This window comes from Carassius auratus, chromosome 26 (genome assembly GCF_003368295.1).
Source record: "Carassius auratus strain Wakin chromosome 26, ASM336829v1, whole genome shotgun sequence".
NCBI classification, from domain to species: domain Eukaryota; kingdom Metazoa; phylum Chordata; class Actinopteri; order Cypriniformes; family Cyprinidae; genus Carassius; species Carassius auratus.
This window is the reverse complement of record NC_039268.1, coordinates 16,502,203-16,616,894: the sequence shown is the minus strand read 5'-3', so window position 1 is coordinate 16,616,894 and position 114,692 is coordinate 16,502,203. Positions and strand designations below refer to the sequence as shown.

At 36.2% G+C, this 114,692-nt stretch overlaps 6 protein-coding genes, 3 non-coding genes and 1 pseudogene across 17 annotated transcripts; 3 read left to right on the top strand and 7 right to left on the bottom strand.

Moving 5' to 3' along the window:
• Positions 1-7,199: 7,199 nt before the first annotated feature.
• LOC113044473 (Krueppel-like factor 5) lies at positions 7,200-17,909 on the bottom strand. Its single transcript, XM_026204503.1, has 4 exons — positions 17,221-17,909; positions 13,710-14,604; positions 12,419-12,478; positions 7,200-8,484 (listed from the first exon to the last, which is right to left on the bottom strand). Exons 1-4 carry the CDS (start codon positions 17,389-17,391, stop codon positions 8,306-8,308), a joined length of 1,305 nt encoding a protein of 434 aa, XP_026060288.1. The 5' UTR covers positions 17,392-17,909; the 3' UTR covers positions 7,200-8,305.
• Positions 17,910-18,858: 949 nt separating this feature from the next.
• LOC113044472 (progesterone-induced-blocking factor 1) lies at positions 18,859-50,544 on the bottom strand. 5 transcript variants are annotated; one of them, XM_026204498.1, is made up of 19 exons: positions 50,461-50,528; positions 50,344-50,364; positions 49,863-50,193; positions 49,653-49,753; positions 48,895-49,093; positions 48,651-48,770; positions 47,959-48,092; positions 47,653-47,761; positions 47,078-47,259; positions 46,721-46,846; positions 44,676-44,774; positions 37,375-37,540; positions 36,135-36,285; positions 34,274-34,364; positions 34,057-34,159; positions 25,772-25,902; positions 22,887-22,971; positions 19,353-19,532; positions 18,859-19,086 (listed from the first exon to the last, which is right to left on the bottom strand). In XM_026204498.1, the coding sequence occupies exons 3-19, from the start codon at positions 50,109-50,111 to the stop codon at positions 19,033-19,035; spliced, it is 2,280 nt and encodes a 759-aa protein (XP_026060283.1). In that variant the 5' UTR covers positions 50,112-50,193; positions 50,344-50,364; positions 50,461-50,528; the 3' UTR covers positions 18,859-19,032. The 5 variants fall into 5 exon arrangements, with proteins under 5 accessions (XP_026060283.1, XP_026060284.1, XP_026060285.1 ...); XM_026204499.1 differs by having other exon boundaries at positions 49,863-50,186; positions 50,461-50,513; XM_026204500.1 differs by having other exon boundaries at positions 49,863-50,186; positions 50,472-50,486.
• Positions 50,545-51,076: 532 nt separating this feature from the next.
• Positions 51,077-52,916, top strand: LOC113044718 (GPALPP motifs-containing protein 1-like; annotated as a pseudogene).
• Positions 52,917-54,074: 1,158 nt separating this feature from the next.
• Positions 54,075-61,259, top strand: LOC113044471 (general transcription factor IIF subunit 2-like). 2 transcript variants are annotated; one of them, XM_026204495.1, is made up of 9 exons: positions 54,075-54,268; positions 54,435-54,508; positions 54,605-54,623; positions 54,707-54,851; positions 57,184-57,225; positions 57,526-57,607; positions 58,626-58,725; positions 58,821-58,964; positions 60,881-61,259. In XM_026204495.1, exons 1-9 carry the CDS (start codon positions 54,203-54,205, stop codon positions 60,998-61,000), a joined length of 792 nt encoding a protein of 263 aa, XP_026060280.1. In that variant the 5' UTR covers positions 54,075-54,202; the 3' UTR covers positions 61,001-61,259. The 2 variants fall into 2 exon arrangements, with proteins under 2 accessions (XP_026060280.1, XP_026060281.1); XM_026204496.1 differs by lacking the exon at positions 57,184-57,225 and having other exon boundaries at positions 54,076-54,268.
• Positions 61,260-62,698: 1,439 nt separating this feature from the next.
• LOC113044470 (translationally-controlled tumor protein homolog) lies at positions 62,699-66,947 on the bottom strand. The gene is made up of 6 exons (XM_026204494.1): positions 66,798-66,947; positions 65,722-65,795; positions 64,603-64,790; positions 64,171-64,276; positions 63,545-63,661; positions 62,699-63,150 (listed from the first exon to the last, which is right to left on the bottom strand). Exons 1-6 carry the CDS (start codon positions 66,823-66,825, stop codon positions 63,148-63,150), a joined length of 516 nt encoding a protein of 171 aa, XP_026060279.1. The 5' UTR covers positions 66,826-66,947; the 3' UTR covers positions 62,699-63,147.
• On the bottom strand, positions 63,280-63,411 carry LOC113044832 (small nucleolar RNA SNORA31). Its single transcript, XR_003275937.1, has one exon. It is a non-coding gene; the product is annotated as a small nucleolar RNA SNORA31 (small nucleolar RNA).
• LOC113044828 (small nucleolar RNA SNORD58) lies at positions 63,816-63,885 on the bottom strand. The gene has a single exon (XR_003275934.1). It is a non-coding gene; the product is annotated as a small nucleolar RNA SNORD58 (small nucleolar RNA).
• LOC113044830 (small nucleolar RNA SNORD58) lies at positions 64,970-65,040 on the bottom strand. Its single transcript, XR_003275935.1, has one exon. It is a non-coding gene; the product is annotated as a small nucleolar RNA SNORD58 (small nucleolar RNA).
• Positions 66,948-73,573: 6,626 nt separating the features above from the next.
• Positions 73,574-90,427, top strand: LOC113044468 (OX-2 membrane glycoprotein). 4 transcript variants are annotated; one of them, XM_026204493.1, is made up of 8 exons: positions 73,574-74,164; positions 75,313-75,376; positions 75,564-75,639; positions 76,336-76,668; positions 77,580-77,909; positions 80,006-80,287; positions 80,433-80,508; positions 90,056-90,427. In XM_026204493.1, the coding sequence occupies exons 2-7, from the start codon at positions 75,338-75,340 to the stop codon at positions 80,489-80,491; spliced, it is 1,119 nt and encodes a 372-aa protein (XP_026060278.1). In that variant the 5' UTR covers positions 73,574-74,164; positions 75,313-75,337; the 3' UTR covers positions 80,492-80,508; positions 90,056-90,427. The 4 variants fall into 4 exon arrangements, with proteins under 4 accessions (XP_026060278.1, XP_026060275.1, XP_026060274.1 ...); XM_026204490.1 differs by having other exon boundaries at positions 73,575-74,164; positions 80,403-80,503; XM_026204489.1 differs by having other exon boundaries at positions 73,575-74,164; positions 80,403-80,508.
• Positions 90,428-91,043: 616 nt separating this feature from the next.
• Positions 91,044-92,564, bottom strand: LOC113044792 (uncharacterized). The gene is made up of 5 exons (XM_026204963.1): positions 92,234-92,564; positions 92,085-92,129; positions 91,863-92,000; positions 91,727-91,767; positions 91,044-91,635 (listed from the first exon to the last, which is right to left on the bottom strand). The coding sequence occupies exons 1-5, from the start codon at positions 92,550-92,552 to the stop codon at positions 91,549-91,551; spliced, it is 630 nt and encodes a 209-aa protein (XP_026060748.1). The 5' UTR covers positions 92,553-92,564; the 3' UTR covers positions 91,044-91,548.
• Positions 92,565-114,692: the final 22,128 nt, after the last annotated feature.

The following is a 114,692-nucleotide window of genomic DNA, read 5'->3' as shown; positions in this document are numbered from 1 at the left end:
ATGTAAAGCAAATTTCTGTATGACCATATTCTGCATCTCTAATACTACTTAAACTTAACAACTACCTTACTAACTATTAATAAGCAGCAAATTATAGGAGTTTATTGCAGCAGAAGTCGTAGTTTGTTTCTACACTGATACTAAATGATGATACTAAATGTTTTTAAGGTAAGTGGTTGAAAACTATTTATTTTAGCTACATTTAAAAAGAGCAAACACTGAAAGTTAGTTAAATAAATTAGTTTATTTAAAGGTAGCTCAAATAAATCGATTGCCACCACTTAACCACTTTAAAAAATTTAGTATATTCAATGAATCATGTTTTTCAGTGAAGCAAGAATTGGACATAAAGTAAAGTGTGACCATTTAAATGATACTTCATATTATGTATATACTTTTTTTTTTTTCAATTGTATTTAATAATATGTAAAGACTATAATATAAAACCCTAGATCCCAAAACTAAACACAATGCATATTACTAATCAGAAATTAAGTTTTGATATGGTTGGGAATTTACAAAATATCTAAATAGAATGTTTTCTTTATTTAACATCCTAATGATTTTTGGCATAAAAGAAAAATCGATAATTATCACACATACAATGTATTGTTGTCTATTGCTACAAATATACCTGTGTGACTAAAGACTGGTTGTGTGGTCCAGGGTCACATATTTGTAAATTAAATAATTACAGTAAATCTAAATAATGAATCTATAATTACTGGCTTAAAATGAATTATGTAAGAACTGAATAATATTCAATATCTCATGATTTAATACTGAATTATAAAGATACTAATGGCTCACAATTGCTTTACTCAACAACATTTTAGTTTAAGTTCTTTTATACTGCACACATTCCCACATTAAAAAAAAAAAAAAACACAAGCTACATCTGGTCTGTGTTATTTGAGGTTGAGTGGCTGCAGGGAAGAATCCGAGGGAGCTTCTCTTCTGCCCTGTGGCAGGGTCACTAACCAGTAGCGTCCTTTTCTCTCAAATATGCGTATATCTCCTCCCAATACACATCTAACCAGTTTTGGCCAGAGACACCTGCCACATCTGTTTTCTGTCAACAAAAAGCGAATGGAAAGAGAAATTGTTTGTGGCATTACTCAAATGTTTAAACCTTTAATATACGTCGACACCTTTCACCTTTGCTGCATGTGTGTGTGTTTGTGTGTGTGTGTGTGTGAGTGAATGGAAACATTATGAGAACCCATTAGCTTCAATCATCTGTTGTCATGGATGCTTGGGCTGCTGCCAATCATCATATGGATTACCCATTAATAGAACTCAGATATTTGAGACAATAAATGTTTTGTTTTTTTTAAACTAGAAGCTGCTTGAACTTTTCAAAAACTTTTATGAGTCTGGTCAAGCCTGACACATCTTGAGAAGTGACTCCTATTTGTTTGACATTTGCTTGCCATTTGCTTGTCTATTGTGCATGATTGTGCACTTTAAACTGTCATTTGCTCGCTGCTCTTTTGTCAGAAACACCTTATTACTTAATACCTATGCGCTGACAGCCTGCCCTCTACATTGCCTAAAAATAGTCCTATATAATTGATGTTTAAAAGCTTTAATTATAAGAAATGAGATCTGCAAAACATTCAGGCAAACTTAAGAATGAATGTAAAGTCATTAGTAATTTTTAATACACATAGGCCTGTCCATCATAGGCAATAAATGTAATTACATGTGCAGCAGAAAATTTCTTCTGACAGGAAAGGTGTTTAAAAGGGGAAAAGCATGCTTTATCCAACAAAGAGTTACTGAAAGCACTCAGTTATGAAAAATAATGGGGATTTGGCATAAACTCGCCTTTCACCTCAAACTAATCTAATATCTGAATCACTAGTAATGAATCATTTATGTGTGCTGCAGGTAAGAATGGGATAGTGAGTGGGCTGTTTACAGAAGGAGGAGGTCTCCTGTTCTCCCTGTTCTACATTTGATAAGTAGTCACTGAGAAAATCTGTCAGGTTTATGGCATATGTGTGTGTGTGTGTGTGTGTGTCTGTGTATGGTGTGAGACACTGGATAGTAAATCAATAAATGCTCTTATTCATGGTTTGATTTTCCGTAGCTGCGCAGAGTGTCTGTAGGCAAGGTTTTTTTTTTTTTTTTTTTTTCTTTGTTAAGAACACTCAAGAGGGTCTTAGCCTTAGTTTTATATTTGCATAAACATTAACAGATAGACTGGTGACTTATTAGAGTGTACTTTGAGCAAAAGAAATCTATAGAAATTAATGCAGTGTTGGTTGAATAATTATTAATGGAGTTTTGTATGAAAAATGATGTCATCTACTTACCTCAATAAACTGCAAAACATATCCATGGTATTATTGACATCATACAGTAACTTTTGGTGAGCAGTCCCTATATGAGGTAAGTTGTTACTATGGGAAGAGCAAATTAGGGACTTTAGCTACTCTTATAGACATTATTATTTTTATTTTTATTTTTTTTGTTAAACCAATCTGTGCAACTGGAAGACATTCTCAAGAATGAAAATGGTCTCTATCTATCTATCTATCTATCTATCTATCTATCTATCTACAATCAAAGTAGTTACCTTTTACCTTACCCTTATGAAACTGATTTTATGAGACATGTACCTCCAAACCCTAGAGCTGAAATATATCTCTTATGACATCTATCCCCAGATTTCTTCATACCTCATTTAATGCGAACGGCTCTGAATGTTCATCATCTCTAGTTTGTTTCTCATGCTGACTCAGCCTCAAACAAGGCGTTTCATTTGTCAATCAAATCATCTATGAATGATCTGTTCCTATGACTTTGATTGTTCTTGAATAGCATCCTGCCCAGTCCTACACAGATCATTGATTTAAGTACACTTAATAAACAAAGGGTCAGAATGAACAAAGCGGTCACTAGATGTGAATGTGTTTCCGCGACGAGCCTCTGAAGCGTTCTTATGCTAGCTGCTTTAGCCGCAGCTGTTTTGGTACATCAGCTCATGAGATTGCCTCTCAGTGTCATGGCGAAACTCGCAGTACTTCATGGTTCACCATCTGCCATTTTGATTTCCTCACACTGAGGTGTGAGAGTACCGAGAGACTGAATCACGGATCCGGACCCTGCAGGCCACTGAATCACCCTCTTTTTAACACATAGATGTGTATCAGCGTCCAAGCTGTCTTCTGGAAGCTTAAGTTTGTCTTCAGCTATGGCGAACAAATGTCAAGAGCAGCCATGAGCAACACACAGCCCCCTCAGGAGCAGCACTGTTGATGTTTAAGAAGGGAAAGTACCCATTTGAAACCACTGTCCATTAAGGTATTAAGAACATGATTAGAACCATAAGCTCAAGCTCCCATGTGTTCATTCAATGCTTATTATGTTTCCACAGTGTGTTGGGAACAGGTCCGCCTGACTGTGTGGGTGGTCTGTAAAGCTACACTGGAAAAATTGCAGCAAAAGCAACATGTTGTACCGGCCTGCAGCCAGAAGCCCAGATGTGACATTAATTGTTTATAATCTGCTCAATGAGCCAGTAGTACCTTTTCACACTCAGTAAATATAGGGTAGACTTTGTACGTTAAACAATAAAACTTCATATTTAAGTTCAATAAAGAGGAACAGGAAATGTAATGTTTATCAAGTAATTCAACCAGACAGATGCATGACCTCTACTGGTTTCGTGAAAAGACAGACTGTGGGCTGCGGATCCAAAATGCGCTTTTTTTTCTGCACCTGTCAAGGGCAAATTAAACAGAAATATATCCTATCGCAATGTTGTGTTTGTTTCAAATACATTTTGTCTGATTGATCTGTTCGTTTATTCATTCACACTACTAACAAATGAGGAACATCACAAGCAATCTGTCGTGAGAGGCAGAAAGGAAAGGACAAAAAGGTTTTTGTCACTTGAGAGACGTCCCAGTCTTCGGTGAAACTGCATTTGTCTGAATAAAAGGCCTTCTGAAGTGAATGCACGCGTTTACGTAAGAAAAAGATCCATATTTTTTAAACGTAATAAACACTTTTCTCTCACTTCCGTTACATGGAAGCCGTTGTGAAGGATGTTGTAGTACATCTGCATTGCGAGATTAATGACGAATGCGGAGAGAGAACAAAACAAAAACGCCGGTCACGAATTAGAAGTACAAACCGAGGATTTGAAAAGAAAAATATCTGAAGATTTCGATATGAACCAAGAGAACACCTGTAAGGGAACCTTGCTACTTTTGCTAGTATGTGTGAAAAAGCCTATGGAGTACTAAAGAAAACATAAGAGAATTTTATACAGCATAGGCAAATTTCTGATATATTTATGCAGAGATGACAAATTTTGCATTTAGGTCAAAACACAGAAACGAGTTTTCATTTCCGTTTCTCAATGTCCTGAAATCAGCACATTTTTTGAAAGGGCTTAGTGCTTAAATAAATGCATGAAATAAGTCTGTAAATGCCTGTGGTTAACACAAGTTCAACATATTTTATGTTTTAATCTGTGACATAAAATACATCAGTTCAACTTCCGTGTGATGTTTTTTCCTTCTGAAAGAGTTGTTGGAATATTAATGGTGGCGATGTAGAAGTCATGCAACCATGCTGTAGTTCATTTGTGAAGATTGTCATGATGAATAAAACATGCAAGAACTTTTGTTGGTCTCAGAGCTTATTTTCTGCAATCCAAAAGTCAATGGAAGAACACACCATCTTTTATTGAAGAAACAAGGTTGATGGTAACTTATGGGTTGGCCTACAAAAATACATTTTCACTGCAGCACCCAAAAGAAAATAAAAAAATAAAAAATGAATTCTGTATTTTAGATTTCCATGCTATTGCAGATGTACTGAAAAAGAAGAATTACCTTCAATTAACCAATTTTTCAAGGAATGTGTGTCTAGGAAACTGCCTTTGAAAAGTCAAGGGGCTGTAGCCTTGCTTCTTGAACATTTAACCCGACCATCCAGCTGCATGATTAGTGCTTGAGGGAAGCGGTAAAAATTGGGTGATATGTATAGTGCTGTAAATCAGACAGTTTTGCCCAGAAACTGACACCTTGACTGCTTGAACTTTGTTGGCTTATATAAAGGCCCGTATAATTGTTACTTTGGTTCTGTTGGTCTAAAAGTTAAGCTAACAATCCTTTGGCCCAATTCACGTAACTGCGAAGCTATCAAGTCTTAGAGTTGGAATAGATTAGGCTAACCGGATTATAACTGGTCCTTCTTCCTGCCACTGTCCATATCATAACATGTACAAATCTGTGAGAAATAAAGTTGTTTCCTTTGTCTTTTGGCACTTTTGTTTGTTTACAGCAACGGGAGACTCATTTGTATTGATCTGGCTGGGACAGGTTATGAGAAAGTGCAGCTTATGATGTTTTGAGGGCTGAAAGTGAAGAAAAAACCAGGGGCCCTATGCATTAGAGAAATAATGTTCACCCTGGGGGTTTAAAACCTCCATGTAGGCTACGGAAAGGGGGAGGCAGGAGAGGAAGAAAGAGTGGAGGAGAGAAGGGGACTTGTAGGAGTAACAATTCTCAGGAGGAACCTTGAAGAACCTCCTGATTGGGTCCAGTGGAGCTTCCATTGTTTGCCTGTCTTTGACATCTGAAGTTCATTATGTCCAGGGGCTGAGGTTTGTCCGAGGAATCAAACTAAGAACATGTGTAGAAGAGAGGGAGAAATTCCCCTTCTCTTCAAAAGCAATGAAAGCATTTATTTTCTTTCGCGGTGTTTCCTGATCTCATATCAAAAGCTGTATTGTTTCTTTGCTCACAGGGTGCCCAACGTTTTGGCAGCTTGTAATTCGGTTGCACCCCAAGAAACCAGTGATGCCTCTTAAAACAAACAGTGCGTTCACCAAGTGTCCACCCGTGCTGATCGTTTCTGAACATAACAGATCATTTTTATTCCACATACTGGTTGAGAATCAGATAAAAATGGGCATCATACTATTTCCAGAATTATTGTGAAGAGGTTCGATTTGATTGCTAAGACATTTTCAGTAGTCACCGTGGACTCTGGTCGAGATCTATGAGCCGGTGAGCAGACAAATCATCTCCTCCAGAAGTGATACCATTAAGATTCCAGCGATAAGATTGACTTTTAAAGGCTGTAAACTAGTGTTTGAGATGTGTGTCTTGTACATGAGCTGCACACTACAGTATGTCCATATTAAAAATAGAAATCTACTTGAATTACGAGACCAAATTCTACTATCAAATTACATTTAAGGTCCTAAATTAACACTAATGTTTTGTATGGGCAACTAATATTATTTGTACACTTTGAATATCACCAATTCAAAGATATTTTTATGAATGTTGGTAATGCATTTTGGCTACTGTTGACTTCAAAACAGACACTTCACAAAATGTATTTTAAAGTCATACAGGTTTGAAACAACATGGAGGTGAATACATGATTATAAAATTGGAATTTTTGGTGTAAACTATCACTTCCTTGCATAATGTTTTTTGTTGGGCAACATGTTACATTTGAAATTGGTTGCACTAGGCAATAAAAAAATAACACTGAGGCATTGTACTAACGTCACTCTCATTCTTGACATATGTTGACATAAAAAGGAATTCCCATTAATTTTCTTTTTCAGAGCTTTAGGGTTTGTTTGAGTTGTGGAAATTGTTTCTTTACGATGTCAACCATTAGATAAGAGCCATTCAAACTTTGTGGCATAGGTCCAACTGATCTTTGAAACTTAACTTTCTGCTTTGATGATAGTTTTATCTTTACTCCTTTGTAGCAGTTCTTTTCTTGGACCTTAGAAACATCAACAAATAGAAATGGTATAGTAAGTCAACAGGAGCCCTTAGGAATACACCAATGTAAACTGTAGAAAGGTAGTGTACTGTATCTGCTTTGAGGGAGGTTGATTAAATGATCGTTCTATGTATTTTATTTTTTGTAGTTTTGTCATTAATTCCATAGAAACTGAACACAGAAATGAAGGGAAAAAAGTGTGAGAGGTTTGTAAAAAGCATGAAAAATTCTTAAGTTGATTTTATTGTTTCATTTCAAAAAAAGCATTTTGTCAAGAGGACAACCAATTTAGAAATATAATCTGAGAATCTACAAAATAAGTGAAATATATTTATATATATATATATAAAAAAATCCAAAAACACAAATAGTCACACAGCCAAAATCCAAAGCATTATGATCCTTTTCCAAAAAAAAAAAAAAAAAAAAAAAAAAAAAGAAACAGAACAGAGCAACAAAACTAATCAAAATAATATTTACAGTACAATAAAATGTCATAGTATTTACATTAAGGCATTTCAATTACACAAAACTTGTCAAATTCCACTTCACAAAGCCAATGCAATAAATACATCGGTTTTACAAGAAAGAACCAGTTGATGCTTTAACCCTCTCCTAAACTTACGAAAGGCAGCCGAATTGCGGTAATGGTGAAATAATGATATCCTGCTGAATTTGTTTTGTCTTTTCATGAACAAGAAGTTTAAGCATGTGCTGCTAATCGAAACAAACATGAAAAGGCACTTTAAGATGAAATGTGTTCAAAAGAACAGTCACTGTGGTCTCGTACATTCATAAGCTTATGCATCAATGACAGTAGGAAAACCAATGGTCGGCATGCTTCTGTGTGTAGAAAGGAGACTGTACAAATCACACAGCTGTCTAAAGCCCTTTTCCACCTCTCACTGCTTTTTCTATACCATTGCTTAATAATTCATGAAATAATTGCTGTTCAGTAGCAGCACATTATCATCCAAAGCTATAAAACACTTCAACTAAAAAGAGGGAATTGCTTGTGTACCTGAAACCCCAGTATATGAGCAGTAACTATTCCAGTGATATATATTAAAAGCATTCATCATACATAGATATTCATCTTTTCCAGTCAAATTCAAGTGCAAAGTGAAAAGGGGAGTTCTGTCTTAGTGCTTTGCAGATGTACGAGGCGAAATCCAGTAACTTTATAAGGTTTAAAAACATCTCATCTTCCAATTAGAGGACGAGAGCCGAATCTCATGTAAAACGCAGCTTATCTGTATTAAAGAGAATGTCGAAATGAGATGAGGGTCCTAACGGAAATGTGTTCTATACATCCTAAATATAGAGGAAAGAGGACACTAGATTTCGCGGTAATATCAAAAAGCTTTTCAGTTTACAGTCGACAGCTCTCGACAGGTCAGAGACAGAAGATTACCCTAAACATTATAAGGTTCGTCGAGGTGTAGAGAAAGATACACGTCATTTTGTTATCGCTTCAAGTGCATAATAATAACAATAAGTATGTGTGGATTTTTCAGTTAGTGTGTTTTAGTGTCTAGTTCTGGTGCCTCTTCATATGCAGGGCGAGATGATCGGAGCGAGAGAAGCTGCGGCTGCACACGGCGCACTGGAAGGGTTTGGCTCCCGTGTGTTTCCTGAAGTGACGCGTCAGCTCATCGGAACGAGCGAACCGCCAGTCACAGCCCTCCCACGTGCACCTATACGGCTTCTCACCTGAACACAGAACACAATGGACACCACATTTGGTTAGGTACATACAGTCACGAACACGACACGGAAGAAACTATCATTCATAGTTAAAAGAAAACAGGTTTCTGTTCACTAATACATTAGTAATACTAAATGAGTAATCTGTGTGGGCAGGGTTTCTCTGTCATCGCTATAGTTACCATAACAAACATACACCGAGAGGTGTGGAGGACATAAACTTCACTTAACTCAATCTCTAAGATTAAAGTATTTCAGTATTTTGGTATGTTTGTGGAAGCTGACAAGACTCGACTGATATTCGGCCATAAATAGCAGCACAATGTTTGTCTTTCTAGAACTCGGGTTTAGAATGTATTGTTTGTAAAAGATGATAAGGTTATTTTTCTTTTCTCGACCAAAAATCAAGTCGTTTTATCAATGCTTTTGGAAAATCCTGCTACAGTAGCTCAACACGTGCATTAAAATAGGTATTCATATAGTCGATGGCAGATAATACCAATGCAAATCTTACATTTAGACTTCTCTAGAGCGATTATGAATATTGTGACTTTATTTTGTATCTTTAAAGGGACAATTCACCCCAAAATGAAAATGCTGGCATCATTTACTCACTCTCTAATTATTCTCAACCTGTAAGAGTTTCTTTCTTCTGTTGAACACAAAAGATGATATATTTAAGAATGTTGGTAACCAAACAGTTACTACGTGCAGGTACGCACATAAGCCAAAAATGTGAACGCAACAATTATTTACACGTTAAGCATTTTCCTCTCATACAAAGAATGCTTAATGTACCGGAACATTGATCATAAAAGACCACATTCCACCTTACTAATACAGCATAAATTATGCAGAAAAACTGATGAACCCAACATATGAACTTTAAATACTGTCCTAAGGCATGAGCGTTTTCTTCATTACGTTTTTCTAAATGGAGGAAAATGCTTAACATGCAATTAAACAAGTTGCGTTAATATTCTGGCCTCATCTGCATGTCTTTTAGTATTACTGTCTTACTACATTAAACAAGCATTTAAAAAAAGGCTAAAAAACTGTTTAAGCTTCTAGGGAATTAATTTTAGTTGTTATTTGTTGAAATAAGTGTAAACATACAGTATGCTAGTGTCTGTCTGCTAGGGATCGATCCTGCAGTACCGATATATCGATACTGATGCAAGTATCGAAGGTATCGATAGTCAAATAAAAAAATATAGATACTAAGGTGTTTTATTTACCAGTGATTATGTTTATTTAACAAAAATAATAATAATGCGTACAATATGCATTGAATTGTAAGCAAATAATTGTGTAGGATAGAACTATTTTCCTGCTCATCTGAACACACGCAAATGCTGCAAGACAGAACCAATCTATCACAGAGTGTTCACTCTCTTCTGACTGCATTTCCCAAAAGTATCATAAGAAAGCATTGATGCTTTTGGGAACAGCAGCCCAGAACAATTCTTATCAGGGGACATATATGTTTGAGTTATTTCACATTAAATAATCTGAAATAACCACAGCCTACATAGTACAATAAAAGCACATATTGATCATGTTCTGTTCTATAATGTTAATATAAACCACTGTCTGAATATAAAATGTTGCATTTTATGCATGCAACAGCCTGTCACTGGCAGTCCCTTATGATAATGAAGCTAAAGTGACAGTAGTTCAACTAAATTTGTAGATTTCCATGGTTAACACTACAGTAAACATATTGTATAGCCATGTAAACAAAAATATAACCTAATAAATTGCAATTAAGTTTTACTGAAAGTTAAAATGCACTTAATATATAAAGTTAAGTGGGTGTCTTAACCCATTTTACTCTTTTTAATTTAATAATTTAATACATTTCATAAATGAAAAGTTCAGTTTAGATGTATCATATCTGTATCGGTATCAGCGATACTGACCTTTAAAAGTATTGGTATCGTATCGAAGACAAAATGAGTGGTATCGCACATCTCTACTGTCTGCTGAATATAACCCACATTCTATGATTCTCTTCCATGGCCATGGAAGAATTTATATTTACAATGAGAACGATTATACTTCATCATTAAAACAAACAAAGAAATGGATCGACTTGCTTTAGAAACAGTCAGCGCTCTGAGACGTGCTCTTAGGACTGCGCATGTGCACTGGGCTGAGAAATTAGCTTTTTATAATGCTTTTTGAGCAAAAGTAACAATTTATGACAGTTGTTGTAAGATTTCTTCTGTGATTTCAAATATAAAATTTAATCGTAAGCATAGTGAACAGTTTTGGAGAATTTGATGTTTCCCCGTTCAAAGAGATAGGAGCTGCACTTGGATGCCCGAGAGGTGTTTCAAAGATGGCCGCAGAGACACATGACTTGTCTTAAAAGGACTTTGGCATGACGTAGCTTCACATTGGCTTTTAAGTAAAAACAGACTACAAAGAGTGATACTGTAAGTTAAGGAGTTTCAACCTCATGTAGTAGGTGTGGCGCTCAAAAACAATTAAGCAGCTTAACGTCAGAACATGTGCCTGTCGTGAGCTTAAACGTTTGTGATGAGAGCCCTGAACATGAATCCTGTAATGACTTGTTTGGGTATCTCATCTTGTGCGCTGTCTGCCTGAGGCCCCTCTCTTCTCTCCAAGGACTGGTTGGATTGGGTTTTATCTTCATTGGTTATCTGGACATGGTGCGGTTTTTCTTAGTTAAATAAAATAGAAGTGATGTTTATCTGTTAATTAATCATACCTGTTCAAAATAACAAGATAGTGGTTGATGAAAGTTTTATAATATTACTTCATATTTTTAAGTAATAGTACTTAAAATTGCTAAATGAGTGATAATGATTGTTAAATATACACTACTATTTAAAAGTTGTATTATTATTTTTAAAAAATAAAAAAAAATTATTCAGCAAGGATGTTTTATATTAAAAGAGAACAAACTGAAGTTTGTGGTCCAAAACATTAAGATTTACAACAATTTAAGGTCTGTGCTCAAATACTGTAACAATTATAAAAAAAAATAATAATAATAAAAAAAAATGTTTTTAATTAAAATTATTATTTAATTAATTAAAAATTATTGAGTGAGCTTTGTATAAGTATTTTAAGAGTTAGGATTTTTGTGCATTTATTTTAAGCCGTTTTGTGTATCTTGGGTAGCAAAAATGTTGGCATCATTAAATTGACCCAACCTGTTTTCAAGGAGACAAAATAAATAAGTAAATTCATTACTTATTACAAATGTATTACAAACTAAATGCCATTATTATTTTCAAACTGGCACTTGCATTGTGTATAAATCTCACGTTGACAAGCTGTTTATTCAAACAGAGCTAAACTGTCAAAAGCCTAAATCGTGCCATGTCAAGTCTTTCAGAAAAGAGTGGGTGTTGTTATCTTATCATAATATTGCTTTACAACCAGTATGAGCCTGTAATTAGACTCAGGAATTGGTAACATAAATCTATACCTTCGAAATGAAAATGGCCTGATAAGTGCAGTAGTTGATCAGTTGATTAAGTTCACATACCAAAGGCCACATTCCGGAATGTATTAATATTCACTTCTCTGGGTCAAACGAGGTCTGCTCTCCTGTTTACTTCCATTTAGATCCTAAATCTATATCTTCAAATATATTTTTATAGAGACCGAAAATGTTTTTCTACTGATAATTTCAAATGCTGGCTATAGGTCAATCAAATATTGGACGTTATAAATTGATATGGAAAAGGGAAGTAGAATAGACTGTTCCTGCTTATGTATTTGGGCCTGGTTTTGGAGCAGTATTAGGAAGCGATGCAGGATAGCTTTCAGGCAGCGTGCAAGAATGAACGCATGTGCATGCCAACAACGCACTTCTGCCCAGCAACATGACAGTAAAGTGCCAAAACAGGAGGCTAGCTTTATCCAACATAAATAAAACCATTTTTAATTGGGGAACTCTTACCAGTGTGTGTCCTCAAATGAGCTTTCAGGTGGGACGACTTGGTGTAAACTTTCTTACAACCTAAAAAAAGAGAACAGCTTTTGTTAGTAACAACAGTAAGTATTTGCGCGTGCAAAAAAAAATGTTGGGAAGCTGTTCAAAATGTATATAAAAAATTGTAAATTATTAAAAATTCAAATGATACATTTAAAATATAAAAAATGCCATTTTTATTATTGACGAACAGTATGACGAGAGTGTGCTTTAATCTTTCAGAGACCAAAAAAGACTATTGATTATTAAAATAATTATACATGATTCATTTTTATAAATTATCAGTATTAAAAACAATGCAATCAATATGCTTGATGCATAAACAGCATGACAAGAACAAGCTTTATCTTCTGAGAGAAATAAAAAAAAAAATCTTGGGAGACTAAAATATTAGAAAAAACTAAAATATTATTGAAATAATTATGAATTATAATACATTTTAAAAATAAATTATTATTGATGCATAAACAACATGACAACTGTGTTTACATTTTTAGAAGATAAAAAATGTTTTGAGCCTGCTGATAAAAATATATATAAATAAATATCATATGCTTGATGCATAAGCAGTACGAGGTTTAATCTTTTCACAGATAAAAAGCTTTAAGGCTTTGGATAGCAAAAAATAATTATTAGAATAATATAACGATTACTACACATTTCAGTAATAAATTGTAAAACAAAACAATGCAATTTTAATGTCTGATGCATTAAAAGCAGGACATGAGAGTGAATTTTTTGTATGTCTTTCTTTTTAGTCACCAACACAAAATCAGTTGGTTCACTCATCGCCACAGTTACATATAAGAGCATCCTGTTATTTGGTTTCAGTATGCTTTCTTTTCCAATTAGGAATCCAAAGCCCATTTCATGTCGTTAGCAGTAAAACCCCACTCAGAGAAGTAAAGCAGTGATGGGTTCCTAATTGCGATGCTTGTTGCTTCAGACATGCAGCTTCTTAGTGTAAATGCACTATTAATGGCACTGTGAGGCTCGTCTGTTTTACAATTTGTCCAGTCAATTTGATGCAACAGGATTCAATAATAATCAGCCTGACGTCAACGCTTTGGCATTCAATTTGAGCACTGGTTAAAAGGCTTTGGCCGTCTCTGAATTATTTAACAGTGGATTCAAGCGTGTAAGAAAGTGCAGTAGAAAGCATCACAGTGCTTCAGAAAACACCACAGCATCTTGTCAATTTGGCTACATCATGATTTTGATATATGGCTCCAGTTCAATTGAAAATATTAGTTTGTACCTGGAAAATCACAGTGGTGTATCCGTCTTTTCTCGAGGTCTGGGTTTGTTCTTCGGTTGTAACGGACAGGCATTGACCCAGTGGTGGCTGGAGCTCGTATCGAGGCGGGTGTTGGGTGACTGGGCGCATGGACAGCCATTTTGGAGGCAATGGTGGCGGCGTAAGATGGTGGTGGTGTCAGATTGTGAAGAATTTCCTTCTGTCTGTCAGGACTGCCAGGTTCTGAAGTGGGAGGCGAGGGGGGAAGATAGGGCATTTTGAGCTGCGAGTGGGCCTGACCCTGAGGATGCATAAAGTGGCCCGGGCCGAGAGGGTAACCGGACATGCCACAGTACGTCTTGGCAGCAGTCTGTTGGGTCGCTAAGTGCAGGTCATGGAAAGTAGGCATCTGTGAGGGTACAGAGTGAGCGTGAGGGTGGGAGTGCGGGTCGGCTTGATGAGGGACATCCAGCTCTGAGCTGAGGAGCTGGAAAAGCGGCCCGTCCTGTGGGATGTCAAAGCCTTGCATCTCCTGCTTGATAAAGACCCCCGAGTTATCGTCCATGCCGTTGATTTCAGAACCCGAAGTGGAGTTGGAGTTAAAAATGCTGGTGAAATTGGGCAGAGCAGATGAAATGGGGCCGTTTGAGCTCACCGGGCACTCGGGATGAGAGAAAGGTGCCGCTACAGGTTCAGTTTTGATCTGGCTGGGGACCGAAGGCCGAGCTGGCCGGCACATCCCCGTTCTTAAATAAGCAATGTCAGGGAGGAAGACATTCATGTTGATGCTGTAAGGGGAACTGTGGTCGTCCCCGAAAAACTGGTCCATTGCAGAAACGCTCTCTCGTCTTGACTTCTTTGGGTCGGGGAGAGCCACAGGTTGTGGAGACAGATATTTATCCATCTCTAGTTTAGCCTATAGAGCAGAAGAGAGAGTACAATACAATTGTAAATGCAGTTGTTAAGGCCATTAAAGGCAAACAAGATAAACAGATTTCAGAATAATAATGGCTGGAATATTGCACACGCTGCTTTCTGTCAGCAAAGCTGGCAGGATCTCCTGGGACTGTTTGTGTTTGCCAAGCACAAACACGGTATACATCAAATTTTAGAAAAGCTTGCAGGAATGCAAATATTCACTTACTGTTACAACAATGGCCAGCATGCCTGCTTACTCAGCTAAAATAATATATAGACTACTGAACAGAGCACACACTTAATTTAGCTTACAATATAAATCTGTTTTGCATAGAAAACATACTTTTTATTCCCCAGTACACTTGTGCTTTGTGATTATTTGCGGTGTTATAGGGATAAAAAAATAAAATAAAATAAATTATTCATATGAACAAGCATGTTGGAGCAGGTAAAACTAAATATTTAATATAGCTCTAGCAATAAACTGATTTATTGGCCAGGCTGAGTAATTAGGAAATATTTCCTTTGTTTCCTCTTAAATTGAGGACACTGAAAACTGACGACTTTTCAAACTATATTATGGGCTACGGTAAGTCAATGGTAAATAGAAATAATAAATGGTAGTAGAAGTCAATTAGCCTTGAATGTTAGTTAAAAATAAATTATGATAATAAAATAAAATAAAACTACATTTTAGTGAAAAGAAAAGGCAAGTATTAGCAAAGGTAAAACTAAATATATACATCTAACGATAAACCGATTTATCGGCCAGGCTAAGTAAATTACCGATATTTGGCCATTATTAAGTAACCGATAATCATTTCTACTAAACAATTAACAGACAGGTCTTTAACTCTTATAATAATGAATCATTTCTATATATTCTATATTTATTGATATAAAATGTATCTCATTTTGCTGCCATTGAATGTTTTATTTTTACAATATTTGCCCTACCAAGATGAATGAGTGAAAGTTTGAGTTTCACTCAAAGTCAAGATATAAAACCTAAAAATCAGAACTTGAGGTTTTAACAGTTGATCTGCGATTTGTGTATGTATTGAGAGCATGAATTGTTTGTGCTGCTTTATGGAGCAGTCAGGGGTAAAGCATTTATCAAGTCTTCTTCAATATGTCTCTGCTACATTCCACCTTAGACTGTAAAACAGCGCTCATACCACAAGCTCAAAACAGACTTGCTGACAGGTGGAAAGCATGTTGGAGAGATTGCTCAGCCTTTCCAAATAAATGCCTTCCAATTATCATAAAACCGTAAACAGCAGAAAATAGTAAATCAAGACTCATTCATTACTTCCTGAGAGTAACATCTATGGAGTCAGAGAAATAAACATGAGGGAAAATAAAAACACTGACACACATACAGACTCTCGGAATGCAAGAGCTTTTTAAATGCTCTTTACGCGGCTGCTACACATAGCTATTTCTGGATTTAGATCTTCCAGCTGTTCGCCGGACATGTATCTCTTTCACAAGTTTTCAGATTGAGGCTCTGCGTTGCTGGGAAGTTTTAGCAGCGCGAGAGCGGCGCGCGTGGGTGAGGAGAGGGAGTCAGTTGTTGACGGTACGGTAGCCAAGAAACCAACTGCAAGCAACTGACAGGAGTCTGTGCTCTCCCCGACCCAGCCCAGACTCTCCCCTGCTTTACAGCCACGGGGAAATCCCAAAAACATCACCAAATCCTTCTGAGATGCACGAGTGATTCTTCATCGGAGGACGCTTTGGACTGCTTCAAATTTTGAGCAGTGGTGACTCTTCATTGTGCTAGCACTATGTGTTATGGTTATGACATTTATGCAGGCTATTATTTATTTACTTACTTAGGCTATTGTTTGTTTGCATTTGAAGATTTGGGTAAGCGCTAAAGTAGCCAACACAAGTTGCGTAGAAGATCAAATTTTAATTTCTAATAAAAAAATAAACCTACATTTAAATTCACGAATAATAACCTTTTTTTGGTAATAACACATAGAAAAATCTATGCAGATCATGATGTAAAAATGTATTTATCATCTTTCATTTTTAAACTTACCTGGTGTAATTGATAGCCTAGACAAATGAATGAATACATCAATTAGATGACGTTATGATGGAAATTATAGCGATTAGTTGTAATAAAAATAGGAGCAGAGATTACTTGTTAAAATTGGCCTGTATACACTGAAATACGTTCTTATGACAAAGTGTAGAGTTATCTTGAATTTAACAATTTTTGAACGTTTATTGAAAATATGAAAAGTAAAATTCAAATTTCCAAGAATCTGATAATGTAACATTTTAGCAATTTTTAGTAATTAAAACGACTAACAGTAAAGGCTAAGAAAAGTTACATTGATTTTAAACTAAATTACATTTACAATTATCGTATAGAACAAATTCACAAATGAAAGAATGGCACATGGTTTGATGTATTTGATGGGGCATGATGCTGATGGGACTGCAGGCGTGCAGCCTGCCGCATCATCCTCAACGGCCCACCTTTCACGAGACTGCATACATGCATTTGATCTTTAATGCATGCAGGATACAGTCGCATCTGAGCAAAACCAAAACGTGAAGCTCCATTCAAAGAACTGATAAAAAAATTATATATTACCTGAGAATAGTCGTTTGGTAAGGTCCTTTCCGTGTCGGTATTCTTGGTTTCAAAAGAAAACAGAGAGGAGTCCTCTTGAAAGCCGTCGGATAGTGAGGGTTTGAGAAGCGAGAAAAAGTCATCTTGTCCTGGTGCGAGCGCAGCGCTCATCGTAAGAAGCGTAGCGGCCATAAAGCCGTGGATGTGACGGAGAAAGGGTCCGCGAGATGTGTTCGGATAGACGTTGAGGAAGGGGAGCTGAGTGTTTGGTGCATGGAATGACACCCACCGTGGCTCTATGTAGCTACGCGCTTTCGGTAGTAATGTCCCGTTTCGCTTCGCTCTGTTCCCGGAGCTCCGGGATATATGTGTATCATCGCTGAAGGGCGGGGCCTCACGCTGACAGTCACTGAGAAAGTGACTACACCTTTACTACTGCTCTTACTGTAACAGCGCAACAGACCCGTCAAAACACGGAGTTAAATCTGTCCAACCCTTTACGCATTTCTTTCAGTATTTAAATAATTACAGCAGTGCAGCATATGCTACTTAATAAAATCACAACTGACTATAAACAGAAATAGCCTAATGTGTTTGAAATGTAACGTTATTCGTTATTTTTACAAGTTAATTCAAAGTGCATTTTATAATAAAGCATTCTTCATTTTATAAAATACATAAAAAGTCTGTTTGTCAAAATAACCAGCTACAGCAGACAAGTAAATATCCTAACTATAACGAATCGTAAAAAAAAAAAAAAAAAATCTCTTTCAGCGAACGGATAATTCTTGAGAGTCGGTTCTTTTAAATGAACCAACATACAGCATGGCAATGGTTGTCCGATTCTCGACTCTTTTAATGAATCAATAACACTTATGAATCTCTTAGTGGATTAATGTATCCATTAGTCACTTACAGGACGCAAATATTATGTTATGTTGTACTTAACGTGAAAGGCTACACGTTATGACTTAATATTATGTTTTTAATTATTATTAATGCACGTTTAAAATTTAGGGCTACAATTGTTTACAAAAATTATCCTACAATAATTTTCCCCCTCCCAAATATTTATTCATCGAAAACACTAAATAATAGTTCATGAAACCATTAAAGAATGGAATCCTCAAATCCCTTACGGTTCTCATCTTTAATAACTAGATACAGCTGCTACCAAGTTTTAAATGCGTGTCTGTCAGCACGTCTGCGTTTACAGCTGTAAAATAAAAGTAAACAATCCCAATGGAAAATAAATGTTTACCATAATTTCACATTTAAAAGTAACACAACACGGCAAATAAAAATATCCTCCCCAAGCAGACAGAATCAATGAAATGAATCAATAAAATGGAGCTCGCTGCTACCGCTGTTCTTGCTGGACATTCGAGCCCGTGGCTCGTAACATTAAGATGACACAAACAAGCGCGCGACGCGGCTGCGATTAAGGTATGCGCGTGCTCCTCTATTTTTATCAACAGCGTGTCTCGCGTCTTACGAATCAAAACGGAAGGATCCAGATCTTATTACCATCAAATGATACATTCAGATATTAAGATATCTCTACAGGGAGAAGATAAAAATGCTTATGTTACGATACTGTAAATCTACGTGTTGCTTATACAATTTTAAGTAGGCCTACTTTGAACAAAATTTCACACACCTGTTTGAAAGATTTATTACCATTAAAAGGAAAATTCATAGTTTAAGGTTCTCATTCATGGCTACACATCAAACCTGTGTATCTAGTTATGTAATACGTCTTTTAAAACACACTTTCATCGTGATCGCATGTCATGGAGCATTCTTTAAGTCTTAAACAAGTTCAACAAGTCTCTATTTAATTTTCCGCTTGACTTTTCTGTACCATTCTGGAACTTCTTTATTGGTCTGTTGAAAGAAAAAAAAACACCATTGTTAAATATCTTTGGCGATTTCTTTGGACTTTACTCTGAGTAAAAAAAAATCTGTAAAAGTTAATGTGAGTCTAGCTGTAAGTAAATATCAGCCAAAATAGAAAGCTAAAAAAAAAAGAAAGAATATGAAAGTAAAAAAAAAAAAAATCTTTAAAATGTGTCATTTTTTTATTTCAAAGAGAAGACAAAATATCATTTGAAAGGCTCTGTACTGTACATGGGAATTCAAGTCAAACTTACAAACACTGTGGGTTTGGGACCATAGTTGTATTGCTCCTTGTCTGTGCTTTTTAAAGCTTTAGGTCTATGAACTGCTGTAGCGACTCCATCGGTCTCAAGCTCAGGTTGGGACACAGACAGAGGCCCACCATGCTGCTGTGAGCGCATGCTAATCAGGACTTGCTTCATCACAGAAAGTTCCTGCAACAGAGTAAGAATCAGTGGTAGCCTGAAGGTTAAAGAGCTTCATCCTAATGTTTGTTTACTTCCCCTTCAAAACCGGTAAGAAAGAGCCTGCAGAATCTGTGGTGCTTTGATTGCAGTCCTGTTTTGCCAGCAGTGCTATGCCCTTAGGTAAAGCAATTAAGACTGAAACTGCAAACACAAACATCCCATGTGTCCTGGTGTAAAACATCAACATTCCGCAGCATCCATACAACCGCATCCCATTTAAAACATTATTATTTGCATTTTTTTTTTTTTATTAATAATCTGGAATTTTCGCACACCTTTTTATCATGCAACAGCTTGTAGCGATTATATCTGTCAACAAATAAAAGAAAAGCATAAAAGAAGCCTAAACAACTTGCACACTATATTCCAAAGCCATATAAAATACACTTCTAAAGCAATATAACAAATTAAAATTGCATTCTAAATACATTTAAATTTGTGGTGCCATTGACTGAAAAACTTTCCCTGTTCTGAAGTTCTGAAATCCAACTCACGAATGTGTTCAGATAATAAAAAACCTAATGACAGACACCAAATGGCATTTGCTTTTAAATGCCTTGTAATCAAACATTTGCAGGAGTCAGGACAATTGAAAAATAAAGTGCATTTTATTACTTTAGAAGACTTTAAATATAGTTGCTAAGGCTACTATTTTATTTTATTCTTTTTGGAGCTTGACAGATATTAATAATAATATGTACTGTTGCTTTTTGTCCTTACTACCGCTTGACAGACATGGTAAATGTCAATGAAATGACACGTGTGAATAAATAAATGACAGAATTAACATTTTTGGATGAACTATAGCTCCATGTCTGTTTTTTTTTTTTTTTTTTTTTTTTGCAGATACTCCTTTCATTCTTTCTTGTTCTCTTTCTCATGTTCTAATTGGAAGTGGCTTACAATACATCACCTATACAAAAAAGCATTACAGAAACCTGCTGGAGCAGCCTAGGGGTTCATGTAAACACTTCATTCAAAGCTTCAATAGTAATTGGAGGCATATCGTCATAACCTCTCCGGTACAAGGGGTGCCCTGAGAGAACCTCTACAAAGCACACATCCCTGCTTTAGTGTAAATACTTCTGAATCAATTGAAGGAAACGCCCTCAAACTCAACAGTGTTCTTTCATTAAAGTCATCAGTGTAATACAGTTCTGAGAACTGATACAGGTTGGATGAAAAATGAAGTTGCATATATGTCACAATGGAAAATATTTACCCAGTATCTCTTTTTAAACAATGTGACACAGAAAAAACAAAGAAACTGCAATATTTATAATGCTTTTCTTAACATTTATTAATCTGGTAGGTAAAAAAATAAATGAATACGGTCTATCTGGTGTTTTACTATAAGGTTTTAATAAAGACAAACACTTGCGGACTACTGCATATTAATGAGTGAGTTCATCTATGTTTATGATTCCTGTGTTCAACCACAGTCTTGTCTCAGCTACTACTTCCCAGCAATTTGTGGCTAGATCGGAAAAAAACAATCGCTTCATGTTTTTCACTGCCTTGTGTGAATAAATTTAAAATGTTTACAGAAAAAGACATGTGATGTGAGCTGCTGCTCATACTCGTGTTCTAGCATGCTGATAAAAATCCCAGATGCCAAGAAGCTTTTTAAACAGAAAAAAGCACTGGTGACAGATATAGAAGATATTTTAAAGGCCACGCAATACTGCACACAAAAACTGTACATACTTGTCCCAAGTAAAACCCTTTAGGTCTTAAAATAAAGGAGGCAGACATTCCATATTATGCAACAGGAATGCAGCTACAGAAACGTACAGAAAAAAAAGCTTGTTTAAAGGAACGCAAGTCTTGGTGTCAAAACAAAAAACCTAAATATTTGCATAGCATTGCACGCAAACGGTTACTATTCACGCGTACGACGGCAATGTAAAATATCCCCTGCTAGCACATGACCGATCCGTTCTTGCGAATGTAGATCAGGCCGATGCGTAAGTCATTCAATATTTCTATTTATCACTGCGCGACCATATGCGCTGGCATGCCAAAAAGAGCCAGGGAAGAGCAGCTGTCTGTGAGGATTGAATGCTTTCTGCCAACATGCCACTGGAAGTTGTGAAGTCGGCACAGTGTGTGCCAGCAGTATTTGGTTGAAAATAGCTCCAGATTGCACCGGCGCTTAATAAGTTACGCCCTGCCCTTAATATCCCAAGAGCTCAGAATGTCAGAGGAGGTGTAGTATACCTTCATGTGCCTTTAAGAGACAGCACAACTCCATTCATTTAATAGAAACAATTCAACAATCACAATTTCAAAAAAAGTCATACTGTGCAATGACTTGTTCTTTGTTTCATACCTTTTCATTCAAAAGACTAAAGTCTGAATCTATGGGTCACGTGGATTTGGCGTTACACATGGCTTCCCTTCAATGAGGCAATGTACTAGCTCGCTGTCATCAAAAACAACCGCAAGCAGCAAGGTTATTACTAATCTGATGACTTGAGCATGGGAAACAGTTGACCTGAGAGACTGGATTTTCTAGTTATTCACAGCATCTCAGAAACTTCTAGGAAAGCTATCGTCGCAACTAAGCTGCACGGAGAGCTTCCTAAACATACAAAGTTGAGGCATCCATCAGTTACTAGAGCAACATATTCCTAATTTGCATAATAGGTTTTACAGTGAGGGATGACTTGTTTAGAGAGTAAACTGAAGGTACACAGTGTAACTGCTAATAGGAAAGGCCGGCTGAGTGACATGCCTAAACTAGACTAGTGTTAGTGTGTGTGTGTGTGTGTGTGTGTCTATATATATATATATATATATATATATATATATATATATATATATATATATATATATATATATATGCATTAAGTATATAGTATAGCAAGATGGGCTTAAAATATTATTGATGAAATCAATTTTTTTATGGAAATTCCACTGGAACTATAAAATGACATATTATTGTACAGTACTGTATGAATCACAATTTTTGCAGCTTAATCATGTGTATAACTCTGTCCACCCTTTTTTTTTTTGGTAGATCATTGAGGGATAGGGATCTAGCCAAACTATACACAGCACACATCCAAATCTAAATTTTGGGTGCAGTATCTTTTACAACATTTAGCAAAGGAACAGTAAAATAAACAAGGACACAATATTAAGGTCCTTCTAGATTATTTTCTTTTTTCTTTCACAGTATGAATAAAAAAAACAAACCGCGTTTTGAAACCTAGGGGGCTAAATAGGTTAGAGCACTTCTTATTCAAGAAAGCTCGAGAACAAAAGAGAGAATTGGATAACTGTGCTATTCCTTTAAAATCAGCTGACACAATTTACCTCTCTGTGGTTCAGGAGTCTCTCCAAATCTGCTGCCATGTTGTTTTTCACCTGCAGGAGTGTGATCTTTTCTTTCCGTAGTGCACTGTAAAAAATTCAAGAGAAGATGTCTTGAACTTTGACAAACCAGTGTAGTCATTTCTAACATACATTTACAAAATTAATTAAATTTTTATGACTTAACCCATTTAACTATCAACCAAGTATTTATTTGTGATTTTACGTATGTGCTAAAAACAGTAGCATACATTTAGGATGCAAAAACGATTTAGATTACAAGAGTTTGTTTTACAAAATACTATTTCACTTCAAGATTTCATGTTTAATTGCATGTGTTACTTGCCTTTTCTTTGTAATTATTTGTTAACTTTACCAGCGATTTCTGAGTGAGAGTTATTAGTACATTAAAGGCCATGTTGCAGGTTAACCACCACTTTCGATTAATGGGTACATAAATCACTCAAGATATGTATATCATTTTTAAAATGTCTCAAAAATGGTCTTAAAGACGAGTTTTTTACGTTTTTGGTATTTTTTTACGCAACTCTGTGATGACGACACGTTTGGGAGAAGTGGAGGAAAGGTAGCCTCAGCCTTGTATGATGCCGCGTTCCAGGCAACCCGTAACCCTTGTTTTTCCAACCTTAAACTTGTGAAATTGCACTGGAACGGCAGTCAAACCTGTGACTTCCCACCCGTGAACTCGTACTAGATCGATGTACTCCGAGTTCCGAGGTCACACAGCACGCAAAACAACAATGACAGCCCCTACGGATAATACTGCCTATGGACGCAGTGTTTATGCAAGTGGTACATGTTGAAAAAACGATTTTAGGTCAATGTAACATTGCAATAAAATAAATAATCTAGCTACAATTCCTTGTGCTCAAAAAGTTTGGCGTAACTTGCCTGGAACGGTATCAAGTCGTTAGTCGTGGTATGAAATAGTGATTACGAGCTCAAAAACATGCCTGGAACGCAGCATCAGAACTATGGCGACTGACGGATGAGGAAGAGGTGGCAAGAGCCAACATGTATGATGGTCCGCAGCTGTGTAAATTCGAACCTGCCAGGTACGTGATAGGGCAAATGAGGAATTACCAAGAACTGATGTCCGTCAAAGCTAATTAAATGCATGGTCCGAGGAGAATGAGTGGAGAGTTGGTAAAGTGTCCTGGTTGGTTGCTATCATTTAGCATCTCAGCAAGGAGCACTGGAGCTAGTCTACGAACAGCAGTGCACAATAACGACATATATTTTTTTACTGTCATTGAATAGCACAGAGTGAAAAATCAAATCTAGTGGCAGTGATCATGACGTTAGTTCAGATAAGTACCGGTAACCTTTGTCATAGTGTCGTAGAACTGGTAAACTTTGTCTTTGTCATCTAGAAAAAGAAGGTATCATGCTAGCTATATGGACGTTTCTAAGCGTTTATCTGTTCCTCCGATGAAAATGTTGTTGCAAACGTAGCCGCGTGTTTGTCGCTGTGTTTGGCAGGTGCTTGTGTGGGTAGTGCTGTCCCATGGAAACTGCGTTGGAAAGCTTGTGCTGTAGGGAAGTGAGTGCATTTGGGTCACTGTTGGTCAATATCTATCTATCTATCTATCTATCTATCTATCTAGTCTATCTATCTAGTGTATCTATGTATTTATCTATTTATCTATAATCTGCGCTATCTGAATACTCTCGTCTACTACTCGTCTCTCTAGTCACTCTCAATGCTCTCAAGTCGGGCTTTGGCCAATTCTCTCCCCAACATGACTTGATGCAATGCATTGTGGGGGAAAGGTGACCGCTGTAAGATAGCACTTACTTTTTCGTATTATATTCCATTTTGTGATAACCAACAACATAAAATACAATGGATAACAGTTTAAATGTTTGTTACCAACAAGTAAATTGCACAAATTTGTAAAAAAAATTAACCCTTCTACACGGCCTTTAAATGATTTTTAGAGTATACAGGTGTAAAAGTCACCTGCTTGTCGTGTGAAATGCAGCAATGTAGGTCACACATGACAAAAACTGCATTTCAACAGAGCAAATCTTTGTCAAACTACTTGAGTAGTAAGTGGTGACAAAAATAGTGAGCGGCAAGGTATTTCTCTTTTAGTGTACTACCAGTTTTACAGAATTAACACTGAGCTGTGAACAAACTCACAACCTGAAGGGCTTGACAGAACTAATAAAACTAATGTGAAATCAGTGAACGATAAATGAATTGCATCATGATGAATTTCCTCACTGACTGCACAGCACCTGTTTGCAATGAACAGACAACCTTCACCAAGACTAACCTCTCCATCACTTCAATAAAAAGGTCTAACGTTTTTAAGTGATCTTTATTCAAGAACCCCCCCAGCCACAAGTAACCTTCTGATGAAAGCTGCCAGATGCTGGTATTTAGGAGATTCCTTTGTATATTTTTCACATTAGCCCCAGGAGGACCTCTAAAGACACGAATACAGGAGAAAACCTGCTTTGCATATACAGGTATGGGATTACAGCAGTCACTGACATGTGAGAGAGCCAAGAAAGAACATCCAGCCATGCATGCACGCACATGCACTCCTGTCAGATGGAGCCTGACCTTTATTGGCAAGTGCATTACCATTGCTCCTCAATAAGTTGGAATGTATTCAAGTTATTTCAGATATTGCCAACTATCTTTCCTCGGCCAATACAAATGCATACCTTGGAACACACATATTACTGGTCAGATAACCGTTGGGACTATTGTTACAAAACAATAGCAATAATTCTCGGGCGACTCCACCTATATGCTTTCAAAATAAAAGCTTTGTAAAGACTTTAAATGGTACTTTTGTATTAAAAACAGGATGTATCCATAAATCTGTGATAATCATTTACTTCCCCTTTACCTTACTTCCTCTTCTAATTGCGTGAGACGTTCTTTCAGTGTTTGGATCTGAGTGTCTCTCTGTCGCACGGTCTCAATCAGGTAGCTGTGTGGCTGCTGGGCCTGTTGAAGAAGCTGGTTTGCTGCCTCCAACTGAAAGAAAGTCAAAATAATGATCATTTTCTATCTTTTTTATAGGGATGCATGATGTAACAATTGCTATGCTTCCATCACCCTGCTTTTATGCACATTTTGAAGTATCGCATCACAAACAAGTGATGGAAGCGCCTAATTTTGGAAGAAAAAAAACTTTTACACTAAAATGCTCAAACATGACAGTAAAGACGTGTGTATGCATGTATTTATATATATATATATATATATATATATATATATATATATATATATATATATATATATATATATATATATATATAAAATAGAATCACATAAATGTTCTTGTGAATTTTCTATTCATCAAAAATAAATAACAAAAATTAAAAACAAAAAATAAGTGGCACAACCTTTTTCAACTGTGATATAATAAGAAATGTTTCTTGAGCAGCAAATCAAAAATATCTATGTTATATTCTAATGCAGCCTTGATGACCATTAGGAGTCTTTTCCAAAAACATGACAAAGATCATTTTACAGATGCCAGACATACATAGGGAATTTATTTCTTTGTAGTAAACAATTTTGCAAGCAGGATATAGCAAAAGATTGTCTTTGTTTTGGTTTCAGAAATACATGAACTGATCATCAAAAGTACACATCTAAAGCCCAGTGCTTTAACTGATCAATTATAATCCCCTCTGCCATTGTTATTCTGTAAAGCTATCAGTCAGCGACAGTCAGGGGTGATAGGATATAGAGCATGATAGAAGATGACTTGTGGACCAGTTCACAGGTAAGCTCTCACTATCTTTGGGCTGCTGTGGCAGGGTGGGGCTCTTAAAGTCTGCATGCAACGAGAGGCTTCCACTGTGTGGGTGGCTAATAGAGCAATCTAGAGGAATTTTGCAAAGAAAACTTGGTTTTCATCCTCGGTGAATTACAAAGACATACAAAGTGCCAATCAGTCATGTCTGACATAGTAAAAGTCTGTTTGCTAACAGCGGAGGCCAGGTTCACAGTAAACTCGTTAACACTGCTCAACGACTCTTCCAATTGGCTGAGGATAAGCCCGAGTGTGCATCTGATAGGGCAAAGGAAAGGGCGATCACTTCATTCCGGCTCCAGATGAAACACGCGACTGAGAAACATGATATACGTAAACACGGCACATGCGCAAGGGCTAAATACAGTATATCAGCACATCGATGTTTCAGGTGCTTTGTGAGAACATCAAGCATGACAGTTACGGTCTGCTATGATCCTATTATGACAGCTTTGAACGTCAATGAAAGGAAAAGATCCAATGTTATGTCTGTGAAGCAAGTCATATATAGCGAGTGATTTTTCTTATGGGTCGTTTTAAACGCTACAATTACATTTTCCTCCCTCTGGCCATTTTCTAATAGCCTGTTTTTTTAGAATATATGAGCATGCAACAAAATCGTTCAGCACTTTTTGTCTCAGCACACTCCTAATAGGACAATGATAATTACCTTGGTGCCAATCTGTTATTATTACCCCTTTTTAAAAGATTGGATGTGTTCATTTGTTCATAAATCAGTACTTTAGGTTGAGAACAGAGTGTACCAGGGTTAAACTGTAGTGTAGGAGGGCAGAGAGGAACAAGCATAGGCTTGTGATGTTTCTTTATTAAAAGCTGATCCAAATATTTTTTAATGGTAACTATCTTTCTCATTTACAGCATTTACTGTAAATATTATATGAATTTCAAATATATTTATACAGCACTTTCTCTTTCTAGAGTATAATTAAATGTAATCAGAATGAATTCCTATGTGATCAGTTTCAACCAATTTAAGTTTCAATGTTTTAGAATAGTAAAATCCCTACAATGACTCTTGGCAATTGTGCTTTAGACTGATCAAAAGGACAAAGACTTCCTGATTTAAAGGAACACTTCGACTTTTTGGGACTTTAGCTTATTCACAGTATCCCCCAGAGTTAGATAAGTCCATACATACCTTTGTCATTTCTGTGCGTTCTGTAAGTGTTATTTGACGCACCCACCGCTAGCCTAGCTTTGCACAAAGACTGGATGTAAATGGATAATGTTAGCATAGTAATCCCAATAAGTGCAAAATAATGCAAACATTTTCCTATTTACATGTTGTGATCTGTATAGTCACAGCGTGTACAAATAACAAGGCTATATGAGACAAAGCCCATTTTTAATCGTATAAATACTGGGAACTATATTCTCACTAGGCGTAGGAGCACAGCTAACGTTACTTGGGCGGAGTGGCTACTTGGGCGGAGTGATTAGCGCAGCACACGAGACGCGCTGTAGATGGTTCCGTAAACAAACAAACGTGATAATGGCTGACTTTGAGGAATTGTCAGACTCAGAGGAATTTTACTGTGTATCAAACCAAGATCCAGAACCATATAGTTTTGAGCCAGAATACACAGAGGAGGAGTTACAAACTTTGGAAGCTGTAAGACAAGATGTCGAAGGGAGAATCAGAACGAACACAGACTGGTGCTGTAAATGTGGAACATGCCAACCTATGCCGACAGAAACCGAATGCCTTTGTTGTAATGAATGGGACCGGGTATTGCCATCAATGTCAAGGCTTGATGACAATCAAAATATTTGCGTCACTACCATGGAAGATTTCTCTGCCCTAATACACCCGGCAGTTGACGTTTTTTTCCCATTGTGACAAGATCAACTGGAAGAAACGCCCCATGCCGAGTGGACCTAATGGTCAGCTGTCCACCAAGTAAGTGATTTTGTTATAATGATCATGAGCAGTGTGTTCATGAAAACACAATAATAACAATAAAGGGGATACACAGAGCCCCTATTCACATAATAGTGTCACTACTAAGGTTATATTACATTAGCATGGCACTGTTATAGTATGGCTAATATTAGTCATCTCAAAACATAACGGAACATTTACCGCAGCAAGAGGTGATCCAATTTGTCCTGTCTTTATTATTGATGGGATGGCTGTATCCTTTAGCACACGTTTCATGGTCCGTGTGGCAACTTGCATTTTTTCAAAATAGTCGTCTACAGTAAAATGTTCAGAGCAAACGAAATACTACACACTGTGACTATACAGATCAAAACATGTAAATAGGAAAATGTTTGCATTATTTTGTCACTTATTGGGATTACTATGCTAACATTATCCATTTACATCCAGTCTTTGTGCAAAGCTAGGCTAACGGTGGGTGCGTCGAATAACACTTACAGAACGCACAGAAATGAAAAAAGTATGTATGGACTTATCTAACTCTGGGAGATACTGTGAATAAGCTAAAGTCTCAAAAAGTCAGAGTGTTCCTTTAAATATGCATATCTGGACAGCCTAATCTAGATATTTGGCCCGGATGTAAAACACTGTTCAAAGGTTGGTAATGTTTTTGAAAAAAACTTTTTTTAAGCTCACCAAAGCTGCATTTCTTTGATCTACAATACAGCAAAACATTAATACTGTAAAATATTATTAAAACTTTAAATAACCTTTTTTTAATTTAATTTTTTTGTTATTGTTTTTAATTATTTAATTTCATTTCATTGATTCCTGTGAGGCGATATTTAATTTTCCGCAGCCATTACTCCAGTCTACATGGCTACATCTAGTGCCACTTGATCTTTCAGGAAACATTTTAATATGCTGATTTGGTGCTCAAGAAATATTTCTTTTCATAATTAATGTTGAAAATATAGCTGCTTTTTATTTTTGTGGAAACTGCTAAAAAAATGTTTTCCCCAGAATTCTTTGATGAATCGAAAGTTCAAAATTAAGTTATTTATTTAAAATAGAAATCTTCTGTAAACTTATTAACATTTTTATGGTCACTTCTGAATAATTTTATGCATCCTTGCTTAAAAAAAAAGTATTCAAAAATAGAAAAAAATAGTGTGTACAAAGCATTTTGTAAAAGGCGTGAAAGTGAAAGATAACAAATAACCCCTTGATTATTTAGATGTGCAGCAGACAACAGCTGATGTTTGTTCAGGAGTTTCTTTCATCCACAACACTGTTATGATGCTTTTCCCCCCTCTTTCAGAATAGGAATTTCAAAATATGGGTTGATCAAAGAATGAGTTGTTTTGAACATTGCAGTAAGGATGGGGGTTTGATGTCATTGGGGCTGAGTAAACAGAATTATAATGAATGCAAAAAGTGAAATTAATGCATTTTTTTTTTTCAAATGCATCTAACAAGACCACACGAAGGTCAAAATTTTTGTAAATAATTTTGAGACATTAACCTGAAAGTAAGTGGATTCAGTAACTGCTGAAAATTATTTTATTTTTTTTATTAAAAATTCATTGAAAGAGTCATGTGATCATGTATCAGACTACACTGTACTACTGCTACTACTACAAAAAAAAAACTCAAAAGGCATGTTTTCTTCCCAGTTCCCATCTGTGCTATACATAGACTTTTCTTTTTAATCACACCACATTCAATTCAGAATGCAAACACAGCATTCACAGCTTTAACATGGCTTTACAGCAGCATTGTAAACAGAGCAAGAAACACTGAAGTGCTCTGTGAAAAAAGAGTGTGTCAGATTAATGAGACTAAATAATGTCGAATAATTCAACTTCCTGCACCAGCCTAATTTCACACCACTTAAACTGCCCAGCATTTCATCCCTCTGCTTTAAAAACCTTTACATTTTACTTTAACTACACAGCAAAATCCCCAGTGTTAATTTAACACTCTTGAGTGTGGACTAATATAAACACTAAAGCAGTGTTAAAAGTAACACTGAAGCAGAGTTGAAGTTAATGAGATAATTAAGAAGTTAATTGAGTTATGATTGACCATTATTGAAGACACCTGATGTTAACAAGCAGAATCACCAAACGAGAAAATCACAATTTGTGTATCACCATTATAGTGTTCAGTGTTTGCTTTAGCTGGGATCTTGACCCTTCAGTTATTGTCTTTAGATTTTATGTGGCTGTGGTGACTGAATTATATCATACAAACAGACCACAGCAAAGGCAATCATGTGTGCCATTGATTGTGATTTGAGCTATTTGTTATAGAGTGACCTGAATGCCTGAGTTTAAGTTTCTTTACTGCATACATAAATTAAGTGAAAAAGAAAAGTAAGCAACCCAGCATTTCTGACATAGTATGACATGTTTTTAATAGTTAGTTCTACGTAAAAAAGTAATCTTTTGTTTGGACACAGACATCAGGAATCAGCGTGAGCATCACAACAACGGTGACCATCAAAAAAGCATGTTGTAGCCAATAAAAACTCATCCATGGCTCCCATCATGCATTGCGGCATGAATAAAATATGAACTGAACTGTCTTTTTAACTTTTTCTATGGTCTGTTTATCTGAATATGTTGTTTGTCACCGTTGTTGAGATTCATATGTTGATTATTGTTATCTGTGTGTGCCTAAAATTAGAATTCTTTAATAAAAAAAAATCAGAATCACTTGCAAGAGATACCTACAAAATGTATAGAAAATACAGATTTTTTCATTGTGGAATCAAAGCTGTGACAATCAATAATGGAAGTTTTACTTTGAGAAAAGAATGTAAATGAGTTCAGTGATTCATGTTAAACAACGATTACATTAAAACATAATCATCAACACGCGATGATTGTTGCTCTTGGTTTGACAAACTTTAAAAGTAAAAAGTTACAAGCCAAGATCCCAGCTAAAGCAAACACTGACCACTATAATGGTGATACACAAATTGTGATTTTCCTCGTTTGTGATTCTGCTTGTTAACATCAGGTGTCTTCAATAATGGTCAATCATAACTCAATTAACTTCTTAATTATCTCATTAACTTCAACTCTGCTTCAGTGTTACTTTTAACTCTGCTTCAGTGTTTATATGAGTCCACACTCAGAGTGTTAAATTAACACTGGGGATTTTGCTGTGTACTGCCTTCAAGTACATTGACTCTGGCAAAAGCTATGCAACATCCGGAATTCAAGGAACTGCCTTTCCAAGAACCAAAGACCTGTCTTCTGGGTAACTTTAACCACAGGCAGTGTCACGTCATAAAACTAACAGTAAATGTATTACTAACTGCCAACAAATTTATTGCAATCATGGGAACAACACACTATATTCTATCTGAGTAATAAGCAGTTGATGTGCTTTATATCCCCTACTGAAACCAATTAATAACCAATTATAGCTCAAAAGTGCAAGGATTTGACTTTTTAGCAGAGTTTGTACATTTTAAAAGATTTAATATTTAAAATTTACATTTAACTAAATACATTTTCTGATTTTGAGGTTGCAATGTTTTATGGTTTTACAATATCAAACCACAATAGATTACATTTACAGTATGCTTTAATCAGAAAAAGAAAGTCTTCAACATTAAAATGGAAACAAATTGCTACAATTTGGACAATTTCATGTATGTAACGTATGTAAAAAAAAAATGTATGTAACTGTTTGAATAAGCATTCAAGCTGGTATCTAGTTAGCATATGCAGTAGTAATTCTGTATCTAAAGAGATTGAGCTCAATGTTCTCCAATGGACAGCCAATTAAATATTATTTTATCCATTGCTTGCTGTGTTTTTTGATTAGGCTACCTTTTGTTGCTTGGTTTTTTGTTTGTTTGTTTTTTTTTTTGTTCCCCATGCAACAATGACTCACCAGTGATTATTTGCATGTAGTTTTAGAGGGAATTACTACTTATGAAATCTCTTTATATTATATTTATTTTATATAACTTCATAGAGACCTGATTGCACTTTTAAAGCATAATCAAGAAGGACAAAATTGGTGACATCTAAAATGTAACTGTAAACATTAAAAGCATTTTTACAGGTTTTTTTCAATCTTATAGACTGCCTACAGCTCTAATCTTTATCACAGTTGAGTAAACACATGTAAAGCATGAAGTTGGGCTTTCCAAAGCACTATTTTAGATGAAAGCTGATCCTTGAATGTTTCTCTTACAGCCTGTAGTACTTTCTGCTATTTTTGAAACCACACAACTGACCTTCTGAACTAACAAAAATGCTGCTGAAGTTACTGAATATCTGTAAAAGCAAATATAATACAATTTACTACGATTTAAAGAGGACTCAAAAACAGAAAAAAAGATATTGTGCCAAGTTAAATGAAAATTTGGTTGTCTGTCTTATTTCTGTTTTAATATTTCAAAATGCTTTCCAAACTCTAGGGACAATTCTCTCTCACCATTTTAAGACGGTTGATTGTGGTTTTGTTTGAGCTCTGACCCTGAGCTCACCATAAAGACATATGCAAATAGAACAGATTTTGAATGAAATAGAAAACTGAAAGGCAGTTAGGACTAGAACACGCTTTGCAATGCCATAGGCAGTTGAAAAATCTAACCTTTTCAGTGGTTTGTTTGTTTGTATTTAATGTCATTCCAGCTTCTGTGGCTTTTTACATGGCGAGAAATATTATGGCTGAATTATATCATGTTATTGGGACTATTTTCATACAGCTTATTCATTGTATGTAGATAGATACTTTTTCAGAGAGAATTTCAAGCCTAAAATGAAATTAATTCTGTTCCAAATGCATACTTTTTTTCTTCCATGGAATGCAAAAGGAGAAATTTTGAAGAAATACACACAATATTTTATTAGATTGGTGTGTGTGTGTGTGTCTGTGTGAGAGAGCAATAGAAATTCAAGATCATGCCATTCACTGATAATCATCCGCTCACGAGTCACGAATGCATCTCTGAGTAACCAGATTACTCATTTTCATGAACAAATCATCCGAGAACAAATCAGTTTTGTGAACTAAATGAATATAATGACTTAAAAATCCAGATTAATTCACAAATCACTAAATATTCTCTCTTCTACTTCTTCTACAGACTGCTTCTCTCATGAACACGCCAAAGATATGAGATATAATATATATATATATGTGTGTAAATAAATATAAAAATAAATACAATTTTCTTTTTGTGTTAGTCAAAAATGTTTTTTTTTTACAGATTAATGAAATGCTAAATTAACTGTGACTGACTGCTGCTTCTAGATTAGGTTTGCCCTTTGCTTTTGAGGGCGCTTGCTTTTAGAGGCCATGCAAAAGAAAGAAAGAAAGCAAGAAAGACTTAGCTGGCAACTTTTTTTTACTCCCACCCACCCAGGTATAATATGTGTGTATATGTGTGTGTTTCTGCATTCTTATCAAACACTGAAAGAGTGAAATGCAGCACCTCTTCAGAGATCTGACTGCTGTGCGCCGTCTGTCTTTCCAGGTCTCTCCTAAGCAGTGTATTCTGTTTCTCCAGCTGCAGAACCCTTCGTGCCAAGTGAACACTACACACACACATTCAGAAACCTATGATTAGAGTCACGCAGACATGAAAACAGTCAGTAAACACAAAGATGAGCTTCTGGTTTTCAAAGACGAGTGACCTCCTCAGACTTCACCTTTGCTTCATTCTTCTCTTGGCAGTTGTTGGAATGTTTGCACCATAACCATATGAAAACAGCACCCTCTCTGCCTCATCTTCATTTTCCACTACAAAAAAGCAGAAAAAGTATGTTTAAGAGCAAGCATGTCTAGACCACCCAGCTAGTATCGTGGCCAGAAGAGAGAGCACTAATAGGACTATAAACAGTTTTCGATCTTCTTAAAATACATACTGTGTAGGAAAGTTTATGTGTGAGAGAAAAATGTTGATGCGGTGTTTAAACAGATTAAAAAGAGAATGAGGCCTATAGACTCAGGAGCAAGTTTTTACAACCAACTGAAAAAAAAACAAAAAAAAAGGATCAATAACAATTAAAAATGTCCAAAACAAAGAATAGGATGAATCGTGTGTCAAGTTCGAGCAGCAACCTCCCGTTCTTTCTTGTGAAGCCTACACGGAAGTGACTCAAACTGCAATTCATCGCCTGGTCGCTAGAAGCTGGCTCCTAAAGGGAATCAGTCCCATAGACACCCATGTTAAAATGCCCAACTTTTCAGCAGAAAAAAAGTAAAAATGTTTGCAGGCTGGTACAAAAAGTGCTTTTAGTCTATATAGCAAAATTTTCCCTTCATGACAACTGTGAGGGGGTGAATTTTTTATAACTCATTCATTCTAATTACTTTAAGCCTTAAAGTTTTGCATAATTAAGGGCGGGGCCGCTTGAGTGACAGGTGGATTGCCGCCTTTTTGCCCATTTTCGATTGTCCGGGAGTGATGTGCTGCCATGATGGTGACCGCCTGCTCCGCCCACTTTCAGAGCTTCAAAAACGCTCTTTAGGAATCTATGGATGACATCACAGACACTACGTCCATGTTTTTATACAGTCTATCGTCAAGTCACTAGAAATCCATGTTTGTTTTATAACATTTTAAAATCTTTTACAATTTTCTCAATAAATTTTACTTTATTGTGTACACATTTTAATCTGTATTTTTTTTTTTTTTTTTACAATTATCATGTAGCTAACAAATAAAAATTAAATGGTCAATGTATCTGATATTTGATATCACGAAAATATTATTCATATATCATTTATATTTAGATTTTTGGATCTCCCCTAATACACTTTTTACTTTATGGTCCAAATATCAAAATGAGACTTAATTCAGAAATGAAAAACAGGTTCACGATGTCTATTCAAGTCATTGAATGTATTCAAGTCATGTGTATTCATGTGTATTCACCATTTGAATGTACTTTTCAAAGGATTGCATCCAGTATCAACCTGCATTCCTTGCACTAGGCATTCTTTTTTATGTTTGATCTATGCAGATTTGTTGACGTTAAAAACCTGTTATTAACTTGATGAGTTTAAAAACCTGTTGTTAACCTGAGGGATTTTAAAACCTGGCAAGGCCAGCCTTTAGCATCACGTCAGTTCAGTGTCAGCATATTCACTGACGTTAAGAAGAAGGTTGTTTAAGGACAAGCACTGGGGCTGTTTTGTCAAACAGTCTTCAGGTCTGAATGAATATGACATTCTGAACATGCAAAACTATAGAAAAACATACCGCGTATTTAACATGCTTTGAATTTTTACATGTAATGGGATTGATTATAGTAGTAAACCATTTTTGCATTGCTCACATGTGCTTTTTTGCAGAACAATGGTCTCATGATTAGTCATAAAACAGACTCCTAATGACATCCTTAAAACTACAGAATCATATATAGAGAAATAAGACCCTCGGATAAAAATTTCAAGAAGACTTGACCAACCAAACTCCTAAACTGCAGTGTTCAACCTCGCTGATGTGCTGATCTGATCTTATCTTTGGTCTTCCATTGCAATGACTGAATCGGTCTCTAGTCTTACTCTCTGCAGCCTGCATGGTAACATCATCCAGCTCCTTTTCCAATCGCTCGTATGTCTCCAGTCGCGCTTGCTTTTCAGAATTCTGGGCTTGCAATTCAGTGATGCGTTTCTCTGATGATGTCTGTAGCCCATAGAACTCTTTTGTTAGAACCTACAGAAGCAAATCAAAAAAGGGACAAAAGATAACAACAGATATTGAGTAACAAGGGTGGTGTCATAACATTGTGTTCAAATAAGTTTAATGATGATGACAAATACAGTCCTTATTCTATGAGGCTGGCATGGGGTTCAACCCTTGTCTGGTGTCTAAATGATCAGAGATTCAGTGTGATGCTGATTACAAGAATTATACAATCAGATTAAAACCTGATATTGGAAGAGTTCAATCAAAAGGTAATGATTAATTAATGGATCGCCCAAAAATAACACTTCTATCATCACTTATCCTCATGCCATTTCAAAGAATTTCTTTTCTTAGTGGAGTACAGGAGAGAGAAAAAAATAAGAATGTACTGGTCTTTCCATTTGGGATACAAAAAGCAAAAAAGACCAAAAAAACTCCTCATGCAAATCATTTATATCCAAGCACCAGTATTAACATTTTTATACAACATGAAAAGCTGATAATAATGTAATGCATCAAAAATGTCATGCAAGATTTTTTTTATAGATTTCATAATATTAAACTTTGACACTATTTTGTCTGAAACACTAAAACAACAACAATAAAAAGTGAAAATGAAATACCAAAACGTTCAACTGTTTTAAGTAAATGTAGGAATCTAAAAATGAATATCTGTTATATTCATTATAAATGTACAGTTATGAAAGATTCATGGGGAGATTTAATTGCTTAATATTATAAACAGGGTTATGAAATTACGGATGTTTTTATAGAATAACTTAACCAATACTTTTCTTAATGCAATAACCAATATAAAACTTTGAAGACTTGAAAAAACCTGTATGACTTGAGAAAGCACTTTCATGTTGTTTGCTATCATTTTGGAGCTAGTCCCATTTACTTCATTATATGGTAAAAAGACAGCCAGTAACTTTCAGTCATGAAATCAGTCATGCTGGTTGGAAATGGCATGAAGTTGTTGTAAATTAAGACAAAATGAACAAGTAATCCTTAACTTCTAAACAATTAACAGGTTTCAACATGCAATGAAGCTAAAGGAAATCACTTTGTTTATTTTAATCTTTGCCATATGGATTCTATTTTATAGTGCCTTGCCTCCAGTTTTTTCTGATGTTTCTCACACTCAATTTGACAAAGGCTGAGGTTCCTGGCCGTCTCCTCCTGGACCATCTGGGAACGCTCCAACTCAAACTTTTTTAGTTTCACCTGGTTAAGCAGTTCTGCCACCCTGCTGTCTGAACCCAGCTGCAACTGCCTGAACCTGGACAAAAACACAGACACAAGTGCATCTGCATTCACACAATCTGCACAGTGTCCATCATGAAAACAGTGAGCACTTTTTACTTTTAAGACTAACTTTGCATGGGAAAAGTTTGCAGAATTGTTGTTCTTTAAATGATTCTGCAAACTTCTCCCATGCAAAGTTAGTCTAAAAAAGTAAACACAATTTAAAAGGTTTACACAACCAGCTGTTATGGCTGAATATCCAGCATCATTACTCCAATCTCCATTCTAAAGTACTGATTTGCTGCTCAAGAAACATTTATATCACAGTTGATGTTATTCAGTTATACAATCACAGTTGTGCTGCTTAGTAGTTTCCTTGATGAACATAAAGCTCAAAAGATCATCATTTATCATCAATGCTATTATTACTATTATTATCATCAATGTCAAAAAGAGTCTTGCTGCTTTACATTTTTGTGGAACCTTTTTTTTTTTCCAAGATTCTGTATAAACACAGTTCAAAAGCACAGCTTTTTTTTTTAAAACAGTGTTAACTGTCATTTAAATTGTGATTTATGGTGATGCCAAGATCAGATGCGGTCGTCTCTAACATGCAAAGTGGATTTCCTAGGGCAGAAAGGGACTGATTTATCTTGAAACCCCAAATCACAACATGCCCAAACAGATTGAGTATCTGTTTGCGTCCTCCTACATTTATAGCCAGGTCTCTGAAGGATTTAAACATTTCGGAGAGCTCCAGGGGGTTTGGTTGAAACCGTGACCACACCTATGGAGGGGCCAAACTGGCAGGTCAAGATTTTTCTTTTGTCTGTGCATTGTCACCGACATCGAGCCAAATGTAGGCAGTTTTGTAAAGAATACAAATGATATGACATCATAATGGTGACCAACACCTAATGTAATAATTGTGACCAATTGTATGTAATTGGACAACTCCCATCATACATTATGGAGTAAGACTGGATATTGTTAAGCTATTTATTGGCTTAAAGTATATTAAACTTATTTATTTACATAAATTCAGGCAAAAAGGGAGGGTGAGGAAGCTTTGGGAACAATTTGTTGTAAGGAGCGGTTGTCTGATAAATATAAAGTGGTGCTTGAAAGTGTGTGAACTCAATATTCCTACTTAAATATGACCTGAAAGATCATTCGATTTTCACAAGTCCTGAAAGTAAACAGAGAATCCAATCAAACAAATGAGCCAAAATTATATACAATACTTTGTCATTTATTTATTGAGAAACAATATCTGTTTGTGACCCCCTTTTGCAACATTAACTGCAGCTAAACTTTTCTTGTAAATTCTGATCAGTCCTGCACAACAACTTGTAGGAATTTTAGCCCATTCCTCCGTAGTAAACCACTTCAACTCTGTGATGATGGTGGGTTTCCTCCTATGAACTGTTTGCTGCAAGTCCATCCAACATTTCAATTGGAATCAAGGTGTTAACTTTGACTCCTTTGTCTTTTGCCATTCCAAAACATTAACTTACTGACATTTTCCTTTACAACTTGCTGGTATTATTCAGAAATCACTGTTCCATCAATGATGGCAAGGTGTCATGGCCCAGATACAGTAAAACCGTGATACTACCAGCACCATGTTTCACAGATGAGATATGGTTCTTATGCTGGAACACAATGTTTTCCTTTTTCCAAACATAACGCATCTCATTAACCCCAAAATTTAGATTTTGGTCTCATCCGTCTATTAAATCTTTCCCCAATAGCCCTCTGGCTTGTCCATATGATCTTAAGCAATATTCTTTTTAGAAAGCAGTGGCTTTCTATTTGCAACTCTGCCATACACACCATTGTTGTTCAGTGCTTTACTGATAATGGACTCATGAACATTAAAATTAGCCGATGTGAGAAAAGGCATTTAGTTGCTTAGAAGTTACCCTTGGGTCCTTTGTAACATTGTGGACTATCACTTCTGGAAGGCAACAATGGTTGTGAATTTCTTACAATTTGTACACAATCTCTGATTTTAAATTTTGTGGATTCCAAATCCTTTAGAGATGGTTTTGTAACATTTTCCAGCCTGATAAGCAACAAAAACTATTTTTCTATGGTCCTCATAGATCTCCTTTGTTCACACTTCCACAAACATGATCAAACTTTGATAGATCCCTGTTCTTTATAAAAAAAAAAATTAAAAAAAAAATAGAGCACACCTGACAGGCAATCCATTAATTGAGAACACCTCTGACCTAATGGACTCTAATTTCACTTCAAATTAGCTGCTAATCCTAGAGATTTTGCCACACATAGATATGTGATTTTGGATCATTTTCTAGAAAAACTAAATGACAAAGTATAATTGTTATACTATCATTGTCATTGTCTCTATTGTTTGATTAGGTTATCTTTGTCAAATTTCAGGATTTGCGTGAAAATCTGATGATCTTTTGGGTCATATTTATGGAGAAATACAGAAAATTTTAAAGGAATCACAAACTGTCATGTACCACCATCTATGTTTGTGGCATTTACTTTGCTACATAGACATCTTGTCATCTTGGAATCACACCTGCAAGTATATTTGACAACTGCAAGAATATTATTTTTTGCTTCATTCTGTTTCTCGGCATGACGCAATGCAATGCAACATTCATTTTTATTCCTCCTTCCCCCACTTAAATTTGTAAGCCCAAAATAGAGTTGCTGGACAACATGTCCACGGACCATAGACTCGACCTCTCCAGAGCAGGGTAAAGGAGCATCTGTCATTTTTGCCCTCGATCGAGCTTCTCTGTGAATGCGAGCAATCCGTTCCCCGGGGCTGAAAAACGTGGGGTATGCCCAACAACTGTGTGTAGCATATCTGCTGGTATGCTAGGCATGTGGCTGGAGCTCAGTGACACCGTATGCCTCTCACATGGGCAAATAAGGGCTGCCCACTCCGGAGAAAGAGGAGGGGCAACAACCTGCACTTCTAGACACTCATATAACCTACCACAATAAAGAAAGACGCATCTTAAAGTGTAGAGATAACAAAAGAGAGAATACAGATAACAGCAAAAGAGGAAAGAGAGGCAGGAGCAAAAAAGAAAGAGAAAGTGATAGTAAAGTAAGAAAAAATAATTTAATAAACCACAAGATTTTTGCCATTTTGACAAACAGTGCCCATTTTCAAATATTCTGTAAATTTCAATTTGAGTAATGCAAGTCTCATTTAAACAAGCTATTTTATAAACAGCATATTTTCTATCACTAAATTGCAATAGAAATGTTTGTTTATCTGTTATTTATTTGTAATCATCCATGCCATCTTTCATGGCTACCTTAATGGCAAAATTTATAATAAAATAAATTAGATTTAAACCACTTAGCAAAAAAAGCTAACCACTTATCATAACCAGTTTTGAGAAATAACAATAAAATTCTAGACAATATGGGGATGTCATCCGTCTATGCTTGTTTTTACAGAGAAAGTGAAAAGAAAGTGAAAAGAAAGTGACACTAACTTGCACTTGGTCACCAAAAAAAAAAAAAAAAAAAAAAACACTTGATATTTAAAGTATAAAATATAATATGTATCATGGTTTCCACAATAACATCGTTAATGTCTTCAACACTGATAATAATAAGAAACATTTCTTGAGCAGCAAATCAGCATATTACAGAATATAGGAGACTGCGGTCTGGTTCTGGATACTAACTTAGTTTCAAATTGAAACAGTTCAAATAGAAGCAATGTCTCACAATTACAGAGCCCAAACTTTTTAACAAAAGTATAGCTAGACCTACACTAGGTTTACATTTAAAGTATGGATTTTTCAAGCCTTTGCTTCAACGGTCTATGTTTTGGCTGCAGGCATGAACCAGTAGAGTGTACCAAAATGCAAATACCCCTCTTTTTTCTTTTCTAGCCCGTTTAGCATGTTTTACCAGAGCTCAAATGCTAAATTTGCCTTTCAGTGAGCCTTGACGGAGCTGTGGCAACTCAATGATTATTTTCTTTAATTCTGGTCATGTCATCTATTTGTTCACATTCGTCTTTCACAGCCCAGTGTCCAGAACCAATAGTGTCCTGATCTTGACAGTGTAGACGCAAGGATTCAACTGCAATGCATCACAATGGAATGACTAACAAAGGCATGTTCGGCACCTATGTCCGACAGGCTTTAAAACCGTGGGAATATATACTGTACGACAAATTCCTCCTTGAGAACCCAGGCTCCAAAAGTAATTATAGCACTCATAACCAGGAGGACAACAATCAGAATATTTTTAAATCTTGGCTTTGACTGTTTACTTGTCATTGACAGGCATTTATTAATTATATAAGAACTAATGTTCAAGAACACAAAAAGGTTGAAATATGCCTCCCTACAACTTGTAAACATGTTGATTATCATACATAGACATCGGAGTAAAAAACCGGACTACACCCACTTTTACTTACAGTGACAGTATATGGACATGTCTATCATCACTTAACTCGAAGATTAGTTGATTTGTCCTTAGAGGAATCCAGTCAAGCCGGAAATGTTTGACTTCAAGAAAAAACAAGCAAAACACAAAAAAAAAACCTTAAAGAAAGGTCCTTTTCACAGATTTACAAACGCACGCAAAGGCTAGAACAGCATTAACACCACAGCTCATCTCTACTGTGTGCTGCTTAGAAATGCAAAAGTTAACAATATTATTATAATAAAAAATAAATAAAAATAAATAAAAAATCACCTTGAAATAAAACCATCCAATTACACTTCTGTTCAAAATAGATAGATATTTTATATATATTTTCTATATATATATTTTTCTATATATGATTTTTTTGCTGTGAGTACTTTAGTGTCACATGATCCTTCAGAAACCAGTCTCATATGCTGATTTGCTGCCCAAAAGACATTCATTATTATCAAGTTGAAAACAGTTATGCTGCTTAATATTTTAGGATTCTTCATTCATTTGAACATTTAAAAGCAATAGTGTAATAGTTAACAATGGAGGCAAAAGTAGTAATATATTGAAACATTTACTAACAAAATACAACATCCACCTCAAGCAATGCTCTGGATTATGTCTCCCGGCTCCAACTAGAACTCGTGAGACACATTCACATCAAATGTTCATTCCCTAGAGTTACACTCATGAGCACTGCACATTTTTGCAATCACAAAACTGCATTATTTGTGTGCGTTTTAAAGCTGAATTAACATGTTGTTCTAATGTGCTTAACCACCAGATTACTTGGGTTATCTTAGTTAGCGACTGATTGCGCTAATACTTCCAAAAACACAGCAAGGTTTACATATAAACAGTTAATTATGTCTAAAGTGAAAGTAAAGAAATGAGAAAAAAAACAGATGCGTGTAGCTCTTATAAGGACAGTACTAAACATACTGCCGCTTGTCATTAAAGGCATAATTCACCCAAAAATTTTAATTCTGTCGTGTTGTGCCAAACTTCTAATCATTTTTATTTATTCTTGTGCTGAACACAAAAGAATATATTCTGAAGAATGTGGATAACCAAACAGTTGCTCGTCCATTTTGAATTTGATAGTAGGAAAAAGAAAATATGGAAGTTACTGGGGACCAGCAGCTGTTTGGTTTCCCCACATTCTTCAGAATAATTTTTGATGTTCAACAGAAGAAACAAACTCATTCAGGTTTAAAACCACTTGAGAGTGTTGTTTTAAATGATAACACAATTTTCATTTTTGGGTGGACTATTCCTCCAATGTTAGTAATGGGGCTGTCACTTTTGTGAAAAAATCATTTTCGATTTTTAAGACATAAGTGTTAGTTGAATCGATTGTAAAATCGATTTTCCATGTCTAAAAAAAAAAGACGTTTCCTTTTTCAACGTAAAATAACGGATGAACGTAAAGAGAGTGCTGGAAACGCAAAAGTCAGCAATATTTCTTATTTATTGGCATGAAGTGCAGAATAACAAACAGCAATAGGAGTGCAACATTCTCGAAAAAAATATATGCAGGGGGGACTGCTGCAATAACATAAACAAAAAAACATCACTGCAAGCTTCAACCCGGCTGCATTTATGATTTAGGCAATTCAAAAATCTCCAAAATTATTTTAAATAATGATTCAATCCAAGTCGATCAAACTTTTCAGGGTCCAGAGCAGAGCGTTTTTAATTCATTGTATGTCCAACTGTTGAGAAGACATGCTCCGAACGTACTGATGTCCCAGGGACACTCAGGTACAGCTGCGCAAGGTGGGGGTATTACTGCCAATTTTCCACCACAAAAGTCAGTCGCTGTCAGCTTGCAATGGTCCTTTTCATAACTCAGAATCTCCTGTAACTAGATGCGTGAATGAAGGGAATTCGCGTCTACCATGCTGCGAGACCTCTATACGTGCGTAAACGCGTCTTTACATTGACTTAACATTGAAATCATTCGGGCCAGACACTCTATTTGCATTTGGTGTGAACGCAGAGAGGTTGCTTTTGACGTCACTATGTCTTATAGGCACGTTAAATTGCTGGTATTTTCTTTCTAGCTTTCGCAACGCATACTGCACTTTCGGATTTCTTTATTTTCTTTTTATGCTTTTTTGTGAGTTTTGTTATATGTATTTTTTTATTGTTTAATTATTTTTTTATTAATAGTGTACATATTTGGTTAAAATCGATTCCCTATTTTCATTTTCTAAACTTTTTTTGGTTGGTGCGATCGATTGTGCAATCGATTTTCAAACTAAAAGTGACAGACCTAGTTAGTAACATAAAACACAAAGAAAAAAAACTCACTGTTCTTGCCTGAAGAACTTTAATACAGTTGCTAAAGTTCAGCAGTAATAAAATAACTTGATAATTCAACAACTTTTCACTTTTGCACCAAATAGTTTTTATAACAGTATCATAAAGTATCGGTATCGATAAACAATATTGGTATCAATAATACGCAATCGATACCCACCCTAATCCTGATTTCAAAATGCCAAGAAGGTATGGCGTCTTTGCATTATTCACAGATTTCACTGGTGTATTAAAACTGTATGATTCACACATTCAGCCGTCATTCTTCTTTCTACTGAATGATGATTTGGCAAGAATTCCGGTACATGTATTTGCTCAATAGTGTTTTTTTATTGAGTAAATGTCAATCAGAATATAAAGACAGCTAGAGATTGTCACGCATATGTGAGAGGTGTGTATGAACTTACTGGTCTAAGAGTTGATCATATTTGGCTTGGGCATCTCTTTCTGCATTCAGTGCTCTGTCTTTCTCAATAACAGCATTATCTCGGGTTTCACGAAGGTTTCTGAAAGAGTAATTAACACATTTCCTGACACAATACTATATATTATGTAGCACAGGTTTAAGTTAAGTGTGCTTTAAAGCCTTGACACAATATGAAGAATGATCGTTCAATACCGGTTCATTTCACCATTCATTAGTTACATGTAAAAAGCAAACAAGCAAACCCCATCCTTCCACTGATATTTAACAAATAAGTCATTTTAATGCAGACAGATGGCATAAATACAGTTAATAAGGAATTATAGTCCCACAAAAGTGGACAAAACAAGTTGTAAAATGTGGAGGCTGACATGAAATGAGACAAGTGCCAATTTTCAAAACAACTTACAAGGATAATGTTGCTCTGATACGGTGTACAGAAAAAATTACATTGTGGTAGCGCAAGAGTAAATATAAAGCAGTGTTAGATTTTAATTAAGGCTGTGCAATTTGGACAAAAACACCTATCACGATTTTCTGATCAATTTTGCGATTTATATTTTAATCATGATTTTGACACCGATATGCTTTACAGTCATAAATGCATGCAGTATAAATATGAAACCTATTTGCAAAAGAAAACCAATGAGAGGTTTTTCAAAAAGTTGTAACATGTCTCTAGAACACACATAAGTCAAAATAATCACTAAGTAAAGATGTCAAACAAAATGTCTAGACATATGGCAAAAAATAATAATAATAAAAACATATGGCAAAAAATAATAATAATAAAAAAATAAATAAAAACCGTGTCCTGAGATTTATTTTTCTTTTTTGCCATGCTTTGGTCATAGAGCTCACTGTAGCGACGCCTCAGGTGTTGAAATAGATTTGTTATACATTATACAGGTTCACACGTACTCCGTTTGCATTGCGTATACAGTAAGTTATGTGTACGCGGTTAAGAAGCAGCAATGAGAGTGCCGTTATTGTAAGGAGAAAGCAAATTAAAGTAATGTGTGAGCGTGAATCTATCCACTCGCACACAGATTTCCTTTGCTCGGTTAACAAAACCAGATGCGCATGCTCAGATCATAGATTGTATAAGGCTCAGATACACGCTACCTTACAACGTGTCTCCTGTCCTGCGCAATCACAACTCTCTTTGTGCTCTTTTCGCACCTTTCTATTTATAACCTTTTCTGTTCTCATCTTTTACCGTGTGCAGTGTGAATGTTCTGATCCGTTAACATGGGCTGTGTCACAGTGTGTGTGAACCCGGGGTTAGGCTCCACTCAGGTGCGCTACTTTTCAGATTGTTTCGGATAGCATACTGCGGAGGTCAGGGCTGCGGAAAATCGTGCTATAAAGCGATTTAGAAATCGAGCCTGCTCAAATCGCCATTTTATTCCGATTCCAATTAATCGCACAGCCTTAATCAGATATCCTTTAGATGTAGCTACTAGATATTCATTACTTTTAATGTTAAGACTATTTTGTCTTTGGTCACTAGGGGTGCAGCGATCGACCACACTGCTGACTCAAGATGAAGGAATATCATAGAAAAATATGATGAAGATTTATAAAAACTAAATCTAGAAAGTATCCAGTATCTAGTTGCATTATTGCATTAATTTTCCGAACAATGTTTAGAAGACAAACATAAGAAACTATGTTCAGCCCCCCGATTTTTTTTTTTTTTTATATAAATTGCTTGTCATTTATTATTAAAGGATCATCATTAAATAATGATAATGACTTAAACATTATAGAGTTATTTCTAGCCAATGAAATATCTTTACAGAAGAATAATTAGAAATATTTATATTTCTTATTGAAATTTCTATGATTTTTTAAGATTTCCGATGAGACTTCCAGGACAGGAAATCCTAATTCTAAAACTTCCTTACATACCCAGGTTTTCCATGGTAAACAGTTAGGTTATTATTATTATAATTTATTTTTATATCAAAGATTTTTTCAAGGATTTGTCCCTGTCCAGTCAGAGACATGTAGGCATGCTCTCACCTGTTCTCTCTCTCATACATCTCTTTAGAAGCCCTCTGCAGGCTCTCGATTTCATGACTGGTTTTCATTCGAATGCGCTCCAGTTCATCACGCAGTTTGTTTTCATACTCTGTCTTATAGTGATCTCTGGTGGAGGGACGCAAACAGCACAACTGTAATGACTTCACAAAAAGATTTGACATCATTAATGGATCTCTGCTCCAAATCCAAGTATACTGCCACAATACTCACCAGATTTGGCCCATCTTTTTATATCATTCAATCTTCTTAATAGAGACCAATGCTGTATGGCTCATTTAACTTAACAGTAGGAAAAAGTAAAAAGAATGCACCAATCTTACTATTTATCACACATACCTAGAAGCAACATATTTCTCATAGGCATCTTCCCTGGCTTTCTTTGTGTCTTCAAGCTGGGTTTGCAGTCTGTCCAGACGGTCTTCTTGATGAGCACAGCGCACATTAAGCTCCATGTTCTGCCTGTTTAAATATTCTTTGTCCTTCTGCATCAATGTTACAGACTGCTGCAGAGTGGCTGCCTGCAGAGGAACAAGGAAAAACAGTGAGAAAGAGTTAAGTTAAGCAACAGGAGACAAGACAGATTTATGTTAACATATGGCTACCAGTTGCCCTCATGACTAGTGTGCCAGTTATGACATGTACCATCATCCTTGTTAATGGACTTTCTTCTTTTTTTTTTCTTTTTTTCAAATACATATATACAGGAACCATACCTTGCTCTCTAAATACATCTACATATGTCTACAAAGAAAATAAACTGAAACATTGTTTATTATCAAGTGTGAACCTTAGATTTTCTTTAGAACCTTTATTATCAAGTGTGAACCTTAGATGTTGATCATTTAAACAAGGCTCAATCGGTTAACTAAATAATTGGCCTAATGGAAATGCTGATCTGTCAGTCATCTTACCTCCTTATTTAGGTCATTCCTCTCTTTGGTCAGGGCAGTGTGTGTGAGGTCCAGCATTTCCAACTTCTTTCTCAACTCTCTAACCTCTGTTTCATACCCATCTCTATCTCTGTGGACACACAACCACAACAGCATTAGAACATTAGTAATGTTTTTGAAAGTCTCTTTTCCTCAGCAGCCGTGCATTTATTTCATCTTCTTTTATTTTTAATGTAAAAGTCTTTTGAATGGAGTGTACATGTGAACAGAGGATACTAAAAGAGAAAGGTTGCCTGCTCTTGTGGTCTAGCAGGACATTTCCCTCACCGTTTGATTTTGTCATAGTTCTCTCGTTTGTAGTCTCCTTCCTGAATGAGCTGCTTGGTGTCAGCGAGTTCCAGCGTGACTCTCTGACAGCGGATCTCCAGCTCCGAGCGCGCTCTCCTCTCTTCCTCATAGCTCTGGTTGGGACATGGGATAGCGGCAAAAAATGCAAATAACAGTAATGCCAATAAGAAAGATTATTTCACGGTTGTCTGGAATACTTGAGTCTGCATTTATACCAGTGCAAATTAGAACAGCCAATCAAAATAGTTAATCGTCAAACTCAAAACTGCATAAACTGTTAAAGCGGACTAAACTATACATATTATCACCAGAGAGAAGTCTGTCGCTTCCATTAGAAAACACTTTGATTAAACGATCATTCTTATTAAATCTTACAAGGTTAAATATTAGACAAGATTAAACATATGAAGAGAAGAATTGTTCAAATAAATTTACAACATACATTTAAGAAAATCATTAAAAAAAAAAAAAAAATCACACACACACATATACATATAGACAGAGAGACAGACAGACAGATTTCCATGCTGACTTTAAAGTGTAGAACTAGATAGATAGATAGATAGATAGATAGATAGATAGATAGATAGATAGATTCCATGCTGACTTTAAAGAGTAGTACTTGAAGTAAAACTAGTATCCAAAAAGGGAAAGTATTTTTTTCTCCACACCTCCATTAGTGATCTCATTTGGTTCCGATGACTGTCCAGATCCTCGTTCAGGTCAGACTTTTTCACTTGCAGCTCAGTCACAAGAGCCCTCAGCGGGTTCACAACCTCGTAGAACCGAATCTATGTGTTTGTGTACAACACACATTATAGCTTTTAAGAACTGGGAGGAATTAATAGCACCAATAAATGTATCTAATAACATATCTTTATTTCCAGTTCCAGTTCCAGATAATTCGGTGCTTACTGCCACGTATTCAGGGATGGTGAGTTTGTCCTCAGGCAGCTCCTTCAGCTCAGCGTACTTCTCCTCAGACAGCTCCAGGTCCCTCAAGCTCCTGCGGAGATCACCTGCTCGATCGCACAGCTGACGGTTGGTCTCCTCCAGCTGCTTCTGTCTGAGCATGATGGTGTCCATCTCCTGCTTCCTCAAGACTTGCTGCTTCCTGCAGAAGCAGAAGACACACTCAACCCCATGAAGCCTACTGTATCATACTTGAGATATTTATAAGACCTCTTAATGACCAACAGGATTAAATCTTTGCTGAAAATCCTGTTGTGCACAATCTTCTACATGCCTAGTGTTGTGTCGTCTGATTATGTTCATACTTTTTTTTATCAAGTAAAATGTCTTCAGACATTTATAATCTGTTATAAAGATCTTATTGATTTACATTACTAGCTATCAAACTTTTTGGGGGGGCCATATACTGTAAAAAACAACTCCTCATTATTAAGTAATTAGTAACTAGTATAATTATTATTTAGAACATTACATATAGGTATAGTATGATTAAAACAGAGTACGTTTTCTATCATTATTTGTGATTAACAGTAAGTAGGACAACTAGAAATATGCTATCATTTATTGGTTTAAAAATATTCAGCATCATCAAACCAATTCCACTAAACATTTATTCAGCCAACACCAATCTGACCCTGGATATATTGACCATCCCTGCTTCCAGTGGATCTTTTTCTCAGTCAAACTGTGTGCAAACTAACCTGTTTTCATCCTGCTGTAGTTTGAGCTGGCTGTCCAGACGCAGAGAGAGCACCTGTTTCTGATGGAGAGCATCGTTCAGCCTTTCCTCCAGCTCCTCTATCTACAAATGAATGTGCAAAACACTTATAGATGACAAAACAAAGTTCAGATACTTTCCAAACTTATTCCAATGCAATGTAGACATTAGTTCGGAGGTCACCAGCCATTACCTTGGTAAGATGGTCCACTTTGAGGTTGTCTATGAGCAGATTTTTCTGTGAGAGCTCTATCTTCAGTTTCTGGAGGTTATGAAGCAGCTCTTTTCTTTCCAGGAGCTGTTTTGTGACCTTCCCTGTTCCATATTTCTCGTCTGAAGACGAGATGTCCTCTGTGGGGACTGTTGTCTCCAGACTGATGTCTTCAGACTCGATGGAGCTGGAGATGTTTGCCGTGGCGCTCTTTGGCTTCTTAGGGGGCATCTCGACACCGCTCCAGTCAACCGTCCTACCGACTTATCATGTAAGGAAATAGGACTGGTCCTCCAATTTCTACAACTGGTAAACGTGGGTTATTAGCAGTCAGTCGTCAGGAGAGAAGCTCAGAAGCTCAAGCGCAGAATTAACGGATAACGGATAAGGTGTTAGTCGCTAAGCAATGACAGATGGACAAACCAAGACAACAAATTCGGTTATTTCAGGTTAACTAACTTACCTGACGTTCGCAGCCTTTTGACTAGAAAAACACGACACAGTAAAAATTTATGTGCGATGTCAAATTTTAAAATGCCTTATGTTGGGTGAAAAATGTGTTTTATGATTAAAATCTTACTTATTTATTACATTGACTGTTGTTTTTAAGCGTCCCGCCTCCCTAGGAACAACGACGCCTGACAACAGAGAAGAGAAGTGAAGTTTTCGTTAAAGAGCGTCTGCCTCAGAAACGCGTTTGATGAAAAATAATGCGCCACCTAAAGGACTCCGCCGGAACAGGACTCTTAGTTTGAAATCTACCTAAAATTCAGGACCGGATATTTGAAAATGTGTTCTTATATATATATATATATATATATATATATATATATATATATATATATATATATATATATATATATATATATACATATATATGTATGTAGGCCTATTATTATTATTATTTTTTTTAATTATTATTATTATTTTGTATTTGCGAATGCACAACAGAGCTGATTGCCTTTAGGTGTTTTCCCCTTTTATCCCAATAACAGTTAAGTCATTCAGTACATTATTTTAGATTGTAATTAATAATTCATGTTGCATCCAGTTAAAGGTCCAGGTTTGCTTCCAAGATATAAAGCTTCAGAGTCCTCCAGCTCATGTGAAGACAGTGATCAAGAGGAGGTCGTGTTCAAGAGAGCCAAATACTCATCATCATCTAGGAACAGACCTTCTTCAAAGTATGATACTTGATGGGTCTCCAAATAAATGTGTTTCTCAGGGATTCGTATTCAATAAGGTGTTTGGTGGTCACAAATTAATCCCTTTTTATATATCCAAAGGATTTTTAGGCTTTTGGGAGATAGTCAACCCTATAAATTATAATGTATTATATTTGATACATAAATTTTGAAGGTGCTAGAGGATATTTAGGACCAGCTCTACCACCAGGCTGTACACCAGAAGTGTCAAGTGGTGAAGGAGAAGAAGAAAATGTCTTGTTGGACCCATACCATCAAAAGGACCGTCCCAGGACTCTGTGGCCTTGGACTTTGAAAGAAGAGCTCAGAGAATGAAGGACAAACTTACAGGAGTGGATGTAAGAGCTTTTCATGTATTTTTAAATCTATTAAATCAGCTAGTATTTTGGATATATTATTAATCATAATCTACCATGTTATTATTATTATTTTTTTTTTTTTCTTCTCACTTCTCACTTTTGTATTTTTATATCTTTGCACATGCTTCTTATTTTAAGCCTTATATTGGATTTGAATTGAATTTATGCATTTAGCAGACACTTTTATCCAAAGCGACTTATAGTACATTCAGGCTAACATTTCTTACCTAACATGTGTTCCCTGAGAATCGAACCCACAACCTATTGCGCTGCTAAAGCAATGCTCTACCAGTGAGCCACAGGAACTTATATACTGTATATACTTTCAGTTTTTATTTCTGTTTGCATACTTCATACCCCAGGACAAGTCATTTTGCTGTGCTTGCACAATGACAATAAAGAACTTGACTGATTCGCTTTGTTCAACATTAAAATAGATTTGGATTTAATCCCATAAGTGGGCGGACTAAACAGCCTGGGACTCTTCTGCTTTTAGACCGGCCCCAAAGTGGTCTCCAGAGAGAGCTGGATGACTGAGTTGCCTCCTGAGTTGCAGCACGTGGGCCTGGAAGCACGAACCTTTAAGAAAAGATCAGGCCCTGAGAACAAAGACCGCTCCGTTTGGACTGACACTCCCGCTGAGCGTGAGCGAAAAGCTAGGGTGAGTTAGCAATAAATGTAATTGAGTTCAGATGTGAAATGTGGGGATTGTTGTGGAGAGTCATCATTGATTTTCCAGTGACATCATATGTGATTCTGCAGGTAATACAAGCTTTATTAACCCTGGGTTTTGGAAAAGAGGGATTTCAGGGATCGTTTGGAAATTCCCTTCTTGTTTGTCTTTCCTAGGAACGACTAGAAGCTAAGGAAAAAGGTGAATCTGCCAAGGATGATGGACCTCGTCTATCTCAGAAAGAGCTTGAGATGGCTGAAAAAGTTTCAAAATATAATGTAAGTTCAGTTAACTGCTTAAGTATAAAAATGTGAATTTCAGTCTCAGAATGCCAATGTCTTTTTTAGGAGTCCAAGTGTGGTGAATCTCTCATCAGTATGCACACTCAAAAGATGAAAAGAAAAGCTGAGGAGGATGCCAACAAGCCTGTGGAAAGAACACCTTTCGACAGAGACACAGACCTCCAAGTCAATCGGTTTGATGAGGCTCAGAAAAAAAGCTTTGCTCAAGAAGTCACAAGAGCTGAACACCCGCTTTTCACACAGCAAAGACCGCATGTTCCTGTGAGGGACATTCAACAAACCTATCTCTCGTTGTCAAGATTTGTATTTTTTAATGGGTGTTTTTTACTGAACTGGAATCTTTGAGCATCATCATCATCATCATCAAAACATCATGAGCTTTTGTTGACAGTTAAATGTAAAATTAGGAGGACCAACTTTTCCTCCTGAATTTTCATTTTTTCCCTCCAATGTCTAATCGTAAGATATAATGCATTAAAAGTTTTGTAATTTTGTGACTTCTGCAAGTTTTTAGGCTGCCTTTTTATTGATAGGTAATGAATACTTAACTATTATCGTTTATATCCATTGAACTCCCCTGAATTCTTTCAGTTTTATGTTTTTGAGTCATGGTTTGTTCACCAGACTGTGCTTTCCTCCTAGACTTTTCCAAGTTGACTCAAACGTACTTCACTCTATAACAATAACAGACAGAAAGGATGTATACCAAATTATTATTACATTAATGAAAAAAAAAAAAAAAACTCAGCACAATGTTGCTAAAAATTTAAATTCTAAAGTATTTATATCACTAGTTTTTTGCTGTACTTTTATTTATGCTGTTGTTAATTTACCATTTAAATCCATTACATATTTCCTAATCAATACACTATTACTAATTCATAGCCATTATGTAATAATGCAAATAATCGTCATGGTCCAAATATAATTTTTTATTGCCCCATGTAAAAATATATTTTATTATTTTATTGCGATATAATTTTAACCATGTAGGTTCGTGGCTATAAGGCTCAACTGAATTGTTTCTTGGAGGTTTTAATACTATCATAAATGTACAGTGTTCATTTCTGTAAATAAATACCTATTCTATTTTATTCTATTCTATTCCTTAGGAAAATTAACCAATGTTTTATCACCATAAAAAGTATAGTAACTATATATATATATATATATATATATATATATATATATATATATATATATATATATATATATATATATATATATATATATATATATTGGCGTATTGACTGCCATTTTCACAACCACTTTTTTATATAATTAAATATGGGTAGGGTTAGTGTACTTGTTAAAATATGGGTAATGTAGCAAACTCATGGTTCATTTGTGGTTATCTTGTTTATAGTAACCAAGGTTTATTTAAATTTTTTTGAACAACCATGATTTATTATCCTAAGGGCTTCCATTCTATTCTCAAAAACATGTTCACTAACAAATAAATCGAGTAGTGTTTATTTGGACTAAAAATGACAAAGCGACGTAAAAAAAAAATCTGTACTATTATGAGATATGGTAATGAGCTAAATAATAATGAGTCCACCAGCCTCCTTTTTATTTTTGTTAACTGTCTTACAAATTCAAGGATTTTGTCACTATGTTGCATGTATTAACCAACACGCTTTTCTTTTTTTGGTCCAAACAGGCTACCATACAACCTTCGCTGTTGTTGATGGTGTGTTAGCTTACGAGTGTGTAGCGTGGTCGCGGGGTATTAAATCAACATTAAATAATTAGAATATAAATATTTAAACTATTAACAAACATGTCAGACAAAGGAGACGTTGATTTAACTGGTGCAAAACAGAACACGGGCGTATGGTTGGTCAAAGTAAGTGATTTAAATAGCTCGATGATGAACTGCTTTGTGCAGCCAGTTTTTAGCCTCTACAATATCACGCCTGGCAGTGTGGTTCATATGTTTTGCCTTGTAATTATTAAAACCATATTAAATATGGGCATTGGTTTAAAGCTATGTTTGCATAAACTTCATAAAGGTCCCAAAGTATTTGTCACAGCAATGGGCCAAAGCCACAGGGAGAGGAGAAGTTGGAAAGCTCCGAATATGCAAGTATGAAGCAAAAATAAATGCGATATATATGTTATGGAATACCACAAGCACAACGTTCATTTAAAACATTAACAGTTTAACAATTTGTTTGTGCAGGAATCAAGGCAAAGCAGAGGTAACTCGTAAGTCTTTAAACATTCAGTGTTTTTGTATTTGAGACTTGTCTATGGACTCAATGTTTTTCTGATTGATCGACAGGTGTCTTTCACACTCAATGAGGAGCTGACCACCTTAGACACCGTTGGGCAGAAATCCTCCATGGTACGAGCCCCCAGAGAACATCCATTCACTCTGCAGACGGTCGGTGGACAGACTCTGGCTGTTTTCACTGAGAACTCTTCAGGTGAGAGAGAACCAGGATCTCACTGCATGTAAAACTGTTGACTGCTGTGCATTTAAATGATGTGAAATTAAAGTAGATTCATATACAGATATGAAGTATATGTAACCAGCAGTGAAATGTACATCAGCTGCATTCCATGGACTGTAAAATTATTTATAATGTATATTTAAAAGAAAAAGAGAGATAAGAGTACAAATAGTGAGATAGTATAATAACAGAGATGAGAAAATCCTGGGACATATAGGACAGTGTACAATAGAACACAAAAAATATTCAGATGATCAAGTATGTATAAGAGGAAAAATCTAAGTACCAAATGTTTAATTCATTAATTAATTCATTCATTCATGAGAATGTTGATGTAGTATTTTAATGTAGTGATGTATTGTATACAGAATAAATTAGATTATTACTCATGCTGATAGTAATATTATGTAGTCTTTCAAAAAAATCATCATTACTATTATTTAATGATGTTAATATCTTTAGATTTAATTTTAAATTTTAAAGAGCATTTTTACTTTATGATGAAGAGTTTTGGTACTTTTAGTAGGACATAATTCCAATGTAATGTGATTTCAGAACCACAATATTTCTAAAAATGCTGTTATACTAAGCTTAAAACTCGCTCTCTGGGTAATCTTTTATAGAATGTGTGTGTGTATGTCTGTATATACCCATATTTTAAAGATATTCATAATAGCAACAACACTTGATTTCACTCAATTAACCTTTAGGTTTGACGAAAAGCAGAGATGCCTGAAATTTACGTCTAATTTATGAAAATACTGAATAATAAACCCATTAATTACAATATGGATTTGTATTAAACTGAACACTAGTAACAACATGCCAGTTGGGGCATTTTGTACCAATTCTGGTTTCAACAAACTATATTTTTTTACCCCACAAACCTAAAAAAATTAACAAATAGACACAAAATCAGGTAAATTAACCCCAAGACTGTTTTGACTAAGTCTTACAAATTAAAAATAGCATAGCCACTCATTAAATGTTGAGATAAGATTTAGTGCCGTCCATGATTAATAAAATGTTAATCAGTTCTGAATGTGTAAACTATGCTAAGACTTGTATAATGTTAGATATTTACATTTGAATAAAAGTTATTATAAAGAATCATAGTTTTTTTCCTGTTAACTGAACTTTTGCTTTCAAACAGTTCACTGGGTAAGTCATGTTGTGCCATCTCTGGGATTTCCTGCACATACTTCAGTTACCTTTTACTCTCTTCCTCCAGTTCTGTTCAGTTTTTCTCTCTAAACTTTGTCTGTTGTGTGAGATGAATCAGATATTAGGTTGTAATAACTTTCATCTGGTCTCTTTAGCTTTTGCAGTTGCTAACCTCTGCCTCTAAATCAGTGTATGTGATTGTGGTGTTGTAATGGTAGAAGACATTAGAATGGGCCTTCAAGTATCACTGATTTTAGAAACCAAATCTGCTCACTGCCTTAATTATTCCTTGATTAACATGAAGTTGTGTTGTGTAGCTTGGGTGCTGTGTGTGCATGACCAACTCTTTACAGTTGTCGTGCTAATTAATATTTTTTTTTTTTTTTGTTTGTAGTGACAGTGGGGATTTCTTTAGTTGTTGTGAATGTGCCTGAGTTCCAAAGCCTGGTCACGTCTCTTCTGTTAAGTGACCTGGGATCAGTTATTTAAACATGAGGCTCAGTGATTTTTAATTAATTTTTTAATGCTGTATTTATTTGACCCAAAATACGCTTTTTTGGTGTGAAATATTACGATTTTCTTGTATTAAAACAATATATTATTGCGTAAATTTTTTCTACATTAATATATTTTAAGTTTCTTTAAGTAATTTCTTCCTGTGACTGCTACAATGAATTAAAAATCCATTCTTATTATCAGTGTTGAAAACAGTTGTGCTGTTTAATATTTTTTGATTCATTTTATTATCTTTTTTTTCAGGATAATGAATAAAAAGTAAAAAAACAAAACAAAAAAGTAACAATGTAAAAAAAAAAAAAATCAACTTTTGAGAAGTATTAATTTCTTCCTTAAAACAAATCCAGTGATTTATATGAATCTCCATATCCTTGATATCAGGGTACCATTGGTTTGTGGTTTTTGGATTAATTTAGATCAATTTCCTCATTGGTATCAATGAAGATAACTCATTAACTGAGTGATCAGAGGTTCTGTGTGGCTTGTTGGTCATATCTGCGTGGTTTGTTTATTTGTGCGTATGCTTTCGCTCACTGCTGTGTAAGAAGCTGCCGTGAGGCTTGGCCTGCCGTGATTAATTTGGCATGTACTCCCCCTCGTTCTCATGTTGCCATCCCTCTTGTAGGGCAGTCAGATGCCGAGACCGGTGGCTCAGGTACAGGCCCAGGTGAGTGCTCACCGTCGCCCCCTGCTTGAGTGGAGGTCCAGGAAGGACCACGTCAAGCCTTGTACTGTTAATGGCCATTGATTTGACAATCAGCCAGCAAAACAGCTATTATAAATGCTTTATATTGCCTAATTAAAAGAATTGCTACATTGAAAATTTCACAGCCTGGAGCAGCGAATGCACTGTTGCGCCTCTCACTGCTAATGTAATGACTGAGCAGTAACAGGCTGTGTGTTGCGCCAGTGATTGCACACAGTTACAACTGTCCCTGAGTATTAATGTCTCCCTTCTTTCACAAAGATAAAATTGCACTGGAAGGAATGGTGGTGCAGAGAGCTGAATGCAGACCGGCCGTCAGTGAAAACTACATGAGGCTGAAGAAGTATGTTCACATATGCACACACGAGCTCCATTCCAACATTTAGTGACCTGCCTACACAAACAGCATTATAATTGTCATAGAAACTCATAAGTGTTTAATGTGTGACCCAAAAACTCTACTGTTTGTTTAGTGGGGCTGCCCCCTAATAGTCGACCAACAGTTTGTTAGAAAAATAAAAATAGATGAATAAAATTCCAAATTAGCCAATTCGTGCAGATCGTTCAAGTCTTTGTGGTAATACAGTACTCGGGCAGGACATCCAAATGCTCACATATCATTCATCGACTTCAAATATAGCTTATCCTCTGAAATATGTAAGTAGCAACAACTGTACATGGCCGCTCAATTTAATGTTCAGCTAAGTGTGGAAGCTAAACAGCAGCGCGCTGACTGCAGAACAGATAGAGGAGCTGGTGTCCTCACTTTCTTTCTCCCACCCTCCTTTCTGGTCAAACAGATAAGAGTAATATATATTTTGAATCTGTAAAGGTTCTATGTTGCACCTTTGTAAGATAATGAAAGCAAACGGAATGTGTTTTTTTGCCATCTCTGTCTCTGTGAATTTGAGCCTGAAACTCAGAAAATCAGCACATGCTTGCCTTCCTGACATAAAAGAATATATCTATAGAGAATCAAATGTCAAGTTTCAAATAAACCAACTCAAATGGAGAACAGATATTCTCCGATTATGTAATCCATATGAAACATGTATTCAGGCACATCTACTACTGTGGAGATGACAAGACTTTCGCCTACTTCATTTCTTAACTGAGAACAAACTAGTTTATTAATGAATTATTAAAATGTTAATGCAGCCTCCTTGCTGTTTTTCCCTGACACATTCATAATCTTTAGGCAATTAAAGGCAGAAAGACTTAAAAAATGTATCACGTCTATTTTTAAAAATCTATTTCGTCTATTTTTTCAAGATCTGTAATGTCTGATAAAAGCTTCAGTATTCTCATATCTAGAACTCCTAAATGATGTTGTTGTCTTATTTTTTTTATTTTTTTCGCAGACTGCAGATCGAGGAGTTATCTAAACCCCTCAGGTTCTCTCAACAGCTCGACAAAGCAGTTACCACCAACTACAAACCTGTGGCTAATCACGCCTATAATGTAGGCCAAGCTTTTGCATCATAAAACAGATGTCTGAAGTATCTTATATGCAGTCTATTGTTGATGGAAACTCTTTGTTCCTTTTTTCCCCTCAGCTGGATTATGAAAAGAAGAAGAAAGAAGAAGGGAAGAGGGCACGAGCAGATAAACAGCAGGTGCTGGACATGCTGTTCTCTGCTTTTGAGAAGCACCAGTATTATAACATTAAGGATCTGGTGGACATCACAAAACAGCCTGTGGTGAGTTACATTACATAATAACATATACACTACTGTTCAAACGTTTGGGGTTAGTAAGTCCATTTCTCCCAGTCTTCAGTGTCACATGATCTTGTAGAAATCAACCTGGTCTCATAAAAAAACGTACCTCTGTGAAAGGTTTTTACGTACCTTACTGCACGTTTCGCCACAGTTTCAAAGGGAAATGGCCACTGAGTGGCACTAAAATACTGGTTCAATTCATGAACCTTGTGCATTTTTATGAGGTTGAAATAGGTACATACTGCTGTGTTTTTATGATGTTGCTTCTGGTACATATTGCAGCGGTTCAGAATTCAAATATCCGGGGAGTGTCGCTAAAAGTTAATGTTCTATCTTTTTGGAAATATGCCCTACACCAAACCCCACACTTAGGCCCAATCCCAGTTCTACCCCTTAGCCCTTTCCCTTTCCCCTACTCCTCCATTTTGTGCATTCATGTCTGAAGCAACATTGCTGCTCGAGCGAATGAAAAGACATAAAAATGTAAGCCTTTTAGGCATTAATTAAGATTTTAATGAAAAGTAATCATTTGTTTAATGTTACATTCAATCGTGAGTTCATATTAACGGTCATGTTACACAAAGAAATGTTTGCAAAAATCGCTAATATTTACTAACGTCATATCATTCATTACAGACTGTGTGGTAATACCACAACATATTTTCTTGTCTGATCAGGGTGAAAACCACCGTTGACAATGAGGGGGGCTAGTTCCCCCAATTATTAGACATCGTTAAACCCTTTTCTCAAATATTGATGAGAGAGAGAGAGAGATGTCAGTGCGTTTCTCTTTTTACGGTGAGTTTACTTAAAAACTGCGATTTTATCCTCTCGTTGCTGAAAAATATAATTTCCAATATATATGTGTGTGTGTGTGTCAGTAAGAAGTGCATTAATACAGACTGGTAATTAAAGGCTCTAATGCACACCAGTATATGTGTGTATTGTAGCAGCTAGACGACGTATGATGACATGGGATGGCATAGTAGTGGTGTCTGTCCCAATTCTTAGGGGAATATTTTCACCCCTACCCCTTGACACTCTGGTTCAAGGGACAAGGGGATGGGATATAAAATAGTGTTGGGATTGGGCCTTAATCTACCCAATAGTGTTAAGAAATGCAAAACTGATATAAAACACATTTATTGATGGAACGGTGTCATTTCAACTTTCTTATATGCAGATTAGAACTTTTTTGTCGAACCATTTTTACATGAGATTCGAATAGGAGCTCCTACAGTACATCTAATCACAGTTTTCAAATCTCCCAGCATATTAATTTTGTTTTAAAATCATAACATGAAGTAATTGTGCGAAAATGACACTTTATTAATTGTATTAATTTGTGTGAAAAGGAATTAAAGGTGTCTGAGTTTTATTGCCTGTAGTATTAATTTATATTGGAAACTGCAGTGATATTATTGGTACGTATTTCGCGTATCGCTTAAAAGTGCACTCAGGTACGTTTATGCCACGAGACCAGGTAGGTAGAAATCATTCTTAAGTTGATTTGCCGCTTAAAGGGATAGTTCAGCCGAAAATGAAAATTGTCAAATTATTTACTCTCCTTCATGTCGTTCCAAACCAATAAGACTTTCATTCATCTTCAGAACACAAATTGAGATATTTGATGAAATCTGAGAGCTCTCTGACCCTCTCATAGAGGAGCAACGCATCTTACACATTCAAGACCCAGAAAGGTAGAAAGGACATCAATAAAATAGTCCATGTGACATCAGCACTTCAACCTTAGTCTTATGACACTATGAGAATACTTTTTGTGTGCAAAGAAAACAACTTTTTAACAATTTCTTCTCTTCCGTGTCAGTCTTTGATGTTCACAGGAGTCCCACGACTAAGAGCTACCTCTAAAATCTTCCTTTCTTAATTTGTAGATTTACCTGAAGGAGATTCTTCGAGACATTGGCATATACAATGTCAAAGGCACCCACAAGAACACCTGGGAGCTCAAACCGGAGTACCGACACTACCAGAATGAAGAGAAGAGCGATTGATCATTTTCAAAGCCTGTTACCTTTGGACCCAAACAGCCAACTTCCCCAATAAGTTCAAAATGTTTCTGGATAATATATTCAATGATGATTCAGTTGTGTTTAGAGGTGTATCAGAACACTATGTGGCATTTTACAATGCTTAACAGTTGCATTATGCATATAGTGATAGACGTCTTCAAATCTTAAGTCATCTGACATGAAAAGAACTTATCTCCTCATCTTAATGTTGTGTGATGTTGGTTTTTTTTTTTTTTTCTTTTTTAAGAAACATTGATTAATGGTAAATGTTTGTTTTATTCAGATTTAGTCTTCTGATCTAAACACTTATTTTATATTGTATTTAATGTTCTTAAATGCTCTTGAAATAAAGGTTTTTGTACAAAATCTTTCCACGTATCTGCACAAATTGTGAAACTTGTTTTGTTTTGACAGTTCACACAGCAGGACTGGGGTTAAATATTAAAGATTTTTTTAAATATTTAAGTTCAAATACATTTTATATATTTGATTTGTTAAAAATGAAATGTGACCATTATGAAAACAACATTATTGCATTAATAAACTCAAAAGCAGCCCATTATCAAAAATGGGGTCATTATTTAGGCTTTCTTTGCAGTGACCATAACCAGTGATATTGTGCATATCTGCAAATTTACTTTACATACACAATTCTACTGGTTTACAAGTGGGTGCGCATCATAAAGTCTAGATAGCTGATTTGGTTACAAATGATAACAAAATGGATAAGCAGTTAAAGTATACATCTGCAGAACTTTAAAGATGAACCTGAATAATTGCAGGGCTGAGTATATGCGAGGCTTAACACTACATAGCAATGTGATGCATTTGGCATGCTCTATGCTGATGGTAAAGACACTTTCATGTGCTTATCAAGGTCTTAAATCAAAGCAGCTAATATAATGAATAGCAATCCTAAATCCTAAACTTCCTATTAAAAAGAAATAGCTCATCAAACTATAAAGCCTACAAATGAACATATTTCATTATAATTCAGAATCTTTCCTTACAGCATAATACATGTCATTTTTAAATATTTTTTTGTTCTAGTTCCGGATTTAAAATAGCAGATGCAGATAAAGGAAGAGATACCCAAACCCCTGATTTGGCCCATAACGCCACAAAAGGGTGAAAAAAAAAAAATTGGACTGCATTTGAAAAATCTCTTCAACTCTTATTTTTGCTTTCAAATTTACAGGATATGTGAATTCAATTTATGAAATAGCAAATCTTCATGTCGTAATCATCTTTGTGTCATTAGGGCCAGTAGATCGATACCAAAGTGTGTGTGCATGCTTATTTTATTGCAAAGTTGGATCTTTAACTTTAGGGGTCTCGAGGATAAACTACGTAGTTGTTTTTCCTTCGGTCCATTTCTGCACTAGACAACATTTATTTCTAATTTAGCTTTTTGTATAATTTTTTCTGCATTTAAATGTATATAGAAATTTCAGTGAATTTGATTCCAAACCAACATCATTAGTTGGCCTGAAAGAAACTTTTCATATCAGCCCATCACTGGGTAATTGTTTGGTCACCTCTGTTGTAAGGCTCCCAGTTTACCTCGAAAAGAGGCTTGTCTCCTTCACCCAGATTAGAATGGTGTCCTTTATCGTTTTGTCAACGAGCGGAGCAGGTTACAATAAGACAAGTTAAATGGTTAACACAAGCAAAAACAAATTAGCCAGCAGCTTGATTTTATTCAGTAATGGTGCCAAGAAATCCTATACAGTCCTGTGATTCAATGTGGAACGGGGAATTACAACTGTACATAATGCTGAAACAAGAAGCTGACATGCACAGCAAATGAGAAGCCAGAAGTCAACTTCACCTCGATGACAAAGACATAAAAGAAAACCCCAAAAATACTGTTTCTTTTTCCACAACCTTGTCGCATTGCGGTTTGGCTTGCTAAAAGTCCTGTTTTTAAATTTCATGAAAGGACAGTTCATGTCTTGTCGTAGGCGGGCATAAGCCAATCAAGAAATGAAAACAGTGGCCTCTTGACGTTAAAAGAGCCTCTGGTCCTGATGGAAAGGATGAGGGGGGGATGCCTGGTTTAATCCACGGGCCCAATCCACCCAGCAGAGGCCAGAATTGGAGGGGTAACTTAAAGATGCTTGGGAAGTTTACTAGGATGAGAAAGAACACCACAAATGAAATGAGTTTTGCTTCAAGCTAACATTTCATTCAGCAGACCAAGCAATCGTTCATCATGTCAATACATTTTTTTCAGATGCTTTCAAAAGCTAATGCAGTGGTCCTATTTTCCTCAATTCAATCCTTTCCAGCCACCTTAAAGATGGCCAGACATCATGAGGAACATTACTGTTGCATCCTTGTGCAAACCCAGAGGCCACCAATTATGGCAACAGGCCTATCAGTGGATGCTAAACAGAGCATGATTTCCTAAACACTGTGTGTGAACCATTTGAGCAAGACATTCTATACTTTGATATTTATATACAAAAATTCTACTCAAGTAAAAAACATGCATACAAGAGACACATGAATTCATAAACTTACGCATTTCTCAATCTCCAGACCATCCTTAAAGAAAAGCATGTACGGTGTGACGCCATCCTCACGGAAGTCAAGGAGACCAACAGTGCCATCTGGGTTCATGGATTCGCCAGTGAAAAACTGTAGGAGGTGGAGAGAAAGGGCAAAAACTTCAGTACCAGCATATTGAGTGGCAATTTTACAACCAATAGAAATGTCTACAAAACGGATTAGAAAATACAGTATTGAAATGCAAAAATGTCTAAAATCAGCTTGCTGTAGCCCATCAAGGATACGTACTCAGAAATGGTTTGTTTTCATCGGTCGTAACCTACAAAGGTGTCCTAAGATGGTCATCATTGTACGTCCATTAGAGGGCTTTCACTTTATCAACCGCTCAAAAGTTTGGGGTCAGTGAGACTTAAAAGAAATCATTTTCATTCAGAAAGGATGCATTAAATGCTGCTCTTTTGAACCATTATTCAAAGGATTCTCCACAGTAATAAATGATATTAAACTATGTTCAAATAGAAAAGCTGTATTTTTGATTGAAATTGAAGAGACTTCACCAAGACGTAATCTTACCAATCCCAAACTTTTGAGCATATACAAATGTTACAGTGACCATTTCACCCATTACTGTAGCCCACCTGAAAGTTTTTGATGTTGCCTAGAATTTTCTTGACCTCAGCCGGTGCGTTAGCCATGAAGGGGTCTACCCTGTCAGGAGCACATTCCTGTAGCTTGGCTTTCACGCTGTATAAAAAAAACAAAAAGCAATTATAAACAAAATATATGGGGTTTTATCTAGTTTGCAAATTGCCACGTAAAGCAGTTTTAAGTAGAAGTCTTGTAGTCCCCAATTCAATCTCCCATGCCACTCAAAGGGCAGGCAGAAAGCGCGGGGACATTTAATTTGGCATCGAAACAATCTGAAACCCAGGTGGCCACAATACAAGACTCTGAGCTGTCAATGATGCAAAGACTCAAGTCATGACACTAGGAAAATGAACATTCACTTTATTTACATTTCAACAAGCATGCTGCGAAGTACAACACTTCATAATGATTTCATGACTTACGCCTTCATGTAGTCCTTGATGTAGGCTGTGTAAGACTTCTTGTCATAGGAGGTCTCCTGAAGTTTGTGGTTGAGGACAATATCTACACCGCTGACAGTGGTAGAATCACAGCCCTCATCCTGAACTTCTGCTGACGCATTGCCACCGATCAGTGCATCGTCTATGTCTCCCTCCGACCTGCTGATCATCTGCAAAACAGAAGCGAAGACTGCTGCTGATATCAGACCGATCACTCAAGGTGAAAACTTCAGTACTAGCATACGGATTGACAACTGTACAACTAATGCCAATATCTGCAGAACTGATTAGAAAAAGGTTTACAGACTAGGTTTGGTCTCACAATCAGTTCTGTAGCCCCTCAAACGTACATACTCCGAGTATGGTTTGTTTTCATTGGTCGTTGCCTACAAAGGTGTCCTAAGTTTGTCATCATTGTATGTCCATAAGAGGGCCTTTGCTTGTAAAATCAATTAAGATATCAAGTTAAAGGGGTCATATGATGGGATTTAAAAGTTTTACTTTCTTTTTGGTGTGTTACAAGCTCTCAGTGCATAAAGATCTGTTAAGTTGCAAAAACTAAAGTCCGCAAATGCGTAACGTTTATTCTCGCTGTAGTATTGTTGTTGCCACCATGTCATTTAGACGCTGTGTGTTTCACGGTGAAAGGGAAACTACTTTGTTTGCCTAGAGCTGATCAGTGCAGGTCGCTCAGGAAATGCATCAACTTCGCACTGTGGATCATCAGATCGGCTTTCAACATGGAAAAGTCCTGCCTGGGGTCATCACATGATGTTGCCACGCTCCGCATGTTTTTGGTTTTAATGTTTTCATCTCTGGCAGTATTATGATGGTTAAGGGCATAACACATACGTCACATGCTAGAGGTATTCGGCCAGTCACAATGCACTTGATAGCTGGCCAATCAGAGCACACCTCAGTTTTCAGACAGATGAGCTTTGTAAAAATCGATGCGTTTTAGAAGGTGGGGCATTGAGGAGAAACAATAATGCACATTATGTGGAAAAGGTTTTTTTTTTTTTCCTTAAAACCAAAAACAATACACCAAATAATGTTCCTTTTAGTAACATCATATGACCCCTTTAAATATAAACCACATACCTTTCCTTCAACTTCGATCATCATTCCATTCTCAGACTCTTTGATCTTGTAGATGTCGGAGAACATCTCATCCCCTGTGGGAAAAATAAATAAAAAACACAAGAGAACATTTAACAATTCCAATAAATCAGATCGTTGGGTTTTGGTTATTTTTGCCCTGAGAGAATTTTTTGAATTAATTATCACACTAATCTAAAACTTACAGACTTTGCTAGCACAGGGTGCAACTACAACTACTTTATTTACTTCAGTGTTTTCAGCACGGGTTAATTGACATCAAATGAAAAATGCAGTAAATCTCTTGCATTTTCGCTTACATTCCCAGTGAGTGGTGTTAATTATAATTTTATATATATATATATATATATATATATATATATATATATATATATATATATATATATATATATATAAAAGCCGAGATGATACTCATGAAAGTTCCAGACTAGTTCGAAAATGTCGGTTATATTTCAGCCCAACTTTACATTTAAGGGCCTAAGAAAAGATGACTAAGTGAAGAATAACGTTAGCATTAAAGTGAACTGGCCCGACTAGTAACGCCCTGTTTATCATCTCTCAACTATCTTAGAAGTGTAACGTTATATAGAAGAAAAAAAAGAATCACAAAAGTATATCATGTTTAACACAAACTTTAACGTAATTTGTAAGAGTATTGGTTTTGAAATGACTAACGGCACAACTTCTAACCAGCACCAAACTGGCAAACCGGCGTTTTAACTCCACTGCTAACACTCCCATTTACTTGAATATATCCGAACACCTTCATATCCTTCAGTCGTTTTGGCCTAAAATAATTCGTAATGCGAAGACTGGAAATATACATGACAAGACTGGAAGTATACATTAATAATCATTTAAGAGCCCAGCATTGAAACGCGCCTACACGATTTATAGGCTAGGTTAGCCTCTGTGCTAACGGTTTTCAAGACAGCTAGGCCGCAGAGTCGGGATAGACCGGCGGTCCTTTTAAACAATTTCACAACATTTCATGGCAAAAAATATTGGTAAAAACATAACAATCCGGGCCGGACCGTTGTGTTAGGGGCTATTCTCACCGGTGATGATGTCCTTGTAGATGATCATGTTGTTGGATTGTGTGTGGGGTGCGAGGAGACGAACAGCAGGCCGTGACCTGATCGTGGAGTCAGCTGAAAAAGACCGGTGCCTGCATTCAGACTTTATATATTCGCTCGAAAACACGAGCGCCCTCTGATGGTTCAACACCAAACCACAACATTACAATTTTTGTAATATTTTTTTGTGACCCCACTGTATTTTTTTTTGGCTTATTATTTAAATGTATTTTTGGCCTATTTCTTGAGGATAATGTTTAAGATGTTCCCTGTGAATACATATTTTTATTCATATGGAATAATATGACTGGCAAATATGTTCTATCTCCCTTTTTCTCTCTGGAAATAATAATCAACTTAATTCCAGTGAAGGCCATTTTTGTGTCTGTTTTGTTTTTGGATGAATTGGGATGGAATTAAAATAATATAATTGAAGTTAATCATACTAAATACTTTTGGTATACAACAGGTCATCTTAACTAAAAAGATAATTAATGTTAATTTTATCCCACAAATAAATGATTTTTTAATTCCCTATTCTAAATACTTCCAACATGTTTTTATGGGAGTGATTGATTTCTACTTTTTAATGTATCATCCTCCAGGAAGTGACATCACTACTGGAGGAAAAACAACAACACAAAGCAGAGACTAAAGGCCCCCAGCGGGCTGCCAGCGCTCTGAGACTTTGCTCACTGACAAAACGTTGGCCCTTTAGCCCTTTAGTGCTGGCCCTGCAGGACAGCCCTCACTAGGCCCACACAGGGCTCAACAACAATACATTTCACTATAAATACTTTTTTATAACTTAAGTCTTTGGGGAAAAAATATACATCTGAAATGGATGCAGTCACCATAACCAATGTCTGCGTTGTCAAATATGTACAGAAGTCCTTGTACAGTAGTCCTTGTACAGTATGTACAGAAGTCCTTGTACTAGGGTTTTTAAATGTATTAAATACAAAACAGAAAACATAAAATTCAGATTAATACATCTACTCTGAAAGGGATGTTGAAGTGATTTTATAGTACATAGCCCCGTTCCTTTGCCCCCTGTTCATAGGGATGGTGTTCTTGGGGTCATGGTCAGTGTTACTCTCCCTCCAAACATGGTGTGTCAATTTAATGCCAAAGAGCTAAATTGTGGTCTTATCTGACAGCACTTTCTCCCAAGCCTACTCTGAATCATTTAGATATGGAAAACTTTAAACGGGTCTGTATTGTTCATGTGCCTTCTTGAGCAGGGTGACTTTGCTCCCGCTGCAGGATTTCAGTCCATTGCAGCATAGTGTGTGACCAGTGGTTTGCTTGGTGACTGTGGTCCCAACTGCCTAAAGATCATTAACAGGATGTACTAAGGGAGATGTTCACAAGGCATCTATGTGAAGCTATTTTTTTAATAATGATATAAACATATAGTAAGTAAGTGACATGATATTCAGCCAAGTACGGTGACCCATACTCAGAATTCGTGCTCTGCATTTAACCCATCCAAAGTGCACACAAACAAACCATGAACACACACTCGAAGCAGTGGGCAGCCATTTATGGTGTGGTGCCCAGGGAGCAGTTGGGGGATTGGTGTCTTGCTCAAGGGCACCTTAGTCATTCTATTGCCGGCCTGAGACTCGAACCCAGAACCCTAGGGTTAGGAGTCAAACTCTCTAACCACTCTCTGACCACAAGGCCATGACTCTATATATACATATATATATATATATATATACAGTACAGACCAAAAGTTTGGACACACCTTCTCATTCAAAGAGTTTTCTTTATTTTCATGACTATGAAAATTGTAGATTCACACTGAAGGCATCAAAACTATGAATTAACACATGTGGAATTATATATGGAATTATATACATAACAAAATAGTGTGAAACAACTGAAAATATGTCATATTCTAGGTTCTTCAAAGCAGCCACCTTTTGCTTTGATTACTGCTTTGCACACTCTTTGCATTCTCTTGATGAGCTTCAAGAGGTAGTCACCTGAAATGGTCTTCCAAACTGTCTTGAAGGAGTTCCCCGAGAGATGCTTAGCACTTGTTGGCCCTTTTGCCTTCTGTCTGCGGTCCAGCTCACCCCTAAACCATCTCGATTGGGTTCAGGTCTGGTGACTGTGGAGGTCAGGTCATCTGGTGCGGCACCCCATCACTCTCCTTCTTGGTCGAATATTCCTTGATGCCTTCAGTGTGACTCTACAATTTTCATAGTCATGAAAATAAAAAAAACTCTTTGAATGAGAAGGTGTGTCCAAACTTTTGGTCTGTACTGTATATATATATATATATATATATATATATATATATATATATATATATATATATATATATATATATATATATATATACACTGTAATGAATTGCTGTAAAAATTACAGCATTATTTTACAGCCGCGGACTGTTTTTTAATAATACAGCATATTGCTGTAAACTGCAATGCATTCTGGGGTCACGTGTAGGTCTGACTCAAATTTACAGAATTTTGCTGTAAATTTCAAATCTTCGGAGCCGCATCATCAACGGTCGAGGAGATTAACGTTAAAGACAAGAGGAGTGATTCACAACTGTGGTAAGTGACTTCAGTTTTTTATATTTCTTGTTTGGTAGTTTATAGTATATGAATGCATCTACATTCGCGGATTATATTGGTAACCCCAGATTCAAGCATCATCCGTCCGCGGGGCGCGAGGCAGAATTGCGCGGGGTTTCAGTAGCGCGGTCGCGGTAGGATTTCACACATCCCCCGGCGCTATAGCAGCCATGGACAGAAAATCTCTGGAATCCTTCGTTATGAATGACATGTTTCAGTGCTAATAGTTTATATTCACTGTAACTTAGTGTTTATCAGCACACTTCGTCGTGATTATTTTATGATGTAAAACAACTTTGAACATGCAGTCATCTGTTAACACGGGCGCCGAAATAAAACGCGTTTCTAAAGCCTCGCGGTCAGTCAGGGTCGCTCACGGAGGATGTGTGTGTCATATAAATTCTCAGTGGTGCTTTTCTAAGAGGTTAACGTAACCAGTGAGATGTAGATTTTTTTTGAGCATTTGCTAACTTCAGGTAACGTTAATGTGAAAACTTTAACAAATCTGTTTGATATAAAGTCTGCTTTGTATAGTTAGCCTAATTTATTACCTTAGGGCGACCAAATACGTTTTCCTTGAAATTATTAAATATGCTATTTATATATATGTGTCTATATTTATGTCGGCCGGCAAATCTTGTGTGTATTTTGGCACAGGGTGCACAAAGGCACCTTATCAGTGCGGTGACACTTGAACAAATGAACTGATCATGCGCGACACTGACCAATAAACAAACGAGTTGTTTTATTGCGTCTATGACTTGAATCTTATCATCAGTTGTAGTGATGGGAAGTTCGGATCATTTTACCGAATCGGACTTTTGAGTCTCGTTCAGCAAAATGAACGAATCTTTTTTCGAGTCATTTCAAATGAACGAACAACCAGAAGGTTCAGGAAGAAAAAAACAAAGTGCTTGCAGTCTGTTTCACATTAGGAGGCATTTTGCTGCATAATCGATCCACCACAAACCATATGCAACTATGGAAGCTCAACTTCCATTAAATGGACTGAAAACGCTCAAGTAACGTTATAGGTCTCAAAACGCTTGCTCTGCGCCAGTGGATACACACCATAGACAGTAAAAGAAATATGTGCATGTCACAGACTGTCTGGGCATGCACTTCCGCGTTTCAGAGATCCGCCTTTTACTTTCCGTCAACATTACATTAATTAACGTTTAGAAAATTTATTTTTGACATTTGTGAATCAGTTCAGAATCGTCTGCTTATGCATTGCGATACATTTAAGAATCACATTTTTATCCCACCCCTACTAAATATAGTATGTAATGTAAATGTAAAAATCTGAAATACAAAAAAAAATAAAAAAAAATGGTATAGGTATTAATTACTATTGTGATATTGATTGTTTTAGGAGACACTTTGACAAGTGGGCACTGGATGCTGAGTATTGAAGGCGAGGTGGTGTGTGAGGGCACAGTTTCCTGTCCGGCCTTGCCACTCTGTTTGCTGCTTATTACTAGTTTAATCTTGAGTATCAGGAGGAAGCAGTGTGTACCTTGGAGTTCATTCAAAGGTAATGGTTGAATTCTAACAACTTCAGAACCAGCATTTTATAGATAAGTTATATCAGAACATTCCTTTTAATAATGTTATGTTATCAGTGTTATTTCTGTTGATGCCTTTAAAACAATGTGTCTTAACTCGAGAAGAGAATATATTTGTCTCCCTATTTAACACCAGCAAGCTATTGAGTTAAATATGTTTTTTTTTTATTATTAGTGGACATCTCCAACTTTCTTGGAGGTCCTAAAACCGCTCTTAATTACATATTGTCTGTTTCATGACCCTTTAGGTGCTTTGTGGGCATAAATCCAGAGAGAGGACCCAAAGCCAAGGGAAAAGTGCCATCGAAATAAAAACAGGACAAGTGATACAGAAGAAAATGTGTGGCAGTCAACCCACATGTTGCCACTCTTCTGTGCAAATTCCAATGGAATTTCTGAAATGTAAGGATACACACACACCAAGATTGCGTCTTCCTTTTATTGTTCTCTATCTGCCTTTGACTGTACCTCTCATCCCTCTGTCTCTCTCTGACTGTACCTCTCATCCCTGTATCTGTCTCTGACTGTATCTGTCCTCCCCCTATTTGTTTCTGAAAGTATTATTATGTTTTGTAATATATCTAATGTATTGTCCTCTTTACTCTTTTCAATATTTCTAGTCACACTTTGAATCCTGGGATGGAACTTCATCTGGAGCATAATTGTTATTTGGTTGATTTTTATCTGTTTGATGGAAAGTTTGTATGACTTCTGCAAGTGCGCGGCTCCTTCCGGTCAGTCATGCATCACTTTTTTTTGTATGACTTGTTTGGCAATATTGGTCTCTTCCTTAATGATGATAGCTATCTGAAAATGTCTTTGTGGTTTTTAAAGGATTAGTTCACCCAAAAATGAAAATTAAGTCAATAATTACTTATGTCGTTTCACACCCGTAAGATCTTCGTTCATCCTCACAACACATAATAAGATGTGGCTCAGTGAAGCGTGCATTTCTAGCAAGATCATTTCTTTTTTTCAATGCCCAGAAAGCCTCTAAAACATTTAAAACAATTCATGTGACTACAGTTGTTCAACCTAAATATTATAAAGCGACGAAAATACTTTTTTTGCCAACCCCAGCCCCCCCCCCCCCACCCCCATCTCCCAAAACAACGATTTTATTCAACTATATCTAGTGATGGGCGATCTCAAAACACTGCTTCATGAAGCTTAGAAGCTTTACGAATCTTTTGTTTCAAATCATTTGCTCAGAACGTGTATCAAACTTAATAAAAAATTAATAAAGCTTTGAAGCTTCATGAAGCAGTGTCATCCATCACGAGATACTGTTGAATAGTCATTATTTAGTTTTTTGGCACACAAAAAGTATTTTCATTGCTTCATTACACTAAGGTTGAACCACTGTAGTCACATAAACTGTTTTAAATATGTTTTTAGTACCTTTCTGGGCATTGGAAAGGGAAATGATCTTGCTAGCAATGTAGGCATCACTGGGCCATCAGGTTTTATAAAAAATATCTTAATGTGTGTTGTGAAGATGAACAAAGGTTTTAAGGGTGTGGAATGACATGAGGGTGAGAAATGACAGAATTTTCACTTTTGGGTGAACTGTTTTAATATGACCATGTTGGTCATGTTTCGGTTATAACGCAGTTTGAATATTTCTTTGTGTCAAGGTCCATGATGGCCATTATGTTCCAAGTAATAAAAAAGAAATCATGCCAAAATTTCATATCCATTTAAAAAAAAATGAAATAATTTTAAAATAAATAAAAATGAGTTCAAAATAATATACTTTTTATGTCATTTTTTTATGTAAATTTGAAAGTGATATATAACATTTTGACCTGTTTTTTTTAGATTTAAAAAATGTTATTTTTTTATATTTTTTTGGTGAATTAAGTTATGCATTATAACACTTTATGCAGTTAAAGTTAAGTCAGCAATAGGGAAAATATATTGTATGCTATCATTTTACATACTTTAAATATAGCAAATACACATATGCTTTTTTTCAAAGAATTGCTTTGCACAGTAAACTACTTGAAAGTGTGCATTTGCTATTTAAATAATTGTTAAATGCCATATACAATGTATTAAAAATGCAGTATATAATATATTTTTTTGTAAAAATGCAGTATACAAAATATAAAAAAATTACTGTAAATTTTACAGTAAAATACTGGCAGCAGGGTTGCCAGCCAGTTACTGTAAATTTTACAGTAGTCTTACTGTAATTTAATTTACAGAATTTTACTGTAATTGAGAATACAGGAAAAATCTGTAAATTAAATTACAGTACGACTACTGTAAAATTTACAGTACCTGGCTGGGCAACCCTGCTGCCAGTATTTTACTGTAAAATTTACAGTAATTTTTTAACAGTGTATATATATATATATATATATATATATATATATATATATCAGTTTACATTTCCAAACATTATTTTTGGCATTAATTGTACTAATCCAGTGAGATTTTTCTAACAGCAGCCAGTGCTCCACACAGAGATCTGATCTCACCATCATCCAGTCTGTCTGGAATAACATGAAGAAACAGAACAGACTGAGACAGACTCAATCCAGAAGAACTGTGGCAATGTCTCCAAGACACTTCAAGAAACCTACCTGCAAAGCTACAGTAGCCTATTGTCAAAAGTTTAATCATAAATATATTTTATTTATTTAATGTTTATAGTTTAGCCTATAATTAAAAAGACTCAGTGTTTTGTAGTATTGCCTTTCCAGCTTTAAACATAACCCCCAGGCAGGACAGACAATTCAAAAATCAGCATGACATTATCAAAATACAACAACATCTCCCAGTCTCTCATATAGCATGGCTAATTTTATTTTTATCCTTTTATGTTTCCAAACATAACCAAAGCATATTTATTCAAATAATATTTATTTTGTAATTGGGTCAGGCAGGCATTTTACCAAAAAAGGAGCTGTATTGTAGATATTTGCCAGAAAAGGCTTTACACCACCAGATGTCGCTGTTTACTCGGTCTAGTAATTGCACGCTTCCATGCGCTAAGCGTCCCTGGGTCTTTCTAAGCACTGATTACTATGCTTCCCACGACTGCTGCATGCCCAACTTCCTCACTTCCACTTCCATTCGTATCCCGAATTTCACACATGCCAGAATAACGCCGAGCCACTGGATCTGCCAGCGCATGTGTTTCTATAATAGCTACGGATGAACCATGCATTGCAAGGTCAGTCGCTTATTCTGAATATTGTATTAATACTAGTTTCTTAATAAAGGGAAAACCAAACCAGGGGCTAAAGTTTTAAATTATCTTCTTTAGTTTCAGAAATAAACAGGTTTTCCACGTTTATCTATGCATTCTGTCTATTCATACTTAAAATGACTGTAGTTATGGACCTTTGAGTGTTCTTTCCCTCTTTATATTCTAAGAAGTTATAAAACTTTAACCTTGAGTGAAAGTGTCCAAATATTTTATGAAGACTTTTATATTTTACTTTTATTTTATATTCAGAAGATTAGTCTTAAAGCTAGATTGTTGATTAACAAATATACTTATTATATCGTTTAATAGATCATGATTTATAGACTGTTATTCAAATCATTACACATTATATAAAACGTTTATTTATACATTTTGTAACATGCCTAAAACACTAAACCCCAGAACTGTTAAGCACATTAAACATGATTAATGAATGTTATTATGAAATGTACTGGGGGTTGGGGGATTGTAGACAACTACAGCAACAACAACTAAAAAAAAAAAAAAAAAGGCCCAACCATGATCTTTTGAGGTCAGAAGGGGTGTGTGGCTGCCTGGAAGTATTTGCCATGTGGCCCTAAAATCATCTGCTAGAACCACTCTTTCTGTGGATTTACTGGCAGAGTTAAGCCACAAGTGATTTTAATCATATAGTTTGTGTAAAGGGCAAGGGAAGCTATTTCCTCAAGTTAATGTTAGTCTAGACAATACAGTGGGTGTTTGATGGTACCTAAACTGTTGTTAACGTGCCAGAAAGGTTATAAACCTTGACAGGATGCAGGTGCTTGGAGATTTGGCTTTTCATGCCATAAATACACCTGGCAAATAACAATCACATTTCCAAACAATCCAAACATGCTGAATTGCACTGTTACCACTGAGAATGCCATAAATAGTGCTTTGAATCCTCAAATTGCAACACAGACCAGACATGTAGGACAAATATTTTCCTTGAAGTCTGATATGAATCTGGACTGTATGCTACCAAAAAGAAAATGTCTCTTCAGCACACCAGAACAAAAACTTTTTTTGTTGGGCATTTGAATTTATCAAATTTTATTAATATGTTTAATAAAATGTTTTATTATTATTATTTTTTATTTATTACAAAGCAATGTCTGTTGAAGAGCTGAACTGATGTCGTGTGGACTGTCTGCTTTATACAAATCTGTGGCTGTAAGTAACTTGAATTCTCAGGCTTTGTTAGTGCCGTATATTTTTTAGACATTTCACACAGTGTAGCAGCAATTAGGGTTACTAGTACTGCTTAGGTTACTCATTGTAATGAACTATAGCGTTGTGAAACTTGAGTCTGCTTTAATGCACTTATTTTTCTGGCGAAATTAACAGAATGATCTTGCAGGTCAAGATGTGTGGATCTATTTCTGCAATATCTCTGCAAGTCTGGCTGACACTGATGTTGCTCTCTCGACTTCAAGGTGCCTGCTTGTTTTCTTTCTGAGCATTACAGTATCTAAGATCTAGAACAGAATGTGGGTCAATGACATATAATGACCATGATAAAATAAAAGGATAAATCCTTAAACACATGTAGCAGATGGTTCTTAGAAATGTTTTCTTTGTGTTGGATTTATATGGTTTTGATCCACCTTTATTCCATTTTCAAGAAGAGATTAAAGTGAGTGGTGTAACCTTTAATGTATTAACATATTTATTTGAGAAAAACAAATTAAAACTGTGAGATATAAAATGTGAAAATCCACCATTCTTGAATTAACTTAGTTTTTCTTTACAAAACTAAGTTTACATCTAAGAATTCGCCACAAAATAAAAAATAAAAAAGATTAAAGAAGGCTTTTTTTGGTGGTGGAAAAAAAATGCTTTTTATCTTCGTTTTTTATACAGGAAAGCTGTACCATTTTATTCTTTATGCCCCTATAAAAATAACAAATTTAAGTTTTGACAAAAAAAATAAAATAATAAATGCTCATCATTGAAGAGGTGGGTACATTCATTGCATTTTAAATGTATTTTTGAACAAATTAATAGGTATGAATAAAAAAATGACTTAAAACTATTGACTCATGTGCTCTTTCATATCGTTGTTGAATATTTTCTAATATTTACAAAAGGATACCATTTTAAAAATACTCTTTTTGGTCGATATGTCCTAGGTAAGGTCCTTGCTCCGTCTCATCTGCAGGCGATGACTGGACATCCCTTCATGCTGGCCTGCAATATTACCTTGGAGACAGGAGAGACTTTAAAACAAGTGCTGTGGTTAGACATGACAAATAAAACTATACTACACTATCAGCCCGATGAGTATGGCCACGTCACCCAAGTGGATGGAGTCGAGCTTTCACAGCAAACCGCAGGTCCGCAAGCTCACACCAGCGTCATCACCATCAGAAGAGTCACACCAGCCAACGAGGGCTGCTACCACTGTCTGTTTGATGTGTACCCAACCGGCCAGCAGAGAGGAAGGACGTGTCTTTCACTGATGGGTGAGGTTTGAGATTCACTTTCAAACTTTCAATCTAAAACTGTTTCTGTGCTCTTGATATTTTTCCCCACTGATGATTTGAAAATAGGAATTTAGAAGGAACTATTACTCATCAAGGGAACTGCAAAAGTGTGTCATAGGAAATGCTATTTTCTAGACCTGCACTATGATGGTTTCATGATGAATGGCTGTTATTGGTGGTTATCGCATTGTGCTCACAAAACAATGACAATTAGTTATAAATAGTGCCCCGACAGGAAGTGGTGAGAACCACTTTTCTGCCTAGCCTCTTTTACTTAAAAAACTGACAACAAACTATCACGAAAACCACAAAACTACATCAGATAAAAGCTGCCATTGGGTTTCTGAAAAGTTCAGAAACTTATGCTTATTTCTAGTGTCACACATTTTCTGAATATCTACCTGAACATAGTCTTAAAGGCAAAGTTCATCCAAAAGTGAAAATTCTGTTATCATTTACTCACCTTTAAGTCTTTCTGAACCTGAATGAGTTGCTTTCTTCTGTGGAACATGAATAAGATATTTTTGAGAAATCAGTCGTCTTTTCCCCCCCATAAAATAGCAAATCAGTGGTCACTCACACTCTTTAAAAATAACGGTGCTTAAAAGGTTCTTCACAGCAATGCCATAAAAGAAACCTTTTTATAATCTGAAGAACCTTATTTCGCCACAAAGAACCTTTTGTGAAACAGAAAGGATCTTCAAATGTTAAAGGTTCTTTATAGAACCATTTAAACAACACAGGTTCTTCTATGGCAACGTGAAGCACCTTTATTTAAAGAGTGAAGTATGGTGGAAAATTACATGATTTAAATTTGTGGGTGAACCATCCAACTTAATAGTTAAAGAGCATGTAAAATCTCTTCACTTTTCTTTTTGTATTCCTTTCAGCAATGGTGGAAATGATGGGCAATAAAACAGTTGTGAGTGGACAGCCTGTTGCTCTTTTGTGCAAGTACATTCTCAGTAAGCGAGTCCGGCAGGTTTTATGGAAAAAAACAGCTGAGCAAGGGGACACCGCCACTGTTGCTTCTTATGTGAAGAATGACAGACCCATCATCGAAACCCCTTTCAAGGATCGGATCACACTAAGTCCATCATTTGGTCAAACCAAGCTCTCCATACACCGGGCTCAGACAGAGGACGAGGGCTGTTACACCTGCGAGTTCCACACGTATCCAGATGGCATTAAGAGTGCGACAGGTTGTCTGTCAGTTTACGGTGAGTGCTTAGTTTATGGGTAATGACAGTGCTTATAGACATGTTTATTTGCTTTAAAATTCAAGATTTTTGTTTCTTGATTAGTAAAAAAAAAAAAAAAGTGTAGGGACTTAAAAAGCTTGAATGTACCTCTTCTAATATATGTTTCTAATTGCTGAATTAAAGTGAACCTTGATGTTTTATAATACCCACATGGATGTTACTACAGTAAATAGCACTGCTACAGAATTAAGCTGTGACAGCTTAAAGGTACAGAAATCTTGACACGTGCACGCATCAGATCTCACACGTGTGGGTTTGGAACATTTCACACGTGTGTAGAATAGAAAACAAATGGAAAATCAATGTGCTTTTTCCATTAGCATGGTTTGGGTATTTAACAGCCCCCTTTCCTCTCTTCCGGGTGTATTTGTAATAAACTGAGAGATGCAGAGAGAGTGAGAAAGAGAGAGAAAGTGTTTGTCTGTGTGCCGTTCAGTTTTTGCCTACAGTGTAAATGCTCTCATTAAAAGGTAAAAATGCAGAAAAAAAAAACTTAAATAAATACAATTAAAGGAATAGTTAGTTCATTTTGGGGAGGAAGCACACAATCAGTGAAAGCTGACACTGGTTATCATGCTTGGCTGTGACTTTATGAAAGATTGGGGAGAAGGCCAGTGTGATTACTGTGTCTCTGTTCCTCTAGAACAGAGCTCCACTGTGTTTGCTTTCCCTCTGTTGATATTTCCCAAACAGTCTGGCTGTTGTCACCAAAAACCTCACACAGCCACAGAAGTGGACAGAGCCTCACTCTCCCCTCGTCTGGTCATAGTTTGTCTCTTTCTCTTTTATCTGACTTATGTCACAGTGTCCCTCTTTGATGGAGTCTGCCGCAGACATGACCAGCGTCTGACGGCTTGTAATCAGCATAACAACACAAGTGCCTTCTGTTTTCTTCTAGCACTTATAATACAACAAAGAAAAGTTCAGCATGACCAGTACAGTAGTTTTAATGGACATATACAAAGTTCACATATTTGGCACACTTTAGACTGTTGTGAAGGTTCCCAGCTAAACATTATCTCAGCAACCATCTCTATGGATTTTAAGTCTAAAGATTTAAAAAGTAATCAAAATGTTAAAATTATGACTGTAAATGGAATGTGTTAATTTACTGCAATTGCTGATGGAATTAGCAGATAATAAAGATTTGAATGCATCTGCAAAATAAGGAATGCACTTTGATATGTAACACAAACAAATTAAAGATAGATATGGGTTTCATTTGTCAGTAGGACAAAGTGATATTTTAGTATCATTGAGATTTAGTATTTATTAATATTTAGATTTAGCTTTCTTAAGTTATGCAGTATTCTTTTTATTTTAAAGTTTTTGTAAAACAATATTTTACATGTTTTTTTTTCATTTTATTTTTTTAATGTCTATATATTTTTTTTATAAATTTCTTCAGTTTGTTTCAGTTATTTTAGTACACCAAGTTAAACCAATAATAAAAAAGTTTTATCAACTAGCTGAAATAATAATAATAATAATAATAAAAATGTCTACACCTTATTTTAAGGCCCAGTTCTTTTATTAACTATTACCTGCACATTTTGCCTCAGTAAACTACTAATTTGCAACTTAACAATAGTTAGTAAGGTTATTAAGTTTAGGTATGGTGAGTAAGGGATCTTAAATGTGGTAATGCAGAATAAGGCATTATTATGTGCTTTATAAGTACTGACAAACAGTCAATATGCTAGAAATATGCATAATAATAAGCAACTAGTAATAGTGAGAATTGGTCCCTACTCCCTAAACTAACAAGTCCCACATACGCAAAATTATTATTTTTCAGCTTTAAGTACTACTTTTAAACAATACTATTAAAACCACCTTTCAAAAAATTCCTTGTTTCTGTGTGATTTAGTTATTTGGGGCAGATTTCCAGAAAATACACTGATAAGTGATTAATGTAATTAAGTGTCTAATATGTACATATTCATGTCATATCATGAAATTAATTCAAATTAAACGCTTAACTGATTTAGCCATATTTACAAATATTTGCACTTAAAAAAAATGACATAAGGAACTTTCTGTCATTTTCCTAGTCCTACCCAAACCTGAGGCCAGTTACATCATCGTATCGCAGGGCATTGTCGAGGCGAACTGCTCAGCCGTATCACGTCCTGCAGCAGAGATCTCCTGGAATGTGGAGGGTCATAATCAAACTCTGGGCCCTGCCGTTACATCAATGTATCAGCTAGGGGACGGCACCACCATGGTGGTCAGTTCCATTGAAATGCAGACTGAGCTACTGGACGATGAACTTGTGAAGTGTGAAGTTCGTCACCAAGGCCTTGAGTCTGCCATCTATGTGTCTCTGAATAAATGTGAGTGAAACTTACTCAACTCAATGTTTTTGTCCTCTTATGTTCTGGTTTTGTTTGTAGACTGTTGAGAATATTTGATTTATATAGTTAATATGTGTGTGTTTTATTATTGCAGCCAGGAACATCCATGTCATTCTCATTTCAGCCAGCTGTGTGGTGCTTGTGCTGCTCATATGTCTGTGTATCTGTCTGAAGAGGTGCTAACTTCACCTGCTGATATGGTCAGTAGGTCCACTTTAATATCATGTCTCACATTTATTTAATGCTGAATTTTTCAGTGCTGAATGTTTCAGTGTGTGAAATGCAGAAAATTGGGGCATGCACAATTTTTATAGTAATTTACAAATTAGTTATTAAATAATGCTTATATAAATGTTAAAATAAAGTCTGTTGGATACATGCTTTTATTTTTTAAATATAAGGGTGTACACATACAAGAATGTAGACGTTTGTGTGCAAGAATAAGCACAGGAAGAAGAATTAGTTTACTTTGGATAAACTAATGTTTGACGGGGTGAAGCAACAAGTTACACATTAGCGTGGTGAAATTAAAATCAAGCTTTTCTTTTATTTTTGAGGGAAAGAAGTATTTCAGTCCACCATGTTAATATATCTGACCCATACACAAATGTAATATGTGTGTATGTACATTAGATTTCCACAAATGAAATATGGGTAACACTTTAGAATAGGGATTTCTTATTCACTATTAACGATGACTTTTCCCTCAATAAATTCCTAATTTGGTGCTTATTAAATTAAATTAATATTTAGTAAGGTAGTTGTTAAGTTTAGGTATTGGGTAGGATTAGGGATGTAGAATAAGGTCATGTAGACTTAGGGTTTAATATGTGCTTAATTATTACTAATAAATGGCTGATTTTCTAGTAATATGCATGCTAATAAGCATATAATAATAGTTGCTTAACTAATAGTTAAGAGACCCTAAAATAAAGTGTTACAGAAATATGCTGTATTATGACTTCAAAACATATTTGAAGATTATAAGAAATTTTAACAGTTTTATATATTGACATCTAGTCCTTATAGTTATGTAGGTTTATGTGTTCACACTTTATTTTAAGGTACAATTCTCACTATTAACAAACAATTAACTACGACTTTTGCCTCCTAATCTTCTGCTTATTAATATTTAGTAACATACAGTAGTTGTTAAGTTTAGGCATTAGGAATGTAAAATATGGTTGTGTAGAATATGTGCTTTATAAGTACTAATAAACAGCCAATATGTTAATAACATGCAACTAGTTAATAGTGCGAACTGGTCCCTATACTAAAGTGTTACTGTTTATGTATGTGTAAATATGAAAGACATAATAAATGTATTACAAAAACATAAAATACAGATGTTTAATATGTTGTTTTAATGAAGTTACATATATAAAATAAAACGTGGTTGTAGCATGATGCCAAAACAATCATAATATAGACATTATTAACATTTGTACATATACAAATCTACTATGGGGATTTTATATATGTTATAAACTAAATTATATCTACCCAGTGAATTTAAGTATGTATGAAAATGATATTGCCATATATGTTACATGTCGTGTAACATTTACACAGGTAAATAGTACAATAATATAAAATTGAATATAAAAATTAGTATAATATAATATAATATAATATAATATAATATAATATAATATAATATAATATAATATAATATAATATGTCAATACTTTTTACATTTTAGATTTTAAGATGTAATTTAGATATGTAAGTTAAACTTACTTAAGTTAAAGACTGCACTTTTGTTAATAAATAGCCCAGATGCATTTTACAGAGGAGATGATGAAAGCAGCTACTGGAGAAATGTATAGCCAGAAATAGAAAGAGAGAGATGCCAGAATGACTCACTAATTTCTCTTCTTTATCCAAGTCTTCCTTCCTGCTTCATTCTCTTCAACGTTCCTCTCATAGAATCTGCAGGCCACCTGAGACGGCCTAAAGAAAAAGAAAAAAAAAAATCATATTAGTTTTACATCAAAAACAATGCAGCTAAAAAGGGCTTCAGACCCATCATGCAGGAAGTCAAATCATTCTGTTCAGGTTGTGTTCATTAAGTTATTCTCTTATAGCTCCTTACTGAACTAAACTCATGACTTATAATCAGTGAAGTGCTCCTAGATGTGATTGCTGGTTTGAATTTTATTTCATTAAAAATATGGTGGTGGATGAGGAGATACCCCCCTGACAATGTAAGTGCTTTGAGTGCCTAGAAAAGCGCTATATAAATGTAATCAATAATTATTATTATTATTATTATAATTATAAAAAGTAACTAGAATAAGTAATTTTGTAAGGACTTAAATATGTTTTGTTGTCAGATAAAATGTAAAAAATAGTATAGTAACAAAGGTTTTAGTGAAACCAAAGTCAAGGGTAAATTACGTTTATACAGAGCCCCGTTTATGTAGAGAACCACAGGAAGCCTAAGGTGTTACCACTTCCTGTATCTTGCAAGAAGCCCATCTTACACCATAACTGTTTAATATTTAAAATGCTTCTTCAAGGAAACAATGAAGTGTGATGATGAACAAAAATACAATCAATATAAATTTAATCAATATAATTTGCCATTGCAACTATTTTACTCCAATGATGGAAATGATTTATGAATGAAACAGGAAATAAATGGAAGGGACATAATTTATTCATCAGCTTGATTAAATTATGAAAAGTGGATGTTAAATACCAGAATGGAATGGCAGTGATGTCTACAGAGCTATTTATTTTTATTTTATTTGTAATTTTTTTTAGATTATAAAGATAATAAAGAAAACCTTTTTCTTTTCAATAACAAGCTCTGATGAATCATTAACAATAAGAGGACTGGAGAAAGTCACTTGGCCCTTTAGAAATTTCACGAGTTCACCCTTACATCTAATCTGAAGGCAAATAGTAGGCATATTTTGGCGTGCTGTCCTGGGGGAGGGGTCCGGGCCCGGAGCATAGCCCAAACCCAAATAACTCCCCCTATCCCTAATTTGGGATAAATAGATTAGAAGTGAGGAGTTGGGGTGGAGGAGGGTTGCCGAAAAACTGTCGTGGGACAGGAGGTAGGAAGACTGGATATATATATATACGCTTGCGTGCTATTTAAGATGATTAGCTAAACGAGATGCACCTGTGTCAAATTGGATGATTATCTGATCGTGCTTCTCCCGAACTTTGTTAATAAAACCACATTTCACGAGTTCACCCTTACATCTAATCTGAAGGCAAATAGTAGGCATATTTTGGCGTGCTGTCCTGGGGGAGGGGTCCGGGCCCGGAGCATAGCCCGAACCCAAATAACTCCCCAAAAGAAGCTTAAAGACATAGGACAGCAGCCAGAGAGCTAAAATTTAGTTGCCCCCCAAAATATGCGTGTTGGGAAGAAAATGCAGAGCGACCGGGAGAGCCCGTGCAGTGTTCGACGAGAGCTGCGGCTCGCAACGTCTTACCAGCGAGCCCTCCGTGCCGCTTATGGGAGGAGCACGATGCCGGATATCAAGAAATGAGGGACTCTTGCTGCCTCCGAAGGGAGCTGCGGCTCTGCTGCACCGGAAGGGAGAGTCCCTCTTGCGGCTGAGTACGAGGCGCGGTTTGTTGCATCTGATGGAGGGCTCTCACTGCGACTGAAGGGAGCCAGTGACTGTATCCCATCGGGAGGGAGATCCCTGGCCGCCATAGAGTATGCAACATAACTCGGACGGGGGGTTCACACTGCGACCGAAGGGAGCCGTGGGTCTGCTGCACCAGAAGGGAGAGCCCCGTCAGATGCTGAATAGGCAATGAGATTCGAGCCGCGGTTTGGCGCGTCGGATGAAGGGCTCCTAATGCAACCGAAGGGAGCCAGCGGCTGTACCCCATCGGGAGGGAGATCCCTAGCCATCGTTGAGCATGCAACATAACTCAGATGGGGGGTTCACACTGCAACCGAAGGGAGCTGTGGGTCTGCTGCACCGGAAGAGGAGCCCTAGTCCGATGCTGAGAAGGCAAAGAGACGCGACTGTTGGAGGGACTCCCGCTGCATCCGAAGGGAGCTGCGGCTCTGCTGCACCGGAAGGGGGAGTCCCCCATTGCGGGTTTATGGAGGCACGGTTTTTTGCCTCTGAGGGTTCTCCCAGCCTCCGTAGGGGGTTCGCAACTCTGCAGCAGGAGTGCTGCCCCGGAGGGGAGAGCCCTAATTGACGCTAACTGGAATACGACTGTTGGAGGGACTTTTGCTGCGTCCGAAGGGAGCTGCGGCTCTGCTGCACCGGAAAGGCGAGTCCCCCTTGCGATGCGAGGCATGGCTTGATGCGTCTGATGGAGGGCTCTCACTGCGACCGAAGGGAGCCAGCAGCTCTATTCCCCCGGGAAGGAGAACCCTGTCTGCCCTTGAGCATGCAACATAACTCAGATGGGGGGGGTTCACCCTGCGACCGAAGGGAGCCGTGGGTCTGCTGCACCGGAAGGGAGAGCCCCATCAGATGCAGAATAGGCAAGAAGATTCGAGGCACGGTTTGATGCATCGGATGGAGGGCTCCTGCTGCGACCGAAGGGAGCCAGCAGCTCTATTCCCCCGGGAAGGAGAACCCTGTCTGCCCTTGAGCATGCAACATAACTCAGATGGGGGGGTTCACCCTGCGACCGAAGGGAGCCGTGGGTCTGCTGCACCGGTAGGGGAGCCCCGTCCGATACGGAGTAGGCAAGAAAACGCGACTGATGGAGGGACTCTCGCTGCGTCCGAAGGGAGCTAGGCTCTGCTGCACCGGAAGGGAGAGTCCCCCTTGCAACTGTATACGAGGCTTAATTTGATGCATCGGATGGAGGGCTGTCACAACGACCGAAGGGGGCCTGTGGCTCTGCTGCACCGGGAGGGATAACCCCGTCTGCCGCTGAGCGCGCAGCGCAACTCAATGACAGATGAAAGGCTCACACTGCGACCGAAGGGAGCCACTGCCCAGCTGCACCGGAAGGGAGAGCCCTGTCCGATGTTGAAATAGGCAAGGAGATTGTAACGATGGCTGGAGGGCCCTTACTTTGGCCGAAGAAACGATAACTGAGAGGCTTCTATTATTCAAGTACACAACATGATTTAAGGAGGAATATTTTTTTTTTTTTTTTTTTTTTTTTTAAATGTCTGATGAACAACAACCGAGGGCATCTATCGGATTATGTGAGAGGCCCCTTTTGAGCTGCTTAGGTTTAGGGCCGAAACGATTCCTCGAGTAACGCGATTACAAAAAATGATGTAGGCAAATTCCTTTGCTTCGAAGCCTCTTTTAATTTATTCTAAATCTCACGTCAGGTTCTTTCGCAATGATTTTTTTTTTTTTTAAATGTGACAAAGCATTTTTTTTTTTTTTTGCCGGAAGGAGACAAGCGCTGCGTCCGAAAATCACGTACTGCAAGGAGTCAGCAGTGTTTTGATTTGAGGACGTAAAGAGAACGTTGTGGCATGTGTCCATTGCAAGACAGAGCTGGCATACCACAACTAGGGCCCTACAATTTCCACGATGCAGAAAACGTGGAGGGGATCGCGGAATCCAGTCACAAAAAACGGAATTTACAGTTGAACGCGGAATGGCACGGAACTTTGCCAATTATTATTATTTATTTATTTATTTATTTATTTTTTTATTTATTTTTTTAATGAATTAATCAAAATAGGTCATTGCACTTACATCCAATTCACGAATTAATATCTCTAAATATTAAGCCGGAACAGTATTTAAATGTAAATCCTGCATGTTCTGTGTGTCTCTGTTAATGAATGGAGCAGGAGCGCGACTTTCTTTATCACACACACACTGAAGCGCGCGTTACGCTCACAGTAATTTCTGCATCTGCTGTCTCACTAAATAAGGACTTGAACACATGAACAACATCTCCAGAACTGCTCTGACAGTCAGTTCATGAGCATTTGACCATTTGATTTAAGTAAAACTAGCGTCACATCACATACACAGAACTGAAAAGGTACGTCAACCCGACTAAATGAAAGTCCGGGGTCCTGACATTTTATCCTACCCATCATATTTACTTTGCATGCGCACATCAGTATAATTAAGCAAAAACACATTTTATTACTCGATTAATCTATGGTTTTTTTTTTTTTTTTTTTTTTTTGAAGAATACTTTATTACTAATATTTTTAAACCAGAGTCGTTGATGAAAGGAGGGTCCGTCGTGAATTTAGATTGGGCGTTCCGGAGTTGGACAAAAGAGAGCCTGATGAGGTTGAATTGGAGAATGGACATAAAAATATATATATATTTATTTATTTTTTTTTTGTTTTTGAGGCTCTTGCGGCAGCGAGAATTGCGGCAGTAGGGAAGGATGGAAAGGGCTCCTGCGGGGGCAGACACTGCTATGGCAGTGGTGAAATATAGGTAGAGGCTCCTGCGGGAGCAGACACTGCTGCGGCAGTGGTGAAATATAGGTAGAGGCTCCTGCGGGAGCGGAGACTGCTGCGGCAGTGAGGACAAAACAGAAAAGGCTCCTGCAGGAGCGGACAATACTGCGGCGGTGGGGAGATATAGAGAAGGCTCCTGCAGGAGCGGACAATGCTGCGGCGGTGGGGAGATACAGAGAAAGCTCCTGCGGAAGGATGGCTGAAGTGAGGATTGACCGTTACAGACAGATAGGGCATGTTAGGAGAGTTAGCTATGGTAGATTAGGAGTTTTAGTGAAAGGGGATGAGCTGGCGTTAGAGGGGTTGGCTGAAGAGGGTTCGAGATATATATATATATATAAATAAATAAAATAATCGGCCTGACCACTAATAGGTCTTGGTACCCTCTGTCTTCTGGCAAATCTGGAGCTGGAGGCCACTGAACAGAAAAATGGTTAGTAGCATGAGGGAGCGGAAGAGTTGAGGGCGCGTTTACGAATGGAGGCGGCCTCACGTTTGCTTCAGCTGCTGTGGGTCGTGGGAAGGGGCTGGGGTGTGTAATGTCTTGAAGAACCTGTGTAGCCTGCACTGCTAGCAGAAGTAACAGGATGGAAATACTGAGATGTGCAGGCCCGTGTTGCAAGTAAAAGTAGCTTCATGCTTGCTTTGGCTGCTTTAGTTGTTGGCTGATTTGACAATTGCTCAAACCTTGTCTGAATTAATACAGTCCTGTTGGAAAAGCATCTTTTCCTCTCGTTTTGGCCTTCGGGCCCTTTTAAACAGCCTCCAGAGCAGATCAATTTGGGATGCTGTTTTCCTGTTGTAGTATGGACTGTGAAAATAGAGGCTTTGAAACGATGTAGCATGTTTAGTTTTATAAACCATTGTACCAATAGACATGTCTATAGCAGTAACGTTAATTGCAGTAATGTGATATTCAAATTCAAGCCGTTTCTAAAGACATTTACTTTGCATGCTTTTCATATAACAGTCCTAAAAAGACGATAGAAAATGTACTCACACTTGTTGTTCTGCAGCCAAACACGAGGCAGTTGCGTTTTTTGAAAAATTCTGAATAATCATGCCAGTAAATGGTGAAATATGTCCCTAAATAATTGATCCTGTCGGAATAATTGCATGAAACTTATGTCTGTATCATCTCAGTGAGGTTTAAACATGCACAGTAAAGTAGCTAAGTGTAATGTCTTTAGACATTTCGGTGTGGATGACAACTCTGCAAAAAGCCTTTGCTTTGAGTTAAGTCATAACGCCGTTTAACAAATTTTGGCGTCTTCATAAGCGCATTCTATATATAACGTCTATTTAAATTGTTCAGATGAGCAAATCACGAGGTTTTCTTGCATGATTAGCATTTTAATTGTTTGGTCAGACGGTTCATATATTGATCTATATATTCACGTTCATAAATCGGGGATTAAACGTGGAATTTATCTTTTGTATGCTAAATATGTAAACAAGCATATGTGCACAGTACCTATAACTGTGCTTTACATTTTGCAAGATTGACATGCTAAATGGCTAACTGACCCGGTTTACTCTCATCAATTTTTTGTTAAGATAAGATATGTACCAGTTCATTGCGTTTATGAACGACATGTATCCGTTTAATCAGCTCGACATGTATACCGGTTTAGTCCTTTCGTTCACGAATGAGAGCTCTCGATCTCTGAGACTCATGTGAAACTCGCTCATTGTGGATGACAACTGAAAAATTCTTCATGAATGAGTGTAAACTGAGAACGATTCGTTTGCCTAGAAGATTTATTCGAAAAAAGCGATTCTTTCACGAACGACATGCCACTACAATAACGCACGGTCTTCGCCGCTAGTGGAGGCAGCATCGAACTGCGCCACGGCTGAAAAAGCGAGAGAGGTTTACTGCGGGGAGAACTGGAGCACGGCAGCGATCCAGCATTATGAGAGAGCCCGGTCCTGGCGAGAAAATCGTGTTGTCGAGTGAGGTGAGCTCAAGGATTTGCACGAGCTTTTGGCCGCAACGTGTGGCTTGGCGAGAAGAGCAGCTGACGCGATGACGCTTGTTGGTGTTCGGCGGATAGATATCGTCGTCGGAAGGAAGATTGGGCCTGTGATAAGATGACGGACAGAGCGAACCGAATGCTGACAGAGCGAACCGAATGCTGACAGAGCGAACCGAATGCTGACAGAGCGAACCGAATGCTGACAGAGCGAACCGAATGCTGACAAACGGTCTATGCCGAAAAACTGTCGTGGGACAGGAGGTAGGAAGACTGCATATATATACGCTTGCGTGCTATTTAAGATGATTAGCTAAACGAGATGCACCTGTGTCAAATTGGATGATTATCTGATCGTGCTTCTCCCGAACTTTGTTAATAAAACCACATTAATGTAACATTCCATTTGACCCAAAACTGTATTGCTGTTCCTTAAGTGTTGAGTGACTCATTTGCCTGTATTTTTAGAAGAGGATGAGCTCCTTCAGTTGAGCCTGGTTCTTCCCAAGATTATTCTCCCTCTTCACATAAACATCTTTACTGAACTTTTCTTTGCTTCCATTATCTTTCACTTGCTTCCCAAGGACATTAAGGCAATAATGTCTCTATACACCTGCTTTGAAACATTTTTTTTTTCACCATTGGAATCTATTTTAAGTGTTTTAAATATTTTTTAACCCAGTGTGTTTTGCAGAGGTGTTAGTACATTGAGTTTTGTGAACAGTGGAAACATTGTGGCTCTGTGGTGTTTGTCAAAACACTGCTTTCTCTCTGTGTGTGGCATTAACCTCTCGCTCAATCATTTGAGCTCAACTATTTGTTCTAACTTTTTTATTCCAGAATTTACTAGTTTAATTTTAACCCCTGTAACATTTTGAAAAATAAATATCATTTAACAAAATATTTTAATTGTATAACGGACCACAAAAATACTCTATAAATAGACTTGCCCATGTTTATGCAGTAGTGTAGTGTGATTACATATCAACATAAAACATTAATATGAAAATGACCTTTTGCCGATAGAGGTGCATACGCTATGATGGGTCGTATTTCAGGGATTTGGACAAACGACCTATACGAGTGTATTAGTTGGAGTAAAGGTTGCAGGCAGCAGTAGTTTTAAGCTGTAAAAGTAATTTATTTTTAACTCCGTTTCAATATTGATGCAGTCTCGTGTGAAAAAAGCCTCAACTGGAATAATAAAGAAACATTGTTCATCACTCGACTCAGCCCTGTATCAACTCAAGATGGAGAACATGAAATAAAACATTAGCTGGAGGATTATATTGAACACTTATTGTTGTTATAAAACGCTTTTGCTGTCTAATTACAGGATATTGAAACATTTATTTTTCTTGTCTTTTCTTTCTTCAGGCTGACTGAAATGAAAGGAACTGCTGCAATAGTTCAGATTTTCACCTTGACCAAACAACAGTGTTCCTTCTGATGAATCCGAGTCAACGTCTTCTAATATAACTGATATTCAGTGTAACAGTATAAAAACAAGTAATGTAATCACAACACTTTCAACACTAAATGCCTTATTTATTATAGACTGTATAGTTTAGTTAGGCATTTTTCTTAGTGCAGCTGTACTGAATCGTGCTCTTTAAAGTGACCAAAATATAAGAAGACTTTTATTATCTGAATTCTGCCATTCTGTAACCATAGAAAAGTCATAGCTTTATTGATGTTTTGATGTGTGTAATAAAATAACAGAGTTTTATCAGGGGAACTCTTTTAGACGTGAGACCTACATGTTCTTTGGTGTTAAGTTATTGTCGTCATGTTTGAATTAAAGTGATTAAAATATGACAGACATTTTTCCACAAGATGGAGGTGAACTCATAGTTAAAAACATTTAGCCTACCCTAGTCATTCTGAAATTATATATTCCCATTCCCCTTCACACCTCTTTGTGTGTTATGTGTTTTATAGAAGTCTCTCAAATAATGAAGTAAAGATGAACTTTGTTCATTTTAAACTGTGTGACATTGTCAGACATAAGATATTGTATTTAATTTTCGGTTGTTAAAAGATAATAAGGTTAGTCAAAGGTCTACACCATATGTTTTCATCCACCCACTCTAATAATAATAATAATAATAATTATTTACCATGGTCTACAGCAAAGTTCATGAAACATTAAACAGTAAAATATATATAACTAATAATTCCTTATCAGTTTCATATCTTTATACATATCTCTTTTTGAACTCATTGCTTTGCCCATCTAATGTATGATATATATATATATATATATATATATATATATATATATATATATATATATATATATATATATATATATTAAATATACAAACAGAACAGGGTAGTATAAATAATGTTTTGTGATGTTTTATGAAGAATTTATTAAAAAAAATGTATTAATCAGCAATTCACAAAAACAATGGAACAATATTTCTGAAGCAACTATGGAGTAATGCTTTCCACAGTTGGTCATATTAATACTTCTAAAGTAATCTGAATGGATTTCTAAAGCATTACAGTAACTTAATCTTTACACTGCACATTAATAACTGAATGACCAAAAAAAACAAACAAAGAAACAGACAGAACAAAAAGATCTCTTCACATCGACTGATGATTCAGAAGCATATTAAATAGCATTCTGTTCTTCTGATGCTGCTCTCCACCAGTGCACAGCTACACCGTACAAAACTGTCTCTTGGGCCGTACCCTTTATAAAGGTTTAGTACATATGTATGTTTAAAGTACTAATGTGTACCGAAGTAGATGCACCATAAGGGTTAACAGAGAACAAATATGTACAGTTTAGCTTTTGTAACTTAGGGCATCACCCCAGTGACAGCTCTGTGCCTTTTTTTCTGTGAGAGCATAGTTTCTTAAAAACTGTATACAACAGAAGTCAGCACATCTGAGTTCAGATAGAGATGGGGAGGAAGAAGGTCAGTTTTTTGTGTTTCCATGTACTGTGGAAGTGAAAACAGCATTTATAAATAAATAAATAGCTTCAACAGATACAATAAAAAGTTCCACAGACATATTTAAAACAAAACATACCTGGTTTTTATTTGCCATATATTTTCTTGTAGACTTTCTCCCTAAAATATTTTACAGGATTAAGCAAGGAAACACAAAACTAGTATCATTTATAAAAGCAACTGGTATGTTTAGATAAAACACTCAAATAACTCACCTCGGCGTCTAAAGATATAAAGAAATGATATGATCATGAAGACCAGCCCCACTATTCCACTGCAGATGGATACAAAATACCAAAACCACTGCAGACCATCGTTTGGAGGTGTATTTAGATCATGTACTGTTGTAGGTACTTTAGGAGAAAATATTAAAGAGATGTAGAAATTATACATAAAAACTTGACTATAATATCATGTTGTAAAGGTCATGTCCTTACTTGTGTTATTGGGAGTGATTGAAAACTCTTCATTCATATTATCAGCTGAAAACATAATAAAATGTCTTAGTGAAGACATTCAGTAATGTTTCACAATTTGTAATCAAAAAAGTGTGAATATTATTAATTCTAATGATAATGTGTCTTACCTGTCACAGTCACATTAATAGCATGGCCTATAGACACGTCGCCTACTTTACATCTGTAGAAACCTGTATCCTCTATTGAGATGTTCAGGAAAACCAGGAAAGCTATCCCTTCCTGTTCTGTGATGTTCTTCCACTCAGTTCTGATGGAATTTGAATAATTTACAACTATACAATCATCTCCATAGAGTTTGCACCATGAGACTCTTGGTTTCCTTTGACATCCACGTAGAGTTACTGAACAGTTTATCTTCAACACGCTCATAACAGGAGCTAGAAACACTGTTTTTCGTGGCACTCTGACCACTGAAGAACAATTCATCTCAGACACTAAAGGAATGAAGAAGAAAAATAGGTCAAGAAAAATAGCAGAGAGTAAATTTTTTATATGTCAGGTTTTAGATAGCTGCACTGAAATCATCCACTAAATTAAACTTTTTGAGACCATAAGCAGAATTTTCATACAATCCTGAAAAAAGGTTTTTGATACTTGTTTTTTAAAATACAAATAATATTTAGTGGTATAAACATCAATAGGACAACTTTATAGAACAAATAAAGAACAAATCTCAAGATTGTGTGTTTGTACAACACCTCACCCTATACATCTATGATAAATTCTTTAGATTTTTTTTATTTTATTTTCATAGAGGTGGTTTAACATTTCTTAGTAACCGTGCATCACACCCAATAGTGTAATGCAGCACATTAATGTTTGAGGCTTTACCTTTGCTTATTCTATGCTTTTGGACAAAATCAATGGTTACTCACCTAAATAAATTTGATTTAAGATGAATTAGATAATTATTCAAATGTATGTATACAGAGGTATCTAAAACATACATGAACATTCTGTTATTCAAATTAATAAGCAAACATTTACCAGGATGTATATTATAAGTAAATGTAATAATATATAATGATTTTATATAAAACTATTATATGTCAGTGATTTTTTTTCTTCAATACGACAAACAGCAAAACCTTTCTAAGGTCAGGTACTACTCATAAAACCCATATATCTCATAAAACATTATCTGCTATATGCATTGCACACATGCCGTGGCATCACATTTCAAAAATATACCATAGTATACCATCATACACATTTAGGAATATATATCTGACTGACATCAGTCAGTCTATAGGGCAGGTCTGAATACTCACCGTCTGTGGTGCCGCTGGCAATGACACACATCAATATCACAATAGTGGCCAGGAAAATCTGGAAGACAAAGTTGCTTAATGTTGAAGGTCTTTTTTATCAGAAAATGCATATTAAATATCTAATGTAAAAATGAGAGTAGTGACAATGTCATATGTTTGTGAAATTGAAGGTTCAAGTTCTTCCAAGAAATCTCTTACCATCTCTGTTTCTCTTTTCTTGTACTTCTTGACTTGCATCTTCAAATCCTTGAATATCAGGTGCTTTTCACCTGCGTTGTCTCTCACCAAATTATTTTTATTTGTTCGGCTTTGTGTCTGTGTCCGTTTTCTGAGGGTTGTTCTTCTTAGTTTGTCTTCATTCGTCATTGACGGTGTCAAACCTCATCTCGTGTGTCTGTAGTGGTTTCAGGTTGTCTGAATGTTGTCCAGGGTCACTGAACCTTCATGCAAATACTGAAAATAAAAAGGATCAAGAAACAGTTGTCAATTTAGCAGTTTTTTTTGCTATTTTGGTAACTTTGGTTCCCTACAATATAGAAAATTTTTCTTTCCAAAAAGCACCTAGCAACTTGCTATTTAATTTAATTTAATAAATAAAAAGACATTTCTGTAACCCTACAACACAACAAAATGCAAAGCATTTTATGATTATTATATTAATCAGTGAAGTGCTCCTAGATGTGATTGCTGGTTTGAATTTTATTTCATTAAAAATATGGTGGTGGATGAGGAGATACCCCCCTGACAATGTAAGTGCTTTGAGTGCCTAGAAAAGCGCTATATAAATGTAATCAATTATTATTATTATTATTATTATAATTATAAAAAGTAACTAGAATAAGTAATTTTGTAAGGACTTAAATATGTTTTGTTGTCAGATAAAATGTAAAAAATAGTATAGTAACAAAGGTTTTAGTGAAACCAAAGTCAAGGGTAAATTACGTTTATACAGAGCCCCGTTTATGTAGAGAACCACAGGAAGCCTAAGGTGTTACCACTTCCTGTCTCTTGCAAGAAGCCCATCTTACACCATAACTGTTTAATATTTAAAATGCTTCTTCAAGGAAACAATGAAGTGTGATGATGAACAAAAATACAATCAATATAAATTTAATCAATATAATTTGCCATTGCAACTATTTTTACTCCAATGATGGAAATGATTTATGAATGAAACAGGAAATAAATGGAAGGGACATAATTTATTCATCAGCTTGATTAAATTTTGAAAAGTGGATGTTAAATACCAGAATGGAATGGCAGTGATGTCTACAGAGCTATTTATTTTTATTTTATTTGTAATTTTTTTTAGATTATAAAGATAATAAAGAAAACCTTTTTCTTTTCAATAACAAGCTCTGATGAATCATTAACAATAAGAGGACTGGAGAAAGTCACTTGGCCCTTTAGAAATTAATGTAACATTCCATTTGACCCAAAACTGTATTGCTGTTCCTTAAGTGTTGAGTGACTCATTTGTCTGATGTTTCTAGAAGAGGATGAGCTCCTTCAGTTGAGCCTGGTTCTTCCCAAGATTATTCTCCCTCTTCACATAAACATCTTTACTGAACTTTTCTTTGCTTCCATTATCTTTCACTTGCTTCCCAAGGACATTAAGGCAATAATGTCTCTATACACCTGCTTTGAAACATTTTTTTTTTCACCATTGGAATCTATTTTAAGTGTTTTAAACATTTTTTAACCCAGTGTATTTTGCAGAGGTGTTCGTACATTGAATTCTGTGAACAGTGGACACATTGTGGCTCTTTGGTGTTTGTCAAAACACTGCTTTCTCTCTGTGTCATGATTCTGCCCTCGTGTCCTTGATTTTCCCTAGTCTTGAGGCAGGATCATGGCAGACCCGTGTTTTGTGTACAAGCACATGGCCTTGTCTTTGGGCCATGTGCTTGTGTTGTCTCGTTCCCTTGCCCCGCCCCCCTTGTTATCCTAGTCTTGTCGTGATTGTCCTATCTGTGCCACCTGTCGTGTCTTAATTGTTCCCCTATTTAGATCTCCTAGTGTGCTCTGTCTTTCGTCGGTTCATTTGTGATTTGTGATTGTTCCACATATGTGTTTCTTCCTGTCAGCCTCCTGAGATATCGTGTCCTTGTAACCCCTCTAAGAAGTCTTTGTACTACCGTGAGTGTTGGTTAGTAGTTAGTGTTCAGAGTCTTTGTTTACCTTGTTTATTGTGTTTTGTAGAGTTATTTAGTGTCTCCCCTAGTCATTGTTTTCCCCCTCGTGGGTTTTGTTTTCCCCTTTTTGTGTTAATAAACCCTGTGTTTGTTACATCCTGTCTGCATCTGAGTTCATCCCAACCCCTCCACATAACACTCTGTGTGTGTGTGTGTGGCATTAACCTCTCGCTCAATCATTTGAGCTCAACTATTTGTTCTAACTTTTTTATTCCAGAATTTACTAGTTTAATTTGAACCCCTGTAACATTTAGAAAAATAAATATCATTTAACAAAATATTTTAATTGTATAACGGACCACAAAAATACTCTATAAATAGACTTGCCCATGTTTATGCAGTAGTGTAGTGTGATTACATATCAACATAAAACATTAATATGAAAATGACCTTTTGCCGATAGAGGTGCATACGCTATGATGGGTCGTATTTCAGGGATTTGGACAAACGACCTATACGAGTGTATTAGTTGGAGTAAAGGTTGCAGGCAGCAGTAGTTTTAAGCTGTAAAAGTAATTTATTTTTAACTCCGTTTCAATATTGATGCAGTCTCGTGTGAAAAAAGCCTCAACTGGAATAATAAAGAAACATTGTTCATCACTCGACTCAGCCCTGTATCAACTCAAGATGGAGAACATGAAATAAAACATTAGCTGGAGGATTATATTGAACACTTATTGTTGTTAAAAAACGCTTTTGCTGTCTAATTACAGGATATTGAAACATTTATTTTTCTTGTCTTTTCTTTCTTCAGGCTGACTGAAATGAAAGGAACTGCTGCAATAGTTCAGATTTTCACCTTGACCAAACAACAGTGTTCCTTCTGATGAATCCGAGTCAACGTCTTCTAATATAACTGATATTCAGTGTAACAGTATAAAAACAAGTAATGTAATCACAACACTTTCAACACTAAATGCCTTATTTATTATAGACTGTATAGTTTAGTTAGGCATTTTTCTTAGTGCAGCTGTACTGAATCGTGCTCTTTAAAGTGACCAAAATATAAACAGACTTTTATTATCTGAATTCTGCCATGCTGTAACCATAGAAAAGTCATAGCTTTATTGATGTTTTGATGTGTGTAATAAAATAACAGAGTTTTATCAGGGGAACTCTTTTAGACATGAGACCTACATGTTCTTTGGTGTCAAGTTATTGTAGTCATGTTTGAATTAAAGTGATTAAAGTATTACAGACATTTTTCCACAAGATGGAGGTGAACTCATAGTTAAAAACATTTAGCCTACCCTAGTCATTCTGAAATTATATATTCCCATTCCCCTTCACACCTCTTTGTGTGTTATGTGTTTTATACAAGTTCTCTGAATGTTCTTTTAAACTGTGTGACATTGTCAGACATAAGTTATTGTATTTAATTTTGCGTTTTTAAAAGATAATAAGGTTAGTCAAGGGTCTACACCATGTTTTCATCCACCCACTAATAATAATAATAATAACAATGTACCAGGTCTACAGCAAAGTTCATAAAACATTAAACAGTGAAATATATATATATATAACTAATAATTCCTTATCAGTTTCATATCTTTATACATATCTCTTTTTGAACTCATCTTGCCCATCTAATGTATGATATATATATATATTAAAACAAAATATTTCTATTATCAATATTAAAACAAAACAGGGTAGTATAAATAGTGTTTTGTGATGTTTTATGAAGATTTTATTAAAAAAAATGTATTAATCAGCAATTCACAAAAACAATGGCACAATATTTCTGAAGCAACTATGGAGTAATGCTTTCCACAGTTGGTCATATTAATACTTCTAAAGTAATCTGAACTGCAATATATTAACCGGATTTCTGAAGCATTACAGTAACTTAATCTTTACACTGAACATTAATAACTGAATGATGAAAAACAAACAAACAAACGGACAGAAAAAAAAAAAAATTCTTCACATCGACTCATGATTCAGAAGCATATTAAATAGCATTCTGTTCTTCTGATGCTGCTCTGCATCAGTGCACAGCTACACAGTACAGTACAGTTTAGCTTTTGTAACTTAGGGCATCACCCCAGTGACAGCTCTGTGCCTTTTTTTCTGTGAGAGCATAGTTTCTTAAAAACTGTATACAACAGAAGTCAGCACATCTGAGTTCAGATAGAGATGGGGAGGAAGAAGGTCAGTTTTTTGTGTTTCCATGTACTGTGGAAGTGAAAACAGCATTTATAAATAAATAAATAGCTTCAACAGATACGATAAAAAGTTCCACAGACATATTTAAAACAAAACATACCTGGTTTTTATTTGCCATATATTTTCTTGTAGACTTTCTCCCTAAAATATTTTACAGGATTAAGCAAGGAAACACAAAACTAGTATCATTTATAAAAGCAACTGGTATGTTTAGATAAAACACTCAAATAACTCACCTCGGCGTCTAAAGATATAAAGAAATGATATGATCATGAAGACCAGCCCCACTATTCCACTGCAGATGGATACAAAATACCAAAACCACTGCAGACCATCGTTTGGAGGTGTATTTACTTTAGGAGAAAATATTAAATAGAGAAATTATACATAAAAACTTGACAATAATATCATGTTGTAAAGGTCATGTCCTTACTTGTGTTATTGGGAGTGATTGAAAACTCTTCATTCATATTATCAGCTGAAAATATAATAAAATGTCTTAGTGAAGACATCTAGTAATGTTTTACAATTTGTAATCAAAAAAGTGTGAATATTATTAATTCTAATGATAATGTGTCTTACCTGTCACAGTCACATTAATAGCATGGCCTATAGACAATTCGCCTTCTTTACATCTGTAGAAACCTGTATCCTCCATTGAGATGTTCTGGAAAACCAGGAAAGCTATCCCTTCCTGTTCTGTGATGTTCTTCCACTCAGTTCTGATGTGATTTGAATAATTTACAGCTTTACAGTCCTCTACATAAAGTTTGCACCATGAGACTCTTGGTTTCCTTTGACATCCACGTAGAGTTACAGAACAGTTTATCTTCAACACGCTCATAACAGGAGCTAGAAACACTGTTTTTCGTGACACTCTGATCACTGGATGACAATTCATCTCAGACACTTAAGGAATGAAGAAGAAAAATAGGTCAAGAAAAATAGCAGAGAGTAAATTTTTTTCATACAATCCTGAAAAAAGGTTTTTGATACTGTTATTTAAAATACAAATAATATTTAGTGGTATAAACATCAATAGGACAACTTTATAGAACAAATAAAGAACAAATCTCAAGATTGTGTGTTTGTACAACACCTCACCCTATACATCTATGATAAATTCTTTAGATTTTTTTTATTTTATTTTCATAGAGGTGGTTTAACATTTCTTAGTAACCGTGCATCACACCCAATAGTGTAATGCAGCACATTAATGTTTGAGGCTTTACCTTTGCTTATTCTATGCTTTTGGACAAAGTCAATGGTTATTCACCTAAATAAATTTGATTTAAGATGAATTAGATAATTATTCAAATGTATGTATACAGAGGTATCTAAAACATACATGAACATTCTGTTATTCAAATTAATAAGCAAACATTTACCAGGATGTATATTATAAGTAAATGTAATAATATATAATGATTTTATATAAAACTATTATATGTCAGTGATTTTTTTTCTTCAATACGACAAACAGCAAAACCTTTCTAAGGTCAGGTACTACTCATAAAACCCATATATCTCATAAAACATTATCTGCTATATGCATTGCACACATGCCGTGGCATCACATTTCAAAAATATACCATAGTATACCATCATACACATTTAGGAATATATATCTGACTGACATCAGTCAGTCTATAGGGCAGGTCTGAATACTCACCGTCTGTGGTGCCGCTGGCAATGACACACATCAATATCACAATAGTGGCCAGGAAAATCTGGAAGACAAAGTTGCTTAATGTTGAAGGTCTTTTTTATCAGAAAATGCATATTAAATATCTAATGTAAAAATGAGAGCAGTGACAATGTCATATGTTTGTGAAATTGAAGGTTCAAGTTCTTCCAAGAAATCTCTTACCATCTCTGTTTCTCTTTTCTTGTACTTCTTGACTTGCATCTTCAAATCCTTGAATCACAGGTGCTTTTCACCTGCGTTGTCTCTCACCAAATTATTTTTATTTGTTCGGCTTTGTGTCTGTGTCCGTTTTCTGAGGGTTGTTCTTCTTAGTTTGTCTTCATTCGTCATTGACGGTGTCAAACCTCATCTCGTGTGTCTGTAGTGGTTTCAGGTTGTCTGAATGTTGTCCAGGGTCACTGAACCTTCATGCAAATACTGAAAATAAAAAGGATCAAGAAACAGTTGTCAATTTAGCAGTTTTTTTTGCTATTTTGGTAACTTTGGTTCCCTACAATATAGAACATTTTTCTTTCCAAAAAGCACCTAGCAACTTGCTATTTAATTTAATTTAATAAATAAAAAGACATTTCCTGTAACCCTACAACACAACAAAATGCAAAGCATGATTAAAAATCAAGGTTAAATAACTGTGAGATTATTTCAAATTGACACAGTAAATATGCCCAATGCAAATAATAGTTTATAATAATAGTAATTATTATTATTATTATATTAACTAACTAAAAATATACTACTTAAAACTATGGCCTATTTTGTAGTTTTACTATTTATTATGAAATTACATTCAATGTAAAAAAAAAAATACATTCAATGTAAGAACATGTAACTTCAATAATTCAATGTTGTGTTTATACTAATACAAATAATATGTTTATATTATTTTTATGAACACATCTAAATTAACATATTTTAAATAAATAAAAATTTGCTGAGATGCTAGTAACTTTGAGTAATTTCAAGCAATGACACAATTTTACCAATTTCATGTTGGTACATAATGACATTATTGTGTAATGACAACATCATTTAACAACTTTTAGCAACAAATCAACCTGCCTTTAAGCAACTTCCCCTGAAAATGGTTTGGCAACACTGACAGTAGCACAATGAGTGAACAAATGAACTCAGTGGCACCTCATTGTGGATAATAACTGAACAGCAGCACAGTCAGAATACTCAGTTTAACTGTGACCTTAAAGAGTTAGTTCACCCAATAATCAAAATTATGTAATTAATAATTCACCCTCATGTCGTTCCAAACCAGTGAGACCTCCGTTTATCTTCAGAACACGGTTTAAGATATTTCAGATTTAGTTCGATAGCTCTCAGTCCCTTCATTGAAACTGTGTGATTGATTATTGGGTGAACTATACCTTTAACAAAGGCATAAACTAGGTTTCAGAGATACACAGTGTGCAGATATTTAAATCTTCAAAAAAAAAAGAAGAAAAAAAAAGAAAGCAATAGTACAAGACATTAGTACATTTACATTACATTTTTTGCATCATAAATCCTACAGTGCTCTAGATGGAAATGTTAGATTGTTCAGTGCTTTTTAACATTCTTCTGTGCTCCAACTTTCATAATCTCAATCAAAATGGGATGTGGTTTCGTTTCATGGTAGCACATTCTACAGTCTATAACAGAAAGTGTCCATTTTTTTTTACCTTGTTTTGCATAATAACTAGGTGTGTAACAAGTAAGGCAATGAAAGTTCATTGTTATGGATTTTTGACTGAAGAAGCCCCTTTTCTTGCCATTACACATAGGGTTGTAGACTGATTATGTTTTACCCCATGCATTTCTATGATACCCTGCAATTTTATATGTATACACTAAACAAAATTATAAAATTATAAATGCAACACTTTTGTTTTGCCCCCATTTTTTCATGAGCTGATCTCAAAGATCTAAAACTTTTTCTATGTACGCAAAAGGCATATTTTTCACAAATATTGTTCACAAATCTGTCTAAATCTCTGTTAGTGAGCACTTCTCCTTCGCCGAGATAATCCATCCACCTCACAGGTGTGGCATATCAAGATGCTGATTAGACAGCATAATTATTCCCCAGGTGTGCCTAAGGCTGGCCACAATAAAAGCCACTCTAAAAAGTGCAGTTTTATCACAGTGCACAATGCCACAGATGTCGCAAGTTTTGAGGGAGTGTGCAATTGGCATGATGACTGCAGGAATGTCTACCAGAGCTGTTACACGTAAATAAAATATGCATTTCTCTACCATAAGCCGTCTCAAAAGGCGTTTCAGATAATCCGGCAGTACATCCAACCAGCCTCACAACCCCAGACCACGTGTAACCACATCCAGCATCTGCACCTCTAAGATCGTCTGAGACCAGACACCCGGACAGCTGCTGCAACAATCGGTTTGCATAACCAAAGAAGTTCTGCACAAACTGTTGGAAATCATCTCAGGGAAGCTCATCTGCATGTTCATCATCCTCATCGGAGTCTTGACCTGACTGTAGTTCATCATCGTAACTGACATGAGTTGGCAAATTCTCACATTCGTTGGCGACTGGCACTTTGGGGAGGTGTTCTCATCATCACGGATGAATCACGGTTTTCACTGTACAGGGCAGATGGCAGACAGCTGTATGGCGTCATGTGGGTGAGGAGTTTGCTGATGTTAACGTTGTGGATCGAGCGGCCCATGATGGTGTTGGGGTTATGGTATGGGCAGGCATATGTTTTGGACAACAAACACAGGTGCAGTTTATTGATGGCACTTTGAATGCACAGAGATACCGTGACGAGATCCTGAGGGCCATTGTTGTGCCATTCATCCACCGCCATCACCTCATGTTGCAGCATGATAATTTTGAAGGAGATTTGTTGCACTGCGTGAGGCAAATGGTGGTCACACCAGATACTGACTTGTTTTGGACAGTGTAGTGCATATACATATATATATATATATATATATATATATATATATATATATATATATATATATATATATATATATATATATACATGAAAGATTTAAGGTGAGGTGGTTTAAGGGACTCCCATATATCTATATAATACAAAAAATGTAAATATATATGTATAATACAAATATAAAAATAGTTAAAAACTTGTACATTTTATATGCTGCCAAAACATCAATATTGCACATTTTAGTATATATGCAAACATATAAAAATATATGTGGTAAACATGAGTATTGACTATGAATGAGATGATAATCTCAGTAAACTATAGCAAAATATCCAGTGCAACCAATGTAGTTGTTACAGAACTTTATGTACAGAACCACAGGAAGTCTAAGGAGTTACCACTTCCTGTCTCTTGCAACAAGCCCTTAACTTGCCATATACCATGACTGATGGCTTTTTAGTTGACATTGGTAACAGGAAATAATTGCTTAAAATCATCATAAATCACTTCAATAAGGTGCTTCTACAGATAATAAATATGTTCACTTGTTTTGAAAAACTACTTAATATTTTTCCAGTTATACTCTCATAATGTGACCCATTTACAAGCGATACAGGATATTCAACAAGAAAATACTTTATGTAGAAGAATGTGCCTGTAGAAGAATTCATTCATTCATTGATGTAATTTTTAATAGAATGGAACCTGACAGTAAGGAAATAAAGAGCTTCAAGTCAACCATCATACTGATAGTTAACTTTCAAGAGCATGTCAACTTAAAGTTAATTTTTGATATTATCACATTAAAATATTCCTAACGTTCACTGCTAATACTTCGAAACTGGAACAGCCCTCCGCAGCACCCCCACCCCCCATTCTAAAAGTGTACCCCCCCCCTCCACAGTTTGACAAATGTATTCTTCTTAAGCTGCTTTTCTGTTTTATTTTGTTGTTTGTGTCATATTAACAGCATAGAAAACAGTAGCTATATTACGCTACTGTCACTTTAATATACTGATCTAATGTAGTGCATGTATGCTGTGTGCATTCTTTAACCGTTTAAGTGTAAAAGAGAAGTTAAGTTGTATCCCTAATAAGCTATGTATTCATTCATCTAGTGTTTGAGTTACATAAGGTCACAGGGGCGTAAATCATGTGGGGGATGTCCTCCCAGTTTTAATATCATGTAAATTTGTCCCCCGCACTTTTTGATCTGATGTTTTATTTGGACCCAGAATATTGCAAGATGAACAGTGCTAAACACTCCATGCCGTGTTTATATACAGTACAGACCAAAAGTTTGGACACACCTTCTCATTCAAAGAGTTTTATTTATTTTCATGACTATGAAAATTGTGGATTCACACTGAAGGCATCAAAACTATGAATTAACACATGTGGAATTGTATATGGAATCATATACATAACAAAAAAGTGTGAAACAACTGAAAATATGTCATATTCTAGGTTTGTGAAAGTAGCCACCTTTTGCTTTGATTACTGCTTTGCACACTCTTGGCATTCTCTTGATGAGCTTCAAGAGGTAGTCACCTGAAATGGTCTTCCAACAGTCTTGAAGGAGTTCCCCGAGAGATGCTTAGCACTTGTTGGCCCTTTTGCCTTCTGTCTGCGGTCCAGCTCACCCCTAAACCATCTCCATTGGGTTCAGGTCCGGTGACTGTGGAGGCCAGGTCATCTGGCACAGCTCCCCATCACTCTCCTTCTTGGTCAAAATTTGTTGTTTATATATACATACATGTATATATATATATATATATATATATATATATATATATATATATATATATATATATATAATTTAATACATCCTTGTTAACTTAAAGTATTATAAAACAGTGCATGAAGTGTACAACATTCCATACTTCCATGTCTGAAATTGAACACTTTCCAACTATATAGTATGCAAAAAACAGTACGCCCAAAGTGTAGTAAATAGAATTCACAATATTCAAAAACTTTGGGCAAAATTACTTGGATGACATATTACGTCTCCTCGGTTTCTGAAGTGTGCTTTGTGTAATGCCTTACAATGCTCTTCAGCCTTGATTTCATTCATGTTCTCTTATACCTTATTGCTCTCTCTCTCTCTCTCTCTCTTTCTCTCTCTCTCTCTCTCTCTCTCTCTCTCTCTCTCTCTCTCACACACACACACACACACACACACATTTGTGTGGGGACATCCCATAGGCGTAATGGTTTTTATACTGTATAAACTGTATATTCTATGGCCCTACACCAACCCTGCACCTAACCCTAACCCTCACAGGAAACTTTGTGCATTTTTACTTTATCAAAACAAAACAAAAAACTAATTCTGTATGATTTATAAGCTTTTTGAAAAATTGGGGACATGGGTTATGCCCTCATAAGTCACATTCTCCTTGAAATACCTGTGTCATACCCATGTAATTATACAGAGTTGAGTCCTGATATGTCACAAACACACACACACACACAGATAGAGAGAGAGAGAGAGAGAGAGAGATAACATCTGTAACTTTCTCAGTAACCAAAAGTCAATAGAGAAAATGCTTTACTGATTTGTTGGTGTTTATGAAACACGTTTAAAAAAAATGTTTTACACATGAGCACCCTCTGGTGCCAAGTTATTGGTTTCTTGATGTTTACTTTACAGTTTTTTTTTTTCAACTGCTTACATTTTCAAAACTTTGCCTTTTTTAACTTTACACACAAATCCAAGAATTGCACACACAAAATGCCTCACATTATTTTCAAAATGAAGCACAGCATTCAAAATATTACAAACACATCCCAAAAGCAAACATTTGCACCTTTGCCCTAATATTAATACCTGTTAGATTTGTATTACATACAGAATTTTGTCTTGTGTTTAGCAAAAAAAAAAGTGTTTTATATAATTGAAAACTGAGTCAAAGGCTGAGGATAAATGTATGGTTTTGCAGATTTTGTATGAAGTTTTGACGTTTAAGTAGTCAAGTAGTTGAAAAAAACACTGAAAAGGGAAGTTTTACTTAAACTGTTATCACTCTAGGGGGGAAGTATACTAATAGCTGAAAATGTTAAGCTCACTCATGTAATTTGAGTGTTTCTATTCCTTTTCACCCCTCCAAAAGTGTTTTATTTGTTTTGTATTTAAAGTTCTTTGAAATAAAGAATGAAATACTCACTTTGTTAATCAAAGTCTGCCAAACACTGTCAATCACACAATACTGTGTGCAGTTTGTTTTCTGAAAGAGAAACACAACGTGATTTTAGGTCAGAGGCATTTACCTTGTGTGTTTTCATCTACATACTCATTAAGGAAAAAAAAGTCACACCACATTTCACAGTTACTTCACCCGGTCTACAGTAATGTTCATAAGTTGTTAAATGTTTTTACTGTATATAAAAGCCTTTGAGATTTATTGATTGTGCAAAAGTAATTTTATTTGAAAACATTATTATTATCTTTACACATTGGTTTGCTAAACTGGGGCACGTTTCCCAAAAAGCAACTATGGTCTCAATTTCTGTTGTTACAAATAGAGCTCGAAGAAACTTGTGACCATAGTTAACTAACAATGCTTTTGGGAAAAGCACCCCTGTCCAGCACAATGCCGGACTACTTCTGTAGTCCAGTTAACATGCTATATATGTTGAAGCTGAGCCACATTTTCTAAATCTGCAAAACAAAACAAAAACACACACACACACACACACACACAAAAAAACCTTTGAACATATTGTATGATGTGGCTTATTCTTTGTACAGTTTCTGTAGGTTAAGGGGTGGTTAATCTTACAAATTTCTACAAATTTACCACCCCGTAAAATACACACTAAAAAATGTTGGGTTAAAAATAACCCAACCTGTAACCCAACTATGGGTTGGTATAGCACCTTCCCATCTATGGGTTATTTCAACCCAACCACTAGGTTAAAATTCTGTTGGGTTAAAAGTTACCCAACAGTTGAGTTAATTATTTATATTAATTAACATCAGTATTTTATTAAAAATGACTTAATACAACCATATTTTGAAACTTCTTTGTTGTAAATAACAGATTTTATTTTAATATGCAAGTAACACATGGCTTTTATATAAAACGAACATATAATAATAAAACAAAAAATAATCATAAAATCAAGTAATAATAAAAAAAAAATATACCAGCTGCTGGAACTACTGCTGATCAATAAAATAAAAAAGTTTTAAATACTTTTAAGTACTAAATACGAAGTTTTTAAGAAGGAGACAGTGTGCAGAATAAACTATTAAAGACTGTGTGTAACAAAAACCCTCAAATGGGAGCAGAGGGCTTTAGGTAGTAGATGTCATACACAAAGAAAAGTTTAAAACACAGATCAATTGCTTGTAGTATCGTCTTCTGTTCCATCTCCTCCCTGTTTAAAATAATAAAAACCTGGGAGGACTTTTCCTTGTCACCAAGCACCATGTGGATTGTGGATTGTCTCGTGTTTCAAGTACAGCACTAATTAGTGCCAGCCTTAAAAGAATTTGTAAAAAAAAAAAGTTCAGTTAACATGCATTGTGATGATATTTCATTGATACACTAACTTTACAAATGAGTGAATTTAAATGAGTTAAAAGCTAAAGCAAATTTAACATTTTGGTGCAGATGGCAGGAAGGGTTTTAAAGACAATTTCTGCACGAAGGCCCTTAAATGACAAAAGTACAGAGAAAGCACAAGTAAAAAAAAACTAAGCTTACAGTTTAAATCTTTGTGGGGAGCTACTATCATTTGCACTAAGAGACAACCAGTTTTCACTCCCTCCAGAAAATTTGTGGCAATATTTGCGGCTAATGTAAGTAAATTGTACCACCCTTTACCCTTTAACTAATTTGGACTTGTAGGGAGGAACGAAAGTACACTATAAATGAAAGGAAGCTTTGTTGGACGGAATGCGTCAATACACTTATTTCCCCTCATCTGTCATTTTTCATAAAGTCATAGGTCTAAGTAAAATTGAAAACTTATGTATCATTAATCTAAATAGGTTACTTACCTTGTAATGTTTCAATTAACAGGCAGAAATTCTATTGTTGCAATTTTTCCTTCACGAAAAAGTCCATTGTCTAAAACATAAGTATAAACACATTTAGTACAACACATTAAAAAACATATCAATCAATCTAGCGTCATAAGAGAAATTGCTGTAATTATAGGGTATTCTAATAGATGCATAAAAATATTCAATATGAATAAACCATAAAAACACTTTTACTGTACAATTAATTAGTGGTAGTGCACTGAGACGAATATGACTTCTGTTTTATGATCCCCTCTTAAAGGTTGGTTGTAGGAGTAACGTTATGTAAATTTGGGGCACTGGTATAAATTTTTGCTGAAAGAGCGGATTAACTTACGACTGCGCGCTATTCTTTCGTCTAGGTTTTGAACGTTTATAACAGAAAATTGCAGGTTAATTCAAATGATTCTCAAAAAGTACGTTTTCTGTCGCATGACTGTTGTCTGTCGAGCAGCTTATTTCACTGGTCCGATCCGATAAATGGTCCGTGCGACATTTTTATTAACTTTAAGTAATACTTGTCTAAACATTTTTGCAGCTAATCTTTTAATGTATTAATGCTGGTGAACAAACAGGAATAGCATTCATTTACAATCGATCTGATTCTCTGGGGGAAAACGGACTAAAGTGAATACAAACTTTTTTTAACATATAAAAATAATAATTAACGTATCAGACACATTACTTAATGTTATATACATCATACAATTATATTAACAGATACTTACCCTTCATAATCAGGCAGGCTGACTGGACTGAACCGTTAAAATTTGAATGGAGTGAAAGGGGAAACATATTTAACCCAACGACGAAAAAAAAATGACCCAACAAATTTTAAGATAACCCAACACATTGACCCAATATGTGTAACCCAACGGTTAGGTTAAAAAAACAAGCCAACGTTTTTTACTGTGTATGTATGAATTGTCATGAAAAGTACAAATTCGTATGAGTGAAGTCATATGAATTTCGTATGATTTATCCCCCTCATATAAAATATGCACAAATTGCTGTGATCTCTCTCTCTCTTTTCTTTTTGGTGCATATCGGCTTTATTTTAGGGTTGTGGTGCAAAGTCAAGATCGAAATATAAAATATATATATATATATATATTGTGACGCGTGTCCCGAGCTCCCATCAGTGTCGCCCTGGAAACGGAGCAGGCACACCTGCACCTGGTCATTACGGGCTGAGCGGTCAAACCTGCAGCCCATCAAGGATGGGCTTTATAAACTGCGCCGACGAACACAGAGGTGAGAGATGTCTCCAAAAGACTCGGCTGATATTTCTCTGTGTTTCCCTCCAGACAGCAGTGTGTGACAGCCCTCATCAGACACAGACTTCACGGACCCACACAGCACTGCGCACCGAGACAGAGTGAAAGAGAGAAGAAGGCCGAGCACTGAGCACCTGAAACCCCTCATGCTGTCTACTTTCCCTTCACATTTACCAATAAAAATCCACCCTTCAGGGAACTCACCTTGATGTCGTGTACTTCTTCACCCCCTCACACTGGTGGAGAATGAAGGGATTGAAGTGAAGAAGTTACCAACCAGGATCCCACTACATCCATTGTCACCTCACTTGGCTTGTTGACGGAATTTTTTTTCCAGGTGGTTTTGCTCAAGTCCCCTTCCTGTATCCCCAGGTGGCCCTTCCTTCCCCAACGATGGAAGATCTGCTGAAGCACCTCACCAAGGTGAGCATCTGCCAGCAACAAATCATGGAGCACATGGCCTCCCCACAAGGTGAAACGGAACGAGAGCTCGCTGCCCTCTGCATGGCTGCCACCCCCACGAACTCTGCTCCTGACCCCCGAGCCCAGGCTATCCAGCTCATTCAAGAGCTCAAAGGGGGTGAAACCAATAGAGACCTGGGGGACATCACTGATGCCAAAGAGGACATATGGCAGCATCTGCAGCAACATGTCAGAGCATCTGCTTCAACGTCTGGTTAAATCGCTCGACCAGCCCATCAGTCTGGGGGTGGTAAACCGTGGTCTTCAGCTTTTTTACCTTCAGGAGATGACAGAGGTCAGCCATTAGCTGGGACATGAACAGGGTGCTCTGGTCGGTCAATATCTCCGTGGGAATGCCAACTCGACTACAGAGGAGGACTAGCTCCTGGGCAATGGCTTTTGGATGTGGTCTTGCGAAGTGGGACAGCTTCTGGGTAGCGACTGGCATAGTTCACTATCATGAGAATGTGTTTGTGGCCCCGGGTAGACTTTGCCAGTGGCCCAACCAAGTCCATCCCTAGATGCTCGAAGGGCACCTCGATGATAGGCAGGGGGATCAGTGGGCTGTGGGGAGGTGTCCGTGGTGACGTCTGTTGGCAGGTTGGACAAGCTTGACAAAACTGATTTACGTCAGCATCCAGGCCTGGCCAGTGGAAGCGGTCACGGATCCATTGTATGGTGTTTTGCGGCCCTAGGTGGCCACCCATCGGATGGGAGTGTGCCAACTCCATCATGGTCTCGGTCTTTGTCCGGGGTACAACTAACAGATTTTTTTTCTCCCCACTTCGCTGCGTGACACAGTAAAGCAGGTCATTCTGGACAGCAAAGTAAGGAACTGGATGAGACGACAGCTGGTTCTCCTTCCCCTCGATCACCCTTACGTTTAACCAGCAATATTTTAACTGATCATCCCATGTTGTTCCTTTGCAAATGCCCCCCTCCTGTCACCTGTTGCAACACTTCAAAATAGAGGTTAGCATTGTGGGAGGGGGACTCATCATCTCTGGCACTGGTTGAGGCTAGCAAGGTGGGGCGTCTGCGAGGCCCTCAGGTCGACTTCTGTTCTCGGCGGTTCCTGGCGGGGCTGTCAGGCTGAGTGATGGCTGCGCGCAGCCGGTCGAACCCCGGCCAGACTCTCTAGAGCAGCATGGGGACAGGGACATCCTTCATAATCCCCAATTCGTTGGGCCAGGTGCTTGGGGTGACATGACAAGTGGGGACCTGTTGCGTGTCTCCATGTACACAGGTGATGGGCAAGAGAGCCTTGGACTCCACACGCGGGGGCAACACTGTAGGCTGCACGAGGCTGACAGTGCTGCCCAAATCCAGCAGGGATAGGAAGGTTCATCCATTAACTTTTACCTCCATCTGCGGTGCCCCTGCCAGTGGTTCATGGTGGAGAGCGCAGCCTGCCATCCAGGCTTGATTTGGCAACTGGGGTGGTTCCTTGTGCATAGGCTTGTTCTGTGGGATGGGAACTGTCTGCCTGCTTACTGATCGCAAGATGCGCTCCGGCATGCGTCGCTCCTGGTTCACCCTCTGGAGAAAAGGCGGCACTCGCTCCCCAGCACACTCACCCACTCCTACCGAGGCCAGCCTTCCCGAGTTCCACTGCCAAGTTGGGCAGTGGAAGTGTGAAGCGCTGCTATCTCTCCCTCCGATTCTCCTTGGCGGGTGGCTATATGCTCCATAATCTACTTTTGGTGGTTGCTCACCTCAGTGAGGTGTTTCAGTAATTCCTCCATTGCTGCAGGGAACACAGAAGAAAAAGGGGAAAATCAACAAAATGTAAGGGACGGTCGTTGACCTGGCAAACTCAATTCTGGAGGGTTGGCTTGTCGGTGATTCTTCCCAAATTTTGTCCGCAAAATATTTGGTTTCCAGGGTGGCACTGATGAGAGCTCGGGACACTCGTCACTCTCTATATATAATAGCCTGCGTTGTGTCATATTTTGGGAAGTTTGATGCCCTAGGTGAGATTTTAGATTTAAGCCCCCTGAAAAAAAATCTGAAAATGCTGACTTTACTATGCCACATAACATTACATAACATAACATAACATAAATACTGATTAGTATTAACCCTCTGGGGACGGATTAGGCGGTACCGCCCAAAATGGCATACTTTTACAAATGTGTAGTTATCTCAAAAACTATTAATGCTAGAGAGATGCGGGTTTTTTTGCCGTCTTCCTCAGATTCCGCTGAAAACAGCGGTGTCCAGTTTGTATATTAAACACTTCCCTTATTGCGCAATACCACTGCGTAAACAGGCCAATGAAAACGATTGTGCTAGGCAGATTCAACACGCAACAGCCAATGGAAAAATTGCCGCTGGGAGGAGTCTTTTTCTAACCCAATCAGAGGAAGGTTATGTCTTCTAGCGATTCAGAGGACTCTCCTAGCCTTGTAAAAGCTGGCTGGACTAAAGTAAAAGACATGTAATCAATAAGCGTTCAGAGAATCAGCATCAGGGTGGAGAAAGCAGAACGCGATCGGAGTATTAGCGAGCACAAAGAGCTAAATTCGAGCGATCGGAGAATCAGCATCACGTTGAGAAAGCAGAACGCGATCGGAGTATTAGCGAGCACAAAGAGATAAATTCGAGAGAGATACAGCATTATTACAGAATTGTTTTATCAAAATGGCAAGCAGTAAAAGATTTACGGCAGAACAAGCTCTGGAACAATTACTGGAAAGGCCTGGAGAGGCCTTGCTTTGCTCACTGGCATGCCTAGGACTGTTTTTTTTTAAAGTTAATTATTTAATTGTTCTTTACACATTTGATTAAATAATAACACATTTCTGTCAAGCAAAAAGTTTAAAAAAAAATATTTTCTTTGTTCAAAAACTGTTCTATATTGTGTGTTTTTCAGTAATAAATGACAAAAATCTAATTTTCGTTTTTGAAATTCTCTAGTTTATTGTAAAATTTTTCACTCATACTTCCTTTATATAAACATATTGCATGCATGCTTATGGTAGCTTAGGGTCTTCTGAATCCATAGATACCAAACACAGGGTGTTTCATCTCCTTTACATATGATTTATAAGCCCAAATATAAAAATAGAGAAAACAGACCAAAAAGGGCTTAGTCCCAAAAATAAAAAAAACGCCTAGAACTGTTTGTAAATAAAGTTAATTATTTAATTGATCTTTACACATTTGATTGAACATTAACCCATTTCTGTCAAGCAAAGAGTTTGAAAAATATATTTTTGGGTCAAAAACTTTTAACTATTGTTGTGTGAGGTAGGATTTTCAGTAATAAATGACAAAAATCTCATTTTCGTCTTTGAAATTCTCTAGATTATTGTATAATTTTTCACTCATACTTCATTTATAGACATATTGCATGCATGCTTATGGTAGCTTAGGGTCTTCTGAATCCATTGATACCAAATACATGGTGGTCCATCCTCATTACATATGGTTTATAAGCCGAAATGTAAAAATAGAGAAAACGGACCAAAAAGGGCTTAGTCCCCTAAGGGTTAACATAGATAAGTAGTGAATAAATTGTGATAATAAATATATGGAGATGTTGAAACACCTTGTAGGTTAGATATTTTATGTGTGAATCTGTTAAAATAGCCAATCGAAGAGAACAGACATGAGCTACTCCCACAACTATGCCTACAGTGACATGTACTTATTACAACAAAGAGAAATATGAAATGCCTAAAATAGTCTAACAGACAACAAAGGCAACAAAAATAAAGATTATGTTTTGTAATTTATTTGTAGATGTTTCGTGCATACAGGCTAAAATGACATACTAAAATTTGATTATTTAGTTTTATGAATGCTAGATTATAGTCCTAGTCATGGTCTTTTTCAGAAGACATTTAGACACTTTTTGGTGAATTAAAAAGCAAACAGTAATGTAACTGAATCTTACAACAATATTACAGAAGCTTAAATTTATTTTAAAGAAAATAAAATTAAATAAGCAGTTAACTCAAGCAAAAACATTCCACAGTCTCACTGTTGCCAGTTAAAATGTTCTAATGTACAATAATACAATAGAGCACATAAATGGCAAAACTATTTTAACTGCGTGTGCCATGCATAATTAATGCGTAATGATGATGTATTATAATTACATTATGATGCAGAAAGTTTTAGTCCAATATGAAATATTGTCAAATCTCATGATTTTTCGTTGATGTCAATTTTATTGTATTCTAACATAATTTTAATCAGTTCGATAATTGAACAGTAGCCTATAAAATTATGTTTTTTTTTTTTTTTTTAATTTTGCTTAATATATAGGAGAGAATCATCACTACCTGCTTCACTGAACTTGCAACACAAACACAAAATAACCACTAGATTTAAAAACAGCACAGCCAGGGAAGGACCAGACAGAACTGCTTTGAAAGAGAGGACCTGTTTAATAACCCAAAAATGGCTGTTTGTTGTGTGTTGAGGAAGTACAGACAGAGGAGCGGATTCACAGTTTTGTTCAAAGGTTTGTTATAAAACACTCATTCTCAAACATGACACTGCTGAGTATACAGCCATCTTAAGACACATATAGGGCCTAAATATGTGTGCATATTTCACTTCTGAAACATTAACACTGACGTTTTTAAAACACAAAATGTAATACTATATTATAATAATTTCTAACATCTTGAGAAAGTAATTTTATGGATAGATGACTTGCATTTTACCCAGAAACAACAATTTCAAGTTAAAACGGTCCTAATTATGGATTATTGTGATGTTTTTATCAGCTGTTTCTGTGCTCATTTTGACAACATCAATTGACTGCAGAGGATCCATTGTTGAGCGAGTAATGTAATGCTACATTTCTCTAAATATGTTGCAATGAAGAAACAAGCTAATCTACATTCAATGTCCTGAGGGTGAGTAAATTTTCTAAAAACTTTCATTTTGGGTGAACTATTCCTTCAACATATAACTTTCACATAACATATTAATGTAGCAATTGATTATTCAAGACTTAGACTCTCAGATTTGTTTTTTGTTTTTTTTAAGTGGTCTCGTGTGTTTTGTATTCTCAATTCTCTATAACCTGTTGCGGTGTTATTTTGAAAAGCAGAAGAGAGACAAGCAAAAGTAAATCTTAACTGGCATATATGGTTCTCAGGATAACTGAAAACATGTGAAATAAGACCTGTTCCAGGGAAATGAGAAAAGATTTCTGCATTCTGTCAGAACTGTAAATAATTTTCTTAGCATAACTCAAATGTCATATACAGTGTTCCCAAAACTTTATGGATACTTTATTTCATTGGATTAAAAAAAAAGTGTTATTTATGTTATATGCATACACACATCCATTCATACTGTACATCTATACATTTGCACCAAATCATAAAATAATCTATTTATTGTTCAAAATGAAGAAAGAAATGTTGTCAAAAATGGTTGTCAAACTTGTGTTTACAGTATATGCTAATATGATCAACTACACCTGTGGTTACTCTGCTAGGTGAACGCGTCTTCATACATCCGCTATAAAATCACCTTGACAGCAGTTAAAAGGCATTGCAAAAAAAAGTGAAGAAAGC

Coding starts and splice junctions, on each gene's coding strand:
- LOC113044473 (XM_026204503.1), bottom strand. CDS start 17,391: ATGGCCGCTACGCTTCTTACGATGAGCGCTGCGCTCGCACCAGGACAA. Junction 14,605..17,220: donor TACCAAACGACTATTCTCAG/GTAATATATAAT, acceptor TCTGCTCTATAG/GCTAAACTAGAGATGGATAA. Junction 12,479..13,709: donor ACACCACTGTGATTTTCCAG/GTACAAACTAAT, acceptor CTCTTTTTTTAG/GTTGTAAGAAAGTTTACACC.
- LOC113044472 (XM_026204498.1), bottom strand. CDS start 50,111: ATGCCCCCTAAGAAGCCAAAGAGCGCCACGGCAAACATCTCCAGCTCC. Junction 37,541..44,675: donor TATGATCAACTCTTAGACCA/GTAAGTTCATAC, acceptor GTTTTTGTCCAG/GTTCAGGCAGTTGCAGCTGG. Junction 36,286..37,374: donor AACATCAGAAAAAACTGGAG/GCAAGGCACTAT, acceptor TTGCTTCTGTAG/GTTCTAACAAAAGAGTTCTA.
- LOC113044471 (XM_026204495.1), top strand. CDS start 54,203: ATGTCAGACAAAGGAGACGTTGATTTAACTGGTGCAAAACAGAACACG. Junction 57,608..58,625: donor AACTACATGAGGCTGAAGAA/GTATGTTCACAT, acceptor TTTTTTTCGCAG/ACTGCAGATCGAGGAGTTAT. Junction 58,726..58,820: donor TGGCTAATCACGCCTATAAT/GTAGGCCAAGCT, acceptor TTTTCCCCTCAG/CTGGATTATGAAAAGAAGAA.
- LOC113044470 (XM_026204494.1), bottom strand. CDS start 66,825: ATGATCATCTACAAGGACATCATCACCG. Junction 64,791..65,721: donor TGATCGAAGTTGAAGGAAAG/GTATGTGGTTTA, acceptor TCTGTTTTGCAG/ATGATCAGCAGGTCGGAGGG. Junction 64,277..64,602: donor ATCAAGGACTACATGAAGGC/GTAAGTCATGAA, acceptor TTTTTTATACAG/CGTGAAAGCCAAGCTACAGG.
- LOC113044468 (XM_026204490.1), top strand. CDS start 75,338: ATGTCGTGTGGACTGTCTGCTTTATACAAATCTGTGGCT. Junction 76,669..77,579: donor GACGTGTCTTTCACTGATGG/GTGAGGTTTGAG, acceptor TATTCCTTTCAG/CAATGGTGGAAATGATGGGC. Junction 80,288..80,402: donor CTATGTGTCTCTGAATAAAT/GTGAGTGAAACT, acceptor TTATTATTGCAG/CCAGGAACATCCATGTCATT.
- LOC113044792 (XM_026204963.1), bottom strand. CDS start 92,552: ATGAATTGTTCTTCAGTGGTCAGAGTGCCACGAAAAACAGTGTTTCTA. Junction 92,001..92,084: donor AATCACTCCCAATAACACAA/GTAAGGACATGA, acceptor TTTCTCCTAAAG/TACCTACAACAGTACATGAT. Junction 91,768..91,862: donor TTATATCTTTAGACGCCGAG/GTGAGTTATTTG, acceptor AAAATATTTTAG/GGAGAAAGTCTACAAGAAAA.